The sequence below is a fragment of the Paramisgurnus dabryanus genome, chromosome 8, assembly GCF_030506205.2.
Source record: "Paramisgurnus dabryanus chromosome 8, PD_genome_1.1, whole genome shotgun sequence".
NCBI classification, from domain to species: Eukaryota; Metazoa; Chordata; class Actinopteri; order Cypriniformes; family Cobitidae; genus Paramisgurnus; species Paramisgurnus dabryanus.
Window position 1 is genome coordinate 26,720,735 of NC_133344.1, and position 105,266 is coordinate 26,826,000.

General features: G+C 37.3%; 5 protein-coding genes across 9 annotated transcripts; 4 read left to right on the plus strand and 1 right to left on the minus strand.

The window, feature by feature from the left end:
• The first annotated feature begins 10,828 nt into the window (after window positions 1-10,828).
• LOC135771157 (alpha-2-macroglobulin-like) lies at window positions 10,829-25,687 on the plus strand. Of its 2 annotated transcripts, none has more exons than XM_065281268.2 (34): window positions 10,829-11,260; window positions 11,506-11,686; window positions 11,800-11,956; window positions 13,358-13,410; window positions 13,563-13,583; window positions 13,854-14,019; window positions 14,117-14,201; window positions 14,287-14,392; window positions 14,478-14,598; window positions 14,718-14,827; window positions 14,894-15,064; window positions 15,154-15,387; window positions 15,495-15,707; window positions 20,303-20,452; window positions 20,547-20,672; window positions 20,842-20,935; window positions 21,256-21,361; window positions 21,583-21,808; window positions 21,881-22,010; window positions 22,096-22,217; window positions 22,346-22,397; window positions 22,523-22,606; window positions 22,703-22,879; window positions 22,978-23,053; window positions 23,148-23,304; window positions 23,376-23,450; window positions 23,532-23,694; window positions 23,777-23,970; window positions 24,061-24,273; window positions 24,404-24,525; window positions 24,880-24,961; window positions 25,111-25,176; window positions 25,288-25,393; window positions 25,527-25,687. In XM_065281268.2, exons 1-34 carry the CDS (start codon window positions 11,154-11,156, stop codon window positions 25,565-25,567), a joined length of 4,287 nt encoding a protein of 1,428 aa, XP_065137340.1. In that variant the 5' UTR covers window positions 10,829-11,153; the 3' UTR covers window positions 25,568-25,687. The 2 variants fall into 2 exon arrangements, with proteins under 2 accessions (XP_065137340.1, XP_065137341.1); XM_065281269.2 differs by having other exon boundaries at window positions 21,259-21,361.
• Window positions 25,688-39,842: 14,155 nt separating this feature from the next.
• LOC135771158 (alpha-2-macroglobulin-like) lies at window positions 39,843-57,066 on the plus strand. Of its 2 annotated transcripts, XM_065281271.2 has the most exons (34): window positions 39,843-39,966; window positions 40,212-40,392; window positions 40,506-40,662; window positions 41,534-41,586; window positions 41,739-41,759; window positions 42,029-42,194; window positions 42,289-42,373; window positions 42,459-42,564; window positions 42,650-42,770; window positions 42,892-43,001; window positions 43,068-43,238; window positions 43,328-43,561; window positions 43,669-43,881; window positions 48,308-48,457; window positions 48,603-48,728; window positions 48,888-48,981; window positions 49,348-49,459; window positions 49,681-49,906; window positions 49,982-50,111; window positions 50,197-50,318; window positions 50,452-50,503; window positions 50,638-50,721; window positions 50,818-50,994; window positions 51,093-51,168; window positions 51,260-51,416; window positions 51,488-51,562; window positions 51,644-51,806; window positions 51,889-52,082; window positions 52,186-52,398; window positions 55,760-55,881; window positions 56,139-56,220; window positions 56,370-56,437; window positions 56,575-56,678; window positions 56,892-57,066. In XM_065281271.2, exons 1-34 carry the CDS (start codon window positions 39,860-39,862, stop codon window positions 56,930-56,932), a joined length of 4,293 nt encoding a protein of 1,430 aa, XP_065137343.1. In that variant the 5' UTR covers window positions 39,843-39,859; the 3' UTR covers window positions 56,933-57,066. The 2 variants fall into 2 exon arrangements, with proteins under 2 accessions (XP_065137343.1, XP_065137342.1); XM_065281270.2 differs by lacking the exons at window positions 56,575-56,678; window positions 56,892-57,066 and having other exon boundaries at window positions 56,370-56,527.
• A 1,865-nt stretch (window positions 57,067-58,931) lies between these two features.
• Window positions 58,932-68,318, minus strand: LOC135770251 (alpha-2-macroglobulin-like). Its single transcript, XM_065279980.1, has 34 exons — window positions 68,308-68,318; window positions 67,999-68,179; window positions 67,765-67,921; window positions 67,621-67,673; window positions 67,374-67,394; window positions 67,126-67,291; window positions 66,961-67,045; window positions 66,759-66,873; window positions 66,559-66,679; window positions 66,356-66,465; window positions 66,105-66,275; window positions 65,124-65,354; window positions 64,837-65,049; window positions 64,620-64,769; window positions 64,405-64,530; window positions 64,241-64,319; window positions 63,892-64,033; window positions 62,294-62,519; window positions 62,101-62,227; window positions 61,902-62,020; window positions 61,771-61,822; window positions 61,600-61,683; window positions 61,256-61,432; window positions 61,090-61,165; window positions 60,846-61,002; window positions 60,686-60,760; window positions 60,443-60,605; window positions 60,153-60,346; window positions 59,847-60,059; window positions 59,643-59,767; window positions 59,476-59,557; window positions 59,313-59,396; window positions 59,140-59,245; window positions 58,932-59,061 (listed from the first exon to the last, which is right to left on the minus strand). Exons 1-34 carry the CDS (start codon window positions 68,316-68,318, stop codon window positions 59,021-59,023), a joined length of 4,233 nt encoding a protein of 1,410 aa, XP_065136052.1. The 3' UTR covers window positions 58,932-59,020.
• Window positions 68,319-69,775: 1,457 nt separating this feature from the next.
• On the plus strand, window positions 69,776-80,720 carry LOC135771165 (alpha-2-macroglobulin-like). The gene is made up of 35 exons (XM_065281275.2): window positions 69,776-69,805; window positions 69,912-70,057; window positions 72,131-72,311; window positions 72,399-72,555; window positions 72,660-72,712; window positions 72,923-72,943; window positions 73,035-73,200; window positions 73,281-73,365; window positions 73,443-73,557; window positions 73,645-73,765; window positions 74,810-74,919; window positions 75,004-75,174; window positions 75,247-75,477; window positions 75,552-75,764; window positions 75,839-75,988; window positions 76,078-76,221; window positions 76,352-76,445; window positions 76,675-76,822; window positions 76,900-77,125; window positions 77,192-77,318; window positions 77,511-77,629; window positions 77,709-77,760; window positions 77,857-77,961; window positions 78,140-78,316; window positions 78,411-78,486; window positions 78,566-78,722; window positions 78,808-78,882; window positions 78,964-79,126; window positions 79,278-79,471; window positions 79,566-79,778; window positions 79,864-79,988; window positions 80,089-80,170; window positions 80,254-80,337; window positions 80,405-80,510; window positions 80,588-80,720. Exons 2-35 carry the CDS (start codon window positions 69,954-69,956, stop codon window positions 80,626-80,628), a joined length of 4,386 nt encoding a protein of 1,461 aa, XP_065137347.1. The 5' UTR covers window positions 69,776-69,805; window positions 69,912-69,953; the 3' UTR covers window positions 80,629-80,720.
• A 3,046-nt stretch (window positions 80,721-83,766) lies between these two features.
• Window positions 83,767-104,948, plus strand: a2m2b (alpha-2-macroglobulin 2, member b). 3 transcript variants are annotated; one of them, XM_065281274.1, is made up of 35 exons: window positions 83,767-83,924; window positions 84,112-84,292; window positions 84,413-84,563; window positions 84,653-84,705; window positions 85,125-85,145; window positions 85,245-85,413; window positions 85,508-85,589; window positions 85,682-85,793; window positions 85,894-86,011; window positions 87,329-87,438; window positions 89,104-89,271; window positions 89,519-89,737; window positions 89,814-90,026; window positions 95,998-96,147; window positions 96,232-96,393; window positions 96,619-96,709; window positions 96,803-96,982; window positions 97,028-97,169; window positions 97,279-97,504; window positions 97,580-97,709; window positions 97,795-97,916; window positions 97,995-98,046; window positions 98,435-98,518; window positions 101,017-101,193; window positions 101,273-101,351; window positions 102,479-102,635; window positions 102,749-102,823; window positions 102,903-103,065; window positions 103,161-103,354; window positions 103,458-103,670; window positions 103,783-103,904; window positions 103,995-104,085; window positions 104,193-104,261; window positions 104,400-104,505; window positions 104,589-104,948. In XM_065281274.1, the coding sequence occupies exons 1-35, from the start codon at window positions 83,848-83,850 to the stop codon at window positions 104,633-104,635; spliced, it is 4,506 nt and encodes a 1,501-aa protein (XP_065137346.1). In that variant the 5' UTR covers window positions 83,767-83,847; the 3' UTR covers window positions 104,636-104,948. The 3 variants fall into 3 exon arrangements, with proteins under 3 accessions (XP_065137346.1, XP_065137345.1, XP_065137344.1); XM_065281273.1 differs by having other exon boundaries at window positions 96,803-96,967; window positions 96,998-97,169; XM_065281272.1 differs by having other exon boundaries at window positions 96,803-97,169.
• The last annotated feature ends 318 nt before the right edge of the window (window positions 104,949-105,266 follow it).

Genomic DNA, 105,266 nt, shown 5'->3' on the forward strand with positions numbered 1-105,266 from the left:
ACTCAGTCCTTGGCTGAAATTTCAAGGATCCTCGACATTGGAACAGTCCTTCGACGGACGTCGATGACGTAGCATCCTCGAAATTCTAGCTTCCGAGGATCCATCCTTGACATTGAGAAACGGCTAGTGTCCCAATGTGAAGTGAGTTTAGAGTCCTTACCAGTTCCCAAACCTGCATACACATTCTCAACATCGGGAGATAGCGAACGAATTGAGACACTCGCTGAGCAGCACCCGCAGGGTGGCTACAGTGACTGGGTGCGCCGCTCTAATTTGCCTAAGTAGAACGCTGCATCGCATTTGTTCTGCTTTTGGCGTTTGCGTGTAAAATCTAAATAAATTTATACTTTTTTATTTGGTCAGCACGGGGTGGCCACAGGGGTGGCCAGGGACATGTCTACAGAGGCACGGGCCACCCTTGGCCTCTGTGTAGAACCGCCACTGACACTAAGGAAGATATTTTATGCAATGTTTGTTACCAAAGCGTTTTTGAGCTCCATTGACTTTCATAGTGGGTAAAAATGATGCTTCTGTTTTCTGCTTATTACAAAAATTCCTTTGTGTTTAGCAGAATAAAGAAATGTATACCGGTTTGTAACAACATGAGCAGAGTCAGCTGGTGACTTCTCTTCCCGGGGCGCAAATTCAAAATATGTATTTTAAAACGATGCGCAAAAAGCATAAAAAAGCATGAATGAATCTCATCATTGCTGATTACTTCATATTACCCCACATTAGATAAATATTCCTATAGTGCACTGACTGCATGAATTACTGGCATGTAAACATAATGTAAGGCTGAATTTTAAACTTTTCTATTTCTCACATTTGATTTACTGTCTGTTAATGAAACAAAAGATCTCCTGTTGGGGGGGTCTGTGATCTCTGAAAGCCAATGTTGACATTTGAAATCACCTAAACAAACACATCCAGGCAATAATGGTTAGTAGACTATGGAAGAAAAATAATGACAAAAGTTTTTGAATTAAAATAGCCTGTTGAATTGTACTACCTGAAAAAAATGCATTGTATTAACCGTACTTGAATTTTAATGCATTGTATTTTTATGTTTTTGAATTAAAACAGCCTGTTGAATTGTACTACCTGAAAAAAAATGCATTGTATTAACCATGCTTGAATTTTAATGCATTGTATTTTTAGGTTTTGCATTTTTAAGGGCTGAAATTCAGCATGCGTGTATATTTTCTGTATTAAATATTCAATAGTCCACATTCACCTTTTAGATTTCACTTTAAAATATTCGGTCTGTTTAAAAATACAACGTAAAATATTCAGCAGGCAATTTTCAGTCCATTTAAATTCGCGTCCAAAAATTCAAGTCCAAAAATTCAGTCGTACAGATTTCAACATTTAACATCCGGGAACCGCAGGAAAAGCAGTAGAGTATCGAGTATAAACTCATCTGCTGTTAATCGATCTGGCCAGCAGGTGGTGCACGTGTTCGCCAAGACTTTGTACATGCAAAATTATTTATCCACTGCAGCAGTGATGAATGTTGGCTTTTATGTTCAGTTTTAGTAAAACAACTGTAATACACTCATACAGAGAGTGTGTTGTTTGGTTATGTTATTGACAGGATACTAAACGGGTTTAAATGCCATATAAATTAAATAGGGCCTTTCTGCCTGCTATTGGCTTCGTTTCTCAAAAGCTAAGTTGATTGTAGATTTTATTGGTGGCAATCTACCTTCTTCTTATGCCTACGAGAAACGAACACGGTTTTCTAATTCGTCACCTCAGTTTATAAACCATACTCAGATTATTAAACTGTTCAATTTACAAATCGTGCGCGCGGATTAATAAACCATACGCACAATTAAACAATCAGTGCTCTCATTTCAGGGCCGGGTCTACAGGGGGGCTGGGGGGGGCATTGCCCCCCCAGATTTTCCTTCTGCCCCCCCAAAAATATTCAGCCAACCATAAAATAACAGAGTCTCTTTATACATAAAACGTCTTCTGTTGGCAAACCTAGTGTTTACGGTTCCCGCCCACTATTGTCTGATTAGCTTATTCAAGTATCAGAGCCTTCTTCAGCAGTATTTAACTCACATGAAAAGTACTACTGTTCTCTATGACGGTGACTAAAAAAAAACCGCATCTTTAAAATATATATCAGAAACGATGCAATTTAGTATTACATAAACGTAATGACACAACACATATTAAATTGAAACTTTTTTTATAGTAAAACATGCCCAAAATAGCCCCTTATCCTTTCTTAGACTCACCTCATTACTTATTCATTCAAATACAACAGCCAATGGCAAGTCTCCAGCAGCATTTCATGTGTTTGTTTTAGACGTAGTTCTGTTTATTAAAATTAGAATATGCAGTTTGGTTGTGGCATACTATATAGAAGATATAATTGATATAAGATGGTTATACAGTAAATATACAGCATTGTAACAGCTGAGCATCGCGTGCAGTTTTAAATTCAAATTTTAGCGGTTTTGTCATCGTCATTCATCAGCTCATTCAGCTCGCGTTTGAGGAAAACTTCACACGCAAAAATCTACAGACTTTTAAGTTCAGGAGCAGCTTTCATTCCGCAAGGTCATCGTAAGGTAAAACGTTGTATTTTATAAAGTAACGTTGTATTATAATATCTAATTTGCTGTGTTATGAACAAAGCAGTGTGATTTATCTTTGGTCTCGTCGCAAATCCCACTTACAGTATTTTAGGGCTTGTGCTTTTGTCTGGTGCTGTTATAGGCAAACAGGATAACCTTTGACGAATTTGTCATGCATGTCAAATTGCTTTCATGATGTTTCAATATAGATTATTTAAAGCGTTGTGCTTTCTTGTGATATTTGAGGTTGCTGCAGCAGCATGATAGGGTCAGGAATTAATGAAATTATAGCTTATCACATATCACATTGAAAATGCATTATTTTAAATGAAGAAAATGTTTGAGAAGTGGAAATAAAGTGCCTTACAACTAAGTGTTTATTAGAAGAAAGGCATATGTTGGGTAGTTATAAGAATGGCTTTAATTTATCTATAAGTGAAATAATAGATTAAATGCAGTTTACACATTATTAAAATATAGCTATTTGTACAGCTTTGCATTAATATCTCCTGCTTGCCTGATTTCATTAACTGACTTAATGTGTAAAACTACATTAAGTGTAATCATTATAACATTATAAATCATTGTAAATCTAATCGGATCTACTTTTAAAATTTGAACGTGGAAAAGGACCTATAAATGGCCCTTTTTATTTAAGACATAGCCTATGCAAAATAATATTGGATTGAAACATCCATAATTTTAGTGTATGAATCATTTTAGTCGAGGAATGGCTGCCCACCCAAAAATCCTGACTGCCCCCCAGTCCAGCAAGCCTAGTACCGGGCCTGTCTCATTTGCAATCCGTATCCACAAATTCATAAACAATTAATAAACCGTGCACACGCTTTCGCAATGGTTTTGCAAACTGAGTCCACTAATCCAGAGGTCCCCAACCACCGGGTCGTGGACAAGTTGCCACATATCAATCCACTTCAATACAGGGTCGCGCTCCCTCTTTTTCTTTGTCTCTCTCTCTCTCTCTCTCTCTCTTTCTCTCTCTCTTTCTCTCTCTACCAGCGCATCGGCGATCACATTGCTGTCATTAGAGTTCAAGCATACAGTACTTCTAAAACACAATCGATCAAAGAATTGCAAAGGTATGACTTAATGAATAAATGAAGACGTTCATTTGATATCGCAAATGAAACTAATTGCAGGCTTTTGAAAAACTTAAAAATTACCCTTAAACTCTTAATTAATTATACTTAAACTCTTTTACTGCCGTAATAAAATTTTAACAGATACACTTTTAATGTAGGTTTGAGAGGAACCTAAACAGTCATGTGTCAAACATCAAAAAGCATAAACGCGAGTCCCGTGCCTCCGCGCCCAACCGCAATTTTTCTGGCATCTCTCCTCCTCATCTTCTCCTTCACTGCACATTGTTTTCCTTCTGTTCTGTTACTTGAACTTGGGGCTCGAGCCAGACCAAGATTCGAGCTGCCTTCAAGAACAGCAAGCCAAGTTCATTTACCGTTATTTATTAAGACTAAATGGGCAGGCAAACTCGTGAAAAAATGAAAGTAAAGAACAGTGGCGGATGCAGAACGGGACATATGGGTGGGCATGGATTAAGTCCGAGTGGGGCTGAATCTATGGGTGGCACTTTTGAATAAGAAACTATAACAAGTCTATAAAATTTGTCAAAACTTCAGGAATCACAAGCGTATTGGTGAGAACACTAATTTAAACAGCATACACACACACCCGAACTGCACATCACATTTTTGACATTATTGATATACTTTAAATTGTAATGCAACATGACATTAATTAAGCCTTTTTTGTAAAAAAAAAAATATTGGACTGTCATAGCCTACAAAAAAAGAACCTGCACACAGTGACAAGAAATATAAATGAACAAAAAAAAAACTAATACTTTTTAAAATAGCATATTAAAACTGTTTAAATAAATTAAGCTACTAAATGCTTAAAATGGAGCTTCTAACATCATATTCTCTTCATGCAAATCACTAAAAATATATTTTCGTTCTCACATATTTAATTTAACTTACTAAATTGCTAGAATAATGTTAGACTCTGAAGTTAAACGAAATGACATATACTTTTTGATGAGCATAAGAGCAAGCGGGTAACCTACTCGTGAAGAGCGGAGCCGAGGAGCGCGCATATCAGACGTGAACACGAAAGGAGTAATGGGTTGATGGGCGCGGAGGCACGGGACTCGCGTTTATGCCTTTGATGTTTGACACATGACTGTTTAGGTTCCTCTCAAACCTACATTAAAAGTAAAAATATTATTACTGCAGTAAAAGAGTTTAAGTATAATTAATTAAGAGTTTAAGGGTAATTTTTAAGTTTTTCAAAAGACTGCAATTAGTTTCATTTGCGATATCAAATGAACGTCTTCATTTATTCATAAAGTCATACCTTTGCAATTCTTTGATCGATTGTGTCTCTAATGACAGCAATGTGATCGCCGATGCGCTGTAGAGAGAGAGAGAGAGAGAGAGAGAGAGAGAGAGAAAGAAAAAGAGGGAGCGCGACCCTGTATTGAAGTGGATTGATATGTTATTTGAAGTTGGCTCGTAAAGGACAAAACACCTGATTAAACTATAACGTAGCTATTATACATTTTTTCAGGATGTTCTTGCGACCGGTGGCAACTTGTCCACGACCCGGTGGTTGGGGACCTCTGGGTTAGTGGACTCAGTTTGCAAAACCATTGCGAAAGCGTGTGCACTGTTTATTTATTGTTTATGAATTTGTGGATATGGATTGAAAATCTGAGAGCACTGATTGTTTAATTGTGCGTATGGTTTATTAATCCGCGCGCACGATTTGTAAATTGAACAGTTTAATAATCTGAGTATGGTTTATAAACTGAGGTGACGAATTAGAAAACCGTGTTCGTTTCTCGTAGGCATAAGAAGAAGGTAGATTGCCACCAATAAAATCTACAATCAACTTAGCTTTTGAGAAACGAAGCCAATAGCAGGCAGAAAGGCCCTATTTAATTTATATGGCATTTAAAACCCGTTTAGTATCCTGTCAATAACATAACCAAACAACACACTCTCTGTATGAGTGTATTACAGTTGTTTTACTAAAACTGAACATAAAAGCCAACTTTCATCACTGCTGCAGTGGATAAATCATCTTACATGTACAAAGTCTTGGCGAACACGTGCACCACCTGCTGGTCAGATCGATTAACAGCAGATGAGTTTATACTCGATACTCTACTGCTTTTCCTGCGGTTCCCGGATGTTAAATGTTGAAATCTGTACGACTGAATTTTTGGACTTGAATTTTTGGACGCGAATTTAAATGGACTGAAAATTGCCTGCTGAATATTTTACGTTGTATTTTTAAACAGACCGAATATTTTAAAGTGAAATCTAGAAGGTGAATGTGGACTATTGAATATTTAATACAGAAAATATACACGCATGCTGAATTTCAGCCCTTAAAAATGCAAAACCTAAAAATACAATGCATTAAAATTCAAGCATGGTTAATACAATGCATTTTTTTTCAGGTAGTACAATTCAACAGGCTGTTTTAATTCAAAAACATAAAAATACAATGCATTAAAATTCAAGTACGGTTAATACAATGCATTTTTTTCAGGTAGTACAATTCAACAGGCTATTTTAATTCAAAAAACTTTTGTCATTATTTTTCTTCCATAGTAGACACGCCTCTTACTGCTGATTGGCTACAAGTGTGTTTTGGTACTCGGCCGGACTCTCTTTTCCAAAGTGTTTTTCAAAAATCATGCACCCCGCCTTTAAAGGTGCAATTTGTAAAATATTTGCAGTAAAATGTCCAAAAAGCACTAGGCCAGTGTTATATATTTTGTCCAGCTGATTACTATCAATATCTGTAATGTTTTCAACTACTTGTAAATCGTGAGAAAATTGCCATTCAAAACATTGACACGGGGCAGTGTAGTCTCCTGTCAATGACATTAATCGAGTTCGAAAAAATAAAATGGCGGCCAAGGAAGCGACTGGAGCACAAATTTAGTGTAAATAAACGTATATTTTCACTTTTTACACATTTTAATTGCATTTCTAGCGAGAAATTAGTATTGTAGTTTTCAAATATGTGATTAGTTATCACAAAGGCGCTCTCTGTTTATATTTCAAACACACCGCCTTTGAAGTGCGTCTGAAAGCCTTTCTGTGAGCTGCGTTCATGCCTCTGAAGTCATGGCCTCATGAGGCAGCGAGGCAACAAGTCACTGTCTTGAGTTTTCGGACGCAGCGAGCCAGTGTTCTGGACAAATGCGGAACTATGCGTTAGCGCCTGTCGGGCTACACGCTTGCTTATGGACTTATGGATTACTTTTTACCGTCTGCCGCTCGTTGTGTCAGCAAAGACAGCTCCCATAAGCGTACGGGCCAACCAAACGACCCAAGAAGAGTTTGGAACAAAACGAGAGAGGATCAATTTGTTGTTGCATTATCTGGATGGAGAGAGCTTCACCACAACATTTAACTAGACCGATGTTCTGATCCTGCTTGTGTTTTACGCGATGGGTGAGTTGTTTTGATTCGTAACCCTTCAAAAAACGTATGCTATTATATTGATCAAAACATTAGTGTGTAGATTGTAATCAGCGCGTCTTCCCGCAGACGATATGCACATCAAGAGGTATTGTACAGCAATATAAATGGTCATTTTAAGATGCTTCAAAATAAGATTTGTACTGTCAATACATTATGTGAAAAATCATTGTAGATTGTAAGTTGAAAAAATTCTGTGCTGTGTTAACCATCAAATTTGGACTAATAGTGTAACATCTATGACTAAAAATGTTGTTTTGAACATCACATATAAACTTACATAATGAAATAAACAATGTCATCAAACGCATCATTTATAAGACTTGATTACCTTATCCATCAACGTGATTTCTCGTTCGCGTCTGATTGATGGCCATCAGCGGTTGACTTAAAGACTACAAATCCCATAATTCCACGCTGCTTCAGAGCGTCATTAAACAACGCCATTGTTATTGATTTGATCTGGCCCCATCTAGTGGCGGATAAATACAAATTGCATCTTTAAATATGCTAATATAACTAAGGCCTAGTCCTGGATTACACACTTCAAGGGTTATCTTTCTATTTTGTTGCTGCTCTGGCGCTCTGATTTTCTAGTTGATTTTTCAGCGCTAGCGATCTTTTGGATGTTGGTGGTATCACATCAAATGAGTCATTCTGAGCCAAAATCCCCAAGAGGTCCTCCCTGCAGGGCAATGACGTAGTGGATTAATCCAATATGTAGTGGATGTTCAAACACGCATACGAAGTGAATATAAATCCAAATCCATTACGTAGTGGATGCTGTAATACTCATGCTCGGTTGTGTATTTTGACACAAACATAAACACATTCGCCGTGATAATGGCAATAAACGTATTTTCTGTTGTCCTAGCTTAGTTAAGAAGTCATAAGTTTACGTGGATACCCACGTGCAAAAAAATTCCATGTTTTCGCGAACAATCATCTTTAAACAACAAGATAAGGTAAATTAGCAATGATGTATTTCAGATGTTGTAATTGTACAGATAGATAAATTATTTACAGGTGATATTTACAGTTGGATAGTTTAGAATGGTATTTACAGATGTACAGTAAGTGGTGATAAACAATATACAGTTATGACATGTGTGGAAGTTACTGTATGGGTGCTTTAATTGTTTAGGTTAAATATAGCCTGAGGAAAAAACTGTTGTTGTGTCTGGCCGTTCTAGTGTTCAGTGCTCTGTAGTGCCGGCCAGAGGGCAAAACTTCAAAGAAAGTGTTGGCTGGGTGTGTGGGGTTGACTGAGTAAAATCAGTTCAAAAATTGAAATCGATGTGAAATTAATGAAAATAACACTTTGATGCTCATTATATCATAATTACATTTCAAGACTTAAGCCTGTTTTTTTCACAGGCAGGGTCACATATAACAGTCAGGTCAGGTAAAGCTTTTGTCACAGTTTGATCTTACAGTCGTGGCCAAAAATATTAGCACCCTTGGTAAATATGATCAAATAAGGCTGTAAAAAATTCATCTGCATTGTTAATCCTTTTGATTTTTTATTTAAAAAATTCACAAAAATGTATCCTTTCATTGGATAATAGGAATTTAAAATGGAGGGGAAATATCATTATGAAATCAATGGTTTTCTCAAATACTCGTTGGACACAATTATTAGCACCCCTAGAAATTCTTATTGGTAAAATATCTCTGAAGTATATTCCCATTCATTTTTACAATTTTCAGAACTCCAGCATGATTGTAAACACAAAATCATTCAGCTCTGGCTTCTGTTTCACAAAAATATAAAGAGGAGGGGAAACAAAGCCTAAATTCCCTTAATCATCCATCACAATGAGAAAAACCAAAGAATATATTTCTGATGTGCAGCAAAAGATAATTGATCTTCACAAATTGGTGAAGTGGCTTTAAGAAAAGAGCTAGAGCAGTGAAAATGAGCATTTCCATCATCAGGGCAATAATTAAGAATTTCCAACCATCAGAAAATGTTACAAAACTGCCTGAAAGAGAACCTATGCCTATATCGTCCTAATGTATGGTGAGAAGGAGAGTTTGAGTAGCTGAAGACTCTCCTAGGGTCACAGCTGAAGAATTGCAGAAAATTGTTGAGCCTCTGGTTCAGAAAACCTTTAAAAAAATTGTCAAACAGAACCTACATCAACACATGTTGTTTGGGAGGGTTACAAGAAAAATTCTCCTAGCTCATTCAAAAACAAACTAAAGCATATTCAGTTATCAGTCATGACTGGAACTTTAAATGGGAATGTCTTCTATGGTCAGATGAAACTAAAAAATGAGCTTTTAGCAGCAAACACTCAAGATGGGTTTGGTAAACACAGAGAAATAAAGTACCCCATGTGTACAATGAAATATACTGCTGTGTTTTTGATGTTGTGGGCCTATATTTCTGCTGGAGGTTCTGGACATCTTGTTAAAATACATGGCATCATGGATTCTATCAAATACCAACAGATAAAAAATCCGTAAGTGACTGACTCTGTTAGAATTCTTATAATGGGCCATGTTTGGATCCTCTAACTGTACAATAACCAAAACACAAACCTCAAAAACAACACAAAAATGGGTCACTGAGCTCAAAACCAAGCTTCTGCTAAAGCCATTCCACTCTTCTGACCTGAACCCCACAGAAAATGAGAGGAGTGAACTGAAGAGGAGAAGCAACAACATGGAGCTGGGAATCTAAAAAGTCTGGAGTGATTCTGGATGAAGGAATGGTCTCTGATCTCTTGTCATGTGTTTTCTTACCTCATCAGGCATTATAGGAGAAAATTTAGACCTGTTAAACTGGCAAATGGAGGTTTTAAAAAGTATTGAATACAAGGGTGCTAATAATTTTGGACAATGTGTATTAAAAAAAAACATTTATTTCATAATCATATTTCCCCCCATTTTAAATTCTTATTATCCAATAAAAGAATACATTTTTGTGAATTTTTTTAATGAAAAATCAAAAGGATTAACAATGCAGATGAATTTTCACAGCCTTATTTGATCATATTTACCAAGGGTGCTAATATTTTTGGCCACGACTGTAAATAGTTTAAGGTCAGTGCCACGCCACCCCTGCTTTACTGATGCACAATAGATGAAAAATTCTTCCCTGGGACACCTTTCCTCCAACTCGACGTGGTGGACAGTCTGTAAATAATCTCTAAACCATGGAGCATGTGTTCCAGTTGACAAAAACACCTTTTTTCAGAAAGAGAAGTAAATATTAAAAATTTACTTAAATGTATAGTCTAAATCTAGGATATTTTATATGAATTTAGAATAAAAACACTGTTACTTTAAGCACACACACCCATTTACATTTACACGTTTGGCAGATGCTTTTATCCAAAGTGACTTACAGTGACATGCTTTATTTTGTATGTGTGTTCCCTGATGATATTTGCTAGTAATGTAATGCAATTGAGCTATGGGAAAATGTTTAAATTAAATAACTCACTGTCAAGCCAGACAACAGGAGCCTTTTCTCTGAAAGATGCTTCAATAACAACAAGCTGACATGTCAGAGACAGTCTGATGAAAACCACATCTCCATCTTCTTTAATGAGCAAGAGCATCTTGCCAAATCCAGTCAACTCTACAAAAAAAAAAAAAACTCATTAAGTTGACCATTTCGAATAAAGTTGCAAAGGATTGTTAACATAAAAACTGCTTTGCGTTCCAGATAAAAGTGTTTGCTCACCTCTGGACTAAATCATAATAAATTAAAATAATTTTCACATCTTTTAAATAATGGTAGCGTTGGGTATATTGGAGTGTTATGCACTTTATTGCTGTATATTCTTTATTTTACTGTTTACACATGTGTAATATTATAAATTGTTGGTTAAATTCCCAAATTTACTTAGGCATTAACAAGGTAATTTAGCATACGTTGTCAAACTGAATAAACTGCATAGTTGAATGATTAATCAGATGGTCAATACAGATGTTTTTGAAGGACCTCCTATAGCATAAGAGTCCCTATAAAATAAAAGGCACAGTCCAAATTCACTAAACGAGCTGGATGATCGATCATCATTCTGTCATCATGGCTCTTACTGCTGGTTGTTTTTGGAAAGGACTCCTGCTGCTCTCTTTTCTCTTCATTTCTATAAATGGACAAACAGAGCCGTAAGTCACTTTTCATGATCACTGTGTTTGTTTTTATTCCATAGTTGTTCTGTTTTATTGCTGTCTGTCACATGTTTTAATGCATGACAATAAATAAATATCTGAGACTACTGCAGAAAAACTGACGGTGATGGTTTGCATTAAAATTTCAGTATTTCTAAAATCTCTATAATTTATTAAACCTTTTCTCTATAATTATATCTACACAAATCCACATGACAGAATATGTGATCATCTCTCGACAGATCTTTCATGGTGACATTTCCTGCATTGATCCAGTCAGGATCTGAAGCTAAACTGTGTGCAAGTCTCCTGAAGCCCAATGAAAGTCTTGTAATGACCGTTCATCTAGTGAAGGATGACCAGATCACATTATTACTGCAGGAGGAAACAGATGAAGAGTTTCATCGCTGCTTCAACTTCAAGGTTTGCCATCAAAACAATCTGCATGATAAAAAACAAGATCAAAATGTATGTTTGCTGCATTATCATCTTATTTCATTATTGTTAATGATGTGTTTGTGATTATTTCTCATCAGGCTCCATTGGTGGAAGAAGAATCAGTGCAGAAAATAAAGGCTGAAATTACAGGGGATTCTTTCAAGATGACTGAAGAGAGAAAAGTTATGTTTACACATTACAATCCTTTGACCTTTATCCAGACTGATAAACCCATCTATAATCCAGGACAAACAGGTGAGATGATTCAAAGGTTAAAACTAGTATGTTGACACAGCAGAGCAGTTGTATGTTGTGTTTGTACAGCAGTTCAATATTGACAGGTCAAATTTCAAATAAATAGAGTGGGAGTTTAAAAAAAATAAAATGTCCCCAACTAGCGTCCCCATAGTGAATCTTGGCCATTTCCATTAGTGAATATTGGGATGTATCATATTTTACAAAACTTTTTGGCCATTTGCAGTTGTTAAAAAATTAACTAATATAAAGGATTCAGCTTCACACTGTATCCTCAATTACAAATGATAAAAGCTGGGAACGAATCTTTATGCAAAGTAGTTACTCAATTTAGGCTTGTAAAAGCGACGAAGCATTCGCATTGACGCGTGCACGCACGTATCCATGGCCGCGGGCGTTTGCGTTCACCGCGCACAACCGCATTCAAAAGTTGACGCCACGCGAGTGCTTATGAAAGCATAACGAAACTAAAGTACGTTTCTAAATAATAATGCTAATATTATTTTGACTCGATCATTATTGGCTTCTGTAGATGGACATCAGAAATGTTTTGTGCAAAGCAGGGAAAGAGAAGAAGAAAGGAGATATGAAACGTTTAAGGGAGGTTAGACAAACTACATCCTGACCCTGTCAGGTCTCAAACATTAGAGGAAAAATCTCAGGAAAACCTCTTGTCAAGTCTAAATAATTGCATTGTTGCTGAGAAGATCAACACATGTATGTGTTATACTGTTCTGTATTTTCAGATATGAAATTAATATTTAGTTTACTAATATTTAACTCTAGGACATAACACAAACATTAAGCAGTAACTGTGACTGAGATTATATAGTATAGCAGTCATAAAATGACTGGTTTCTTAAAATATTCTTGTAAAAATAAGTTATTAATCATTGCTATCATTGTATAATGTAGAAAAGATTTCTCTGCTGTCATTATTTCCAAACATGTTATGCCATTTATGCCTCCAAACATGTTAATAATGTTAGGTATGATGAAGAATACACTTGTATATATCTTTCGCAGTAACTGTTGCACTGTAGAATAGTGGGTTAAGCAAAGGACATTGTATAGAAGTGTTGCACACCTCTTGCACACAGCAGGCTTTCAAAAAAAAGTCAGCAAAAAATGGGGGGCCTGTGCCCCAGTAGAGCTTTATGTCTAGCAACGCCCCTGCTGTCACATTCAAACATTTATGTAGCCTATTCTGTGAAATTAATGTCATTTTAGAGAAAATCAAGAAACTTGTATTTAGTCTTAATGGCCAAAAATCCATAAATAAATCATTTGAAATCTTTATAATTAACATTTCTTTGGTCATAACCAGTAACTTTCCATATGAGAAAGACAACATTTATCACAATAAAACATGTTTTTACTTCATTTATACCTTTTTTTCAGTACATTTCAGAGTTGTTACCATGGATACAAATTTTGTACCCCTTGAACAACAGGTTTGGCATTTTGTTCTTTTACTTTTTAATTTTACTTGTGAAGTAGCTTGTTTATATAATTTTACTCATTTAAAAACAGATTTTGTGCAATAGTTTTGAATAATTTTGACATTTACAAGCGATTTAATTATCATTTGCTCTTTTGTTTACAGTACAGTACAGTGGTGCTTGAGGTAAGAATACAAAACCTCCTGTACAGTCATTCACGACAGACACAACTTAACCCTGTGAAAAGACTTAAAAGGGGTGTTGGCATATAGTTTTGATAGGCTACATCGAAGGGTTTACCTACTGCACTATTTTTAGAGGACAGAAAAATTCACCAAAACTTCATATTTTGTATTTGCAAGTTTTGTGATAAAACTGTTAGAGATTTCTTCAGTATTGGTAAAGATTTATGTAACTGTCTATAACCTCGGCATTTTGTCTTTGGTATTAAACAGGACAGTCAAAATAACAGGATCGGTCAATGGACCAATATTTCCTCAACACGATGGATATTGCAGCGTTCTTATGACTTAAACCCTGAAGCGCGTCAGGGCACGTACAGACTGAAGGCTCACATTGGTGAAAGACAGATAACATCTTATTTTCAGGTGGAAAAATATGGTAAGTTATAGCCACAAACAATGTGCAATTGTTTGCTTGAGACAAAGTTTATAAATAGTCATAATAATCAGACTTCATTTAATTTTTGCCCTCTCAGTTTTGCCGAAGTTTGAAGTTACTATAAAAGCACCAGATAGTGTGAGTGTGGCTGATGAGGAAATGAAAATTGAAGTTTGTGGAAAGTGAGTTTCATATAATATTTATGTTTCACATAATATTTCTGAAATTATATTCTTTAATCTATCATTCACTTGCACTTTTTCACAGATACACTTATGGGCAGCCTGTCCCTGGAAAATCGTGGATAAAAGTGTGTCGTAATCCTTCAGATTACTCCAGTGGAAATAAAATCTGTTTCACTGAAACCGTTGAGGTTTGTGAGTATGCAGTAAAAGAAGAGGAATGTGATCTGTATTTAGTAGTCACTTTATTCTGCTTGTGTCTTTCATTACCATTAGATAAAGGAGACAGGCTGTGCCATTCATTCTTTTAATGTGTCAGCCTTCAGCAACATTACAATAAACAATCAACTGCAAAATCATCTTAATGTTGAGGTGGAAGTAACAGAAGAAGGAACAGGTGAGCTGTGACTAGAGATGTATTCACACTTTTGCAATGTACTGATCATCTTTATTTGTATTGTTGAAATAAATTGCGATTCAAAAGTAAGATACACAGTAACCATCTGTATGTAACAGAGACCACCATGACAAAATCAGAAACTGTATCCTTCACTTATGAAATTGGACAATTGGCAATTACAGACCTACCCACGACATATAAACACGGATCAGTCATAAAAGGAAAAGTAAGTTGTCTTTTTTTCACTTATCAATAAATGCACAGATCTTTACTCCTGCTTATTTTTTAACAGATCAAGGTTACAGATTTCAAAGGAAAACCAATTTCAAACAAAGACGTTTATCTCTTTAAGAGGATAGATTGGTCCCCAAATCTGCTCTTTAATCTCACTACAGATGAAAATGGACTGGCAGCATTCTCACTTAATACATCTAGTCTGCCTAAAAGTGATCTTAATCTGATGGTATGATAGTTTGTGCTAATCCAGTTTTCTGTTGTTTAAAGTATTGCTATGGATTTGATGGTTGTAATTTCTCGTTCATTGTTGTCCAGGCAAGCATATATCCAGGATTTTATTTAAATACCTATGGCAAGCCTCACTTCCCTACAGATCAAAAAGGAGTTTCAATTTTCCAGCCCGCCACCCCATATACCCCATCATTTAGTGAACTGACTATAGACAATCTTAAGGAACCCTTAAAGTGTGATGCTGAGTTTACAGTAACCATTAATTATCATTTCATTGGAGAAGCCATTAATAACTTCAACACTGACATCGTCTATATGGTGAGTATCAATACTACATGTTCATTATCAGTGTAGCGTTTCATAGAGATCTGTTTGACAGTATTAACTGGTCAGTTTGTTAACAGTGTGTTGTGTGTTTGTCTCAGGTCTTGTCCAGAGGTGTGATAGTTCATCATGGATATGAGAAGGTTGAAGTGAAGACTTCTAATGGAGCAGCAAGTGGCACAGTGTCATTCAAACTGTCTGTTAAAGCAGATCTGACTCCAGTAGTGCAGATATTTACATACTGTGTTCTGCCCAGTGACAATGTAGTTGCTACGAGTCAAAACTTCAACACTGAAAAGTGTTTTAATAACAAGGTATGAAACAATGTAGCAATGCTGAATTATATTATTTCAAAATATAACTTAGAATTTCACATAATTTTTTACTGCTTTAAATATAAATTTATTTAACAGTTCTTTTTTTCGCGAATCTGATTGGCTGATATATATTCTATTGATCGTAACAGTAACCGCTTCACCATTTCGTATTGTTTACATATCATTCCGCCACAGATCATGATTGAATGAGGAAGGCACTTGAGCTGTACGGTCGCTCTATCTGTGACTAGAGAAAGCTCCCAACATAGCGTTACATAAGCCCAATTCCCTTCAAAGGTTTGGGTGTTTAAACTTTGGAGGAAGTTGCCTTCATTGTGTCTCATAGCGTGGCCGAATAAAATGCACTTGGCAAATAGAGCAACGAAAACAATCATTTTCTTTTTACCAGGAGCATCTGTTTGCATGCGTCCTCTAACTTGAAACGGGCCACACTGTTTGGATGAACCCAGCTAGTACAGGCATTTGGGCCCTGGTTAAAACCAGTGACGGCTCGTGACTGCTCATCCGAGGGGCGCTAATTCAAAATAAGTGTCATGAGTGTGGTTCCCTTTTCCAAAATATGTGTGCTGCGTGTCGAGTGATCCTGTCTGCATCACGTGTTTTGTCAAAATAAGTGCCTTCTTCCCAAGCGTCAAAACCGTTTATGATTAAAGAGACGCTCATGTTCACCAAATACACGCAAGACACTCCCTTAACAGTAAACTCTGATTATGCATGAGATTATGCGAGTATCTGGCAAACACGAGCTTCTCTTTTATCATAAACCATTTAGACGCGTCTGCAGCAGGCACTTATTTTGGCAGGACAAGTGATGCACGCACGATCTCTCAAAGCGCAGAAAAGAACCACACACATGACGGGCAATATGTTGTGACGAACTTCGCATCGAGCGTCCTCAAAAAAAGAAGTCACCAGCCGCCACTGGTAAAAACACTGGCTCACTATACATCAGGGATTCGGGATGCTTGCTGAATTATTTCCGGTGATGTGAATATTAAAACATGAGACGACACAACTGATATTTATAAACATAATGCAGAAACGACATCTCTCTGAGGATTTTTTTTAACGTTTTTTAATAAGTACTGATAGTACTAGTACTTACAAGAACAAAGTCCAGTAAAAAGACAGTGCTAGTACCGCTTTAAGATTAAATAGAAATTTTGTTTCATATGTAGTAATGTAATTTAACTTTTACATCTGCCAAAATAACAACAAAACAGACTAGATATGAATAAAAGAAAATAATAGATTCATGAGACCAAAACGTCCATTTTGACCATTAGAAACAGATACCTCAGAGCGTCAAATAGGAGTGTCCGAGATGAGGCTGTGGTCCACGACGTATGCGAACACTGACTGTCGGTTCACAACAGACGCGAGTTCAAATGATGTTTTATTAACGTAGTTCTGGAGGAACACGTCAAATAAACTACTCAAGTGCCTCCAGCTTTCTAAAATCAGAAATCAACAAATACTCTAGTATCACCAGCTGTCTACAATCAGTAATCAACATATCTACCCAATCAGCATGAAGGTAAGCCCATATATAATCACAGTCAAACTAACCTAAGGATTCTCTATAGTCTTCAGAATCCCTCCACCACCCCATCTCCTCTCACTCACCAGGTTACTCCCTAAACCTGTGGGGGATACTCTGTGTTTGGGCCCATTTCCGAGCTCAGAGCCCTCCCTCCAGACAGCATGCCAAATACGTTTACAAATTTAATATATCAAACTTATTTTTTAAGTGTGAACTTGTGAACGATTTGCATGAGTAGATTGTCAATGCAAAGACTTGATCAGTTGTGTTCTTGCGTGGGGCGATGCAAATGACGCGATATGAGCCGACTGTTTGCCGTGAAAATACGCAAGTTGACTAGTTGACAATTCCGTATTTAACTTCTTGTCATGCAAATTTTTCGGTCTAATTGAATATTTCAACTTTGGCAAAGACGCGTTTGAGGCGAATAGCGCGTGTTTTCGTTGCAAATGCGATGCCCAAATCGTGGCATTCACATTGCCCTACGCAAGGACGCGTCTAATTGCGTCTTTGCATTGACTTTGTATGTAATCTAATCGCGCAAATTGTTGAACTTGCATCTGGTGTGAACCCACAGTTACACGAAGTTAAATCCCGCGAGTAATCTAGAGCGAGTAAAGGTGCATTTACATCATAAGCGACTAGCAGTAGCAGAGCGAATTTCAGAGCGAATGATTTCAATGGAAGCTCGGCGGCATCCGGCGACATGAGCAACAGTGACTGTTGACTGCTGGATGGGCGTGTCCAGTCATGCGACAAAGTTGAGAAATGTTTAACTTTATGCAAATTATGAGCGACATTCGGGAGTGACTACCAATGAAAACAAAGCAGGGGAGTTCAAGTCATCCGTCTTTCATCAGTTACTGGAGTGGACGGTACTCATTTGTTTATGACAACTAGATATAGAAACGTCTCTTTGAAAGAGACAAGCGACATTCAGCGAACAAGTCGCTTATAATGTGAATGTACCTTAACGCGATGCCCCGCGTTTGGTGTGTACATAACATGACACCCGCTGGTCGCGCTAGAACTCACACGTTCTTGTGAGTTGGCTTTTAAAGGTTGGCTTTTAAAAACACTCCGTTATCGTTTATCAAACTTGTGCCTTCGAACTGTAGTATAAAAGTAATATACAACCCCAAATCAGAAAAAGTTGGGACACTGTAGAAATTGTAAGTAAAAAAGGAATGGAATAATTTACAAATCTCATGAACTTATATTTTATTCACAATCGAATATAGATAACATATCAAATGTAGAAAGTGAGACATTTTAAAAAATGTCATGCCAAATATTGCCTCATTTTGGATTTCATGAGAGCTACACATTCCAAAAATACTTGGGATAGGTAGCAATAAGAGGCTGGAAAAGTTAAATGAACATATAAGGAACAGCTGGAGGAGGACCAATGTTTAGGAATGGGAATGTTGTCCCATTCTTGTCTTAAACAGGCCTCTAGTTGCTCAACTGTCTTAGGTCTTCTTTGTCGCATCTTCCTCTTTATGAAGCTCCAAATGTTTTCTGTGGGTGACAGATCTGGACTGCAGGCTGGCCATTTCAGTTCTCAGATCCTTCTTATACGCAGTCTTGACGTTGTAACTGATGCAGTATATGGTCTGGCATTGTAATGTTGGAAAATGCAAGGTCTTCCCTGAAAGAGACGACATCTGAATGGGAGCATATGTTGTTCTAGAACTTGGATAAACCTTGCAGCATTGATGGTGCCTTTCCAGATGTGTAAGCTGCCCATGCCACACGCACTCATGCAACCCCAAACCATCAGAGATGCAGGTTTCTGAAATGAGCACTAATGTCCTCTTACTTTACTTGTCCTCTTTAGTCCAGATGAAATGGCGTCCCAGTTTTCCAAAAAGAACTTCAAATTTTGATTCGTCTGACCACAGAACAGTTTTCCACTTTGCCGAAGTCCATTTTAAATGACCCTTGGCCCAGAGAAAATACATGCGCTTCTGGGTCATGTTTAGATATGGCTTCTTTTTTGACCTATACTGTAGGGGTGATTTCCCAGACAAAGATTGGCTTAAGCAAGGACTAGGCCTCAGTTTAATGAGGAAATATAACTAGTTTTAACAAACATGCCTTACTAAAAACTTTACCTGTGTGCATTTTGAGGCAAAACAAAGGGCACTGATGTATTTTAAGATATGCAAGTGCAAGTGGTTTTCAGTTTTGACAGCTCTTCCATTTACTTTAGTCTAGGACTAGTCTAATACCTGTACAGGAAACCGCCCCATAGAGTTTTAGCCGGCAACTGCGAATGGCACGGTGGATTGTGTTCACCGACAATGTTTTCTGGAAGTATTCCAGAGCCCATGTTATGATTTCCATTACAGTAGCATTCCTGTATGTGATGCAGTGCCGTCTAAGGGCTCGAAGATCACGGGCATCCAGTATGGTTTTCCAGTCTTGACCCTTACGCACAGAGATTGTTTCAGATTCTCTGAATTGTTGGATAATATTATACACTGTAGATGATGAAAACTTCAAACTCTGCAATTTTTCTCTGAGAAACTCAGAAAACTATTTTTCGCTGCAGCATTAGAGGAATTGGTGATTCTCTGCCCATCTTGACTTCTGACAGACACTGCCACTCTGACAGGCTTTTTTATACCCAATCATGTTGCCAATTGACCTAATAAGTTGCAAAGTGGTGCTTCAGTTGTTCCTTATATGTACATTTAAATTATCTGGCCTCTTATTGCTACCTGTCCCAACTTTTTTTGGAATGTGTAGCTCTCATGAAATCCAAAATGAGCCAATATTTGCCATGACATTTTAAAATGTCTCACTTTCAACATTTGATATGTTATCTATATTCTACTGTAAATAAAATATAAGTTTATGAGATTAGTAAATTATTCCATTCCTTTTTTACTCACAATTTCTACAGTGTCCCAACTTTTTCTGATTTGGGGTTGTATGTATTCATGGCTGTGATTATTCAATTATGTGAAATGATGAATCCTATTTTTTACTGTATGATCTTTCTGTTGTGTTGTTGTCTCAGGTGTCTCTTCAGTTTTCTCCTGCTACAGCAGTTCCAGGTGAAGCAAACACAATACAGCTGTCAGCTCAGCCTGGTTCACTGTGTGCTCTCAGTGCTGTAGATCAAAGTGTTCACATCTTGGAACCAGGAAAACGTCTGGATGCTGATAAGGTCTCACTAAATCTCATCCATACTCAATGTAGATAGATGTCTTATATTTTTTATAAGGAAGACTAATGAGCGATTATGATTCATCCTTTTACAGATTTTTAACCTTTTGCCACTGCGTTCAGTGTCAGAATATCCATACCAGGCTGAAGATGAGCAACCATGTTTGCATGTTAGACCCCGTCGAGCTGTGGGAATAGATCACGCCTATGAATCCTTAAAGGTAACAAAGTTGATGATGATTTTCTTTTCTGCATAATATTAAATAGTTTTTTACATACAGGCAGACATTAAATGAAATGATATATAAAACTAGGTAGTGATTATTAAAGATAATATATACTTTATATGTATGTAACTATTTATATGCTTTATTTTTTGCTGTTTGGCAGAAAGTGGGATTAGAAATGGCAACAAATTTGGTTGTGAGGGAACCTCAGTGTCTAACATACAAGGGGGTGACTTTTCACAGACACGATCCAAGGAGTAAATATTTGTTTTATTGTTATATATGTACATGTAAACGTTTTATTGAAGAATTAATTTATTAACAATTCTTAAAAAGAAAAGCCTGATAAAAAAAGAAGTTGAATGTACCAGTTTTAATCATTTACATGAATATGATGGCATTTTAGCATATTTCTTGCAAGAACATTAATGGAAAAAAATATATATATACAGTATATAAAATGGCTGCTAGGTCCCCTTTTGCAAGTCTTTGATGATTATATGTACTGTATATCAAAGTCTATCATATTAGGTTATGATGCGGACTCCTTTTTAAAAATACTCTCTTCTCCTTTCAGTAGCGTATAGCACTTTTTTGGCTGAAGTGAATGATTTTGAAGATCCTCAAGTAACTGAACGGAGCGTCTTTCCAGAAACATGGATTTGGCAACTTTCTGAAGTTGGGTTAGTGAAGCTGCCTTACAGTGGCAATTATTAAATCTGTCGGCATAGTGATTTATTAGTTATTTATTATAAAATAATTATAAAGTTAATGTCATGTTTAAACTGTGTCATAACATTTGGAGATTTGTTTAAATTAAAATTGTGTCGATATGCATATGAAAGTTAAATTGAAAAAATTACCTATATGGCAAAGTTCAAATATTGTAGTGATTCCACCACAGGGACTCTGGATCAACACAGGTTCCTGTCAAGGTTCCTGACACCATCACCACTTGGGAGACGGATGCCTTCTGTCTGTCCTCCAAAGGTTTGGGTTTGGCTCCTCCTGCTCAGCTGACAGTTTTCCAGCCCTTCTTCCTGGAGCTTTCTCTGCCTTACTCCATCATCCGTGGGGAGATCTTTGAACTGAAGGCCACCGTCTTCAACTATCTGTCCAAATGTATCATGGTGAGATTTCTGTGAACATCTCATATTTCTGTTATATCAAATCTGAAGTAATCCTCCATCTTTCATGGACAGGTTAAAGTAACTCCAGCTCCATCTTCAGACTTCACTCTTAAAGCCTCCTCTGATGATGACCAGTATTCATCCTGTCTGTGTGCTAATGGAAGAAAAACCTTTAAATGGATTCTCACTCCTTCTGTTCTTGGTCAGTTTGTTTAATCTGAATCAATGTCTTGTGTTTTTGTAATTATTTCATCAGTGGAGATGATCATGAGTTGTTTGTTTTGTAGGAGTGTTGAATATAACAGTGAGTGCAGAGGCAGAGCAGTCACAGACTGTGTGTGACAATGAGATTGTGAGCGTGCCAGAGAGAGGACGCATTGACATAGTTACTCGAAGTCTCCTTGTACAGGTGAGCTCACCGCCAACAGATCTCACACATAACACAGATGTTTCTTATACAGTATGTCATCCTAATATTGCTTTTATTACTCTGATATGATTTTAATCATAAATCTGTTATATTATTTTCTGCTGTAGGCTGAAGGGACTGAAAAGACGGAGACTCACAGCTGGTTACTGTGTCCAAAGGGTTTGTTTACATTTAATGCTTGTGATAAAAGTTAAAATATAAAAACTGTTGTGATAGACTCATGTTTATTGTGTACAATCATAATGTGCTGATCATTGACATGTTTTTATTTTTCTGTTTCATAGGTAACAGTCTTTCAGAAGAGCTGGATCTGACGCTTCCTAAAGATGTGATAGAGGGATCAGCAAGATCTTCAGTTTCAGTGATTGGTAACATTTACTGTAGATACACAAACAGAAATGAGACGATACATTTGTATTTTAAATTTAATGACACAATGTAAATTTATTACATTTCTGTTGTAGGAGACATATTGGGTCGTGCACTGCAGAATCTTCATGGATTATTACGAATGCCGTACGGCTGTGGAGAACAAAACATTGCTGTTCTGTCTCCCAATATTTACATTTTACAGTATCTGGAAAACACAAAGCAACTCACTTCAGCCATCAGAGAGAGAGCCACAGGCTTCCTGAAGAGTGGTAAGAAAAAACACATCATGGATTTGATTCATGCTGGCATCAAAATTGTTTAAGAGAAAATCACTGTTTCACTGTTCAATCACTGTCAAACTAAACAGGATATCAGAGACAGCTGAACTACAGACATGACAGTGGTGGATACAGTACATTCGGCCGTGGTGAAGAGAATACATGGTGAATATTTCATTTTTATATTTCTCTAAAATATATTACAGTGATCAAGACTATTGATCAAAAACTGATACATCTCCAATTTCCAAACCTCCAGGTTGACATCTTTTGTCCTGAGGTCTTTTGGCAAAGCACAGAAGTACATATACATTGATCCAGATGTTATTAAAAGTGCAAAGGATTGGTTAATAAGAAGTCGCAGTACAGATGGTTGTTTTATTCAACAAGGACGTTTGTTCAACAACAGAATGAAGGTACGTGATTAAAGATTTTCATGATAAATTTACTACAGTATGTCGCTTTATTTGCTTCTGTGTCTCTACAGGGTGGAGTAAATGATATTATAACCATGACTGCTTACATCACCGCATCATTACTTGAACTGGAAACTCCAGTCACAGTAAGTACATCAACAGACATCATAGTATAAACTGTTAGATGAATGACACTCACGTCTGCTGCTTATCTGTTTGTGTTTCAGGATCCTGTGGTCGCTCAAGGTTTGTCCTGTTTGAGGTCCATCATTGGGAATCTGAAAAACACTTACAGCACTGCGCTGCTTGCCTACACTTTCAGTCTGGCGAATGACACGGACACCAGACAGCAGCTTTTAAAGGAACTGGAAAATCTTGCCATTTCAGAAGGTAAAGACATTCGTGTATTCTTGAATGTCAACAATATCTGTTGTTTTATCTGTCGTTTATTCACATGTCTTTGATCCTAAAGGGTCTCAGCTTCATTGGTCTCAGTCAGGATCTGTTGATGATTCTGGTTCTCTGTCAGTGGAGATCAGCTCATATGTTCTGCTAGCTGTTCTCACTTCAGATTCAGTCACTACAGTTGAGCTGGGTTATGCTAACAGGATCGTCAGCTGGCTTGTCAAGCAGCAGAACGCCTATGGAGGATTCTCCTCTACACAGGTTAATCATACTAATGAAAATGAAGTAATCTTAGTGATCATCTGTTTATTTTATTACCCAGAATGCATTTCCATGTTTTGATGTTATCAGGACACAGTTGTGGCTCTTCAGGCTTTGTCTTTGTACGCCACCAAAGTCTTCAGCTCTGATGGTTTCAGTACAGTGACGGTTCAGTCAGCAGGAGACTCTCACAACTTTGATGTGAATCAGGACAACAAGTTACTGTATCAGGAGAAGAAACTGACCAATGTTCCTGGCAAATACAGTATTGAAGTGAAAGGCTCGACCTGTGTGTCTGTGCAGGTCAGAAACTCCCGGTAGATCTTAGTATTAATAAAAACACTTGGCATATCTCTGTGGTTTAACAAACTGTATGTGTGATGATTTATGAATTAGTTTGTGTTTGTATTGATTCTTTATTTCTTTCTCTCAGATGGCTCTGTTTTACAACATTCCCACTCCCAGTGAAGATAAAACATTGACCGTTGAAGCCACGCTTGAGGCTGATTGCCAAAAATCAATTGCACAACCAAACAATTTGAAATTTACAGTCAAGTATGAACACATCTGAGTAACAATAGACATGATTATGGCTTTAGTTTGTCCAGCAGACACATCTGAATAGCTAATTTCTCTTACAAATTAATGCAAAATGAGCTCAAACTGGTCTGTGTTTGACCTACAAATATTTCATCATTAATACCCAAATAACTTATAATATGAAGTGAAATTACATATCTCTAAAACTAAAGAGAAATTTGATGACAGAAACATAATGAGTGATAGAAACTCTGATGTGTTAGTTTTACTAATTTTAAATTGCACACTTTTTCCTACTTAAATTGTATTTTTTGTAATTATTTGAGGTATTCAAGAAACCAACCTTAAGTTATTTATTTATTTTTGCAGATATAATGGTCCACAGGAAACTACTAACATGGTCATTGTGGATATTAAGATCTTATCAGGATTCACAGCTGACACATCATTGGTGGGTTTAAGTTTATAAAGTGATGAATCACAAACTTGTTTTTTGAACTCTGATGTCTCTGCATTTTCACACTTAAGAACAGTAACACAATAACTTTAGAGGTAAGTCTTGACAATAACTTTAATTACTTTAATAAATTTCCCTCACAGACGTTTGCACCACTTGTGGAGCGGGTGGATACTAAAGATGATCATGTCCTTGTATATTTGAAGAAGGTGAGAGAATGACACTTGTATTTTGTAATTATTAATATAATTTATCCATAAATATTTTAGCTATAATGCCAATGACTGAGAGTTTTTGTTCTTCTGTTTATCCTCCTGCAGGTTCCAAAAAATATCCCTATGAATTATGAGATACAATTAAAACAGATTCTTCCAGTCAAGAACCTCAAGCCAGCTGTGATCAAAGTCTATGATTATTACCAAACAAGTAAGATTAGATATACCACTATTGCTCACTGACATGCAACATTTAATTCATTTGAAAGTGTACTGTACAAGTATTTATATAAGATTTTGTAAATTGCTGTGATTATCTGTGATACATTTTCTGTTTTCTTCAGGTGATCAGTCAGAGACCGAGTACTCCTTCCCATGTGAATAATGCAGCTCATTGCCCCCTTGGATGAATTTCAAGTTGAAACTAAAATGTTATTTTATGTATTCAGTTTGTTTGTTCTTTATTCTAAACAAAAATAAAGTTTTACTACATAAAAGTGTTAAAGTCTTTTGTTTGGGTTTTTTTGGTCTAGAATGTCTTACACAACCTCAACCCCATGGGCCAAAACTTAAATAAATCTCAGAAATCTGATTTTGTCAACATCTCAATGTCTAAGACTAAGACTAGAAATTAAATGCACTGAATGTTAGGTTACTTATTTTGCTCAAGACAATTACGGTTGTGGCTAGAAGGGATACGGCTATGCCAAAATTGCATGAAATCTCACTGGATGAGTCCTGTTTTTCATCCTAATCCTACCCCCAAACCTAACTCTAAACTCAATATCTCTAAACTCTAAGCTGTATCCCCTATAGGCAGAACTGACAACTACCTGTTTAAATCCTTTCGTCATACTGAAGTCCAAGTTATAGTCGTCTATAGTTTCTATGCCTTAGCTACACTGTAGGCTATGTGTTGCTCTGCGTAACCTGACATGCACCTCGCCAAAATTTTAACAGCGTGTCCGTGGGGACGACAAGTGCTGTGAGTGGTCCAATACTAAAAACCCTCCTGTCATGAAAAAATCATCTACATCCTAAGTATTTCCGTTTGCAATGGAGCTGAGGAGTGATTTAACAAAAGTCTGTGTCTATTTACTTTCATCACTGCTGGTCTTCTGAAAACATACACAACAAGCTGTTTCTTCTTTGTTTGTGGGTTTAATGGCCAAGCTGCTTCTTCTTTGGTGATTGAGCTGCAACTGTGGTCACACGTGTGGATACTGCCTACCAGCCGTCTGCATGTGTGTTTGCACATCGACAAGGACGACTTAAAACCGACACATAGCCTACGCTTTGCAGCTATGCCGTACAGTAAACTTGGTTTCTAACCACAGGTAGTCTGGTCAGAATTATTGGCACCCTTGTATGAATAAAGAAGCATAAACAAATCTGCATTTATTTTAGTCTAGGACTACTCTCAGTCCCGGGGCCAATCTTTCAGTTTACACAGCAGAGTTACTAGCAATTTTTAATGCTTTGTCCTGGGTTGAGAGTAATAGACCTAGGAATGGGGTTGTGGTTGCTTCAGATTCAGTATCTGCATTGATGAGCATTCAAGATGCCATGTCTCAATCCAGGCAAGACATTGTTTTAGAAATTGTACAGTTGATAAGTAGATCATTAAATTCTGAAATAACTGTCAGTTTTCTATAGGTTCCAGCCCATTTAGGAGTGCGGGGGAATGAATTAGCTGATAAGAACGCAAAGGAGGCATGTGAATCTCTTGAAATTACAATGAATATAAGTCATAGTAAGTCTGAAATTAAAACCATAATCAAATCAAAGTATAAGGGAAAATGGCAAACTGAATGGGATAATGCCATTTCTGGTAGAAAATTTTACAGTATCCAAAAGTTTGTGGGCGGAGCAAGACCAACTAATAGATCTACTCATGAAGAAAACATTATCTCTAGGGGTGAGGTTTGGACACACTGGTTTGGCTAGTAATTTATTTCTTTTAAAAAAACATGCTGATGGAAAGTGTAGTGTTTGTGATGCTGATGAGACTGTAGAACATGTTATAGAACATTGTATTAAGTTTAACCAGGAGAGACAGCAATTAATTCAAGAGATGGAGATAGAAAGTGAACAATTAAAAACAAAAGTAGTTCTTCAGAAAAGATCAAGTGAAGTTTGTTTTAGTTTGTATTTGTTAAATTTTTTGGAAGAAACGGGTCTGATTAGGAGAATATAGGTCCTATATATATATACATATATATATATACATATATATATATATATATATATATATATATAGCTAGTGTTAAACATATCCAGACTCACACTCCATTTCGGTAGGTGGCGGTAATGCTTCCAAAAGTTGTTTGCCATCCGCCATAAAAAGGAAAGAAGAAGAAGAAGTCCCGGGGCCATGGGCGGGCTTTAGGGGGCCGGGCCCGCCCTGTGAGTCACCAGTGCCCGCCCTGGACGAACCTGCGGTCTCCCTTCACCTGTTCACCAGCTCCATGTTTTTATCAATAGTCCACTGTTATTAATTAAAAGTTATTGTTTTGTACATATATAACTCCAGGGGCCCGTTTCAATAAGGAGGTTCAACCAACTCGGAGTTTAAACTTGAACTCTGAGTTGACTTACTCTGAGATAGGAAACTCTGAGTTTTCGGTTACAGAACAGCTGATCTGAGTTAATTCAATCGACTCTGACGGAGTTAAGCGCGTGCACAGCCACAATGAAAAGCCATCATCAATGGAGCTCAGATATTAGGATTTACCATGGCAACAGCACGTGACAAAGAGGTCTTAATCCTTTTTACTACTAAAACTGAAAGTGTTGCTGCAAGTGTACAGCAACTAGGAGCATATATTTTAAAGAAAAGAGTTGTTTTTGGAAATTGCTACTCTAGTAAATGCGTACATTAAATTTTTCATCACAGTTAAAATATCCAAAGTAAATAAACTGAGGACTGTACGGTATTATATTCATTTTCATGCGGATGCAATCCCATGGACAAAAATATGACAGCAGCTCAGCTAAAAATGAAATTAAGCATAATACTTTGGCATTAAAGGCTACGAACTTTACAAATGTTTGTCATGAATAAAACAGGAATTTGCCGAGATGGGATTCGAACTCTGATCGCCGACAGTACGTCTGCCCTGCCCACTGCACACAGCACTACCCACCAGACCAGCGATAATGACGAGCGGATTCATAAGAAATGCCAAGACAACTGTTTAGATGTAAGAGCACCACAAAGACTGATATTAGTCATATAAGGATATTTAGATATCTAAAATGACTGCAAAAAACAATAATTTTGCTCACATAAATGTAAGTGGATATGATAAAAAACCACTCGGGGTCTCAAAATCAAAAACTCGCGACATAAATGTAACTTCCTACAAATGAATGCAACATCATCATCTACAGGATTCTCTATAAAAGTACATGACATTTTAGGGCCCTATTTTAACGATCTAAGTGCATTGTCTAAAGCGCACAGCGCAATGTCTAAATGGGCGTGTCCGAATCCACTTTTGCTAATTTAACGACGGGAAAAGTAGTTTGTGCGCCGAGCGCATGGTCGAAAAGGGTTGGTCCTATTGTAATGGGAGTATTTTGGGCGTAACGTGCAGTAAACCAATGAGAGTCACAGCTCTCATCCCCTTTAAAAGCAAGTTGCTGGCGCTATGTCTAATCCCTATTTAGTTGATGGACTTTGTAAACTAAAAAACTAAGTGGAGGAAGAAGATCCCCAGTTTAAGATTAATGTTAAATAATTGTGTTGTTTTTCACTTGTATTGAAATTGTTAATTTTTTTATTAAAACCTTTTAAACCTGTTTTCTTTTAGTCATGGAAGTAAAAAAGCAGGCTTGTAATTGCCTTAAATATATGGCTATCCAATATCATCAAAAAAATAATTTAGAAGTATGTAAGATAAGGTTTGTACTCTAAAAATACTTTATTTGTAACAAACAGGAGAAAAAGAATTTACAAACGGCTCTCCTCACGTTTCAGCACTTTGGACAGCGTTTTTTTTTAGCAAAGAGTTTTTTTAAGCATTACTTAAAAATGTTTCTCATCTCACCATATCCGCAGGTACAGAGTCATCATATACAATAAATAATGAGGTAGCATTAAAAAAACATTTAAAAACAGATGCATTTGTTCAAATCATTTATTTACTTACCAGGCTGCAGGTGAAGCAGCACTGAAGCAGCGTTCTAACGTCTCATAATTAGTCCTCATTTATGTCCAAGAGACTCAATAATAATCTTTTACATTCAATCCTTTAATCTTTCATATTTAAAAGCATTTTTGTGCTGCTGCACATTCATGTACTTTGTGATAAGCAAACCCGCGTTGTCCTCTCGTTTATAGGTGCACATTACTAATGCGCTCTTTAAATAACATGAAACATATTGCGCCATTGACTTTAGACTTTAGACCAGGTTTTTGTTGGTCAATGGCGTAGTCTATTTTAGTTGCCTCAAAATAGCAACGCGCCAACAATGCAACTGAACACACCTCGTTTTCAGACGAGAACGCCCATGGGCGCAAAAGGGGGCGCAAATGCATTTGCTATTTAAGCAACGCGGCGCTAAACGTGAAAATTAGGGTGGAAACTACTAGCGAAAGACACTTGCGTCACGCATTGCGCTATAAATACGTCACTGTTTATTTACTTCCATCATTGCTGGTCTTCTCAAATTATACACAACAAGTTGCTATTTCTTCTTCGTTTGTGGGTTAACTTGCTTAGCTTCTTCTTCTCTGACGACTTCTGCTGCTACTGTGGTTACACGCGTGATTACTGCCAACCAGCAGTTTCGCGTGTGTTTGCACGTCGACGCGGACGGCGACGCACAAGTATAAATGAAAACCGACGCGGAACCTACGCCGTAGGACCTACGCACGACTATAAATCGCCCTTAAGATAGAGCCCTTTGTGTCATGGTTTACAGAGAGATGGGACCCAAGTGCAGGTAATGTGGAACTCAATGGGGTTTATTTAACCAAAAAGCCCACGAGGGAGCAAAAGACAAACTTTAACAGCAACTTGACAAAACAGAAGACACAACACAACACGAGACTTAACTTGACTTGACTTGACTTGATTCTTTGACAAACGGTCATCAGAACAAGGGTTCATGATACACAGGACAATACAAAACGATTCAGCACAGGACAAGACACACTGGGGCCTTAAATAGGGAAAACTGAACAAGATAACAAGGGAAGCTCAGGTGCAGGGAGTTAACTAATAATGAATATACTAACAAGGAAACAAGGGGGCGGGGCCAGAGACAAGACACTGCAGCACACTACACAAACAAAAGACCATGTGCTACAACACAAAACATGGGTACTGCCACAATCCTGCCACATGGCCATGAATCACCATGAACAACTATAACAGACTGGGAGGATCATGACAGTACCCCCCCTTTAAGGGGACGCCACCTGGCGTTCCCCAAGGGGTACACAAGACAATGGACAAGACAAGACTGACTAAACATGACCACATATACGATGAATATAAACTAAAATAAACAGAGTCCAAGGTGACAAACGTAACTAATAATGATGAAACAAAAGTTCATAAAGGTGAGCATAACAGAGTCCAAAAGAAAGTCCAAGGAGGCTTGGGCAAAGGCCTACACAGAAGCTGTGGCTTCGGTGCAGACTGCAGGAGCTCTGGCTGTGGCTGGGCAGACTGCAGGAGCTCTGGCTGTGGCTGGGCAGACTGCAGGAGCTCTGGCTGTGGCTGGGCAGACTGCAGGAGCTCTGGCTGTGGCTGGGCAGACTGCAGGAGCTCTGGCTGTGGCTGGGCAGACTGCAGGAGCTCTGGCTGTGGCTGGGCAGACTGCAGGAGCTCTGGCTGTGGCTGGGCAGACTGCAGGAGCTCTGGCTGTGGCTGGGCAGACTGCAGGAGCTCTGGCTGTGGCTGGGCAGACTGCAGGAGCTCTGGCTGTGGCTGGGCAGACTGCAGGAGCTCTGGCTGTGGCTGGGCAGACTGCTTTGGCTGAAGAAGGCAGATCTCCAAAAGCAGCCTGTCAATAAATGTCCATGACGAGTCCACCAATACCTGCTGGGTCCCTGTCTGGCTGAATCGTTCTGTCATGGTTTACAGAGAGATGGGACCCAAGTGCAGGTAATGTAGAACTCAATGGGGTTTATTTAACCAAAAAGCCCACGAGGGAGCAAAAGACAAACTTTAACAGCAACTTGACAAAACAGAAGACACAACACAACACGAGACTTAACTTGACTTGACTTGACTTGATTCTTTGACAAACGGTCATCAGAACAAGGGTTCATGATACACAGGACAATACAAAACGATTCAGCACAGGACAAGACACACTGGGGCCTTAAATAGGGAAAACTGAACAAGATAACAAGGGAAGCTCAGGTGCAGGGAGTTAACTAATAATGAATATACTAACAAGGAAACAAGGGGGCGGGGCCAGAGACAAGACACTGCAGCACACTACACAAACAAAAGGCCATGTGCAACAACACAAAACATGGGTACTGCCACAATCCTGCCACATGGCCATGAATCACCATGAACAACTATAACAGACTGGGAGGATCATGACACTTTGTCACTAAGACGATCTATGCACCTAAGTATATCATATTAGCTTTACAATATGCGCTGCATTTCGCCGGGTGTAAGATAGAGCCCTTTGTCACTAAGATGATCTATGCACCTAAGTATATCATATTAGCTTTACAATATGCGCTGCATTGCGCCGGGTGTAAGATAGAGCCCTTTGTCACTAAGACGATCTATGCACCTAAGTATATCATATTAGCTTTACAAGTCATTTCAATTTACTGTTTTAATTTTTTTAGTTGAAAGTTTAGTGTAATATATAAAAATATAAAGTCGTAAGTTAAAATGGTTTGCACTGCCAATTTAATTATAACTTAAAGACAGCTAAAATACAGTGTACATGATAAAAATATGCACAATGAATGAATGTACTAAAGCAACTAACAAGATTAAACACCGCTACTTCTTTAAAAATGGGGAGGAGACCACAAGAAAATCTGAGTTTACAGGATAAAACCTGCTCCCGACCAGGTTAGGTTCACAGAGTAAGTTACTCCGGAAACAGACTCTGAGTATAAGTTACCTCTCCTTCTGAAACAGGCTTGACTTACCCCGCTGTCTCAGGTTTAACCTACCTCTCATTTTGAAACGGAAAACTCAGAGTTTCCCTCATTTCAGGGTTAACAAACTCAGAGTTTGCACTTAACCACCTTTCTGAAACGGGCCCCTGAATAAAAATAAAAATATGTTTGGTCTGATTTAAAAAAATATATATTTTAAACGTATTTGTTTGGTTTGCTAAACGCGCCACCGCTTAAGACACGATTGAGTGCTGCAGTGAGACTGACACATTATGCTCTGCTGATATCTTTCAACTATTTTCGCTGCTGAAACAACAAAAACATTGCGTCTAAAATGTAAGTGGCTTAATATTAATTACTTGTATAGTGAACTGTCATTAAATCTGTCACATTTTCAACCGTTGTGATGCTGCTTAACTATATCATGTTATAAACAAATCCACATTTTACCACAGTATGTTTAACCCACTTTGTTAACTCACTTTGTGTTTGCTGTGCTTATTTGTTTAACTTTGCGTTATTACATTATGCACTTTCGGTCGCCATTGATTAAAGTAAGCAGAATCATTATCCTGTTTTGGTGATTGTTATTGGCGTTTTTAATCAGACTAGGCAACTTGTTCGGTCGAGCAAGTAAAATTCTCTTTCACTTGGCCTTTAAAAAATCCACTTGTCTCTGATATTAAGCGGACAAGCGTTGATGTCGAGCCCTGCAACGTGTTTTATTTGCGTTTAGATTGCTTCAGTAAGCTAGGTCCAATCTTTACGACTTCTCCGTTGTATTGCGATAATGGAGAGGTATGTTAGTTCTTCCTCGCTTTTTTGTCCATTTAATTAATAATTAATGATATTATGCATTGCAGGGAGGTTGCTCTCATTTGTGCCCCCCTGAAAATGAAATGCCCATCCGTTAATTTGTGTCTGGCGCCGGGTCTGACTACCCTAATCCCTTTACGGGAAACCACCCCTTAAACTTTATTTTACTTTACAATCATATAAATATTTATTTAATACAAGAGTGAGTGCAGGTGCAAAAGAAGAGCTGGACTCTTTTCTAAAGCCCTCCAACCGAAAATCATGCGAGCCTACTCAATAAACTTTATGAAATGCAAACTTTTATAAAGACAAACGTTTGTTTTAGTTTACATATAAACACACATTACTACACTGTCAGAAATAAAGGTACAAAACTGAACCTTTTGTGTCACTGGGGCTGTATATACCCTTTCAAAAAGTACAGCTTTGCACCTAAGGATTTCATTTTAGTACCTCAGAAGTACATTCTGGGACCAAAGAGAGCTTATTAGTACCTCAAAAATACATATTAGTATCTCAAAGGTACATACTGGTACTAAATTTTTACATATCTGTACCTAATGGTCCATACAATTACCTTTTTAAAGGGTGCTGCCCCACTGACAGCTAGGGTACATATTTGACTTTTTTCTAACAATGTGGTCATTAAGGTACGGTAATCTACAAAGAAAATTGCATTCTGTTTTGTATTCCTGTAAAGGTATCAAACGGAAACTTAGGGTACAGCCCCAGTGACAGAAAAGGTACAGTTTTGTACCTTTATTTCTGACAATGTAGACAGTTAGGGACCACAATCTAATCAATATTTTAAAAAATATTTTAAATTGTAAACATTTTTATACGTAACATTTAATTATATTCCTCCAATTTTATGCACGTATATTTAAGAGCATAATTACAGCGCATTTTATAATGTACTATTTAAAAAGTCAGCGAGATGTTGTTTTTGCTGGTTGTTGATGAGTAACAGCTGTGAATGATCACAACGCGCTTAAGCAGCCACGTCACAGGAGAACAAGTGAACAGTGTCCCAATGTGAAGTGAGCTTAGAGTCCTTACCAGTTCCCAAACCTGCATACACATTCTCAACATCGGGAGATAGGGAACGAATTGAGACACTCGCTGAGCAGCACCTGCAGGGCAGCTACAGTGACTGGGTGCGCCGCTCTAATTTGCCTAAGTAGAACGCTGCATCGCATTTGTTCTGCTTTTGGCGTTCGCGTGTAAAATCTAAATAAATTTATACTTTTTTATTTGGTCAGCACGGGGTGGCCACAGGGGTGGCCAGGGACATGTCTACAGAGGCACGGGCCACCCTTGGCCTCTGTGTAAAACCGCCACTGACACTAAGGAAGATATTTTATGCAATGTTTGTTACCAAAGCGTTTTTGAGCTCCATTGACTTTCATAGTGGGTAAAAATGATGCTTCTGTTTTCTGCTTATTACAAAAATTCCTTTGTGTTTAGCAGAATAAAGAAATGTATACCGGTTTGTAACAACATGAGCAGAGGCAGCTGGTGACTTCTCTTCCCGGGGCGCAAATTCAAAATATGTATTTTAAAACGATGCGCAAAAAGCATAAAAAAGCATGAATGAATTTCATCATTGCTGATTACTTCATATTACCCCACATTAGATAAATATTCCTATAGTGCACTGACTGCATGAATTACTGGCATGTAAACATAATGTAAGGCTGAATTTTAAACTTTTCTATTTCTCACATTTGATTTACTGTCTGTTAATGAAACAAAAGATCTCCTGTTGGGGGGGTCTGTGATCTCTGAAAGCCAATGTTGACATTTGAAATCACCTAAACAAACACATCCAGGCAATAATGGTTAGTAGACACGCCTCTTACTGCTGATTGGCTACAAGTGTGTTTTGGTACTCGGCCGGACTCTCTTTTCCAAAGTGTTTTTCAAAAATCATGCACCCCGCCTTTAAAGGTGCAATTTGTAAAATATTTGCAGTAAAATGTCCAAAAAGCACTAGGCCAGTGTTATATATTTTGTCCAGCTGATTACTATCAATATCTGTAATGTTTTCAACTACTTGTAAATCGTGAGAAAATTGCCATTCAAAACATTGACACGGGGCAGTGTAGTCTCCTGTCAATGACGTTAATCGAGTTCGAAAAAATAAAATGGCGGCCAAGGAAGCGACTGGAGCACAAATTTAGTGTAAATAAACGTATATTTTCACTTTTTACACATTTTAATTGCATTTCTAGCGAGAAATTAGTATTGTAGTTTTCAAATATGTGATTAGTTATCACAAAGGCGCTCTCTGTTTATATTTCAAACACACCGCCTTTGAAGTGCGTCTGAAAGCCTTTCTGTGAGCTGCGTTCATGCCTCTGAAGTCATGGCCTCATGAGGCAGCGAGGCAACAAGTCACTGTCTTGAGTTTTCGGACGCAGCGAGCCAGTGTTCTGGACAAATGCGGAACTATGCGTTAGCGCCTGTCGGGCTACACGCTTGCTTATGGACTTATGGATTACTTTTTACCGTCTGCCGCTTGTTGTGTCAGCAAAGACAGCTCCCATAAGCGTACGGGCCAACCAAACGACCCAAGAAGAGTTTGGAACAAAACGAGAGAGGATCAATTTGTTGTTGCATTATCTGGATGGAGAGAGCTTCACCACAACATTTAACTAGACCGATGTTCTGATCCTGCTTGTGTTTTACGCGATGGGTGAGTTGTTTTGATTCGTAACCCTTCAAAAAACGTATGCTATTATTTTGATCACAACATTAGTGTGTAGATTGTAATCACCGCGTCTTCCCGCGGACGATATGCACATCAAAAGGTATTGTACAGCAATATAAATGGTCATTTTAAGACACTTCACAATAAGATTTGTACTGTCAATACATTATGTGAAAAATCATTGTAGATTGTAAGTTGAAAACTTAATTCTGTGCTGTGTTAACCATCGAATTTGGACTAATAGTGTAACATCTATGACTAAAAATGTTGTTTTGAACATCACATATAAACTTACATAATGAAATAAACAATGTCATCAAACGCAACATTTATAAGACTTGATTACCTTATCCATCAACGTGATTTCTCGTTCGCGTCTGATTGATGGCCATCAGCGGTTGACTTAAAGACTACAAATCCCATAATTCCACGCTGCTTCAGAGCGTCATTAAACAACGCCATTGTTATTGATTTGATCTGGCGCCATCTAGTGGCGGATAAATACAAATTGCATCTTTAAATATGCTAATATAACTAAGGCCTAGTCCTGGATTACACACTTCAAGGGTTATCTTTCTATTTTGTTGCTGCTCTGGCGCTCTGATTTTCTAGTTGATTTTTCAGCGCTAGCGATCTTTTGGATGTTGGTGGTATCACATCAAATGAGTCATTCTGAGCCAAAATCCCCAAGAGGTCCTCCCTGCAGGGCAATGAAGTAGTGGATTAATCCAATATGTAGTGGATGTTCAAACACGCATACGAAGTGAATATAAATCCAAATCCATTACGTAGTGGATGCTGTAATACGCATGCTTGGTTGTGTATTTTTGACACAAACATAAACACATTCGCCGTGATAATGGCAATAAACGTATTTTCTGTTGTCCTAGCTTAGTTAAGAAGTCATAAGTTTACGTGGATACCCACGTGCCGAATAATTCCATGTTTTCGCGAACAATCATCTTTAAACAACAAGATAAGGTAAATTAGCAATGATGTATTTCAGATGTTGTAATTGTACAGATAGATAAATTATTTACAGGTGATATTTACAGTTGGATAGTTTAGAATGGTATTTACAGATGTACAGTAAGTGGTGATAAACAATATACAGTTATGATATGTGTGGAAGTTACTGTATGGGTGCTTTAATTGTTTAGGTTAAATATAGCCTGAGGAAAAAACTGTTGTTGTGTCTGGCCGTTCTAGTGTTCAGTGCTCTGTAGTGCCGGCCAGAGGGCAAAACTTCAAAGAAAGTGTTGGCTGGGTGTGTGGGGTTGACTGAGTAAAATCAGGTCAAAAATTGAAATCGATGTGAAATTTATGAAAATAACACTTTGATGCTCATTATATCATAATTACATTTCAAGACTTAAGCCTGTTTTTTTCACAGGCAGGGTCACATATAACAGTCAGGTCAGGTAAAGCTTTTGTCACAGTTTGATCTTACAGTCGTGGCCAAAAATATTAGCACCCTTGGTAAATATGATCAAATAAGGCTGTAAAAAATTCATCTGCATTGTTAATCCTTTTGATTTTTTATTTAAAAAATTCACAAAAATGTATCCTTTCATTGGATAATAGGAATTCCAAATGGAGGGGAAATATCATTATGAAATGAATGTTTTTCTCAAATACTCGTTGGACAGAATTATTAGCCCCCCTAGAAATTCTTATTGGTAAAATATCTCTGAAGTATATTCCCATTCATTTTTACAATTTTCAGAACTCCAGCATGATTGTAAACACAAAATCATTCAGCTCTGGCTTCTGTTTCACAAAAATATAAAGAGGAGGGGAAACAAAGCCTAAATTCCCTTAATCATCCATCACAATGAGAAAAACCAAAGAATATATTTCTGATGTGCTGCAAAAGATAATTGATCTTCACAAATTGGTGAAGTGTCTTTAAGAAAAGAGCTAGAGCAGTGAAAATGAGCATTTCCATCATCAGGGCAATAATTAAGAATTTCCAACCATCAGAAAATGTTACAAAACTGCCTGAAAGAGAACCTATGCCTATATCGTCCTAATGTACGGTGAGAAGGAGAGTTTGAGTAGCTAAAGACTCTCCTAGGGTCACAGCTGAAGAATTGCAGAAAATTGTTGAGCCTCTGGTTCAGAAAACCTTTAAAAAAATTGTCAAACAGAACCTACATCAACACATGTTGTTTGGGAGGGTTACAAGAAAAATTCTCCTAGCTCATTCAAAAACAAACTAAAGCATATTCAGTTATCAGTCATGACTGGAACTTTAAATGGGAATGGCTTCTATGGTCAGATGAAACTAAAAAATGAGCTTTTAGCAGCAAACACTCAAGATGGGTTTGGTAAACACAGAGAAAAAAAGTACCCCATGTGTACAATGAAATATACTGCTGTGTTTTTGATGTTGTGGGCCTATATTTCTGCTGGAGGTTCTGGACATCTTGTTAAAATACATGGCATCATGGATTCTATCAAATACCAACAGATAAAAAATCCGTAAGTGACTGACTCTGTTAGAATTCTTATAATGGGCCATGTTTGGATCCTCTAACTGTACAATAACCAAAACACAAACCTCAAAAACAACACAAAAATGGGTCACTGAGCTCAAAACCAAGCTTCTGCTAAAGCCATTCCACTCTTCTGACCTGAACCCCACAGAAAATGAGAGGAGTGAACTGAAGAGGAGAAGCAACAACATGGAGCTGGGAATCTAAAAAGTCTGGAGTGATTCTGGATGAAGGAATGGTCTCTGATCTCTTGTCATGTGTTTTCTTACCTCATCAGGCATTATAGGAGAAAATTTAGACCTGTTAAACTGGCAAATGGAGGTTTTAAAAAGTATTGAATAAAAGGGTGCTAATAATTTTGGACAATGTGTATTAGAGAAAAACATTTATTTCATAATCATATTTCCCCCCATTTTAAATTCTTATTATCCAATAAAAGAATACATTTTTGTGAATTTTTTTAATGAAAAATCAAAAGGATTAACAATGCAGATGAATTTTCACAGCCTTATTTGATCATATTTACCAAGGGTGCTAATATTTTTGGCCACGACTGTAAATAGTTTAAGGTCAGTGCCACGCCACCCCTGCTTTACTGATGCACAATAGATGAAAAATTCTTCCCTGGGACACCTTTCCTACAACTCGACGTGGTGGACAGTCTGTAAATAATCTCTAAACCATGGAGCATGTGTTCCAGTTGACAAAAACACCTTTTTTCAGAAAGAGAAGTAAATATTAAAACTTAACTTAAATGAATAGTCTAGGATATTTTATATGAATTTAGAATAAAAACACTGTTACTTTAAGCACACACACCCATTTACATTTACACGTTTGGCAGATGCTTTTATCCAAAGTGACTTACAGTGACATGCTTTATTTTGTATGTGTGTTCCCTGATGATATTTGCTAGTAATGTAATGCTCTACCAATTGAGCTATGGGAAAATGTTTAAATTAAATAACTCACTGTCAAGCCAGACAACAGGAGCCTTTTCTCTGAAAGATGCTTCAATAACAACAAGCTGACATGTCAGAGACAGTCTGATGAAAACCACATCTCCATCTTCTTTAATGAGCAAGAGCATCTTGCCAAATCCAGTCAACTCTACAAAAAAAAAAAAAACTCATTAAGTTGACCATTTCGAATAAAGTTGCAAAGGATTGTTAACATAAAAACTGCTTTGCGTTCCAGATAAAAGTGTTTGCTCACCTCTGGACTAAATCATAATAAATTAAAATAATTTTCACATCTTTTAAATAATGGTAGCGTTGGGTATATTGGAGTGTTATGCACTTTATTGCTGTATATTCTTTAATTTACTGTTTACACATGTGTAATATTATAAATTGTTGGTTAAATTCCCAAATTTACTTAGGCATTAACAAGGTAATTTAGCATACGTTGTCAAACTGAATAAACTGCATAGTTGAATGATTAATCAGATGGTCAATACAGATGTTTTTGAAGGACCTCCTATAGCATAAGAGTCCCTAAAAAATAAAAGGCACAGTCCAAATTCACTTAACGAGCTGGATGATCGATCATCATTCTGTCATCATGGCTCTTACTGCTGGTTGTTTTTGGAAAGGACTCCTGCTGCTCTCTTTTCTCTTCATTTCTATAAATGGACAAACAGAGCCGTAAGTCACTTTTAATGATCACTATGTTTGTTTTTATTCCATAGTTGTTCTGTTTTATTGCTGTCTGTCACATGTTTTAATGCATGACAATAAATAAATATCTGAGACTACTGCAGAAAAACTGACGGTGATGGTTTGCATTAAAATTTCAGTATTTCTAAAATCTCTATAATTTATTAAACCTTTTCTCTATAATTATATCTACACAAATCCACATGACAGAATATGGGATCATCTCTCGACAGATCTTTCATGGTGACATTTCCTGCATTGATCCAGTCAGGATCTGAAGCTAAACTGTGTGCAAGTCTCCTGAAGCCCAATGAAAGTCTTGTAATGACCGTTCATCTAGTGAATGATGACCAGATCACATTATTACTGCAGGAGAAAACAGATGAAGAGTTTCATCGCTGCTTCAACTTCAAGGTTTGACATCAAAACAATCTGCATGATAAAAAACAAGATCAAAATGTATGTTTGCTGCATTATCATCTTATTTCATTATTGTAAATGATGTGTTTGTGATTATTTCTCATCAGGCTCCATTGGTGGAAGAAGAATCAGTGCAGAAAATAAAGGCTGAAATTAAAGGGGAGTCTTTCAAGATGACTGAAGAGAGAAAAGTTATGTTTACACATTACAATCCTTTGACCTTTATCCAGACTGATAAACCCATCTATAATCCAGGACAAACAGGTGAGATGATTCAAAGGTTAAAACTAGTATGTTGACACAGCAGAGCAGTTGTATGTTGTGTTTGTACAGCAGTTCAATATTGACAGGTCAAATTTCAAATAAATAGAGTGGGAGTTTAAAAAAATCAAATGTCCCCAACTAGAGTCCCCATAGTGAATCTTGGCCATTTCCATTAGTGAATATTGGGACGTATCATATTTTACAAAACTTTTTGGCCATTTGCAGTTGTTAAAAAATTAACTAATATAAAGGATTCAGCTTCACACTGTATCCTCAATTACAAATGATAAAAGCTGGGCAGTGGTCTGGTGGTTAGAACGTCCGGTCCGCATGAAGGTTCCCGGTTTATTTCCCAAGACTAGCAGGTCAAATGCCCAGTTCCTCCCCTGGTGCACTATTGCTAGCAGTCCACTGCTCTCTGTGTGTGTGTGTCTGTTTATACTCACTTGGATGGTTTAAATGCAGAAGTCACAAGGTATGAGTTACTATGCATTGGCCATTAGATGTAACACTTATATTGCTCTTCCATTGATCAAGAATGCCAAATGTAAAAACCTGTGGTGGTCGTGGGAGTCTGAGATTGTGTAGATATAAGTTTGACTGGAGATAATGATACAGGGTCTGTTCTTTGTTTTGGGGAAGCTTGCTGTCACATTCAAACATTTATGTAGCCTATTCTGTGAAATTAATGTCATTTTAGAGAAAATCAAGAAACTTGTATTTAGTCTTAATGGCCAAAAATCCATAAATAAATCATTTGAAATCTTTATAATTAACAGTTCTTTGGTCATAACCAGTAACTTTCCATATGAGAAAGACAACATTATCACAATAAAACATGTTTTTACTTCATTTATACCTTTTTTTTCAGTACATTTCAGAGTTGTTACCATGGATACAAATTTTGTACCCCTTGAACAACAGGTTTGGCATTTTGTTCTTTTACTTTTAAATTTTACTTGTGAAGTAGCTTGTTTATATAATTTTACTCATTTAAAAACAGATTTTGTGCAATAGTTTTGAATAATTTTGACATTTACAAGCAATTTAATTATCATTTGCTCTTTTGTTTACAGTACAGTACAGTGGTGCTTGAGGTAAGAATACAAAACCTCCTGTACAGTCATTCACGACAGACACAACTTAACCCTGTGAAAAGACTTAAAAGGGGTGTTGGCATATACTTTCGATAGGCTACATCGAAGGGTTTACCTACTGCCCTATTTTTAGAGGACAGAATAATTCACCAAAACTTCATATTTTGTATTTGCAAGTTTTGTAATAAAACTGTTAGAGATTTCTTCAGTATTGGTAAAGATTTATGTAACTGTCTATAACCTCTGTATTTTGTCTTTGGTATTAAAAGGACAGTCAAAATAACAGGATCGGTCAATGGACCAATATTTCCTCAACACGATGGATATTGCAGCGTTCTTATGACTTAAACCCTGAAGCGCGTCAGGGCAGGTACACACTGAAGGCTCACATTGGTGAAAGACGGATAACATCTTATTTTCAGGTGGAAAAATATGGTAAGTTATAGCCACAAACAATGTTCAATTGTTTGCTTGAGACAAAGTTTATAAATAGTCATAATCAGACTTCATTTAATTTTTGCCCTCTCAGTTTTGCCGAAGTTTGAAGTTACTATAAAAGCACCAGATAGTGTGAGTGTGGCTGATGAGGAAATGAAAATTGAAGTTTGTGGAAAGTGAGTTTCATATAATATTTATATTTCACATAATATTTCTGAAATTGTATTCTTTAATCTATCATTCACTTGCACTTTTTCACAGATACACTTATGGGCAGCCTGTCCCTGGAAAATCGTGGATAAAAGTGTGTCGTAATCCTTCACATTACTCCAGTGGAAATAAAATCTGTTTCACTGAAACCGTTGAGGTTTGTGAGTATGCAGTACAAGAAGAGGAATGTGACCTGTATTTAGTAGTCACTTTATTCTGTTTGTGTCTTTCATTACCATTAGATAAAGGAGACGGGCTGTGCCGTTCATTCTTTTAATGTGTCAGCCTTCAGCAACATTACAATAAACAATCAACTGTACAATTATCTTAATGTTGAGGTGGAAGTAACAGAAGAAGGAACAGGTGAGCTGTGACTGTAGACATGTATTCACACTTTTGCAATGTACTGATCATCTTTATTTGTATTGTTAAAATAAATTGCGATTCAAAAGTAAGATACACAGTAACCATCTGTATGTAACAGAGACCACCATGACAAAATCAGAAACTGTATCCTTCACTTATGAAATTGGACAATTGGCAATTACAGACCTACCCACGACATATAAACACGGATCAGTCATAAAAGGAAAAGTAAGTTGTCTTTTTTTCACTTATCAATAAATGCACAGATCTTTACTCTTGCTTATTTTTTAACAGATCAAGGTTACAGATTTCAAAGGAACACCAATTTCAAACAAAGACGTTTATCTCTTTAAAAGGATTGACTGGTCCCCAAATCTGCTCTTTAATCTCACTACAGATGACAATGGACTGGCAGCATTCTCACTTAATACATCTAGTCTGCCTGAAAGTGATCTTAATCTGATGGTATGATAGTTTGTCCTAATCCAGTTTTCTGTTGTTTAAAGTATTGCTATGGATTTGATGGTTGTAATTTCTCGTTCATTGTTGTCCAGGCAAGCGTACATCCAGGATTTTATTTAAATACCTATGGCAAGCCTCACTTCCCTACAGATCAAAAAGGAGTTTCAATTTTCCAGCCCGCCACCCCATATACCCCATCATTTAGTGAACTGACTATAGACAATCTTAAGGAACCCTTAAAGTGTGATGTTGAGCTTCCAGTAACCATTAATTATCATTTCATTGGAGAAGCCATTGATAACTTCAACACTGACATCGTCTATATGGTGAGTATCAATACTACATGTTCATTATCAGTGTAGCGTTTCATAGAGATCTGTTTGACAGTATTAACTGGTCAGTTTGTTAACAGTGTGTTGTGTGTTTGTCTCAGGTCTTGTCCAGAGGTGTGATAGTTCATCATGGATATGAGAAGGTTGAAGTGAAGACTTCTAATGGAGCAGCGAATGGCACAGTGTCATTCAAACTGTCTGTTAAAGCAGATCTGACTCCAGTAGTGCAGATACTTGCATACTGTGTTCTGCCCAGTGACAATGTAGTTGCTGCGAGTCAAAACTTCAACACTGAAAAGTGTTTTAATAACAAGGTATGAAACAATGTAGCAATGCTGAATTATATTATTTCAAAATATAACTTAGAATTTCACATAATTTTTTACTGCTTTAAATATATATTTATTTAACAGTTCCTTTTTTCGCGAATCTGATTGGCTGATATATATTCTATTGATCGTAACAGTAACCGCTTCACCATTTCGTATTGTTTACATATCATTCCGCCACAGATCATGATTGAATGAGGAAGGCACTTGAGCTGTACGGTCGCTCTATCTGTGACTAGAGAAAGCTCCCAACATAGCGTTACATAAGCCCAATTCCCTTCAAAGGTTTGGGTGTTTAAACTTTGGAGGAAGTTGCCTTCATTGTGTCTCATAGCGTGGCCGAATAAAATGGACTTGGCGAATAGAGCAACGAAAACAATCATTTTCTTTTTACCAGGAGCATCTGTTTGCACGCGTCCTCTAAATTGAAACGGGCCACACTGTTTGGATGAACCCAGCTAGTACAGGCATTTGGGCCCTGGTTAAAACCAGTGACGGCTCGTGACTGCTCATCCGAGGGGCGCTAATTCAAAATAAGTGTCATGAGTGTGGTTCCCTTTTCCAAAATATGTGTGCTGCGTGTCGAGTGATCCTGTGTGCATCACGTGTTTTGTCAAAATAAGTGCCTTCTGCCCAAGCGTCAAAACCGTTTATGATTAAAGAGACGCTCATGTTCCCCAAATACACGCAAGACACTCCCTTAACAGTAAATTCTGATTATGCATGAGATTATGCGAGTATCTGGCAAACACGAGCTTCTCTTTTATCATAAACCATTTAGACGCGTCTGCAGCAGGCACTTATTTTGGCAGGACAAGTGTTGCACGCACGATCTCTCAAAGCGCAGAAAAGAACCACACACATGACGGGCAATATGTTGTGACGAACTTCGCATCGAGCGTCCTCAAAAAAAGAAGTCACCAGCCGCCACTGGTAAAAACACTGGCTCACTATACATCAGGGATTCGGGATGCTTGCTGAATTATTTCCGGTGATGTGAATATTAAAACATGAGACGACACAACTGATATTTATAAACATCATGCAGAAACGACATCTCTCTGAGGATTTTTTTAACGTTTTTTAATAAGTACTGATAGTACTAGTACTTACAAGAACAAAGTCCAGTAAAAAGACAGTGCTAGTACCGCTTTAAGATTAAATAGAAATTTTGTTTCATATGTAGTAATGTAATTTAACTTTTACATCTGCCAAAATAACAACAAAACAGACTAGATATGAATAAAAGAAAATAATAGATTCATGAGACCAAAACGTCCATTTTGACCATTAGAAACAGATACCTCAGAGCGTCAAATAGGAGTGTCCGAGATGAGGCTGTGGTCCACGACGTATGCGAACACTGACTGTCGGTTCACAACAGACGCGAGTTCAAATGATGTTTTATTAACGTAGTTCTGGAGGAACACGTCAAATAAACTACTCAAGTCCCTCCAGCTTTCTAAAATCAGAAATCAACAAATACTCTAGTATCACCAGCTGTCTACAATCAGTAATCAACATATCTACCCAATCAGCAAGCCCATATATAATCACAGTCAAACTAACCTAAGGATTCTCTATAGTCTTCAGAATCCCTCCACCACCCCATCTCCTCTCACTCACCAGGTTACTCCCTAAACCTGTGGGGGATACTCTGTGTTTGGGCCCATTTCCGAGCTCAGAGCCCTCCCTCCAGACAGCATGCCAAATACGTTTACAAATTTAATATATCAAACTTATTTTTTAAGTGTGAACTTGTGAACGATTTTCAATACAAAGTCATTGCAAAGACTTGATCAGTTGTGTTCTTGCGTGGGGCGATGCAAATGACGCGATATGAGCAGACTGTTTGCCGCGAAAATACGCAAGTTGACTAGTTGAAAATTCCGTATTTAACTTCTTGTCATGCAAATTTTTCGGTCTAATTGAATATTTCAACTTTGGCAAAGACGCGTTTGAGGCGAATAGCGCGTGTTTTCGTTGCAAATGCGATGCCCAAATCGTGGCATTCACATTGCCCTACGCAAGGACGCGTCTAATTGCGTCTTTGCATTGACTTTGTATGTAATCTAATCGCGCAAATTGCATCTGGTGTGAACCCACAGTTACACGAAGTTAAATCCCGCGAGTAATCTAGAGCGAGTAAAGGTGCATTTACATCATAAGCGACTAGCAGTAGCAGAGCGAAGCGATCTCATTGATTTCAATGGAAGCTCGGCGGCATCCGGTGACATGAGCAACAGTGACTGTTGACTGCTGGATGGGCATGTCCAGTCTTGCGACAAAGTTGAGAAATGTTTAACTTTATGCAAATTATGAGCGACATTCGGGAGTGACTACCAATGAAAACAAAGCAGGGGAGTTCAAGTCATCCGTCTCTCGTCAGTTACTGGAGTGGACGGTACTCAATTGTTTATGACAACTAGATATAGAAACGTCTCTTTGAAAGAGACAAGCGACATTCAGCGAACAAGTCGCTTATAATGTGAATGTACCTTAACGCGATGCCCCGCGTTTGGTGTGTACATAACATGACACCCGCTGGTCACGCTAGAACTCACACGTTCTTGTGAGTTGGCTTTTAAAGGTTGGCTTTTAAAAACACTCCGTTATCGTTTATCAAACTTGTGCCTTCGAACTGTAGTATAAAAGTAATATACAACCCCAAATCAGAAAAAGTTGGGACACTGTAGAAATTGTAAGTAAAAAAGGAATGGAATAATTTACAAATCTCATGAACTTATATTTTATTCACAATCGAATTAACATATCAAATGTAGAAAGTGAGACATTTTAAAAAATGTCATGCCAAATATTGCCTCATTTTGGATTTCATGAGAGCTATACATTCCAAAAAAACTTGGGATAGGTAGCAATAAGAGGCTGGAAAAGTTAAATGAACATATAAGGAACAGCTGGAGGAGGACCAATGTTTAGGAATAGGAATGTTGTCCCATTCTTGTCTTAAACAGGCCTCTAGTTGCTCAACTGTCTTAGGTCTTCTTTGTCACATCTTCCTCTTTATGAAGCTCCAAATGTTTTCTGTGGGTGACAGATCTGGACTGCAGGCTGGCCATTTCAGTTCTCAGATCCTTCTTATACGCAGTCTTGACGTTGTAACTGATGCAGTATATGGTCTGGCACTGTAATGTTGGAAAATGCAAGGTCTTCTCTGAAAGAGACGACATCTGAATGGGAGCATATGTTGTTCTAGAACTTGGATAAACCTTGCAGCATTGATGGTGCCTTTCCAGATGTGTAAGCTACCCATGCCACACACACTCATGCAACCCCAAACCATCAGAGATGCAGGTTTCTGAAATGAGCACTAATAACAACTTGGGATGTCCTTGTCCTCTTTAGTCCAGATGAAATGGCGTCCCAGTTTTCCAAAAAGAACTTCAAATTTTGATTCGTCTGACCACAGAACAGTTTTCCACTTTGCCGAAGTCCATTTTAAATGACCCTTGGCCCAGAGAAAATACATGCGCTTCTGGGTCATGTTTAGATATGGCTTCTTGTTTGACCTATACTGTAGGGGTGATTTCCCAGACAAAGATTGGCTTAAGCAAGGACTAGGCCTCAGTTTAATGAGGAAATATAACTAGTTTTAACAAACATGCCTTACTAAAAACTTTACCTGTGTGCATTTTGAGGCAAAACAAAGGGCACTGATGTATTTTAAGATATGCAAGTGCAAGTGGTTTTCAGTTTTGACAGCTCTTCCATTTACTTTAGTCTAGGACTAGTCTAATACCTGTACAGGAAACCGCCCCATAGAGTTTTAGCCGGCAACTGCGAATGGCACGGTGGATTGTGTTCACCGACAATGTTTTCTGGAAGTATTCCAGAGCCCATGTTATGATTTCCATTACAGTAGCATTCCTGTATGTGATGCAGTGCCGTCTAAGGGCTCGAAGATCACGGGCATCCAGTATGGTTTTCCAGTCTTGACCCTTACGCACAGAGATTGTTTCAGATTCTCTGAATTGTTGGATGATATTATACACTGTAGATGATGAAAACTTCAAACTCTGCAATTTTTCTCTGAGAAACTCAGAAAACTATTTTTCGCTGCAGCATTAGAGGAATTGGTGATTCTCTGCCCATCTTGACTTTTTTTGGAATGTGTAGCTCTCATGAAATCCAAAATGAGCCAATATTTGCCATGACATTTTAAAATGTCTCACTTTCAACATTTGATATGTTATCTCTATTCTACTGTGAATAAAATATAAGTTTATGAGATTAGTAAATTATTCCATTCCTTTTTTACTCACAATTTCTACAGTGTCCCAACTTTTTCTGATTTGGGGTTGTATGTATTCATGGCTGTGATTATTCAATTATGTGAAATGATGAATCCTATTTTTTACTGTATGATCTTTCTGTTGTGTTGTTGTCTCAGGTGTCTCTTCAGTTTTCTCCTGCTACAGCAGTTCCAGGTGAAGCAAACACAATACAGCTGTCAGCTCAGCCTGGTTCACTGTGTGCTCTCAGTGCTGTAGATCAAAGTGTTCACATCTTGGAACCAGGAAAACGTCTGGATGCTGATAAGGTCTCACTCAATCTCATTCATTCTCACTGTAGATAACTACTAGATGTAAAATATTCTTAATTTAAAAAGTTATAAAAATGTAAAATACCTGTTATGAGTGATTATAAGGAAGACTAATGAGTGATTATGATCCATCTTATTACAGATTTTTAACCGTTTGCCACTGCGTTCAGTGTCAGAATATCCATACCAGGCTGAAGATGAGCAACCATGTTTGAATGTTAGACCCCGTCGAGCTGTGGGAATAGATCACGCCTATGAATCCTTAAAGGTAACAAAGTTGATGATGATTTTCTTTTCTGCATAATATTAAATAGTTTTTTACATACAGGCAGACATTAAATGAAATGATATATAAAACTAGGTAGTGATTATTAAAGATAGGCATAAATGTAACTATTCATTTGATTTATTTTTTGCTGTTTGGCAGAAAGTGGGATTAAAAATGGCAACAAATTTGGCTGTGAGGGAACCTCAGTGTCTAACATACAAGGGCATGACTTTTCACAGACACGATACAATGAGTAAATATTTGTTTTATTGTTATATATGTACATGTAAACGTTTTATTGAAGAATTAATTTATTAAAAATTCTTTAAAAGAAAAGCCTGATAAAAAAAGAAGTTGAATGTACCAGTTTTAATCATTTACATGAATATGATGGCATTTTAGCATATTGCAAGCACATTCATGGAAAATATATATATATATATATATATATATATATATATATATATATATATATATATATATATATATATATATATATAAAATGGCTGCTAGGTCCCCTTTTGCAAGTCTTTGATGATTATATGTACTGTATATCAAAGTCTATCATATTAGGTTATGATGCGGACTCCTTTTTAAAAATACTCTCTTCTCCTTTCAGTAATGTATGACACTTTTTTGGCTAGAAGTGAAGCGAATGATTTTGCAGCTCCTCAAGTAACTGAACGGAGCGTCTTTCCAGAAACATGGATTTGGCAACTTTCTGAAGTTGGGTTAGTGAAGCTGCCTTACAGTGGCAATTATTAGATCTGTTGGCATAGTGATTTATTAGTTATTTATTATAAAATAATTATAAAGTTAATGTCATGTTTAAACTGTGTCATAACATTTGGAGATTTGTTTAAATTAAAATTGTGTCGATATGCATATGAAAGTTAAATTGAAAAAAGTAACTATATGGCAAAGTTCAAATATTGTAGTGATTCCACCACAGGGACTCTGGATCAACACAGGTTCCTGTCAAGGTTCCTGACACCATCACCACCTGGGAGACGGATGCCTTCTGTCTGTCCTCCAAAGGTTTGGGTTTGGCTCCTCCTGCTCAGCTGACAGTTTTCCAGCCCTTCTTCCTGGAGCTTTCTCTGCCTTACTCCATCATCCGTGGGGAGATCTTTGAACTGAAGGCCACCGTCTTCAACTATCTGTCCAAATGTATCATGGTGAGATTTCTGTGAACATCTTCTCATATTTCTGTTATATCAAATCTGAAGTAATCCTCCATCTTTCATGGACAGGTTAAAGTAACTCCAGCTCCATCTTCAGACTTCACTCTTAAAGCCTCCTCTGATGATGACCAGTATTCATCCTGTCTGTGTGCTAATGGAAGAAAAACCTTTAAATGGATTCTCACTCCTTCTGTTCTTGGTCAGTTTGTTTAATCTGAATCAGTGTCTTGTGTTTTTGTAAGTATTTCATCAGTGGAGATGATCATGAGTTGTTTGTTTTGTAGGAGTGTTGAATATAACAGTGAGTGCAGAGGCAGAGCAGTCACAGACTGTGTGTGACAATGAGATTGTGAGCGTGCCAGAGAGAGGACGCATTGACATAGTTACTCGAAGTCTCCTTGTACAGGTGAGCTCATCCCCAACAGATCTCACACATAACACAGATGTTTCTTATACTGTACAGTATGTCATCCTAATATTGCTTATATTTCTATGATATGATTTTAATCATAAATCTGTTATATTATTTTCTGCTGTAGGCTGAAGGGACTGAAAAGACGGAGACTCACAGCTGGTTACTATGTCCAAAGGGTTTGTTAAAGTTTAATTCTTGTGATAAATGTTAAAATATTAAAAATATAACTGTTGTGATTTTACACGCAATAGACATGAGTACAGTCATAATGTGCTGATCATTGACATGTTTTCATTTTTCTTTTTCATAGGTAACAGTCTTTCAGAAGAGCTGGATCTGACGCTTCCTAAAGATGTGATAGAGGGATCAGCAAGATCTTCAGTTTCAGTCATTGGTAACATTTACTGTAGATACACAAACAGAAATGAGACGATACATTTGTATTTTACATTTAATGACGCAATGTAAATCTATTACATTTCTGTGGTAGGAGACATATTGGGTCGTGCACTGCAGAATCTTCATGGATTATTACGAATGCCGTACGGCTGTGGAGAACAAAACATTGCTGTTCTGTCTCCCAATATTTACATTTTACAGTATCTGGAAAACACAAAGCAACTCACTTCAGCCATCAGAGAGAGAGCCACAGGCTTCCTGAAGAGTGGTAAGAAAAAACACATCATGGATTTGATTCATGCTGGCATCAAAATTGTTTAAGAGAAAATCACTGTTTCACTGTTCATTCACTGTCAAACTAAACAGGATATCAGAGACAGCTGAACTACAGACATGACAGTGGTGGATACAGTACATTCGGCCGTGGTGAAGAGAATACATGGTAAATATTTCATTTTAATTTTCACTTTCACTTTGGCGTGATCAAGACTATTGATTAAAAACTGATAAATCTCCAATATCCAAACCGCCAGGTTGACATCTTTTGTCCTGAGGTCTTTTGGCAAAGCACAGAAGTACATATACATTGATCCACATGTTATTAAAAGTGCAAAGGATTGGTTAATAAGCAGGCGCAGTACAGATGGTTGTTTTATTCAACAAGGAAGTTTGTTCAACAACAGAATGAAGGTACGTGATTAAAGATTTTCATGATAAATTTACTACAGTATGTCGCTTTATTTGCTTCTGTGTCTCTACAGGGTGGAGTAAATGATAATATAACCATGACTGCTTACATCACCGCATCATTACTTGAACTGGAAACTCCAGTCACAGTAAGTACATCAACAGACATCATAGTATAAACTGTAAGATGAATGACACTCACGTCTGCTGTTTATCTGTTTGTGTTTCAGGATCGTGTGGTCGCTCAAGGTTTGTCCTGTTTGAGGTCCATCATTGGGAATCTTAAAAACACTTACAGCACTGCGCTGCTTGCCTACACTTTCAGTCTGGCGAATGACACGGACACCAGACAGCAGCTTTTAAAGGAACTGGAAAATCTTGCCATTTCAGAAGGTAAAGACATTTGTGTATTCTTGAATGTCAACAATATATGTTGTTTTATCTGTCATTTATTCACATGTTTTTGGTCCTAAAGGGTCTCAGCTTCATTGGTCTCAGTCAGGATCTGTTGATGATTCTGGTTCTCTGTCAGTGGAGATCAGCTCATATGTTCTGCTAGCTGTTCTCACTTCAGATTCAGTCACTACAGTTGAGCTGGGTTATGCTAACAGGATCGTCAGCTGGCTTGTCAAGCAGCAGAACGCCTATGGAGGATTCTCATCTACACAGGTTAATCATATTAAAGAAAATGAAGTTATCTTAGTGAACATCTGTGTTTATTTAATAACCCAGAATGCATTTCCATGTTGTAATGATGTTGTGATGTTATCAGGACACAGTTGTGGCTCTTCAGGCTTTGTCTTTGTACGCCACCAAAGTCTTCAGCTCTGATGGTTTCAGTACAGTGACGGTTCAGTCAGCAGGAGACTCTCACAACTTTGATGTGAATCAGGACAACAAGTTACTGTATCAGGAGAAGAAACTGACCAATGTTCCTGGCAAATACAGTATTGAAGTGAAAGGCTCGACCTGTGTGTCTGTGCAGGTCAGAAACTCCTGCTACATCTTAGCATTAAAGGGGAGGTTTAAGGCTATTTCATGCATTCTGACTTATTAACACAGTTTAAGAGTTGTAGTCCTCATGCTCATGGCCGGACTTACCATTGGGCTTGATTGGGCTTGAGCCCAGGGGCCCCGGCCAATAGGGGCCTTCCGACTTGCTTGCTTGTGTTCGTTTGATTTGTTCAGTCGTTTTCATTTTTTATTTTACAGCCTAAGAGCCTATTGGTTGGTGCGGAATTGTTTGGTGCTGCATTTAATTCGTTAATATATATATATGTCAGTCATCTTGGTGCTGAACATGACGCGCTGAGTTTACCGCTTTTAAAACCATAGATGCTAGTAGCGAATACGCGAAATGGGAGTCATGAATGAGCTTTACAGATAACGAGAAAGAGCAACGCGAAAATGAAGCGCTCAGTATGAAAAAGATTACTAGAGTAGGCTATGGTCTTGTAACTCTGTTTTTTCTTGTTTGTTTGTAATCTAACGATACGCCGTTATACGCAATTTACCCACTAACGTTAATGGTCAAGGATGTTCGTATACCCATTAAAAAAGCGAGAAAATACTTAACAGTGTGTGACAAACCTTTGACACTTTCATTCATAAATTGACATCTGAATCACTCACCATTCGCATGCTCCACTTGTTACTTTGAGGGTTTAACCTCATATACAGTCGGCTATTTGGTATTTGGTGCATTTGACTTCATGCGCCACTGCGCGATCCGATCATCATATGAAATCAAATTATCACTGCGCAAAAATGACTGTAAAGCAGACGGGTGTATTCATGTTGTTTAACAAAAGCCAAAAGAATGACATCAGAGTACCGCGAGACCGATTCGAGAAATCACACAGAGAAGTCTGCTTTCTAATCGCTCTCGCGGTACTTTGACATCACCAAGCGGTCTGCGTAGCGCCAAATGAAATCCAATCTGCTCGCAGTCTGCAGCTCACACGACACTAAGCAAACAGTCCCTGTGGAGAAATAAACGAGTGAAGCAGAGCTACGAAACATAACAAAATCCGGAGAGTTAACAACGCACATGATATTATATCAACATTTAAATCATCAGTCCAGTTTATTACTTCATCTGGAGGTGAGGATTCACTAAATTATGGCCATGTTGATGTCCTGATGGTTTTGATATAATCCACTAGCTAGCCTAACTTTCCTGTAGTTTCTCTTTCTGCATGTTTGCTAACAGAATCACAGTTTAAACTTCTGAAAAGTGTTCATTTTTATATCTACCTTCAAGGTTTTAATGTATTACGTTCATATCAGACGCAAAAATTAATTAATGATCATCTTCTCCACTTTGGTTTTTGGTGTCTAATTACATGATGGTCTTGTCATAATTATTAAATTACATCCTAAAATCTTTTGTTTTTCATTGTTAAACACTGCACCACTTAGGCTATATGCACAAAATACACTTGTTGATTATGTTTATAACATTATATGGTGTGTAATAAGGTGAATGTTTATCAAGACATATCATTTTTTTCTTAAGCTAAGTCTTACACAATGATTTTAAATGTTGTTATTGGGTATTTTTTAATGTGCATGATTAATTTGGATTTGTGAAATCCCTAAAAATACATGATTTAATTTTAGACTGGGCTTATGTTCTGCTATAGAGACATAGGGGCAGTTTCCTAGACAGGTCTTATCCTAGTCCCAGACTAAAATGCATGTTTGACGCACAGTAATGTTTTTTTGTAAGGTTTGTTTGTAAAAACTACTTGAATGCCCTAATATAACCTAGCAATAGGCCTAGTGCTGGATTAATCTAAACCCTGTTGGGAAATTTCCCTAAAATAGGCTATAGTTCTATGATATATTTTTATTTTAGGTTGTTTACTGTATGTGTGCACTCTCAGAAGATAATTTACACAAGCTGTCACTGGGGTGGTACCCTTTCAAGTAGTACACCTTTGTACCTAAAGAGTGCATATAATGGGTACAAATTTACCTATATCTGTACCTAAATGGTCAATATTAGGAACCATTTAAAGGGTACCGTCCCAGTGACAGCTTTTGTTCTGATAGTGTAGGGCCCAAAATTTATTCAAGCCCAGGGGCCTCCACCCTGTTAAGTCCTGCCCTGCTCATGCTAAACATAAGCAAAGTGTCAAAAAACCAGTTGAGCTTTTAACAGAGTATTTCTGAGCCAAACTCACGCCTCCTTTTTCCTACAAGTTTCGGAAAGTTTTTTTCAAATGGGGGTATCCGTTACGACTGATTGACCCCATATTCCTTTTATGGGCCTTTACCCCCAGAAAAGCACGCCTGCCCTGCACGTCAAGTGAGAGCGCGAACGCGCATTAGCATTGCTCCGTCGAGTAGAAGTCACCGGTATCATTGCACAGCACGCGACAACTTTGTTTTAGCAAGATAGTTAGACAAAAGAAGTGTGATTTTGGATGTAAGGAGAAGAAAACCTTATTTAGCTTTCCCTGTCGTAAGACAACAGTGGATGCAGTTCATTTTTCCAGGACAGCAACGTAATTGCGAATGAGTTTGTTTGTTCCCTGGCTGCATTTCGGAGAGGACTGCTTTACAAACAAGGCTCAGTTTGACGCCGGATTTTCCACTTTTTTACAACTATTGGAGTGGTCAAAACTTTAAAAAGACCCTATTTAGGAGTCACAACCACAGGTGTAAGTAATTCAAAATCTCACGTGTTTTGTTTGCAATAGCACATACGTGCATGTAATGTACAGTAAACAACACCAACAACAGCACTTTGTATTGCATTTACAACATTTACACCTTTTAAAACGGGCAAATGCAGTTAAAAACTGGATTATGTTGCTTTTTTATTAAAATAGCGGATAAACAAGCAAGGATTAATTACCTGATAGAGACGTCCTGGTGTAATCATTGCTGCTATTGTTCCTGTTCGTCCATTACTGACTAAGTATCTGATTCTGGATCATATTTATAATATAAGGCTGGTTATTAAAAAAAACAATTTTTAAACGTTTGATTTTCCATCTATGTCGGCTGTACATCCAAAATTGTTATCCGAAGCTGCACGTACTCGTAACTCTTCAGCTCCGCCTACCGCATGGCTTCAAGTGTTCGACCTTTTACGCCAAAAATCAGAAAGGCTGTTTTTTCTTTTATAAATCTGACTAAACGAAAGACTCTTTGGACATATGAATGATGAAATACTAGTCTATATATAAGCAAGATTAACGTTAGATTGGCAAAAACGTCTTGTGTTATGTCTGCTTTAACAAAAACACTTGGCATATCTCGGTTTAACAAACTGTATGTGTGATGATTTATGAATTAGTTTGTGATTGTATTGATTCTTTATTTCTTTCTCTCAGATGGCTCTGTTTTACAACATTCCCACTCCCAGTGTAGATAAAACATTGACCGTTGAAGCTACGCTTGAAGCTGATTGCAAGAAATCATTTCCACAACAAAAAAAATTGAACTTCACTGTCACGTAGGAAATATTAGGAAAATATAAAAAATATGATAATGATTATAGATTTTGTTAGTTTGTCTAACAAATGCTTCTGAAAAGCAAAGACCTTTAAACACAAAATGAGTTTGAGTTAACCCATGTTTAATCTATAATGTAAATGCTTAACTGATCTTTTTTATAAAAACAAAACAGACGATATGAACACTATAAACATTTTGTGATTACACGGGGTATTCTAGAAACCAACCCTGTACATTATTTATTTATTTTTGCAGATATAATGGTCCAGAGGAAACTACTAACATGGTCATTGTGGATATTAAGATCTTATCAGGATTCACAGCTGACACATCATTGGTGGGTTTAAGTTTATAAAGTGATGAATCACAAACTTGTTTTTTGAGGTCTGATGTTTCTGCATTTTCACACTTAAGAACAATAACACAATAACCTTAGAGGCAAGTCTTGACAATAACTATAATAACTTTAATAAATTTCCCTCACAGATGTTTGCACCACTTGTGGAGCGGGTGGATACTAAAGATGATCATGTCCTTGTATATTTAAAGGGGGTGAGAGAATTCATATCTTGAGCATTTATATCATTTATGAATGTAAAAACAATAACATCATATATAATTAAAATATAAATGTTTTAGCTATAATGGCAATGACTGAAAGTTTGTGTTCTTCTGCTGATCCTCCTGCAGGTTCAAAAAATATCCCTATGAATTATGAGATACAATTAAAACAGATTCTTTCAGTCAAGAACCTCAAGCCAGCTGTGATCAAAGTCTATGATTACTACCAAACAAGTAAGATTAGATATACCAGTTTCTTATGTATTAACCTGAACCCCTAATTTTGAGAAAAAAATATCATAGCCAAACTAATCACGTGATGCATTGCTCTCTGACACGCAACATTTATTTCATTTGAAAGTTAACTATACAAGTATTTATCTATGACTTTTTGTATATACTCTAAATTGCTGGGATTATCCGTGATACATTTTCTGTTTTCTTCAGGTGATCATTCAGAGACGGAGTACTCCTTCCCATGTGAATAATGCAGCTCATTGCCCCTTGGATGAAGTTTAAATTGAAACTAAAATGTTATTTTATGTGTTTAGTTTGTTTGTTCTTTATTCTAAGCAAAAATGTAGTAATACTACATAAAAGTATTAAAGTGTTTTGTTTTGGGGTTTTGTGTCAATGTTTCAATGTCTAAGCCTATAGTCTCTTAAATTCTGTCTGGCTTGAAGTGACTGCTCCATTTTAAGCCCAAACCTAAATCTGAATTGTGGCACACTGCTGAGACTCAGCAGCTAAGACAAGCCTGTCTGACCAACTTCAGTCATTTCTCACCCATAACAATTTGTCTGACAATTTTCAATCTGGTTTTAAAACTGCTTATAGCATCGAGTCTGACCTTCTGAGAGTGCAAAATTATATTTTTCTAACTGACTCTGGCGATTCGGTGGTTCTAGTTTTACTGGATTTCTCTGCAGCATTTGATAAGGTTGACCACTCTACACTGAGATTAGAGTCATGTCAGGCAGAGTTTTAAAATGGTTTCAGTCATATCTATCAAAGTATATAAACTGGGTGACTTTTCCCCCTCCACTGCCACGCTGTCTCGTGGTCTTCAAGGATTAATTCTGGCGCTTTCCCTTTATGTCTTACCACTGGGCTCCATTTTAAGGACATTTGGACATAAGGACGTTTCACTTTTACGCAGACGATACCAAAATCTACTTACCTTTCAAGAAAAATGATCCCTCTTCCTTTACATCCCTTTTAACGTGTTTAGATGGGCTAGTCAAGCTTGAACTTCAAAACTGTTTTTAAATGAAGAGAAGTTTTTGTTTGGCCCCACAAAAAGTCCAAATCCAACAACCATGACTTAGGATATCCGTCCGTCTTCAGGTCTCTCCAGGTACTGAATCTGGGTGTTCTCTTAGACGAGTCCCTTAAAACTTGATAAACAAGTTTCTGCTGTGATTGGATCGAGTTTATCAACTATGCACTTTATCAAACATTAAGCCCTTTTTATCTGACAAAACCTAAGATGGCAGTACATGCCCTAATCACCTCTCACCTAGACTATTGTAACCCTCTATACCAGGGGTAGGCAATGTCAGTCCTGGAGTGCCGACATCCTGCATATTTTAGATCCAACCCTGATAAAAGCTCACTTACCTGTAGTTTTCAGGTGACTATTTAGACCTTAATTGTTCAGGTGTGCTTGATTAGAGCTGGAGCTAAACTCTGCAGGACAACGGCACTCCAGGACTGATGTTGCCTACCCCTGCTGTATACTATGGTGTCCCCAAAACCCAGATTAATCGTTTACAATCAGTTCAAATTGCTGCTGACATTTCTTTTAAAAAAAAGCGTAAAAGCAATCACATTACCCCTCTTCTGAGGACTCGTCACTGGTTGCCAATCAAATAGAGAATCTATTTTAAAATACTTTGTTTTTAAGTCCCTTCATAATCAAGCTCCTATTTATCTGAATTACAACATCAATTCTCTCCTTCTAGAAGCATAAGATCAAGCAACGAGAACCTCCTCACTGTTCTCTCTTCAAGACTTAAGCATAGAGGGGATCGAGCCTTTTCAGTGATCGGTCCACAGTTTTGGAATGCTGGACCCATTGAGTTAAAAATATATGATTAATGAAGTGATAAACTCTACAATGAAACAAACTGAAATTAGATAAACTGATAAAATGTACAGAATGACATTAAATGCACTGCATCTTCGGTTGCAAATTTTCCTCAAGACAATGACGGTTGTGTCTAGAAGGGATACAGCTATGGCCAAAATCTCATGAAATCTCACCGGATGAGCCAAATTTTCACCCTGATCCTATGATTAGGATGCCGCTTTACTGTGATAAAAAGGTGCTAGGGAGCATGGGCATTAGTAAGGAACTTAAAATTGCCATTTCAATGAAACTTGAAGGTTGGCTATGTTTTCAAGTTTAGAGACACATTTGGAACAATTTGATGTGACAAACCTAACCACTTCATTCAAAAAAGCACTACAGAAACTACACAGTAATAGATTCTAAAAGTTTATTAGCAACAGGTTGGAAACATGAAAACTCAACATTCAGAACTTGAAGCCCTAACAGTCCTGAAGGTGAACACTCATGGACAAGGGGAGGAGTATGGGGTCTCAGATTGGTCACCTTAAAGAAAGAAAGCCACACATTAATTCAGGAAAAAACTACTTATGCAGCAAAGATGGAAATCTGCAAAATCATTACTTGTTCGATAGTAATCGTAGACTTTGACCACAGCTGGCTTGAGACTTCTCACTGGATAAAGCTGTTTCATTTGGAGCTTATAACTCATTGGAGTGTTTTTTGGAACCTGGAACAGAGCAAATTAACTGAAGCACAAATATAAACGCTCAAGCACACAACTGATGTTTACTTACCTCCTTCAAATACACTAGGACACGATCATCTACTGAATCAACCCGTTCCACAAGTGGTGCATATGCATTGGGTGGTGTACCAAGCTGTGTACAAAAACAGACATTAAAACAAGCAAACTCGTGATCATCTGAAGCAACTTATAAAAACAGCTGCAAAACCAACCATTGTAGTGTCTGCTGTACAGCCTGATGGGAGTTTAACATCTACTATGACCATGTTAGTGCTTGCCTGTGGCCCACTGTATCTGCAAGAATAAAGTTTAAATCACGTTACTGTGGAGAAGTTACTCTTCTAGAAAAGAAAAACTATGACAAGTCTAAACCTCTTACTTAACAGTGAAGCTCATCAAGAGATTTGGACCGGATGACACAAAACAATCTCCTGTAAGCTTAACATCAACACTCAGCGTTTTGCTAATCGGAGGAGGTGTTGGGATGTTGTAAAACAAGTTGATCTGTAAACGAAGTACAGAAGAGACATCAAAAACCTAGTATAAACCAATAATCAAGGGAATAAACTTATACAGTACGAACCTGCACAGAGGCGCAGATTGAGCCAGTTACACTAATAGTATATGTTCCAGGAACTTTCGACAGCTTCTTCTCCTGATACAACAGCTTGTTGCCCTGATTCACATCAAAGCTAAGAGAGTCTCCCGTTGACTGAACCGTCACTGTACTGGGACCATCAGAGCTGAAGACTTTAGTGGCATATACGGACAAAGCATGAAGAGCCACAACTGTGTCCTGATTACATAACATGGAAATGCATTGTGGGTGAAACCAGTCAGGTTTACTAAAGTTACCAGTTTGTGTAGTAATAATAGCTGTTTGAGTAACCTGTGTAGAGGAGAATCCTCCAAAGGCATTCTGCTGCTTGACTAGCCAGTTGACGATCCTGTTAGCATAACCCAACTGAGCTGTAGTGACTGAATCTGAAGTGAGAACAGCTAGCAGAACATATGAGCTGATCTCCACTGACAGAGAACCAGAATCATCAGCAAATCCCGTCTGAGACCAGTGAAGCTGAGACCCTTTAGGATAAAAAAGGTTACACATTACAATACCCAACAACACACAGCAAAAATTATGCCAAAGAAAAACTGCAGTGTTCACAAAACAATTCTTACCATCTGAAATAGAAAGAGCGTCCAGCGCATCTAAAAGTTTCTTTAGGGTGTCCGCGTCTTTTGCCAGACTGAAGGTGTAGGCAAGCAGCGCATTGCTATAAGTGTTTCTGAAACTCCCAATGACGGACTTTAAGCAGGACAAAGCTTTAGTGACCACAGGATCCTTAACACAAACAGATAAACAGCAGACGTGAGGGTCATTCATCTTATAGTTTATACTATGATGTCTGTTGATGTACTTACTGTGACTGGAGTTTCCAGTTCAAGTAATGATGCAGTGATGTAAGCAGTCATGGTTATATTATCACTTACTCCACCCTGTAAGGCATAATCACAAATATGTACTGACATGTGTTTGACTGAGAAGCATAATGTTGGTCACAGTACGCTAAAAACAACAAACCTTCATTCCATTATGGTAGAGTCGACCCTGCTGGATAAAACAGCCATCGGGACCCTGCTTGCTTATTAACCAATCCTTTGCACTTTTAATAACATCTGGATCAATGAATATGAATTTCTGGGCTTTGCCAAAAGACCTCATGACAAAAGCAGTCAACCTTAAAAAGGGTGGAAAACAGAAAATCTTAACTCAATTTTCGATTAATTTTGTTGATCAAGATGACAGAACTGAACAAGATACTCACCATGTATTCCCATCACCATAACCAAATGTGCTAAATGAACCATCAGCACTCCTGTAGTTCAGCTGTCTTTGGTATCCTGTTTAGTTGCACAGGGAATGCCAGTAAAACCATTTAATTGACAAGTTTACTAACACCTGCAAGAAGTCCTACTGAAGTACAACATTACCACTCATCAGAAAGTCTGTGGCTCGCTCTCGAATGGCTGAAGTGAGTTGCTTTGTGCCATCTAGATACTGTAGGATGTAAATATCAGGAGACAGCACAGCAATGTTTTGTTCTCCACAGCCATACGGCATCTGTAGCAGTCCATCAAGATTCTGCAGTGCACGACCCAATATATCTCCTACAAGAAAAGCCAAACGTTAGCTTCACTCATTCAGTTCACAAATTTCACAAAGTTACAAAAGTTCAAATTTATAGGTCATTCTTTATCCCATTGACAAGTATTCTAGGGGTAAACCTAGATGTAATCGTTTAAAATGTGAAACTACAATATGTCCAAAGTCTCACCAAGGACAGAGACAGAAGCTCTTGATGACCCGCTAATCACATTTGATGGATATGTCAGCGATACATCTTCTGAAAGTCGTCTTCCTATGAAAGTTAATACCCCAAACATAACAGATGAGCAAAGAGACACATGAACACCAACCACTACAGTAAAAAAAGTGCAAGACAAACCCTGTGGACATAACAGCCAACTGTAGGTCGTGGTCCTTTTAACTCCCTCAGCCTTAACACAAACACAAATTACTTACAAAAACTTGTCATTGGCAAAACACTACCAAAATCAAAAGTGTGTTGAGTCTGACCAAAACAAGGAGACTTCGAGTGACTATGTCAACACGTCCTCTCTCTGGCACGCTAGCAACCACGTTGTTACACACAGCCTGCGAAACAGCTTGTGCACTGAAGGTCACATTCAGAACTCCTGTAGTACAACAGAAACTAGGTGTTAAGCTTATAAATATAAATACACATACATACACACACGACATCATTTAAACTGACCAAGAACAAGTGGAGTAAGAACCCATGAAAAAGTCTTCCTCCCATTGGCACATACACACGCCGAATACGGAGAAACAGTTGTGGGGGTGAGGGTGAAGTTCGATGACGGTGCAGGAGTCACTTGAACCTGCCCATGAAAGATGATTAGTTCAGAGTTGATATGATTAAAATGCAAGATGGCTACAAATCTCACCATGAGGCACTTGGACAGATAGCTGAAGACGGTGGCCTTCAGTTCAAAGATCTCCCCACGGATGATTGAGTAAGGCAGGGAAAGCTCCATGAAGAAGGGCTGGAAAACTGTCAGCCGAGCAGGAGGAGCCAAACCCAAACCTTTGGAGGACAGACAGAAGGCATCGGTCTCCCAGGTGGTGATGGTGTCAGGAACCTTGACAGAAACCTGTGTTGATCCAGAGGCCCTGTGGAACAAGCAGATAGCTTGATAACGCTTCAGCACCAATTAATTGATTGTTAAATGTATTTTACTTAAAAGTTTAACAGTGCAGAAATTGTTATACAAGAGGCAGGACTTAGAGACAATGTCAACTACAGACAGTTTCAGACATGCACGTTGTCATGGTTAAGCGCCTGAAGTGAACTTTCGGTCTGTATTAATCGATCTGGGGTGCGTTTCCCAAGAGCATTGTTAGCCAACTATGGTCATTGCTACCATTGAGCACTATTGGTAACAGCAGAACTTGCGATAATAGTAGTTTTCGGGAAACACGGCCCTGGCTAGGGGCCAAACTGATCTTTGAAACAAATACCTTGTCAAAGGTTTTGGTGTGCCAACGACAGGTGGTGATGAGCATGTGCAGAGAGGTTTGGTAGCCAGGCAAGAATTCAAGGACCTGTATCTGACGTGTAAAATAAATCTATACAGTAACATTAACTCAGTCAGGACTCGCAAAAATCACTAGCCCAACATCCCAGGGCTATTGTGCCTTGCAGTCGGGCTACCAAAATGAATCTCTGCCCTGCCCGTCAGGCCACCTTGACTTCTGTGGGAGAATGCATAAGCATTTAAAAACATTTTCCTTCCTATTTGGATGGGTAATTATGGTGCATGTAGTTCAGGAACAGGGATTTTAACACATGTGCACACGTTTGAATGTGCACTCGTTCACTTGGAAGCCACAAACAGTACTGATTTCTCATTAATGATCTGGATCTGTTGCGCATAATTTCCAACATAAACCTGTCAGTCATAACCATCCATGCGTAAAGTGGAATCTCCCACAGCAAGCTTTGAAATGATATAGATTGCATGTGCAGTGAAGAGAATTACAAAAAGGCTTCAGTATGTAACGCCATGCAGATCTTGCTCTTAAAGCGACAGTAGCCCTCTTTTTTTGGATATCAAAAAATATCCAATCGGTTACTGAAAAACACTGTATGATCCAAACTTTAGTGTAGTCTAGACATTTCAGTTAGACGTTTTGTTCCAATATTCTACATTAAAAGTAATGCCTTTTTTATTCGGGCTAAATTCATTTCGGTCTACCAAAAAACTAAAAAGGGCCTGCCCGAAGGGCTACCAGGGACTTTAATGTTCTGCAAAACCCTGCTTAGTGTAATAGTTGATACACTTTAGATGATATGAATGAAAGTTGTCCACAAAAGCAGTTTTGTCCATAAAAGCAGTTTGTCCATAAATGGTTTTACCAGCAGCAACATAAGGAGGTCAGAGGACCACTGAGGTGTCAAAGACTTGTCCCAGGAAAATTATAAGTTTAAGGCTGTTGCTGGTACCCATTAAGCATTACAAAAGCTAAGAGACGTTTTACGAACCCCACATCAGCAAGTTGCCAGATCCAAGTTTCTGGGAAGACCGTTCGAACAGTCACATCAAAAGAGGAACTGACATCAGGAGAGCCAACGCCTTCTTGTGGTGCAGCCATCGCAAACATTTGCGGTTTCAGAAAATAGCGCACTTGAACATAAAACACCCAATAAAATTAAACCCTGTGCAATATTAACACCACACCTTTCAAGCCACTTTTAAGTTTCACATTTATAAAGAAATAACCTTTTATAAAAAGGATCCATAAAGATGCAGTTTATCCACTTTCTAATAGCAATTAAAAACACAACATAACTGGAACATGCATGAAAAACAATACATTACCACCATTATCACGATTATAACTGAGGCCTCTATATTTCAGACACTGAGGTTCTCTTACAACCAGATTTGAAACCACCTTCAACCCCACATTCTGTTAAACAGAAAGTCCAAGCAAATAAGTTACAAGGCAGACATTAAGTACAAGACTCTTCAACAAACTCATGAATAGGTGTAACCTTGAAAGTTTCATAAGCACTGTCTGTTGGCACAGCTCGAATGGGTCGGACTGGTACACAGTCCTGGTCATCTAAAACTTCATACGGATAATCTGAAACTGATGGCACGGGCAGCAGGCTGAAGATCTGTGGGAGTCGAGACCAGATGGAGTTAGAACCTGTAGGGTGTCTGTGGTTTGTCAAACTTATTTTGGATCCAAAAGATAAATGGAGACCTTATCAGCATCCAGACGTTTTCCTGGTTCCAAGATGAGAACACTTTGATCTACAGCACTGAGAGCACACAGTGAACCAGGCTGAGCTGACACCTGCATCATGTTTGCTTCACTTGGAACTGCTGTAGCAGGAGAAAACTGCAGAGAAACCTACAACAACGACAAGTCAGGTTGAATTTTCGTTTATAAAAGGAAGTCAAGTAAATCGTACACATACCTTGTTTTTAAAGCACTTTTCAACATCAAAATTTGCACTGCCAACAACTACACTGTTACTTGGTAGAACACAGTATGCAAGTATCTGCACTACTGGAGTCAGATCTGATCCAACAGTCAGTTTGAATGACACTGTGCCACTTGCTGCTCCATTAGAAGTCCTCACATCAACTTTATCAAATCCATGCTGAACTATCACACCTCTGGACACGACCTAAGGAATACAAACAACCAATGAGTGCTGCCAAGAGACCAGAAGAATCGTGTACTGTAGTATTTTGTACTTACCATATGAACAATTTGAGTGCTAAAGGTGACAGCAGTCTCTCCAACAAAGAAATATTTAATGGTTACAGTAACCTCAGCGTCACACTTTAATGGTTGCTCAATCTTATCTATAGTCAGCTCACTGAATGTTGGGGTATATGGGGTGGCAGGTTGGAGAAGTCGAACGGTTTTCTCATCATTTGTGAAGTATGGAGTTTTATAGGCATAACGCACTTCAGGAGTTGCACTTGCCTAGAAAACAACAAATGGAATTAGTTTCTAGTACAACATCGTTTCACTAAAGCCCGCCACACACATGCCAAAAATATAATTGGGTTGAATTTGGGCAAATTCCCCCCTTCTGACAATCCTAGGTAAATTCCTGATTGGCTTTGTGGTTGAACCAATTATCCTGTGGTGCACGGCGTGGTAAGAGCATCTTCTGTTTGGAAGCTCTTAATCATGCAGAATAATGGACCTAAATGGCAAACTTTGTCATTTCAACAGAATGCAGCAGACACGCTCACCCTAACGTTAAGAGCATACCAGAGTGGTTTCTTTTAATAAGACTTAAATTCCATGGCTTTTTATAAGCATAAATTGAGTGGGTTTATATTTCGGAATTAAATGTTGGTTTAACCCCCGTTTAAAATATTATCTTACCGGTTTTAAAATACATGCCATTAGCGGAGTTTACGCATTTTACTGTAGGAACAAACACAACTGTATAACATTACAAAATCAGCCAATTATTGCTTGCACATGCAGTACTTCAAGTATGTTTGTTTACATTTCAGAATGAGAACATTTGTGATTAATTGAAAATATAGTACATGATTTAAAGTACAACTTTAAATATGTACAGTACATGCTTGGGAACAAAACTGTAAAATTGAGATTTCTGTCATGTTTATGGTCTAACATTTTGAAAATCTGATAAGATTTCAATCTTTTGGTGTGGCCTTAACTTTAGGAAAAAAATTTAAACACAAGATACTGTACCATCAGATCCAGATCACTGTTGGGAAGACCAGTAGTATCAAGAGAGAAGGTAGCTAGTCCATTACGGTCTGTAGTGAGGTTCTTCAGGAGTTTTGAGGACCAACTTGGACCTTGCAACAGATAGCTTGCTTTGTTATAGACTGGTGTCCCATTAAAATAAGTAACTTGGATCTGTGGGGAAAACGTGAGAATTAAGAACTGCTACACAAATTCATTTCACAGAATGACTAGAATCGTGAAATTTGACTTACCTTTCCCTTTAGGACTGATCCTGGTTGAAAAACCTCAGGAAGCTCGACAAATGTGACTTTTCCAATTTCATATGTCAGTGATACACTTTGAGATTGTGTCATCATTATGTCTGGGGAAAACAATACCATGACCAGATTAAGGAAACACACAGAAAAACTCCATAAGACACAATTCTTAAAAGGATGTCAATGTAACAGCTCACCAGTTCCCTCCTCTGTAAGATTTGCTTGAACTACAAGTAAATCTTGCAGGTCATTTTCAAATTTGAAGTTCGAGAAGGCAGATGTGTTGAAGATAAAGGAGGCACAACCAGTATTATTCATCTAAAGACAAAAAGTACACTGTAGTTGTAACAAACAAGTTAAACAAACTAAAAACTTACAGAAACTCATAACGTCACACCTTAGTGGTTTTGTTCAAACAGGTACGAACCACACCAGGAGTAGTAACGTACTCAAAAGGATCACGGCATACTTGCACCCATGCTTTACCAGGTACAGGTTGGTTGTATGTGTAGCTGAGAAATTAATTTAGCAATTAATTGTTATTGGAGAAACAGACTACAGCATTGTAAGAAGAAGAAAACAATGCACAAGTCACTCACTTCCCACAAACATCGATTTCCAGTCCTCCATCCCCAACACTCTGTGTCTGTGCAACATTTATGCTGACATCAAACTTGGGGAGAACTAGGAGGTAGTAATAAAGTTAGGAGACAGAAAATAAACACTGAACGCATCTTAAAGGCATGCATAGTACATTGACTTACCATACTTCTTTACTTCAAAATTCTGCATGAACATCCTGTCACCAATGTAAGCTCTCAGGGTGTATGTGCCTTGTTGAGCCTCAGGGTTCAAGTCATGAGAAAGCTGCAATATCCACCTCACAGAGGAAATCGAAGTCCACTGACCAATCCTGTTACCCTGACTGTCCTATTAAGTTAAATGCAAAAACAATAAGTTATGCTCGAAAGCCATTATCGGCAATTAAATGCGCAGAGGAGCGGTTTCTTACCTCCACCACAACCACATCATACTGAAAAAAAAAAAAAAGGGAAACTATTAAACTTGTAACAAATCAGTTTCCAATCAACATGCAACTTACTCCAAAAACCAGTTGTAGGTAAATGTTTTGAGTTTTTTTGTAAAGAGTCAATTTCGATCTACAAGTTACATTCATTGGTGCACCAAGGCATTGAAAAGGAGAACACCATTTGATTACAAGTGGCAATTCTTCTGTGCTACAATTTTATTTAACCAACCATTTGATCAAGAGGCACAAAAGTGGCATCCATGGTGATCACCCTGAATTGCACTGAAAAAAAAAAAAAGTTATTAAGTATTACATAAAAGGGTGCACAGCAATAAGTTTACCACCTTACAAACACCAAGCTTCAAATAATCACCTGTTTGTCCTGGAGTATAGATGGGTTTATCTGACTGGATAAAGGTTAAAGGATAGTAAGGCCTAAACATGACTTTTTTCTCGTCGGCCGCATTGAAAGATCTTCCCTGAACCACAACCTTAATTGTTTGCACAGAATCTTTCTCTACACTAGGAGCCTGTTGAGAAACATTCCCTGTTACCATACCACTTAAGCCAGAATGTTTGACGCAAACACACAATTTTAATGTCAGACCTGAAAGTTGAAGCAGCGATGAAACTCGTCACTGGACCTAGTCTGCAGCAGTGAGGTGCTCTGGTTACCATTCACCACATTAATATTTATCATAAGATTCTCTCTGGGATTCAGGAGACTTGCACAGAGTTTGGATTGAGATCCTGACTGGATAACTGCAGGAAATGTCACCAGGAAAAATCTGCAGAGAATTATAATAGAGGTTTGACAAACACAAAATTAACACTTAAGTGTTCATAACGTACAATTACAGGCTGTAAGACAGGGAGCGCGTGCCTTGTGTGACTGAACAAATGTGACCAGTGTTACCCTGATGGCATTAGGTCTCTGTATAAATAAACCTACAGGTAATATTCAGTAGTCCTACAACACATTTTCTCCAGGCAGATTGGTACAGCAATATTACCTAAATAGAAAGGTAATAAATACGCATGCACCAAAATGTGAAAGTGCCAACGACGCCACTTTCAAATTTGAAGAGTAACTTAGTCTCCCAGTAGTCGATAACTTTCACTTAAAACTTATCTTTAAGCATCATTAAAATATGTAGAAGTTTATCCTGAGACAATAATTCCTACATGCTTTAAAAGCTAAATATAATTCCCTCATTTAGTATACACAGATTTATGAATATGCAAATTAGAATCAGTCTCCATTCAATTGCACACCTCGGACCATAGATATAAATAGGGTTAGTCCCAGACTTAAGTTTTATACAGGTAAATCGATGATAATTTCAGTAGTTTGACAGATAACTGCCAAGTGCGGTTTCACAATGCATATGTAATCTGCACATTTGCGGCACAAATTGTTTTTAGCGCAGCTGTTAACAGGTTAGAGACAATTTCACACTGCAAGGGATTTTAGCATGTGTGAATTCAAACGTGATGATGTGATTGGTTGTGTGTGACATGCAAACCAAGGTGACTTCAAACTGTGGGAATGTCTTTAGACAACTCAAATTATGGATAAAATACTCAGCAATGGTGTTGAATGATGAATTTGCACATCTTGTCTTGAAGATTAAAACCACCACAGACATAAGTAATAATAAAAACTTGATTTTCACCACAGGGGAACTTTAAACGGCGCATCACTTAATCAGTAGGCGAAGGATTTTGCACTGACAATTCGTTAAAAGAAATTAAAATAACTTACGGTCCCGATGTTTGTCCATTAACACAGCAGAGGAGAAAAGTTAATAAGAGCTCAATCCAAAATATCCGTTTAACACCCATTTTCAAGACCATCCCTTATGTTGTAGCGATACAAAAACTCACGGGCGTCCTGCGAAAACACTCAAATAATGATTCATCTCACCAGGTAAACGAAAATATTTATATTAGCAAATATCATCGTTTTAGTGCGTTACACAAGAACTTAAGACAACTCACCAACAGAACTCTATCTATACAACAGGACTGCTGACTACTTCTACGCCTTACAATCGCTGACTTAAATAGTGGATCAATTGCGCTTTCGTCTTCGATTAATGGCAGGTAGCACCAATGTTAAGATATCAATTATGCCTTCATGGTTCACAGGTGTAACACCTGTGTTCGACATCATTAGACACTGCGCAGACTGGTCGGCATATGGCATCAAAGTACCGCGAGAGCGATTCGACATCAGATTTCTCCGTATGATTTCTCAAATCGCTCTCGCGGTATTTTGAGAGCGAATGCGCAGTGCCGAACACACTCACCTGTGAACAATGAAGACTGATCCGCTATAATTCTATAATTAACCTATTGTAAAAGCATATAGAAGCGGTCAACGGTCCTGTTATGGTGATGAAATTCTGATGGTGAGTTGTATTTAGAGTAGTTGTCATGTCACCAACACATTTGCCAATATAAATAAATAGTCCCGCCTGCTTGGTGAGATAAATCATTATTGGAATGTTTTCGCAGGACGTGAGTGTTTGTAGCGTTATAACAAACGTTTAATCTCTCATGCTGGAAGGTCTCATCTCTACAATGGGTGTCAAACGGATATTTTGGATTGAGCTCGTACTAACTTTTGTCCTGTGCTGTGTTAATGGACAAACGCTGGGACCGTAAGTTAATTTATCTATCCTCTCATTTGCTTTAACAATTCTACAGAATTGTGGAATGCAAAAATCCAGGGTTGTGGAACTTGTGGACACTGATGATTTGGACTTGACTCACGAGTCAGACGCATGAATTAAACCTTTGTCGATTTCTGGAGCTTGTGGGTTTAATTGCTTTTCGTTATGCAAACAAAAACAGCAAAACATGTATGTGTTTGTTTGTAAATAAAAGGCCATTAAGATCTGGGACTACATGATAGAGCAAATATAAATTCTATTATATAGTAGCCTAATCATGGTCCTGATTTACACAGATGATCTCTTGCTTTCAGAAATTAAAGGTGCCAAAGAATGCATTAAAATGTTAAATTGTTCTTTTATATTTACATAGTTTTTACATAGTTTTTACATATTTACATAACTTACCGAGGAACAATTTTAAATGTCCATTTACAACCCTAGCTCAACAGTCACAACTTTGTTTTTAGCATTTTAACTTTGTAATTAAATTAACGGGTAATATAATGTTGGGGCATACATATCGACTGTGACCTCACAGTCGGTGTAATGTTGAGATTGGCCTGTTTTCCAGCAGGTTTTTTGCATGCACAAGGTTTATATAAAAATGAGGAAACAAACACTATAGCCCTATTCGGACGGGATTAGTTTTACAGGGGGACCTCTGAGAAAATCGTGCTTCTCAGAGGTCCTCTGTGTTTTTAATCCCGTCCGAATCGGCCATGTCTGTGTTTTTCTCTGACGACCTCCGTAAGAATTCCAGAGCAATTTACCTACTGTTTTTCGCCGAACTCAGAGGTCCTCTGAGAAATTTAATCCCGTCCGAATGCAAATGTCTGTGTTTGCCCGCAATATCTTTTGAAAACGCGGTTCATTTCGTGTTTTGGCCAACGTGATCTGCCGTAAGGTCTTACTAATGCGCGTATATTGTATTTCCTGAGTCCCATTCATTCAGATATGGATGTTTTTTCGCATTCGGCAAAATAAAATAATTAAATCAAGACGAGCTGAATATCATACACTGTTAAGACTGGGCACTGTAATTTCATTAACGTTATGAGAAACTCCGTTCAAAGTTCTTCAGCTCCGGAATGTTAATTAATAAAGATAATAAATTGTTATTAATCATTATTATAAGATTTATTATAAGCAGCCAGTTATATAAAACACGTAGGCTACTTTAGTAGGATTTGTATATTTTATTTTGATTTGTTAAAATTAAATTAATAAATTACATGTTCTGTCATAATTTAAATTTAACGAAAAAATATTAAACATTACAAACACGTATCCAGAGCACGTGCTCTTCTGCAACGCCCAAATGCATGAAACGGACACTCCCATCTCTGGAATAGCCTGAGAATTTTAATCCCGTCCGAATCGGTACATAAAATCACAGACGTCCTGGGGGACACGTTGAAACTCAAACGTTGTTTGGAAAACTAATCCCGTCCGAATAGTACTTATGAGCATCACAATATGTCTTTACCATGTACAGTGCTTTTATTAATCAATGCCTTTGTAAATTATTATTTTTTTATTCCTTTGTCTATACATTTAGATATGCTGAATAGATGTCCGTACATTTTAAGATAACATTAACATTTATTCAGCTAACACAATAGCATACAGAACATACCTGGGAATCTGAATCGGCAAAATTAACACAACATCCAAATCAAGTTTAACAACCTCTTGTAGTCATTTCACATCATTGATTTTATTGAACTACATAAATACAGCAGCAGCATAGAGCGGACTCTCGCAGCTGTAGACTGTAATGGTTTATCTTGGTTCTTATGAATTAATTTTGACAAGTCACACCTAACCATGAGTCGCAAGACCAGGCAAATTATGAAAAAAAGTGACTTCTAGTCCGGAAAGTACAGCAATTTGTTTGTGTTTACAAAAATAATACCATCAGGGTAACGCTGGTCATATATGTGTGGTCACAAAATATTAGACGTGTGCTCCCTGTTTTACACTCTGTAATTGTACTGTAATGAATACTTAAAGTTTTAACTTCATGTTAATCAAACCTTTTATTTCAATTCTCCGCAGACGTTTTCTGGTGACATTTCCTGCAGTGATCCAATCAGGATCTGAATCCAAACTCTGTGCAAGTCTCCTGAATCCCAGAGAGAGTCTTGTAATGAATGTTCAGGTGGTGGATGGTAACCAAAGCACTTTATTGCTGCAGAGTAGGTCCAGTGAAGAGTTTCATCGCTGCTTCAACTTCCAGGTCTGACATTAAAATGTGTGTTGTTAACAACTTCACATCAAACATTCAGGCTTAAGTGGGATGATGACAGGGAATGTTTCTCAACAGGCTCCTCGTGTAGAGAAAGATTCTGTGCAGAAAATAAAGGTTGAAGTTCGGGGAAGATCTTTCCAAGTGACTGAAGAAAGAAAAGTCATGTTCAGGCCTTACTATCCTTTAACCTTTATCCAGGCAGATAAACCCATCTATACTCCAGGACAAACGGGTAATTTTTTTTAGGCTTGTTGATTGAAAAGTGGCAAATGTATTATTGTGCACCTTATGTAACATTAAATGGCATCATTTAAAGTATTCTCTTTTATGTTTTAGTGCAATTCAGAGTCATTACAATGGATGCCAATTTTGTTCCTCTTGATCAAATGGTTGGTTTATAAAATATAAGAGGCTATTCTGCTGCTACAAATGTAATTACTGTAAATGGCATTCTCCTTTTCAATGCCTTAGTGCACTACTGAATGTAAATTGCAAAAAATTTCACAATTGTGGTTTTTGGCTTAAGTTGCATATTGATTGGATGCTGATATGAATGGTCACTTCTGAAAGTTAATTTGTTTTTAATACCTTTTTTACAGTATGATGTGGTGGTTGTTGAGGTAAGAAACTGTTCATGTCCAGTTGATGACACCATAATGGCTTTCATTCATAACTTATTGTTTTATCTGCATTTTATTTGTAACTTAATAGGACAGTCAGGGTAACAGGATTGGTCAGTGGACCTCAGTGTCCTCCGTGAGGTGGATTTTGCAGCTTTCTCATGAGTTGAACCCTGAGGCCCAACAAGGCACATACACATTGAGAGCTTACATTGGTGACAGGATGTTCATGCAGAATTTTGAAGTAAAGAAGTATGGTAAGTCAATGTACTGTGCATACCTTTAAGATGCATTCAGTGTTTATTTTCTGTCTCCTAACTTTATTACTACCTCCTAGTTCTCCCCAAGTTTGATGTCAGCATAAACGTTGCACAGACACAGAGTGTTGGGGATGAAGGACTGGAAATCGATGTTTGTGGAAAGTGAGTGACTTGTATGGTTTCTACTTACAATGCTGTAGTCCACTCCTTAACTAACAATAACTTGCACCATTTCTCAGCTACACATACAACCAACCTGTACCTGGTAAAGCATGGGTGCAAGTATGCCGTGATACTTTTAAGTATGTTACTGCTCCTGGTGTGGTTCGTACCTGTTTGAACAAAACCATTGAGGTATGACATTCTGGATTTTAGTAAATTTTTAGGTTGGTTTGTTTGTTTGTTTGTTTGATACAACTACAGTGTACTCTTTGTCTTTAGATGAATAATACTGGTTGTGCCTCCTTTATCTTCAACACATCAGCCTTTTTGAACTTCAGATTTGAAAATTACATGCAAGATTTGCTTGTAGTACAAGCAAATCTTACAGAGGAGGGAACTGGTGAGCTGTTACATTGACATGTTTTTAAGAATTCTGTGCCTTCATGTCTGTTTATCTTCATGTGTGGGTGTGTGTTAACCAGTGTTGGGGAAGTTACTTTAAAAAAGTAGTGTTTGCTCGTTACTCGTTACTTTTAAAAAAAGTAATCCATTACTTTACTTAGTTACCGCCTTTGGAAAGTAACTTTTTACGTTACTCGTTACTTTTATGTTGCCTGACTTTGGGCAGAACCCAATATCTGTTTCTGAATGTGTAGGCCTAAATAAAGTTATACTATGGAGGACATGACAGGTATTTCTTTTGTGCTCTTTATTATAAAAAAGTATCAATAAGTTCCTTAGGAACAACATGGTAACCTCAAAATGAGTCATATGTCTCAAAATAAATTTATCTGAAAGTCTGTTTCTTCTGGGGGTAAGCACAAGACCTACCAGGCTGAACAACCTTTCCACTGGTGCACTGGATGGTGTGGCAGTGTTGTATTTCATGAACACAGCTTTCACTTGGGGGAAACGGTTGAGAACTTCTAACTCTAAGCCCGATTTCATGTACTCAAGTTAGTACCTCCGAGTCTGCATTAAAGCCCATTGCATCCTCCTCCTCATCATCAAAAGAAAAAAAGTCCTTCTCATTGGCGCTGCTTCGTCTCATTGCCTGATTTTAATTAATAAGAAATAAAGAAAACGATTCAGTTTCATATTTATGTTTAAATGAAATAATTTTTTTTAAACATAAATATAAAACTAAATTGTTTTCTTTTATTTATTTCTTATTTTTTAAATTCAAGCAATTGGTTGATAAAACATTGATTAAAATTAAGATACAATTAATACAAAACGAAATTCACTTCAAACGGAGTGGGTAGACATGATTTTGACCACTTTATTAAGTTTGTTTGTGTAGAAACCTTTCTCTAAAGTGAATTTCATTTTGTAATCATTGTATCTTAATTTCAATCAATGTTTTATTGTAATGATACAAAGTAACGCGTTACACACAACACTGGTGTTAACCATAATCTGTTCATGGTATTGTTTTCCCCAGACATAATGATGACACAATCTCAAACTGTATCACTGACGTATGAAATTGGAAAAGTCACATTTGTCGAGCTTCCTGAGGTTTTTCAACCTGGATCAGTCCTGGAAGGAAAGGCAAGTCAAATTTCATAATTCTATTCTTTCTGTTAAATGAGATTCTGTGTATATCAGCTTTTAATCCTCATGTTTTCCCCACAGATCCAAGTTACTTATTTTAATGGGACACCAGTCTATAACAAAGTAGGCTATCTGTTGCAAGGTCCAAGTTGGTCCTCAAAACTGCTGAAGAACCTAACTACAGACAGTAATGGACTGGCTACCTTCTCTCTTGATACTGCTGGTCTTCCCAACAGCGATCTGGATCTGATGGTACAGTATGGTATCTTGCATTAGTCCATTTTTTTTTCTTGCAGGAAACTAATTCCATTCATTGTTTTCCAGGCAAGTGTAATTCCAGAAGTGCGTTCTACTTATAAAATTCCTTACTTTGCGACTGATGAGAAAACCGTTAGACTTCTCCAACCTGCCACCCCATATACCCCAACATTCAGTGAGCTGACTATAGATAAGATTGAGCAACCATTAAAGTGTGACGCTGAGGTTACTGTTAACATTAAATATTACTTTGTTGGAGAGACTGCTGGCACCTTAAGCACTCAAATTGTCCATATGGTAAGTACAAAATACTACTGTACATGATTCCTTTTCTGGTCTCTTGGCTGCACTCATTGGTTTGTGTTTCTCAGGTCTTGTCCAGAGGTGTGATAGTTCAGCATGGATTTGATAAGGTTAGGGTGAGGACTTCAGATGGGGCTGCAAGTGGCACAGTGTCATTCAAACTGACCGTTGGATCAGATCTGACTCCAGTAGTGCAGATACTTGCATACTGTGTTCTGCCCAGTGACAATGTAGTTGCTGTCAGTGCAAATTTTGATGTTGAAAAGTGTTTTAAAAATAAGGTATATGTGTTACCTTTTCCTTTTTTAGTCTTCGCAAATAAAGATGCAACCTGACATGTTGCTGTTTATCGCAGGTGTCCCTTCAGTTTTCTCCTGCTACAGCAGTTCCAAGTGAAGCAAACATGATGCAGGTGTCAGCTCAGCCTGGTTCACTATGTGCTCTCAGTGCTGTAGATCAAAGTGTTCTCATCTTGGAACCAGGAAAACGTCTGGATGCTGATAAGGTGTCCATTTTTCTCTTAGATCCAAAATAAGTTTGACAGAACCTGTAGGGTCTCTGTGGTTAAACTCCATCTGGTCTTGACTACCACAGATTTTCGGCCTGCTGCCCGTGCCGTCAGTTTCAGATTATCCATATGATGTTGAAGATGAACAGGACTGTTTCCCAGTGCGACCTCGTCGAGCTGTGCTAACAGACAGAGTTGTACCAACAGACGGTGCTTATGTAACTTTTAAGGTAACCATCTACTCATAAGTGTGCTTTGTGAAGTGTGAGTTTTTAAAATGGACTTTAGTCAATATTTCTTAAATGTGTGCACTGCATAATGTCTGCCTTTTAACTTACTTGCTTGGACTTTGTTTAACAGAATGTGGGGTTAAAGATTTCTTCAAATCTGGCTGTAAGAGAACCTCAGTGTCTGACATATAGAGGCCGCAGTTATTATAGCAACTTCTACAATGGTACTAAATGCTTGTTTTTTATGCAGATTTGTATGCTTCAGTAATGCTGCTTATTTAATTGCTATTAAAAAATGGATAATGCAGTCCTCTTGTTGGACTTGTTTAACTAGAACGTGTACATGTTTAGTAAAGTTGTACATGTCAAACTTGACAATGGTTTAAGAGGTTTCATTTAGTTAATATGGCACAATGTTTGCTTTTAGGTGTTTATATCTTTATTTTTGTTTAGTGCGCTCTTTTCGTCGTGAACCTGGAGTTGTGGCAATGGCTGCACCGCTAGTAGAAGGTGCTGGCTTGCCTGAAGTCAGTTCCTCATTTGAGGTGACTGTTCGAACTGTCTTCCCAGAAACTTGGATCTGGCAACTTGCTGATGTGGGGTTCGTAAACATCCTCTTTTATCAACAGCTTAATTATAAGTTTTGAAGCTATAAGCTACAATCTGCTTTATCCAAAGGGACTCTGGATCAACACAGGTTCCTGTCAAGGTTCCTGACACCATCACTACCTGGGAGACGGATGCCTTCTGTCTGTCCTCCAAAGGTTTGGGTTTGGCTCCTCCTGCTCAGCTGACAGTTTTCCAGCCCTTCTTCATGGAGCTTTCTCTGCCTTACTCCATCATCCGTGGGGAGATCTTTGAACTGAAGGCCACAGTGTTCAGCTATCTGTCCAAGTGCCTCATGGTGAGATTTGTAGTCCTCTTGCATTTTAGTCATATCAACTCTGAACTAATCATCTTTCATGGACAGGTTCAAGTAACTCCTGCACCGTCATCGAACTTCTCCCTCACCCCCACAACTGTTTCTCCGTATTCGGCGTGTGTATGTGCCAATGGGAGGAAGACTTTTTCATGGGTTCTTACTCCACTTGTTCTTGGTCAGTTTAAATGATGTCTTGTTTGTCTTTTTGTGTGTGTGTGTGTGTGTGTGTGTGTGTGTGTGTGTGTGTGTGCGCGTGCGCGTGCGCGCGTGCGCTTATGCTTATGCTTATGCTTATGCTTATGCTTATGCTTATGCTTATGCTTATGCTTATGCTTATGCTTAACACCTAGTTTCTGTTGTACTACAGGAGTTCTGAATGTGACCTTCAGTGCGCAGGCAGCTTCTCAGGCTGTGTGTAACAATGTGGTTGCTAGCGTGCCAGAGAGAGGACGTGTTGACATAGTCACTCGAAGTCTACTTGTTTTGGTCAGACTCAACACACTTTTATTTGTGGTAGTGTTTTGCCAATGACAAGTTTTTGTAAGTAATGTGTGTTTGATTTAAGGCTGAGGGAGTTAAAAGGACCACGACATACAGTTGGCTGTTATGTCCACGGGGTTCGTCTTGCACTTAACTTTATTTTATTTTTTACTTAAGGTCTTGCCTTGTTTTTTGTGCTTATCTGTTATGTTTGGGTATTAATTATTTTATAGGACGAAGATTTTCAGAAGATGGAAGAAGACTTTCAGAAGATGTATCACTGACATATCCATTAAATGTGATTAAGGGGTCATCGAGAGCTTCTGTCTCTGTCCTTGGTGAGACTTTGCTTAAATGTTAAACTGCAAGGTGTCCACTTACATTTTAGATCTACACCAAGAATACTTGTCAGTGGGATTAAGAATGACCGTTAAAATGACATGCAGTTTGAACCAAACATTTATGTAAAAAGGTATGTGAAACAAGATAGGTGAAACTAACATTTGGCTTCTGTAGGAGACGTATTGGGTCGTGCACTGCAGAATCTTGATGGACTGCTACAGATGCCGTACGGCTGTGGAGAACAAAACATTGCTGTGCTGTCTCCTGATATTTACATCCTACAGTATCTGGATGGCACACAGCAACTCACTTCAGCCATTCGAGAGCGAGCCACAGACTTTCTGAAGAGTGGTAATGTTGTTCTTTAATAGGTCTTATTGCAGGTGGTCTTCGTCAAGGTGTCAAATTAAATGGTTTTCCTGGCATTCCTTGTGCAACTAAACAGGATACCAAAGACAGCTGAACTACAGGAGTGCTGATGGTTCATTCAGCACATTTGGTTATGGTGATGGAAATACATGGTGAGTATCTTGATCAACAAATGCCATATTTGCAGAATGTGAATCATCTCAAGATTTTCTGTTTTCCACCCTTTTTAAGGTTGACTGCTTTTGTCATGAGGTCTTTTGGCAAAGCCCAGAAATTCATATTCATTGATCCAGATGTTATTAAAAGTGCAAAGGAATGGTTAATAAGCAAGCAGGGTCCCGATGGCTGTTTTATCCAGCAGGGTCGACTCTACCATAATGGAATGAAGGTTTGTTCTTTCTAGCGTACTGTGACCAACATTATGCTTCTCAGTCAAACATATATCAGTACATATTTTTGTTTATGCCTTACAGGGTGGAGTAAGTGATAATATAACCATGACTGCCTACATTACCGCATCATTACTTGAACTGGAAACTCCAGTCAGTGTAAGTACATCAACAGAGATCATAGTATAAACTATTAGATGAATGACACTCACATCTGCTGTTTATCTATCTGTGTTTCAGGATCCTGTGGTCACTAAAGCTTTGTCCTGCTTAAAGTCCATCATTGGAAGTTTCAGAAACACTTACAGCAATGCGCTGCTTGCCTACACCTTCAGTCTGGCAAAAGATGCAGACACCCTAAAGAAACTTTTAAATGCGCTGGATGCTCTTTCTATTTCAGATGGTAAGAATTGTTTCCTAAACAATACCTACAGTTTTTCTTAGGTTGTGTTGTTGCTCTCTTGTTTCTGATTGTTTGTTTTGGGTTGTGGTGTGAGTTGTTATTGTGTGTTTGGATAAAAAATTAGTATCACAACATCTCTCTGTACCTAAAGGGTCTCAGCTTCATTGGTCTCAGTCAGGATCTGTTGATGATTCTGGTTCTCTGTCAGTGGAGATCAGCTCATATGTTCTGCTAGCTGTTCTCACTTCAGATTCAGTCACTACAGCTCAGTTGGGTTATGCTAACAGGATCGTCAGCTGGCTTGTCAAGCAGCAGAACGCCTATGGAGGATTCTCATCTACTCAGGTTGCACAAACAGCTATTATTACTGCATGAAAAAGTAACATTAGTAAACCTGACTTGTTTTCACCCACAATGTATTTCCATGTTATGTTATCAGGACACGGTTGTGGCTCTTCAGGCTTTGTCTGTGTACGCCACCAATGTGTTCACCTCTGATGGTTTCAGTAAAGTGACTGTTCAGTCAATAGGAGAATCTCTCAGCTTTGATGTGAATCAGGACAACAAGTTATTGTATCAGGAGAAGCAGCTTTTATATGTTCCCGGAAGATATACTATTAGAGTAACTGGCTCAATCTGCGTTTCTGTGCAGGTTCGTACTGTATACCAGTTTATTTTACCCTGATTTTTGGCTTATACCCATTTTTGATGTTTCTCCTCTGTACTTTTGTTTACAGATCAACTTGTTTTACAACATCCCAACACCTCCTCCGATTAGCAAAATGCTGAGTGTTGACGTTAAACTTACAGGAGATTGTTTTGTGTCATCCGGTCCAAATCTCTTGATGAGCTTCACTGTTCAGTAAGAGGTTTAGACTTGTTATTGATAGTTTTTCTTTCCTATAAGAGGAACATGCCAAGAACTTCTCCACCGTAACGTGATTTAAACTTTATTCTTGCAGATACAGTGGGCCACAGGCAAGCACTAACATGGTCATTGTAGATATTAAACTCCTATCAGGCTGTACAGCAGACACTACAATGGTTGGTTTACAGCTGTTTTTATGAAATGCTTCAGATGATCAAGGAAAGATTTAGCTTGTTTTAATGTCTGTTTTTGTACACAGCTTGGTACCCCACCCAATGCATATGCCCCACTTGTGGAACGGGTTGATTCAGTAGATGATCGTGTCCTAGTGTATTTGAAGGAGGTAAGTGAACATCAGTTGTGTGCTTGAGCATTTATATTTGTGCTTCAGTTAATTTGCTCTGTTCCAGGTTCCAAAAAACACTCCAATGAGTTATAAGCTACAAATGAAACAGCTTTATCCAGTGAGAAGTCTCAAGCCAGCTGTGGTCAAAGTCTACGATTACTATCGAACAAGTAATGATTTGTCAGATTTCAGTCTTGGCTGCATTAGTTGATATTTCTAAATTAATATCTGGCTTTATCTCTTTAAGGTGACCAATCTGAGACCCCATACTCCTCCCCTTGTCCATGAGTCTCCACCTTCAGGACCGTTAATGTTTTAAGTTCTGAGTGCAGAGCTTTTTGATGTTTTCATCTTGTTGCGAATAAACGTTTTAATCCATTTGTTACGGTGTGGTTTCTGTAGTGCATTTGTGAAAGTGGTTAGATTTTTATTTTGCAAAATCTGATTGTTCCAAAATGCATCCCTGAAACTTGTTTGGGTTGGCTTTGAATTCAAGGTACCAGTTTACCTAAAGCTACATTTGCACATCTGGAAGTACGATGGAGATCAAAATTAGAGAATTTATACACTTCTGAATGTTAATCACTTCAGATTTGAAAGTTTGATTTGTGGGTATACCAATATTCTACTAGCGTTTCCCAATATAACGGTGCTTCACCAAAACCAAAATTGGAGGCCAGTAACCACTGTAGCACAGGATTACAAAGTTTAAGATACAGTAGTCAAAAATAGTGTCATGGTCTGTCTCTTGCACTGTTCAGTAACTAGTAACTTCTTACTTTTATAACAGTTTTTGCTATTTATTAGAAATGGGTCTATAACTTAAAAGTGAAAGCTAGTTATATTAAGTCCTTTTCAAAATTGTTCTTATTCTGCTTGAACAAATCAATCATTAAAAGCGTGTATCATACCGGTGTGAGGAACTAGAAAGGTTCTCCAATGCCATTATTATGGTGTTACTGTTCTCAAATTTTTGAGTTTTCCACAAAATAACTTTTAGTGCCTTGGTTAAATTGTAAAATGCAGAGCATTGGTATACCCACATCCAATGTTCCTAAATGTTCTAAATTTTGAGTGAAGATTAAGTTTAACAAATTTTTCTAGCTGTTTTTGTATTTTGATCTCTACTCTGTTGAAATCAATGCTTTTGAAGTACTAGATGAAGTACTTTTGGATGTCAGATTTGCTTTTGAAAATGCATTCAATGTTGAAAAATTGTTTACTCAGAGGTCCAAGTCTAAGGACAACTGTGGTTCAAATGTCTATGTAAATATTTGTTAACACATGTTAAGATTAAGTTTAATACATTTTTCTAGCTGTTTTTGTATTTTGATCTCTACTGTTTTTATATCAGGGTACCCGCGGAGTCTTAAAAGTCTTGAAAAAGTATTGACTTTCATTTTCCCATATTAAGGCCTTAAAAGGTATTGAATTTCACCTCAAAGTCTTGAATTTTTCACGGAGGTCTTAATTTTTCAAATAATCAATAGATTTATATGCTGTTAATTCAGACACAAAACTCGTGTGCACAAAAACCACGCGCGAGTGACAGATACGAGCGCAGAACACTATCCATGAAGCATCTTAGCGAGCGAAAGCATTCTCGCATGTTCAAAGAACACTATTCGCCCGCAGAAAAACGTCCTCCCGAGAGCGCATCACCTCTGCTCGCGTGACTGCATTTGTGCACTTTGAACAAAGTAAAAAGTTAAGTAAAAAGGCTGGGATGAGCGCTCGTTCGACTCTCTCTATGTGCTCGCAGCTGCACAACACGCACTTGTTTGATCAAGTTGACTTTGGGACTGTGGGGGCTGGACAATGACGAGTGTCCTCGCACCTGTGATCGGTTGTTTGATTTAATCAGTGACACACACAAACTTCTGTTCCACAATCCGTCTGTAGTAAATCTAGGTAGAGAAGACACGTTTTAATATGATCATTATGTCGGAGAAGGTCATTTATATGTAAAGCAATAGTCTTGTGTGATCCATGCAATAATAAGCTGCAACAATAACGCAAATTTGAAAGCTATTATATATTTTGTTTACTGTTTAATTAGATAATATCAACTTGCAATACATACTATAGGTTACATATTTACATTGTCACACTAAGTTAGCATTAGAAAACTTTAGTATGGTCCTGTAGATTAACAGAAAAGATTGACAGAAATATATCTATATATGAGCTTGTGTCCAGTTTTTTGTTTGGTGCAGTGAACAGATCTCTTGTCTTTTTAGGGTCAAAATAGCATTACATTTTAATTTGTTGTTGTGTTTGAGGGGTTTTTGTTTCATTTGCCATAATATGGTACATTTTGTTTGTCAGTATTGTTCTGGTTCAGAGCATTACTGATGAGTGTTATTAGATATTTTTACAAATGTAACTATATTAAACAGCAAAAAAATTTATATCTTAAAATTGGTGTTATTGTTTAGTTTGCAGCTTATTTCATGGATCGAACAAGGCTATTGTTTTAACATAAATTACCTTATCCGACATAATGGTCATATTAAAACGTGGCGGGCTGCACAAGATAAAGAGGAGGGCCACATGTGGCCCCTGGCCCTCCAGTTGCCCATCCCTGATTTAGGGATTTTTTTTAATTTACAATAAATGTACATTTAAATCTATTAAATCTATTTGATTGTTGGTTTTGATTGTTGGGTAAAGATAAGGGTTAGGCCGTTTGGGCCTTGGACTCAGCCTTTCAGAGGCATGTTGTCATGAATGTTCAAACGCTTGTAAATAGTAATTATTTGAGCTATATTACGTTATTTAAAATTATTTATTCTACCCGAATGGGTGGGATGTAGGTATTACATTTCATTTGAAGTGGTATTAAAAAGGTCTTAAAAAGCCTTGAATTTAGGTTTGACAATCCTGGGGGTACCCTGTATATCTAAAATGGCCAAAGTAGTTTCACTAGACTTTAAGATGTCAAATAAAGCTTTGGTGTCCCCAAAGTATGTTTGTGAAGTTTTAGCTCAAAATACTATATAGAAAACTTAACATGTTAAAATTGCCACTTTGTAGGTGTGAGCAAAAATGTGCAGTTTTTGGGTGTGTCATTTTAAATGCAAATGAGCGGATAGTGCAGATAAGGAGGCGTCAGAAGGGAATAATACCATCACAAGGGGAGCCAAAATTTATTGACCTATTTTTTTCCTATTTTTATGTTGCAGAGAATGGTTTACCAAAACTAAGTTACTAAGTTGTTTTTATAACACACTTTCTAGGTTGATAAGCACTGAAAAGTCAGATTTTCATGAAATGGCCCCTTTAAAATATTTTTTTGGTTAGTTAGAAGTGTTTTCACTCTATACCAAAAATTGTGCGTTTGCAGTTTTCACTAGACCTCTATGCAAACAAATATGCTCAACTGTTCAATCCCTTAAAAAAATAAAACTTACCAAGGTCATCTGTTCAGGCAAATAAAGGCGGTGTTTGGAAGAAGGTTTAGGGTTTGCAAGAGAGTTTGTTGTAAAGTTTCCATGATCCCTCATCATGGAATTTTCATTCCGAGGAATATTATTAACATGCGTTGTTATGTTGCTTTGCATTTGTCATGGGGTGTCAAAGCCGTAAGTTTAAAAAGCATTTTAATTAGCCTGTGTTATTTTACATTTGCTGTTGTGTGTGTTAAAGTGTACTCTTAAACCAATGTATAGACAATTTTTTGCTTTGCAAATTTGCTCTTCTGCACTTTGTATACTGTAAGGGTTCCTTGTAGCTACTTTTGCATTTTGCCAAACCATTTTGTCTTGGCAGGGTGTTTATGGTGACATTTCCTGCTGTTATAAAATCAGGCTCACAGGCTAAACTGTGTGTGAGCATTATGAAGCTGACTGAATCTGTTCTGCTCACCATTGATCTGGTTCACGAAAACCAGAACAAAACTCTTCTGCAAGTAGAAACTGTGAATGAACTCCATCGCTGCCATGATTTTCAGGTTTATTCGAATTACGTTACGAATTCTATCTACCCAATTTAAAAACAACAATGCTGTTGCATTAACTTGTTTAATTTTAACAATGTTTAGTTTTAATATACTGTGTATTTGTTTTAACAGGCTCCCATGCTTGACTCGGTGCAAGAGGTTAAAGTGATGGCTCAAGGGAAGAACACTCTTGTTACTGAAACCAGAAAAGTCAAGTTCATATCTGTTCAACCACTGACAATAATTGGAATGGATAAACGAATATATAACCCCGGACAAACAGGTAATTGAGGTCTTAATATGTCCATAAAAATGTTTTAATTCATGCATTGCGTTTTTACATTTCTCAGTGTTGCTTTTTATATTTTTTAGTCCATTTCAGAATTTTCACAATGGATACAGACTTTAAACCCATTGAGGAAAAAGTAGGTTGCTAAATTGTTGCCATACTGTACATAATTTCAATTCAATTTTATTTATATAGCGCTTTTCACAAAAGTCGATTGTTTCAAAGCAGGTTTACATAAATAGAAGTAGTGAAAAGCACAGAAAAACGACAGATAGCACAACAAAATACATGTTAGCATAAGCAGTTAAATTTGCTGCGGCTATGACTCAATATTATAAGCGAACGTATTACTAAAGTAACGTCTAGAAGAGGAAGCTAAGTAAATAATGTTGCACCGTGTGTAATTGTGGTCAAAAACGTATCGACCATGTGTAAACAAATATTTACATAGACATTTGAACCACAGTTGTCCTTAGACTTGGACCTCTGAGTAAACAGTTGTTTTGAAATGTGTATTTTACAAAACATCTAATGTTAACTATGTTACACCCACAGTACAAAATTGTCGCTGTACAGGTAAACAGTGATTTTTTTATATTTAACTAACCCTTTCACATACACCATTTGTGCTCAAGTAGTCATATGTTTTCTAACAATGCATACTTTCATAAACAGGACAATAGAGGAAACAGAATTAATCAGTGGATTAATGCCACAGCCACCCATGGCAAGATTGTGCAACTTTCTCATGTACTAAATCCAGAAGCTCCTGTTGGTTTTTATGAGTTGTCTGTTGAAACCGACAAAGCAACGTTTAAAGAACAGTTTCAGGTTAAACAGTATGGTAAGTATTATACTTTTAAGAGAAAGAGAGTCTTTGATTCAAATGGACCTATTTCGCCCCTAAATCCTTTAAATAATAATGCTTTATGGTTAAGTTTTGCCCAAGTTCGAGGTAATAATAAAACATCCTGAGACGGTAAGAGCAAATGAAGATTTAACGCTAGCAGTTTGTGGCCGGTGAGTGTGCGCCCAAATACAATGTTAAATAAACACACCACAAAGAAGGATCGGCATGCCAAAACATGGGAATTTTGTTTGTGTCTTAACAGATACACTCATGGACGGCCAATTCTGGGTAAAGTGGAAATGAGTCTCTGCTGTCCCAAACCTTACTATGCATCTCCATATAACTCTAGGTTTTGCATTGATAAGTTGGCTGTGGTAAGTGCGTCATTAAAAATAAAACTTTGTTTTCATTTATATTTATCAAATTACTATTTTTTGACTTGGGATCTAACAAATTTTGTTGATGTTTGCCTAGCTAAATGATACTGGCTGTGTGTCTCAGCTGTTCTCTATATTTGAAATTATAAAACATAGAGCACCTGAATATGTATCTAGCCTTGAATTCACAGCATCAGTAACCGAGGAGGGGACAGGTATGTAACAGACATGACAAAAAAACATGTTGTTGACTCATTTGATCATAATGAATATATTAAATAGGGAAAGGATGATTTTCCCCAAAATACTGTAAATTCTGACAGGTTGTTTGCAAAACTCCGGGAGATTTCTGGTTCTATCGTCCCAGTCAACAGGCTTTTTGACTGCAAACTCCTTAAATAAGATTTTGGGTTAACATAAGCCCAAGATGTTTTCACGTTTTGTTTAGCCACATAAAACATACCAGTATTACCCCTACAAGTGTCTTTATAGCACTTCAGACACGTCCCAATACCTCCCCTTCCCCTACATTTTTGCCTTAATCCTCACTTTTGCGCGTGCACGTGTAGGGGTAGGGCGTCCCATTACTTTAGGGAGCGATATGGAGTGCTATTTTCCCCTTAGAATCAACCCTCAAAATGCAGGACCAATGCAGGCTTAAAACGAAGTGGAAGATAAAATTACCCAGGATACCTTGCAAGCTCAGCGAGCTAGTCAAACTTTTCGACCAAGATGGCTGACGCCACTGGAAGAACAATTATATTTTCGCAAATAAGCATGTTAAAATTCTGGAAATTGTTGGAATATGTTAGTTTGAACACGAGTTTTGAGTTTGTGAAGTTTTGAACACTAATGTTGGAAAATATTTCACGGAGCTATCTGACGTAGTGTTGCGACCCATGTCTGATAAAAAACCTGGACATATCGATGACCCGGCCAATTGGTTTGCTCGTGTAGTCTGGTGTAAAATGTGTCTTATATTTTCGCTTTTGTGGCACTCTGCCTCTGCCATGGCGCTCCTGTTTCTAGATAGACTGATTAATTTGGTTCGGGCGAAGAGATAAAAGCCCGCCCACACTGACAATTGATTGGTTGATGTCCTGAAACAGGCCAATCAGGATGCTCTCTGTCTTACATGCGCTAAATGAGGCAAACACAGACGCAAGGTCTCCCTCTCTGCTGTGCAACGCTAAATTACATTCACATAGATTTTCGAAAAGAGAGTTGATAAATTTCCCGGGACAGGTAATTAAAAAGAAGGAAAATCCTGGGACAGGTGGCAACCCTAATCTGACAACGTCACCAGACTACTTCGAGAGAGTATGTCCATCATATATACATCTGATCTGGCAAATTTTGTCAATAGTAGTGCAATTTAGCAGCAATTTAGTGATTAAGGGGCCTTCAAATATTGTTGTGTGGCAACTAGGGGGCCTTGTAGTGAAAAGGGTTGGGAACCATTGATGTAATAAAAAAAATTTGGGGGTTGTGTGACAATTTCTTTTTCTGCCATTTCTTTGCATGTTCTACAGAAATCTCACTGATAAGAAGTTCAAGTGTGCCTTTATCTTATACGATTGGTAGAGTCATATTTGTTGATGAACCAGCATATATTAAAGATGGACATATTGTAAAGGGAAAGGTATAATTTTTTGAAATATGCATATTTGTGATAAAAAACTTTAACAGAATGCATTACAATTAACACATTATTAGATGCTCAAATTTGATTTGATTATTAAAGGGGGAGTGCACAATATTTGAAAAACGCGTCGGGCCGACTACCAAAATACACTTGTAGCCAATCAGCAGTAAGGGGCATGACTACTAAGTGACATCGTTGCGTGGGTTGCATATGTGCAGAGGTGGAAAGTAACGAATTACATTTACTCACGTTACTGTAATGAGTATTTTTTGTGTACTTGTACTTTTTTGAGTAGTTTTTAAAATCTGTACTTTTACTTTTACTTAAGTATGTTTTGTTTAAAGTATTGTACTTCGCTACATTTTAAATCATATCCATTACTGAGTAAAAAAATATTTAAAAAAGCAAGGTGATAAAGACGCGCAACGGATGATTTATTGATGGGCGGGGAAACGCGCAAAAAGAGCCATGGAGACGGACGAGACGGGTGCGCGCTAATGCCGACCCACCTCAATTCAATTCTTATGAAAGAAACCCCTGGTCATATTTAAGCGACCACTTTCCACTGAGGCAAAGCAATTGTTTCTTTCATCTGAAAGGTAGGATTCATGCTCTTTGAGTACGAAATTGCCGACCGGGTTTTTACCGGTCATTTGCACGACCCGTTTTTAATACCATGCGCATTATCTTCCGAGGTCTAGCAGCTTCGCGTCAAGTCAAACACAACTTCAGAATGTCCTCGAGAATGCGCAGGTCATTAGACATTGCAGAGAGAAAGAGAGAGGCAGTGAAAGAAGAATAAAGGTCTTGGACATCAGGTACCCAGGTCAGGGAGGCTAGAAGACAATAAACGTGTAAAGGATAAAAGTATATATCATGGCACTCATCTCATTATATGCTCATTTAAACTATAGTTTAATAAAATAATGTATGTTACCAGCAATACATCAATTACAACTTTATGGTGATTGTATTTACTAGCTGACCTCATATTATTTTTGCTTCAAAGTGCATAACTCATAAAAGTTTCTTAGTTTAAAAAGATTTTTATTAAGTTTTTGTTATTACACTTTAATTGTAAAGATTTTCCTACAATTAAAAACAACTAGTTTGAGATTTTTATTCCCTTGTCGTTTTCAAATTGTTCTAGAATCCTCCACCTCTCCCCGCTGTAAAAAAAAACAAACACTTTTATTCTGAGTAAAGTTAAAATTACTTATTTTTTACTTTTACTTGAGTAGATTTTAAGACCGGTAACTTTACTTTAACTTAAGTAAAATATTATTAAAGTAACTTTACTTTTACTTGAGTACGATATTTTATTACTATTTCCACCTCTGCGTATGTGTGAGGCGGGTCTATCAACAGAAGGTCTAGATTCTATTGGGGTAGGGGCGTGATTGTTAGGTGATTTCAAATGTCAACAATGGCTTTCAGAGATCACACACCCCGCCTTTAATGTTTTTGGAGGAAGTTTGAAATGTTCGTGTTTACAATCAATAAAATGAATTACAATTAATTTTACATGTTTACAATTAAGTAATATCAATTACTCATTCAAAGTCATTCAAAAATAACAGTGTGAACGTTACTATAGCTTTATTTTATACTAAAAGCTTTTATTTCTTATTTAGTTGATACAAGTCTGTTTTTTTTCTATAGGTTAAAGTTGAACTCTCCGATGGGACCCCAGTTACAAACTCTAAAGTCACAGTTTTTGCAAACAATTTTATTCGCACATCCACTTTCCCACTTACGACAGACATTAATGGGATGGCCAATTTCACAATTTATTTACTATCTTTTCAAATGACAACTTGTACAATATCGGTGAGCTTTTATTACCCATTCAAAACAACTTATGATATGTGACCCTGTTTGTGAACACTAGGCAAATTCTGAGATTGGGAGCATCAAAGTTTGTATTCAACTCAGTCAATGTTGAAAATATCAAGGTTATTCACATTATGTAGGATGATTTTATGTAGAAAACAGCAAATCTAAAAAAATCCATTGAACCATTAACTAGAACCAATTATTTCTGTATTTATTTTAATTTATTTCTGTGTTCTCCCAGGCAAGCGCTTCACCAGACAGTCTGTTTGGATTTATGTTTAATTTCGAAAATTCACAAAAAACTGTGCAACTGCAAGATCAATCTACAGCAAAAACAAGTCAATTGACAATAAAGGCCCTGCCAGAACCACTGAAGTGTGAGGTGGAGATATCAGTAACGGTCCAGTACACCTTTGCTGGAGAAACTATGAAAAGTGACTCTGTTACTATAGTATACCTGGTAGGTGCCTCTAAAAATTGATAGTATGCACAGATAAAGCTGTTATCTTCACCTTATTGTATTTTTGTTTTATCAGATTGTATCTAGAGGAGAGATAATCCATCATGGGCATAATAAAGTAACAGTATCAGACTCTGATGGGGTAGTGGAAGGAGAGGTTGCGTTTAGGGTGCATGTTCATCCCAAGATGGCACCTAAGATGGAGATTCTCACGTACTGCGTTCTGCCCAGTGAGACTGTACTCTCCACATCCAAAACATTTCAAACTGAGAAATGTCTGGAAAACAAGGTGTGCAAACAAAGTACATATGTAGAGTTATACTGAACAGTCATACTGAACAGAAGACTCTAGATTCTTTCTACCTTTTTATAGTTTGCACTGCAGCATCTTTTGCAAAAAAAAATCTGTTAAAGGCAGATAAAGATCACTACATAAGTACAGTCATGGCCAAAAAGTATTTGCAGTGACTGAAGCAAATTTTGCTTCTTAGGTCCGCACATGCTCGGTTTAAAAGAAATTTCCGTCCTCATGAAAAAGCAAAAACACACTATCAAGTGCTGTCAAGACCATGCCACACCAGCAGGCGACAGTATAACCCAAATCATAAAGCCACCTTGGCCAATCAGAAGCCTTCGTAAGGCAAAAACCCTGGTTTTACTGTCTACACGACAACACTGGCGTTTCTTAAAATCCTCACCCTGGCAGGGGTTTTCAAAAATATTCAGTTGTGGACGAACTGCCGAACCGTGTAAAAAAGTCACAGTTATAAAAATAGCCGTGCCCGTGTGGACTGTTGTGGTGTTCATCAGAGGCGTCATGCCCATTGAAACTGAGGGGGCACGTGCCAAATGGATTTTGCAAGCAACCTCAAAAATAAAAAAAAGCGTCCATTAATCTTTTAATCTGTTTAAAATTCCCAAATTATCAATTTTCTGCTGCATCCGTGTCGCTTTTCAGAGTTTTGATCGTGTACATTACTTTATTCTGGCGGCAGTCGGCGCAGCCGCAGACGTCATCGTCTGAGCGCGCTCACGAGCTTAGCTGTTGCTGCTCGACCTTATTAGCAGGGGCGGCGTTTGCGTATGGCAGTTGCCATACCCTAGCATTCAGACAAAACACCAGAAATCAACAGGCTATAATGATGCTCATTAAAGATAATTTAAAATATTTTCAGTAGAACATATCTAAACATTGGCACATCACTAATAAGTATCATTTACACGTGTGTTCGACTTCATGCTATGACACTGGAACCGACAAGCGGATGACATCAACGTGCCGCGACAGCGGTTTGAAATCAAACTCTTCCGATGATTCCTCGAGTCACCCTCGCGGTACTTTGACGTCATCAGCCTGTCGTTCTTACAGCGCAGCTTGAAGTCGAACACAATCTATAGTGGGGTTCGCGCTGCAGGAGGTCTCATGATGACCGCTGCTTTAACAATCTTTATTTTCGCAAGTAAAATCCTTTTTGTTTTAACATTTAAACAGACCCATGGTTCTCCCCCACACTCGCGCTTTGCATATTGCATACATTATTCCAGAAGTAAAATGATTTGCTCTGTGGATAAATAAATATGTTCTCTTCCACTGGGGATTGTAACGCAGCCGAAGTGAATTGTATTATTTTTTGCGCGCATTTTTGAATATGGCCACTTGTGGAATAAAAACTGCACGACGACAAAAGGTAAGACTTGTTTTTGCATTTAGCTCTGTTTTACTAAGAATTTTATTTAGTGTTGGATGTGTGCTCTATCACATCATTTAAAAGTCTTTATTGTGTGTTTATAAGTGGTTTTGGCGGTTGTAAGGGATGTCACAGTATGTTTTGTTTTGATATTATCTTGTTTTAGTTTATCTGTTGCTGGAGTTGTGCTTAGTTAAGAATTATTTGAAAAGCATTTTAAATAATCATGATTTCTATTGTTCTATTGTTGTTGTTTCATTTGTATTGCTTCCGTATTGTTGTCAGTAGTGTACATCCGTGCAGTCGTAGTATGCTTTTGTACAGGTTGGTGGAATATGTACACATATGTGGTTTTATAGATTAGTTATTTGAGAATGGCCTTCTTGTACGAAGATTTTTTGCCATACCATAGCCTAGGTTTTCGTGAAACGCCGCCACTGATTAGTAGAGATTTCTAGATTCATCTTCTTGGCACAACGCCAAAGTTCGCCAGAGTTCACGGGGGCGCGGAATCACACATGTTCACATATAAGGTCAAATTTAATGCAAAAATCCGTTCCTCTAATAATTGTATCTGAACATATTTTTTAAAATCATTATTGAACATTAAAATCAATCACGTGGCTATAGCTTATTGCATACATTAATTTCATAGGATAATGCAGTTGTGCAAAATGCATTAATGACAGAATTAAACAAGTCGTTAAACAAAACGTAAATAGAACACATGCCGTTTCAGATGTAAATATGATGCCAATATGTCATTAATCCGATTGAATAGTATTTGAAATGAAAGTTAGTCAACACTTTTATTTTGGAGGTTTTTGCACTATGGCAGGGGCGTTTAGAATGTTAGAAATGTAAGTGCCATGGAAAAGACTGAAAGCTCTATAGTATAATTCGTTTGATGTATGTGTATGCGCAAATTTCTGTGAGCTTTGCACACTGTGCCCCCTTAAAAAAATTGGTGCATGACGCCCCTGGTGTTCATTCACGTTGTTTCTAGATTGCTGTGATCAGACACATTTCAAATAATTGCAACTTTATTGGCCAGTGTGAACTTTTCACTCCACTAAATTTTATAACATCTACATTTTACATGAACTTTCTTATTAATAGTCAAGTTTTACTTTTAAATACTTTTCCTTGAGTAGATTGTTAATATAATTAAGTATTATATTTAATTAAAAAAATAGAGGAGTAAAATATGATGAATGTAGTGAAGTAAAAGAAAAACACTTTGATATAGTACAGATACTGGAAAAAAATTGTTGATTAGAGTTAAAACGTTATTTACACCTCTGAATAAAGGCTCTTTATGGGACAGACTAAAAATAAAAGTTCAAAAAAATGTTTTTATCAAATATTTTATGCATTGTCCGCACCCTGAAAAATTCAATCAGACCAAAAGAGGTCTATCAAAATTAGTTTTATTAAAGGTGCAAAAGAGGATGTTTTATACATTTTTGCAATATTACTTAAAACTGTCTTTACTAACTGATAAAAGGCTATTTATTAGGTGCACTGAAAGTACACTGTAAAAAAATCCATAGAAATTACAATGTTATTGCAGCTGGGTTTGCCGGTAATATACCGTAGATTTAAATTTATGTTATTTACTAGCAAGAGTTTGTTCAAAGTTAAATACATTTTAAATATTAACAAGTCTTTATCTTTACAGAATAAAACTGTAAAATATCAGCCTCATGTAAAGCATTCTGGGAACCAGAAATCATCATCAACCTTTTTCTGTTTTTGCTTCAGATTTTGTTTCCCAGAATGTTTTACTTGATGCTGTTTTTTTAGTTTTACTCTGTAAAGACAAAGACTTGTAAATGTTTAATGTTCATTTAACTTTGAACAAAATGTTGCCAGTAATAACATAAATTTAAATCTACGGTAAATTACCGGCAACTGCAATTTCTACGGATTTTTTTTTACAGTGTAATAATATTAATATACGTCATCTGTGCACAAGATAGGGCCTTAAAAACATCAGCCAATTGTTTACGCGATCATGAATTCATGAATCTTTGTTGTTAGTTTTGGTTGTTTTCATTGTTGTTCCCACTTTCCTACTTGAATTTGCACCATGAAGAGAAGAAACCCGAAGGAGGACATAAAAGAAAGACTTTTGTTTGAAGTCTCTGAGAAGAGGAGAAAATTGTCAGAAGAACATAATCTTAGCAGAGTCGTTCTTGGATAAACATTTCAACGCTGGAAAGCAATGAAGTAACAGAGAGGTGTCAAGACAGACGTGCAATCGCAAAAATTCTTCTTTCTTTGTGGAATAATTATTGTTGTACTGTTATTCAGGTATATCGACGTTGTTCTTGTACTGTAGTTGTAAGGCAGTGACCAGTCTGCTACATCCCTTACGAAAATTAACCATGGTTTTACTACAGTTAAAACCAAAAAACCATGGTTACTGTAGTAAAACCATGGTAACCACAAAATAACCATGGTTTTGACAACTATGGTTTTCAAAAACCATAGTTAAACCATGGTTAGTGTAGTAAAACCACAGTTTTGCTGATAGTAATCAATACACCAAAAAACATGGTTACTACACTTTTACCACAAAAAACCATGGTTAATTTTTGTAAGGGATGCTAGTTGAAATGGGAGTAGCGTTGACTGAGCTAACGTTACGTCTTATGTGTTTGATCATTTCACATAATGAATCCACTGATGCGACACAGCATATGCCGGTGGTAAACAAACACTTGTGTTCCAGTACTCGTGCACGAGTTGTTCCCTAGAAATGAGCTGTGAAGGAAGGTGGGGGGCTGTTCTTACGCATGCGCTCCAAAAACATCCTCTTTTGCGCCTTTAATCATATGCAAAAGTGACAACAGTGCAAAGTGTCTAAAAACAGACCAGAGAGGCTCTAATATAGAGAGCAGACGTTTCAGCCCATGCTTTCTTCAGGGCTCATGAAGTAACAAAGAAGATTAATATATGCACAAATGCAAATTGTAGGCAGCTTATCTAAATTAATAATTGATAATTGTTATTGTTACAAAAAAAACATGTATGATTAATCTCTTCATTTAATCCTATCTGAGTTAATGATTTTAACCTAATAATCCAAAAGGCTTTTCTAATCCAATATTTTATTGACATTTAAAATGTAATAAAACAGAAGTCACTGTAGAAAATGATGTCAAATCAACATATATTTTAGGTTCTATATATTTTATGTATTTTATATAAAATAGTGCTACCAACCAACAGGACTATGGACAAAGAGTATAGAAGAACAAGAGGGGAAACTCTCATTCGTTTTTGGCAACAGTCACTAGGTGGCGCTTCAGTAGCGCGGCCACCATTTTGGAATGAAATTCTCACAGCCAATTCATTCTCAGCGAATCTCACAGCCAAATCAAAAGCGCAATAGAAAGTTTCTTAAATTAAAATTTTGTTCACTTGCTACACCTATCTGCTGTATTGTCTTGTATGTATGTGTTGTGTTGTTGTTGTTATCAGCTGTAGAATCAAATCATAGATACACATTTGAGGTAGTTTTTTCTTGCTTTATTATGTAACGTTAATTTTATGCTACTTTACACATTTACTACTATTTTTAGTTACAAACTCCACTATGTATGAAATATATTTTGTACATATTAATCCCCTGGATCCCGCTACAAACATTATAATTATAGAACATGATGCATTGTTCTGTCTGTTATCCTATAATTGCCACTTTTTGACAGTGGCTGTTTTTTTACTTAATCCATTTCGAGCAATTCAGATGTATATGTGTGTATATGTGTATGTATATGGAGCCAAAATATTATGTGTGGATGAGTTTATGTCGGTATGTTTGTATGTAAAGTTAGCCTATATAAAAGTGGAAGACTTGTCTAAATATCTGAAAATAAGTTGTAAAAAGGGATAAATGATCACTGGTCTGATCGTATGTTATTCTGTGTTATCATCATTTAGTTTGAATTTGATCTTTTAATGTACAAAGTAGCTGATATTGCCATCACTTCTAGTTGACTCCCAATTCGCTTTCATTCCAAAATGGCAGATTTGTGGGGCTGCTGCTGGGCGCTGGTGTTGCAATGTAACGTTCTATTGAGTTTCCTCTCTTGTACTTCTATACTCTTTGCTATGGATCATTAAAGTTACAGATTCTTTTGTCATTAATTTGCTATAGGGGGACGTGAATGGGTGCACACTACAGAAGGTAGTTCAAAATCTGTTTGTGTGGTGTGCTGTTCGTTCATCATCATGGTACACCACTAACACACTATTGGAGAAAAACGGTTAAACCTAGGATTTTTTATCCTCATGTTTGTGGTCTATCACATTTAGAAAATCTTATAAGCTGTAAAAAATCTTTTCACAAGTCAAAATCTAAAATAGGTTGAATTGACTTGCAAGTTGCTTTAACTTCATGTTGCATTGTTTTTGTTTTTTTACAGTGTTTGACACTAGTTTCTGACCTACCCTGTTATTTTTTGTTTTGTTTTGTTGCCTTTAAATATTTTGGATTTTTACAAATATTTGAAAAGATATTTAAAGTTAAAATTTGCACTATTGCTTCATTGTGTGCTGCAGGTGTCTCTTCAGTTTTCTCCTGCTACAGCAGTTCCAGGTGAAGCAAACACAATACAGCTGTCAGCTCAGCCTGGTTCACTGTGTGGCCTCACTGGTGTAGATCAAAGTGTTAACATCTTGGAGAAAAATAAACATCTAAACGTTGACAAAGTAATCTGCTTTCCAGTAATGTTTTAAAGCTTTTAGCCTTTAAAAATTTTAGGATTCTTAGACTAAATGTTTTAACCTCTTTAGATCTTCAGCATGCTTCCACACCGGTTTTTTTCATATGAAATTGAAGATCCAGTTGAATGTTTTAAAATCCGATTCAAAAGAAGTACTATGCCAAGTATATACCCTCCCATCTACCCTTCTACATCAGGGAATACATTAGATTCTGTCTATGAGTCTTTCAAGGTGAGTACAAAAAACAATATGTTTGTTGTATGAGGAAGCCTATGTGTTTGGACTTTTAAGTCTTATCGTGACTAATTTGGTCCAAACGTCCAAAGCTTCAGGTCTAAACTTACTGGTCTTATGAACAATGAATTGGCTAAAAAAACTAAGTTCTTACTGAACTATGAATTTGAAGCTTTGTTTTGTTGTTGTTTTTAACATTTTTTCCAATTTGACCTGCATAAGAACATGGGATTGAAGGTGGCAACAAATTTGATTGTCAGAACACCACCTTGTGTTAAACTCAGAGATGTATTTTATCAAAGAGTATTTGGTGGTAAGGCATCAATTTACTATTAACCTTCTCCATGTTTCCATCTATATGATCTCGAAAATATACCACTATGGTAAGTTGTCTGTTAAATTTCAGACTATCATCCTATGCGGTTCCCTGGGTCAGTGTATCCTCATGTATATGCACAACTACCAGGTGTTGGAGCAGGACTTGGAGCAGGAGGAGTTGGAGGAGTAGGACCTGGACAACCATTTGCAGGTGGAGTTGGACTACCAGGTGGGGCAGGAGGTGGTGTAGCAGGTTATGGACCAGGAGGTTATGGACCAGGAGGTTATGGACCAGGAGTTTATGGACCAGGAGGTTATGGACCAGGAGATTATGGACCAGGAGGTTATGGACCAGGAGGTTATGTACCAGGAGTTCTAAATGTTGTAGCTCCACCTATAGAAACGATTCGCACATTTTTCCCTGAAACTTGGATCTGGGATCTTGTTGAGGTTGGGTGAGTGTGTGCTGGTTGTGATTCTCTTTTGCATTCACCTAATACTAAATGAGACACTAAAAAGTGTTTCATAAATGCAGTTAAGCAATACAAATGTTTTTCTTCACAGAGACTCTGGATCAACACAGGTTCCTGTCAAGGTTCCTGACACCATCACCACCTGGGAGACGGATGCCTTCTGTCTGTCCTCCAAAGGTTTGGGTTTGGCTCCTCCTGCTCAGCTGACAGTTTTCCAGCCCTTCTTCCTGGAGCTTTCTCTGCCTTACTCCATCATCCGTGGGGAGATCTTTGAACTGAAGGCCACCGTCTTCAACTATCTGTCCAAATGTATCATGGTGAGATTTCTGTGAACATCTTCTCATATTTCTGTCATATCAAATCTGAAGTAATCCTTCATCTTTCATGGACAGGTTAAAGTAACTCCAGCTCCATCTTCAGACTTCACTCTTAAAGCCTCCTCTGATGATGACCAGTATTCATCCTGTCTGTGTGCTAATGGAAGAAAAACCTTTAAATGGATTCTCACTCCTTCTGTTCTTGGTCAGTTTGTTTAATCTGAATCAGTGTCTTGTGTTTTTGTAAGTATTTCATCAGTGGAGATGATCATGAGTTGTTTGTTTTGTAGGAGTGTTGAATATAACAGTGAGTGCAGAGGCAGAGCAGTCACAGACTGTGTGTGACAATGAGATTGTGAGCGTGCCAGAGAGAGGACGCATTGACACGGTCACACAAAGCTTGCGTGTTAATGTGGGTTAAAATGAGATCAAAAGCAGTTATACAAGAGAACATGAAAATTTTGCTAACATTATAATGTGTGTTTCACAGGCTGAAGGAATCGAAAAGACTGAAAGCCATAGCTGGTTGCTTTGTCCTAAGGGTTAGTGCACGTTGATGTTCAAATCCATTTAACAGAACCCCAAAAGATTAATCTTATTAGCATTGCAAGATGTACAAAATGTTTTTTATCAATTCCTTAAAAGAAAAACACCACAGTTCTTCAAAATTTTACTATGTTCTTACCTCAACTTAGACAAAATTAATACATACCTATTTTTATTCAATTCGTGCACTTAATCTTTGAACAGCACGTCAAACTATTAAGTGCAGGCATTGAAAAAAGATAGGTATGTATTAGTTAATCTCAGTTGAGAACATAGTAAAATATTGAAAAACGGTGGTGTTTTCATTGAACACTTTGAGATGGTTGGCTATAACATTTCAGTGTGATTCAAATTACAGAAGTTGTGTTTTTCATTCGTCTACAGGGCAAAATCTCTTAGCAGAAGTAGAGCTGGCATTTCCCAAAAATGTGATTGAAGGATCTGCAAGATCTACTGTTTCAGTCCTGGGTAAGAAAATTCATAGCATAATAGTACGTTTTCCAATCAAATATGATTAAATCAACAGCGTTGACAATTTTAAAATGCTTCTTTCAAATATTTCAAACAAATAACACACTTTTCCAAGACCAAATAATCAAAATTTTGCATCCACATAATTTTAAGGTGTACCCAGGTGAAAAGAAGTACACTTTCATAATGTATTTGAAGTGCAATATTTTTACATACTAATTTTGTACTTAATATACTACAAAGTCTTCTTTGGTACTTCTCAAGATAATCTTAAAAACATCTAATTGTACTTCTCCATGCTATTCTGAGACACCATAAATATGAACTAAAATGTACTTCTAACCTTCTATCTTTGTATAAAAAAATTTAGTTACCACTTGTAGTAAACTTGAATCCATCTTTTTTATATTTTAGCACATTTTAATTCATATTTGTCTAAAAAAATAGCATAGATAAATACACTCAGATGTTCTTAAAATCTTAAGTAAGTGCTATAGAAGAATTTGCAGTATAATAAGTTCAAAATTATAGCACGAAAATAAAGCATTTTAACTCTTTCCCGCCATTGACGAGTTATCTCGTCAATTAAGAGAACATATTTCCCTGACAAGTTTTTTCAGTAATCTGTAATTCTGCTATTATCCACTCTTACACTCTAAAAATGGCTGGGTTATTTTTGACCCATAATGGGTAAATATTGGACAGAACATGTGCTGGGTTAAAAATGTACCCAATGGGTTAAAAATGTACCCAATGGGTTAAAAATGTACCCAATTTTTAACCCAGCACGTGTTCTGTCCAATATTTACCCATTATGGGTCAAAAATAACCCATACATTTTTAGAGTGTACCAAATTTATAAAAAACTGAAGCAAAAACTTATTTAAAGGAGACATATCATGCTAAATCCACTTTCTTGGCTCTTAAATGCATTTTGTTGTATATTTGTAGTGTTTATAAGTACATAAAAGTTGAAATTAGTCTCTTCAGGTGCTTTGTTGATATCTTTATATTCTGTTTTGGTCATATTTTCCAACCGGTTCTGATTTTTCTATTATCTATTACGTTTTTTGAACAATTACGTCACAGTATTTGCAGCGGAACTGCTAAATAAGGACATTGACTTCCAGCCCAACACTACGAGCAATCCGCCATTTTATATTTCTCGATGCGATATTGTAGTCCAAGCTCAAGGATGCAGAAGTTACGAGAGCGTAAGAAATGTACTCACATCTGTGGGTAAAGTCATTTTTGTGTGCCCGAGGCACTTTAAGGATAACTACTTCACCAATCTCCGCCAGTATAAAGAAGGATTTGCCGATAGACTTCGTCTGATTGAGGGGTCAATTACTTCTTTCTTTGGAGACGACGAGCAGAGCACTTCGGTAAGCAGTTTATAACTTAAAGTAAAAAAGTAAAGTACACGGTGGTCATGGTTTAGCAGTGCTGTTTCTCACTCCGAAGGCTGCAGCCTGCGGAGATCGCTTTTGGGCATCAAGCCTGGTTTAAGTTAACTGAGCATCACATTTGCAAGTCATGAGCATATTACAACAACTTACGATTAACTAAGAATAATAGTAAACTTTATAATTGTTAATATTCTGAAATAAGACCGTCTTGATGACGTATGCAGCCTAGATATGCGACCTCTGGAGGCTGCAGCCTCACACCATTGCGATACCTCAATATGAAGACGTTGTTCTGCAGGTTCGTCGTCTTCATTTTCCTCTCAGTCCGTTTCCGACTCTGGCGCGAACATATAAGGCTGGATGAACAAGTCTTCCGTTGTTGACATTTTGTGAATAACGAGTAAATAAAAAGTTTCTGTGCAGCTAGATAATCGTATCTCTGCTATAAAACTACAAAAATGGCCGAACGGGGTGGAGTTTAACCGAGTGTCACCTCTGCAACCTGGAGAGGGGGCAGGGTATGACGTGCATTTAAAAAGACAGTACCAAAACGAGTTGCTCTCAGATGCACATCAGAAAAGGGGTAGAAAGGGGGCCTGTGGGGCTATAATAATGAGGAATTCAGACCCAAGCATTGCAGTTTCGCTTTACATAGACCACAAATAGATGATTTATATGTAAAAAGGACAGATTTAAAAGCATGATATGTCTGCTTTAACAACATTTTAAACTCTGTGTATGTTTTGATCATCGCTCTAAATCTGATCTCTAACAAAATATTTTTACAAAAATGCAATTATTTGCTCAAAATTTGGTATTTTTGAAGAAACCTATACCCATATTAAAGAGGTTATAAAAAGAGAACCAATGAAGATAGGATGAAATGTTTTTTCCTGTTTTGTTTGTTTGTTTAAAAGCAGAGGATCTGTTCTTTCATTTGATATATTTGTATGTTTATATATTTATAGAACAATTTTACACAAAAGGCTAAACTGACACTTTAGTTAAGATAATTGGCATCTCTTGAGCAATAAAATGGCAACTTCTGAGCATAACATTTAATTGTTGTTGTTTTTCCTCTTGTAGGAGACATATTGGGTCGGGCACTGCAGAATCTTCATGGATTATTACGAATGCCGTACGGCTGTGGAGAACAAAACATTGCTGTTCTGTCTCCCAATATTTACATTTTACAGTATCTTGAAAACACACAGCAACTCACTTCAGCCATCAGAGAGCGCGCCATTGGCTTTCTTAAGAATGGTAAAGAAGGGTTTACTGTTTGGATGCATTTTGTAAGTAAATATTTTATTGCATCATCTCAAAACCAAATATTGAACAGGTTATCAGAGGCAACTGAACTATGAAAACTCAGAAGATGGGTCATATACAACCTTTGGTCATGGAGAAGGAAATACATGGTATGAATATATTAATACATGCATGTCTACTACATTACAGCTGTCCGTTATAAACAGCTATGAACCAGAGTCGTATAATAATAAGAGTTACGACACTCACATAGACGTCCGTTGTAAGAATGGAATGCGGAAGTAACAGCGTTTCATGTAGTGACCGGTAGTGACGCATAGTTCCAAACGCAGCACTGAAGCCCATTCATTTCAATGGCACCTGCTGGTAAATCGATGAAATGACCGTTTCTCTTTACATTTTCGGACATTTCATTAATATAGTCAACAGTGATATTTTATGAACTCTGCTGTAGGTAATGATTATCGTTAATAATAACTAGTAAAATTTTTATATTTTAATGAGTTGTGTATAATGTGTGAATAATATAGATTTAATGGTTTAATATTTTATTACTGGTGGCCATCTTCTTTATACTTATCTTTTTTATATATTACGAGTAACACTAGGGGGCAACAGCGACAAGCTGAATGCCTTATAAGAAAGTCACACTGCTTCACAATGCTGCTATGTGTTTCATGTGTTTGGTAAGTAATACGAGTGATGTATCCTCGAAAATCATGTATGATTATATTAACATTTAATGTGAATTTAAAATATGAATTTAGTGTGTTTCTGTTATGCTTCACTGTTACAAATAACCGCTGGCGATCTTTTTTGTGATTTTAATATAGTAAAAGTGTAGGAATTATGTTTTTAGCAGATTGATAGCCATTTATATAGCCATATTTTGCTACAAAAATAAAAGATAAACTGTGTAGTTGGTATAGATAACCACAGTTATCTTTGGGTCACAATTAACGGTTTATCTTTATTAACTGATTTACTGTATTTCCATCACTCCCTAGTAAAAAAAAAGCGTTATAAACATAGTAAGTATAGTGATCAATTCCCATTACAAGCTAATATTTACCTAAAATAGCTGAAAACCTATGCAAACAGATTGACAGCCCTGCTTGGTTTGGAACTGTAGAACGTTACATGAATCACGTGACCGCGCGGCGGCGAGATCAAAGCGTTTCGTAACTCTGTTATTATACGACTCTGCTATGAACATTAACTCAAATCAGATGCAGATTGGCAAAAATAACATGACAAATCTAAATGCAACTAACAGGCTGACCGCTTTTGTGCTGAGGACGTTTGGAAAAGCGCAGCGTTACATCTTTATTGACCCCCAAAAAATTCAGACTTCAAAGCAATGGTTGATGCGTCACCAACAAACAGGTGGCTGTTTTGAGAGCAAAGGGAAACTCTTTAATAACAGAATGAAGGTACAGATGTAAATAACACGATTATAAATATGTATAAAGGATTAGACTCTACACGTTGAAATATAAACAACAAACTAAATGTATTTATTATCTTTGCTATATGTGCAATATAGGGGGGTGTAAGTGACAGTGTGACCATTTCTGCCTATATAACTGCATCACTGCTCGAACTGAACACATCTATTACGGTCAGTAGGGTAAACGTGTTTTAAAGAGCAAGCGGTGCTGTGGTATAAAGCCCTAATCTCACTCCGCTTTCTGTTGTAGGATCCTGTTGTGAGTAAAAGCTTGATGTGTTTGAAGAGATTTGCTGGTCATAACAACAACACATACACCACAGCTTTGCTCGCTTATACATTTAGTCTGGCAGGAGAAAGATCATTTCGAGATTATCTTTTGAGGAAGTTATCAGACATTGGGATTTCAGAAGGTAAGATATTTGGTATGGTCTGCTTGTAATTCTCTGCATTTCTTCAGATCAAAGGCTTATTCGTGTTCTCATAACTTCTTTAAATCTCTTAAAAGGGTCTCAGCTTCATTGGTCTCAGTCAGGATCTGTTGATGATTCTGGTTCTCTGTCAGTGGAGATCAGCTCATATGTTCTGCTAGCTGTTCTCACTTCAGATTCAGTCACTACAGTTGAGCTGGGTTATGCTAACAGGATCGTCAGCTGGCTTGTCAAGCAGCAGAACGCCTATGGAGGATTCTCCTCTACACAGGTTAATCATACTAATGAAAATGAAGTAATCTTAGTGAACATCTGTGTTTATTTAATAACCCAGAATGCATTTCCATGTTGTAATGATGCTGTGATGTTATCAGGACACAGTTGTGGCTCTTCAGGCTTTGTCTTTGTACGCCACCAAAGTCTTCAGCTCTGATGGTTTCAGTACAGTGACGGTTCAGTCAGCAGGAGACTCTCACAACTTTGATGTGAATCAGGACAACAAGTTACTGTATCAGGAGAAGAAACTGACCAATGTTCCTGGCAAATACAGTATTGAAGTGAAAGGCTCGGCCTGTGTGTCTGTGCAGGTCTGTCAAGTTTCCTAAAGCAGATTTAATAATGACTTAAAACAGATTGAGACTTTTATTCAATTAGGAGTTATTTATACCTTTTGTGATTTTTTTTTCCATTTTATTTCAGATTTCTCTTTTCTACAATATCCCCACCCCTTCTATACCAAATACATTTAACATCTCTGCTAAGACTGAGGGAGTGTGTGAGAAATCTAACGGACAAATTCTGGATGTCATGTTAAACATTGAGTAAGAATAGGATTTGATTCACATTTATATGCTTTTCCTTTTTAATGTACTTATTGATGATGCTGGACTTTTTGTTTATGTTCTGGGCAGATATTCTGGGTCACAACCCAGTACCAACATGGTCATTGTGAATGTCAAACTTTTGTCCGGTTTCATAGCAGAAACTCTTTCACTACATTGGGTAAGATACTTGAAGTCTCAGTGAAAGTTATCACTGTGCCTTCAATCCAACATGTCCATAATTTTTTTTTTATTATGCATTAAACAAACAATTATATTTTTTCACAGCTAAAGACTGCAGAACTTGTGAGTCGTGTTGAATCAAAAGACGACCATGTCATCATGTATCTACAAGAGGTTTGAATGATAACATACAGTAGATGGTCTGTAATGATAATAAAGACTATAAGCATTGACAACAAAATTGGTTCTGCATCATGGCATTGATAAACTTATATTAAACGTTGACTTTTTATTTTATTACTTTTTTTACAGGTTCAACATAACAGACCTGTTTTTTACACATTACGTATTAAACAAATAGTTGAAGTAGAGAACCTAAAGCCAGCAGTGATACAAGTCTATGATTACTACCAGACCAGTAAGACAATAAACAATTATTCATTTACATTATGCACATTCAACAAGTCTTGGCACCTATAGTGTTTTTTATCTTGTTTCCAGGTGACCGGTTTGAAAAGGAATATTTCAATCACTGCCTAAATAGCTGAAGATGAAACATCAACTATTTTCTCGTGCTCTACGCTTCTGTTTATTTTTCTTTCTGTACTTTTAAGAATTATAGTCATGCTTGCAATTCTTAGATTGTAGTGGCACTATCTATTACAGTGCAATTCATGAATGTGTGCAATTGTTGCAAAATGCTCTGTAAAAGTAGCATTCATTTCCAATAAAAACGACTCGCACTTAGAAATTCATTTCTAATGTCAAATAACTTGCTAAAATATTACATTATAATTAGTGGAGGGCAAAGATTAATTGTAATTTACCCCATACAAAATAAAAGTACATTTGTGCATTAAATATGTGTGTTTTGTGTTTAATTATTATGTATATTTAAACACCAACACACGTATACATTTATTATTAATTTGTAAATAAATAAATAAATAAATAATATTTATTTATATACAATATAGAATATATAAAAATATAAATAAATATATATACACATCTAAATGTTTCTTTAATACATACATGTGTGTTTGTATAGACCGTTTCAGCAGTAACAATATAAACAAGCGGCTGTCACGGTCCGCACGTAACTTCCGGTAAACTCCGCTAAGAATAAATAACAACAAAGTTCTTTAAACGTAGTTTATTTATATAACAAGCAAAAAA

Bases quoted from the DNA above. Each gene is read 5' to 3' on its own strand.
- LOC135770251 (XM_065279980.1), bottom strand. The intron at 66,466-66,558 runs GTGAGCTGTTAC...TGTTTTCCCCAG, and splicing joins TCTTACAGAGGAGGGAACTG to ACATAATGATGACACAATCT. The intron at 61,166-61,255 runs GTAATGTTGTAC...GCAACTAAACAG, and splicing joins CACAGACTTTCTGATGAGTG to GATACCAAAGACAGCTGAAC.
- a2m2b (XM_065281272.1), top strand. From the start codon at position 83,848: ATGGAATTTTCATTCCGAGGAATATTATTAACATGCGTTGTTATGTTG. The intron at 85,414-85,507 runs GTAAGTATTATA...TTTATGGTTAAG, and splicing joins GTTTCAGGTTAAACAGTATG to TTTTGCCCAAGTTCGAGGTA. The intron at 104,506-104,588 runs GTAAGACAATAA...TCTTGTTTCCAG, and splicing joins CTATGATTACTACCAGACCA to GTGACCGGTTTGAAAAGGAA.
- LOC135771165 (XM_065281275.2), top strand. From the start codon at position 69,954: ATGCTGGAAGGTCTCATCTCTACAATGGGTGTCAAACGGATATTTTGG. The intron at 70,058-72,130 runs GTAAGTTAATTT...AATTCTCCGCAG, and splicing joins AATGGACAAACGCTGGGACC to ACGTTTTCTGGTGACATTTC. The intron at 74,920-75,003 runs GCAAGTCAAATT...TTTTCCCCACAG, and splicing joins GATCAGTCCTGGAAGGAAAG to ATCCAAGTTACTTATTTTAA.
- LOC135771157 (XM_065281268.2), top strand. From the start codon at position 11,154: ATGATCGATCATCATTCTGTCATCATGGCTCTTACTGCTGGTTGTTTT. The intron at 23,971-24,060 runs GTTAATCATACT...TGATGTTATCAG, and splicing joins GAGGATTCTCCTCTACACAG to GACACAGTTGTGGCTCTTCA. The intron at 25,394-25,526 runs GTAAGATTAGAT...TGTTTTCTTCAG, and splicing joins CTATGATTATTACCAAACAA to GTGATCAGTCAGAGACCGAG.
- LOC135771158 (XM_065281271.2), top strand. From the start codon at position 39,860: ATGATCGATCATCATTCTGTCATCATGGCTCTTACTGCTGGTTGTTTT. The intron at 43,562-43,668 runs GTGAGTATCAAT...TGTTTGTCTCAG, and splicing joins ACACTGACATCGTCTATATG to GTCTTGTCCAGAGGTGTGAT. The intron at 50,112-50,196 runs GTCAGTTTGTTT...TTTGTTTTGTAG, and splicing joins TCTCACTCCTTCTGTTCTTG to GAGTGTTGAATATAACAGTG.